The sequence below is a fragment of the Momordica charantia genome (genome assembly GCF_013281855.1).
Source record: "Momordica charantia cultivar OHB3-1 chromosome 8 unlocalized genomic scaffold, Mcharantia_2.0 BLBB01000008.1, whole genome shotgun sequence".
Classification (NCBI taxonomy): Eukaryota; Viridiplantae; Streptophyta; class Magnoliopsida; order Cucurbitales; family Cucurbitaceae; genus Momordica; species Momordica charantia.
In genome coordinates, this window is record NW_028275166.1 from 2,259,642 (window position 1) to 2,393,283 (window position 133,642).

General features: G+C 32.7%; 18 protein-coding genes across 30 annotated transcripts in view; 8 read left to right on the forward strand and 10 right to left on the reverse strand.

The window, feature by feature from the left end:
* The window catches only part of NADP-ME2 (NADP-malic enzyme 2), a 4,575-nt gene extending 3,177 nt beyond the window's left edge, over nt 1–1,398 (reverse strand). The window contains exons 1-4 of the mRNA XM_022276335.2: nt 1,240–1,398; nt 703–878; nt 455–575; nt 149–223 (exon numbers count right to left, since the gene is read on the reverse strand). Of these exons, the coding sequence (XP_022132027.1) occupies nt 149–223; nt 455–575; nt 703–878; nt 1,240–1,269 (402 nt within the window). The 5' untranslated portion in view covers nt 1,270–1,398. The remainder of the gene's footprint in view (nt 1–148; nt 224–454; nt 576–702; nt 879–1,239) is intronic.
* A 7,618-nt stretch (nt 1,399–9,016) lies between these two features.
* Nucleotides 9,017–16,095, forward strand: LOC111004906 (PH, RCC1 and FYVE domains-containing protein 1). 2 transcript variants are annotated; one of them, XM_088128001.1, is made up of 10 exons: nt 9,017–9,170; nt 9,432–9,649; nt 9,805–9,891; nt 10,494–10,583; nt 10,859–10,945; nt 11,050–11,151; nt 11,926–14,001; nt 14,231–14,377; nt 14,741–15,189; nt 15,467–16,095. In XM_088128001.1, the coding sequence occupies exons 2-10, from the start codon at nt 9,602–9,604 to the stop codon at nt 15,639–15,641; spliced, it is 3,261 nt and encodes a 1,086-aa protein (XP_087984127.1). In that variant the 5' UTR covers nt 9,017–9,170; nt 9,432–9,601; the 3' UTR covers nt 15,642–16,095. The 2 variants fall into 2 exon arrangements, with proteins under 2 accessions (XP_087984127.1, XP_087984128.1); XM_088128002.1 differs by having other exon boundaries at nt 11,932–14,001.
* A 4,315-nt stretch (nt 16,096–20,410) lies between these two features.
* LOC111005058 (GATA transcription factor 12) lies at nt 20,411–22,978 on the reverse strand. Its single transcript, XM_022276415.2, has 2 exons — nt 22,413–22,978; nt 20,411–21,523 (listed from the first exon to the last, which is right to left on the reverse strand). The coding sequence occupies exons 1-2, from the start codon at nt 22,755–22,757 to the stop codon at nt 20,768–20,770; spliced, it is 1,101 nt and encodes a 366-aa protein (XP_022132107.1). The 5' UTR covers nt 22,758–22,978; the 3' UTR covers nt 20,411–20,767.
* Nucleotides 22,979–27,955: 4,977 nt separating this feature from the next.
* Nucleotides 27,956–29,242, reverse strand: LOC148209381 (DUF1677 family protein (DUF1677)). Of its 2 annotated transcripts, none has more exons than XM_088127993.1 (2): nt 28,973–29,242; nt 27,956–28,524 (listed from the first exon to the last, which is right to left on the reverse strand). In XM_088127993.1, the coding sequence occupies exons 1-2, from the start codon at nt 29,213–29,215 to the stop codon at nt 28,285–28,287; spliced, it is 483 nt and encodes a 160-aa protein (XP_087984119.1). In that variant the 5' UTR covers nt 29,216–29,242; the 3' UTR covers nt 27,956–28,284. The 2 variants fall into 2 exon arrangements, 1 of the variants encoding a protein (XP_087984119.1); XR_015792993.1 differs by having other exon boundaries at nt 28,389–28,548; nt 28,973–29,112.
* A 3,926-nt stretch (nt 29,243–33,168) lies between these two features.
* Nucleotides 33,169–36,174, forward strand: LOC111005151 (alpha/beta-Hydrolases superfamily protein). Of its 2 annotated transcripts, XM_022276559.2 has the most exons (7): nt 33,169–33,667; nt 33,941–33,979; nt 34,107–34,177; nt 34,639–34,703; nt 35,093–35,182; nt 35,278–35,370; nt 35,481–36,174. In XM_022276559.2, the coding sequence occupies exons 1-7, from the start codon at nt 33,282–33,284 to the stop codon at nt 35,913–35,915; spliced, it is 1,179 nt and encodes a 392-aa protein (XP_022132251.2). In that variant the 5' UTR covers nt 33,169–33,281; the 3' UTR covers nt 35,916–36,174. The 2 variants fall into 2 exon arrangements, with proteins under 2 accessions (XP_022132251.2, XP_087984369.1); XM_088128243.1 differs by lacking the exon at nt 35,093–35,182.
* Nucleotides 36,175–37,675: 1,501 nt separating this feature from the next.
* On the reverse strand, nt 37,676–38,467 carry LOC111004959 (lachrymatory-factor synthase). Its single transcript, XM_022276283.2, has one exon. The coding sequence runs from the start codon at nt 38,401–38,403 to the stop codon at nt 37,912–37,914; it is 492 nt and encodes a 163-aa protein (XP_022131975.1). The 5' UTR covers nt 38,404–38,467; the 3' UTR covers nt 37,676–37,911.
* A 2,544-nt stretch (nt 38,468–41,011) lies between these two features.
* LOC111004938 (Polyketide cyclase/dehydrase and lipid transport superfamily protein) lies at nt 41,012–41,850 on the reverse strand. Its single transcript, XM_022276225.2, has one exon. It carries the CDS (start codon nt 41,650–41,652, stop codon nt 41,164–41,166), a length of 489 nt encoding a protein of 162 aa, XP_022131917.1. The 5' UTR covers nt 41,653–41,850; the 3' UTR covers nt 41,012–41,163.
* A 3,588-nt stretch (nt 41,851–45,438) lies between these two features.
* On the forward strand, nt 45,439–50,965 carry LOC111004702 (Protein kinase family protein). Of its 2 annotated transcripts, none has more exons than XM_088127085.1 (16): nt 45,439–46,124; nt 46,912–47,043; nt 47,125–47,198; nt 47,298–47,367; nt 47,482–47,537; nt 47,659–47,730; nt 48,184–48,278; nt 48,373–48,436; nt 48,537–48,666; nt 48,755–48,973; nt 49,093–49,223; nt 49,294–49,468; nt 49,649–49,739; nt 49,851–50,008; nt 50,100–50,288; nt 50,377–50,965. In XM_088127085.1, the coding sequence occupies exons 1-16, from the start codon at nt 45,762–45,764 to the stop codon at nt 50,434–50,436; spliced, it is 2,079 nt and encodes a 692-aa protein (XP_087983211.1). In that variant the 5' UTR covers nt 45,439–45,761; the 3' UTR covers nt 50,437–50,965. The 2 variants fall into 2 exon arrangements, with proteins under 2 accessions (XP_087983211.1, XP_022131539.1); XM_022275847.2 differs by having other exon boundaries at nt 45,441–46,124; nt 49,081–49,223.
* Nucleotides 50,485–53,966, forward strand: LOC111004703 (SWIM zinc finger family protein / mitogen-activated protein kinase kinase kinase (MAPKKK)-like protein). Of its 2 annotated transcripts, XM_088127086.1 has the most exons (3): nt 50,485–50,624; nt 51,331–51,601; nt 52,116–53,966. In XM_088127086.1, exon 3 carries the CDS (start codon nt 53,130–53,132, stop codon nt 53,901–53,903), a length of 774 nt encoding a protein of 257 aa, XP_087983212.1. In that variant the 5' UTR covers nt 50,485–50,624; nt 51,331–51,601; nt 52,116–53,129; the 3' UTR covers nt 53,904–53,966. The 2 variants fall into 2 exon arrangements, with proteins under 2 accessions (XP_087983212.1, XP_087983213.1); XM_088127087.1 differs by lacking the exons at nt 50,485–50,624; nt 51,331–51,601 and having other exon boundaries at nt 53,193–53,966.
* A 720-nt stretch (nt 53,967–54,686) lies between these two features.
* Nucleotides 54,687–58,302, forward strand: LOC111004882 (Regulator of chromosome condensation (RCC1) family protein). Its single transcript, XM_022276121.2, has 5 exons — nt 54,687–55,065; nt 55,220–55,384; nt 56,295–56,330; nt 56,450–56,574; nt 56,683–58,302. Exons 1-5 carry the CDS (start codon nt 54,975–54,977, stop codon nt 57,979–57,981), a joined length of 1,716 nt encoding a protein of 571 aa, XP_022131813.1. The 5' UTR covers nt 54,687–54,974; the 3' UTR covers nt 57,982–58,302.
* Nucleotides 58,303–59,272: 970 nt separating this feature from the next.
* Nucleotides 59,273–65,833, forward strand: LOC111004978 (nuclear pore complex Nup85-like protein). The gene is made up of 18 exons (XM_022276313.2): nt 59,273–59,737; nt 59,995–60,097; nt 60,297–60,407; nt 60,519–60,602; nt 61,168–61,239; nt 61,348–61,404; nt 62,295–62,414; nt 62,498–62,698; nt 62,839–62,949; nt 63,021–63,058; nt 63,141–63,297; nt 64,074–64,175; nt 64,274–64,330; nt 64,486–64,632; nt 64,863–64,933; nt 65,000–65,090; nt 65,259–65,315; nt 65,398–65,833. The coding sequence occupies exons 1-18, from the start codon at nt 59,355–59,357 to the stop codon at nt 65,590–65,592; spliced, it is 2,157 nt and encodes a 718-aa protein (XP_022132005.1). The 5' UTR covers nt 59,273–59,354; the 3' UTR covers nt 65,593–65,833.
* Nucleotides 65,834–65,898: 65 nt separating this feature from the next.
* LOC111004977 (elongation factor Ts (DUF810)) lies at nt 65,899–71,302 on the reverse strand. The gene is made up of 5 exons (XM_088127418.1): nt 70,726–71,302; nt 69,411–70,280; nt 68,114–68,569; nt 67,365–67,551; nt 65,899–67,285 (listed from the first exon to the last, which is right to left on the reverse strand). Exons 1-5 carry the CDS (start codon nt 71,242–71,244, stop codon nt 66,351–66,353), a joined length of 2,967 nt encoding a protein of 988 aa, XP_087983544.1. The 5' UTR covers nt 71,245–71,302; the 3' UTR covers nt 65,899–66,350.
* A 3,958-nt stretch (nt 71,303–75,260) lies between these two features.
* LOC111004995 (YebC-like protein) lies at nt 75,261–79,843 on the forward strand. 3 transcript variants are annotated; one of them, XM_088128102.1, is made up of 8 exons: nt 75,261–75,469; nt 75,556–75,716; nt 76,211–76,272; nt 76,567–76,723; nt 76,805–77,082; nt 77,381–77,501; nt 78,573–78,705; nt 79,511–79,843. In XM_088128102.1, exons 1-7 carry the CDS (start codon nt 75,379–75,381, stop codon nt 78,663–78,665), a joined length of 963 nt encoding a protein of 320 aa, XP_087984228.1. In that variant the 5' UTR covers nt 75,261–75,378; the 3' UTR covers nt 78,666–78,705; nt 79,511–79,843. The 3 variants fall into 3 exon arrangements, with proteins under 3 accessions (XP_087984228.1, XP_022132024.1, XP_022132023.1); XM_022276332.2 differs by having other exon boundaries at nt 79,527–79,843; XM_022276331.2 differs by lacking the exon at nt 79,511–79,843 and having other exon boundaries at nt 78,573–79,016.
* Nucleotides 79,612–82,565, reverse strand: CCD8 (carotenoid cleavage dioxygenase 8). The gene is made up of 7 exons (XM_088128101.1): nt 82,263–82,565; nt 81,474–82,004; nt 81,151–81,363; nt 80,840–81,033; nt 80,274–80,463; nt 80,103–80,205; nt 79,612–80,004 (listed from the first exon to the last, which is right to left on the reverse strand). Exons 1-7 carry the CDS (start codon nt 82,518–82,520, stop codon nt 79,859–79,861), a joined length of 1,635 nt encoding a protein of 544 aa, XP_087984227.1. The 5' UTR covers nt 82,521–82,565; the 3' UTR covers nt 79,612–79,858.
* Nucleotides 82,566–115,369: 32,804 nt separating this feature from the next.
* LOC111004986 (dehydration-responsive element-binding protein 3) lies at nt 115,370–116,478 on the reverse strand. The gene has a single exon (XM_022276323.2). It carries the CDS (start codon nt 116,271–116,273, stop codon nt 115,626–115,628), a length of 648 nt encoding a protein of 215 aa, XP_022132015.1. The 5' UTR covers nt 116,274–116,478; the 3' UTR covers nt 115,370–115,625.
* Nucleotides 116,479–120,828: 4,350 nt separating this feature from the next.
* Nucleotides 120,829–124,590, reverse strand: LOC111004987 (uncharacterized). 4 transcript variants are annotated; one of them, XM_088127641.1, is made up of 5 exons: nt 124,219–124,588; nt 123,686–123,814; nt 123,520–123,595; nt 122,786–122,850; nt 121,066–121,304 (listed from the first exon to the last, which is right to left on the reverse strand). In XM_088127641.1, exons 1-5 carry the CDS (start codon nt 124,384–124,386, stop codon nt 121,206–121,208), a joined length of 537 nt encoding a protein of 178 aa, XP_087983767.1. In that variant the 5' UTR covers nt 124,387–124,588; the 3' UTR covers nt 121,066–121,205. The 4 variants fall into 4 exon arrangements, with proteins under 4 accessions (XP_022132017.2, XP_022132016.2, XP_087983767.1 ...); XM_088127642.1 differs by lacking the exon at nt 121,066–121,304 and adding an exon at nt 121,743–122,684 and having other exon boundaries at nt 124,219–124,590; XM_022276325.2 differs by lacking the exon at nt 122,786–122,850 and having other exon boundaries at nt 120,829–121,304; nt 123,525–123,595; nt 123,686–123,808; nt 124,219–124,585.
* Nucleotides 124,591–125,547: 957 nt separating this feature from the next.
* On the forward strand, nt 125,548–128,874 carry LOC111004823 (Ribosomal protein S5 domain 2-like superfamily protein). Of its 3 annotated transcripts, none has more exons than XM_022276031.2 (9): nt 125,548–125,770; nt 125,863–125,987; nt 126,071–126,184; nt 126,343–126,443; nt 127,224–127,244; nt 127,765–127,837; nt 127,926–127,993; nt 128,099–128,231; nt 128,542–128,874. In XM_022276031.2, the coding sequence occupies exons 2-9, from the start codon at nt 125,882–125,884 to the stop codon at nt 128,655–128,657; spliced, it is 732 nt and encodes a 243-aa protein (XP_022131723.2). In that variant the 5' UTR covers nt 125,548–125,770; nt 125,863–125,881; the 3' UTR covers nt 128,658–128,874. The 3 variants fall into 3 exon arrangements, with proteins under 3 accessions (XP_022131723.2, XP_022131724.2, XP_022131725.2); XM_022276032.2 differs by having other exon boundaries at nt 125,548–125,713; XM_022276033.2 differs by having other exon boundaries at nt 125,548–125,987; nt 126,348–126,443.
* Nucleotides 128,875–129,299: 425 nt separating this feature from the next.
* TIP4;1 (tonoplast intrinsic protein 4;1) lies at nt 129,300–130,502 on the reverse strand. The gene is made up of 3 exons (XM_022276028.2): nt 130,340–130,502; nt 130,030–130,268; nt 129,300–129,903 (listed from the first exon to the last, which is right to left on the reverse strand). The coding sequence occupies exons 1-3, from the start codon at nt 130,464–130,466 to the stop codon at nt 129,526–129,528; spliced, it is 744 nt and encodes a 247-aa protein (XP_022131720.2). The 5' UTR covers nt 130,467–130,502; the 3' UTR covers nt 129,300–129,525.
* Between the last annotated feature and the right edge of the window lie 3,140 nt (nt 130,503–133,642).

The following is a 133,642-nucleotide window of genomic DNA, read 5'->3' on the forward strand; positions in this document are numbered from 1 at the left end:
AGAAACAATGGGAAAGCTTTGGCATGCCCAAGTTGAACTAAGCTCCAAATTACAAACATCAATTTGTGTCTAAGATTTACTGTCTTTGTTTTTGTGCAGGCTAATGATGGTTAGGAACTAATAACAAATGAGTAAAGAAAATATAAACCTGAAGATCCATCATGGCAATATATCTGTGTAATGGAACATCATATTGGCGAAGATTGTGCATCATCCTCCTTTCCTGCAAGCCAAAAGAAGAAAAAACAGGGGGGAGAGAGAGCCATTAGTCGACCAGACGTGGTTGATTCCTAATAACCATTCGATGCAGATTCAAAATCTATTCTATTAGTCCTTAGTAACCGTTGGATGCAAGTTCGAAATACAGTTTTTAATTTTTCTCTTGTACACATCGAACTTATCATCAGCAACATTGTTCCAGCCCCTCAAATAATTTGTCGAGATCTGGGCTAACCTGAAGCTCCTGATCAAGGATTGCTGGAGGCAGCAAGCCACGCAAGTAATGAGCATCTCTCTCCTTCTCAGAAAATGCAAGGCCTTTGTTGTAGATCGGATCACGCAGTAACGAGTAACCACTACAACAACAAAACAGAGAATCACTCATTCAGATAGCCCAAATGCAGAGTAGTTTCAGTAAGAACAAACGCAAAGACAGACCAAAAAAAGGCAAAACATGTTTTTTTTTTCTTTTCTTAATCTTACCTAGCAACAGAGACAGTCCAAGGGGTAATGAGCTGATCTTCCGTGGCATTATGTTCCCCATAGGCTTCCTCAAACTTGTTATCAATCTCCTCCCTCTCCATATGAACACTGCCATTGCTCATGGTCTTCTTCATTGCCCCCTCCATTAAAGCCCTTCCGCTACCAGCTAATTGTCTCTGAAAATGGCAGAAAGCTAAAGAGAAAAAAAGGCAGCACAGCACAGCACAGGACACACCCTTTTCAAATACAGACGAATTTTGGTGGAGGGGAAGGAGGAAGATCGAGCTTTTATAATGGAACGAAATGAACTACAAGAAGAAAAAAAGCTCCCCTCTTTTTCCTTTTTTTTTCCCCTCTTCTTTGAATTTCTTTGATGGGGTTGTCTTGTCAACGAATTATGGCGACAATGTGAAGAGCACAAAAACTTAAACAACCACGTGGACCAATTGATCCAAGAATTCATCAAAAGAGAGAAAAAAAAAAGTGAACTTTTTTAATTTAAAAAACATGGGGTTTGGTTGTGTTTTATTGGCATACCAGATACTGGTGTCGGAGGAAGCAGAGCATATCTGTGAGAACGGGTGTGGAAAAATGGAAATACAAATTTACAAAACACAAATGCAAGGTTTCCGCGTTTTCTAGAGTGAGAAACGGAGAGAGAGAGAGAGAGAGAGAGAGAGAGAGAGAGGGAGAGAGGGAAGGTGGTGACTGGTGAGGGCTAAAAGTTTGAACTTTGAAGATTGAATTGAATTTTCAGTCCCTCTTTTCCCATTTAATTTCATTTTACCCCACACCCAGTTTTTCTTTCTTTTTTCTTTTTCCTTTTTTCTCTTTTTCCATTAGGAAAATGACTTTCCAACTTTTGAAGGACAAACCTGTTCAAACCCCAAAAATATAAAAACAAAGATATTCCAAAAAAAAAAGTTTTTTTTCCTCTATTTTTCTGTCAAAACATTACATTAATTATAAAGTGAGGTTAATGTACCGTTATCTTGAAGTATATTAGTGACTTTTTAATTTAATGAAATAGTGTGAATGAAAAATTGAAAAATTTTAATAGATAGTTTAATTGGTCCCAACACACTGTCTTGTTTTTATCTTATTTTAAAACATTTAAAATACAGTTTCATTTACATATTTAACATAATTGAAGTAGTGAGTAATGAATCTCCCTCTTTACTAACTAGTTTCAACCATACTCTTAATTGTTTATTTAAAAATTAATTCTTGTAATTTATAGTATATTGTTAAAAACTACATTTAAATAAAATGAGTCCGTGAGATGAATTCCTCGTCAATTAATTAATAATTCATAATATGTCGTTTGCGAAAAGAAAATAAGGGAGGGCCCACTTAAATTGATCATCATTATTATTATTCATTATTACCAAAGGGAAAAGACCGTAACCGGTAGCCCCTCCATATTTGGCGCTACCTACCTACCGCTCGTGCCCGTAGCCCGTCGCATCGCATTAAGCAGTGCGGTTGCACGCCATGCTTTGCACGCCCTCCTTCCCATATTTTAATTTCACTACTTTTAAATTTTATTTGTTTTTGGTAAGCCCGTGAAACCGGGGTCGAATTAAGAATTGTTTGAGTGGAGATATATGTCAACTAAGGTTACGTTTGATTTTACTGAAATTTTATTTGTGGTGTTTGGTCTACTTTTAAAATCTGCAAAATTTTAGTTTTATATAGAAAGAAAATTATTTAATACGAAGTTGTGACTACAATTCAAGAAATTTATTTGAATGTAACGTTGTGATATTAAAATTACGATTAGAAAAAATAAGATTAACATAAAATGACAAATACAGTTTTGGTTCTTGAAATTTGAGCTTAGTGTTTATTTAGCTACTAAAGTTTTAAAAGAAACGATTTTAGTCTCCAATTTTGAAAATAATTCCAAATGATTTAACATTGTAGTTATTTGTTGATTGAGGTCTCAATTATATTCATTTTATATATATATTTTTTTTAATTTTGTAATTGGACATATCACTTGACAATCTTCTTCCTCTTTCTTTCTGTTACTCCTCCCTCTCCGATGACATTTATTGGCATCGCTCTCTCCTTCTCTCTTATCAAATCTCGTAGCGTCTACTGCAACTACCTATGTCACGACTTACAATCATCTTTACTACCACTCAACTTCTTGATCACCCTTTGTTACAACTTTCCTTCATTTTTTAGATCTGAAATGAAACGATAAAAGATTGGTTGGTCCAAACTCATCTATTAGAAACCAACTTTAGCCTAATTCAACTAGTTTAGATGCTTATCTCTGACCAAAAACTCATACCTCGGAGAAGAAAAGAAAAATAGTTTCCACCTAACTTAGTTTTCTTACCATTAATTACATTTTAATCCACATCCTAAATAAGGGTGAAATTTTAACTTGAAAAAAGAGAGGCAAAAAACGCGTCAACTTCGTTTAATACGTTTGGACTAATTCATTTTAATTTCTGCGGATTTCATGATTTTGTTTTTGTTCTTTTTAGGTCTCAACTAAAAAAAAAAAAAAAAGGAGAAAAAAACAGTTCCATGTGACAAATTTTTAACATAACTTTTAAGTAAAGGGTGCGTAAGAATTCGCAATCATTTTATTCCATGAACTAAAAAAAATCATTTTATTCTATGTATTCATTTTTAAAAAGAACAGCTCCATGTGACAAATTGAGTACAGAAAATGTGAATTTGGATTAACCCATTTTTACCGACTCAATATCCAATTTTCAACTTCAAATCCATTTTATTTCTCATTAGGTTTTTTTTTTTTTTTTTTAAATCTGCTTTGAAACTCGATATTTTATATCATCATAAAAAGTATATTCTTTCATATAGAGTTAGTTTCTTGTTTAGCATTGGAATCACATGTGTTGAATAACCTAAAAAAACATTTTAGTAACATCTAAAATTTAGGGTGATCTATTTAATAATCTCTACAGTATTTATACTGAAATTTTAGGTGTAAAAATTGACATTACATCGAGGGTTAAAATAATCAATTGGCATATTTCACTAAAAATTTCGGAAGTTTTTTGTGGCCGTAATTCAAAATCATCTAGAGTGATTTTAATTTAATTTAAGGATGTGTTTAGGAATGACGGTAGAATGACTGGTTTTTTTAAAAAAATATTTAAATATAATTGATTTTTTCTAAAATCAACTATTCAAATGATATTTTTATAAATTTAAATTGATTTTAAACTTTCTTAAAATAAGATTTTTAATTTGCTTAAACAATAAAAAGTGGAGTGATTTTGACAGTATCAAAACTGATTTTGTGATTTCGATCATGCCAAAATCACTTCTAAGAGTGAAACCAATTAACCCAAAACATCATCAAGGTAAGTTATTATTTAAACACTCTTTTACTAAAGTGTTAATATTTTTTTTCCTAAAAATATTTTAAGTACTCCAAAACATACTAAGTGCAATCCCGTTCTTTTTTTAATATATATTTTTTAGTACAACGACAAGTAAAAGTAAGAGTCTTAACCCATGACATAGGTTGACAAACCACGGGATTATCTTATGGAAAAAAACACCATACCTCTGCTACAAGAATAAACAGAAAATAACTGAGAAATTAAAAGAAAATGACAATAATAAATAAACACGAAAACTCCCAATAAGAGAAAAAACTACTAATTGTAAAGAAAATTCATTAGGTGAACAATTATTACAATCACAACTTATCAAAGTAAATATCATTCAAATAACTATAGCTAGTACAACAGGCTTAAAATTTAGATGAATAAAATTCAAAATCCTTACACTATCTACTGAATTATGCCAAGATTGTTCATCAAGTATCATTACTCATATTAGTGTCAAATTTGCAAAAATGTTGCGTTTGATATTTGCCTTACTTTTTTATATTGATAACTAACATAGATTTATGGACCATATGGACTTTTAAATAATATTTCGTATGGTTTTTATATATTTCATAGTCATAAAAAAAAACAAAATAAAGTTGTTAAAAAAGGCAAATTTAGACGGTCTTTTGAAGTTAAAATCAATTGGTGAAGGCTTCAACTGTTTGACAAATCAGCATCAACAAGGACAATACACCCGCTGAGATTTGTTTTTACACCCCGACCAATTCTCACGAGATACAATTTTTTTAATTTAAAATTAAGGTTGAAAATTCAAATTTTAACCCATTGAATTATATTAGTGCTTTTTCTCATGAGTTATAAGTTCGAATTCATCTCTTATTGGTCTAAAAATAAGTTATAGATTCAAACTTTTAATGTAATTTTGGTTAAAATTTCTGATAATTAAAAATTCAGCTAAAGATGTTATTAAAAATAAAATCATTATTAAATAGAATCCTCAGTTTGTTACCTGTATATTCCTTTTAATGGACGGCTAGAAGTTTTATTGGTTAAAGAAAACAAAATATTAGGAATTTTTTAGATCTAGATTCGTGCTCTAGAATTTTGTTGACCCCTTTCTCTTTGAAAGCTGTCGCCTCTCTAGATTTCTCCTTCTTTAAAGTATTGTATTTTTCCATTCTCTTTAATTATAATTTTTTCAATTTAGAAAAGTCTGCATTTTATCAAATATTCGTACGTTGGTAATCAAAAGTGGAGGGCATACATTTGCTTTTGAAATATATATAGATATATAAATCATGGAATTTTTTTTATTAAAAAGAAATATGACCATTAAAGTTACATCAGAAAAATGGTAATCAAACATTACAATTATAATCTACGAAAGAAAACAACTATTTTAAAAGATAGAGAAAGACGAGAAACCACACACTTGGCCAATAAAATAATTGTTTGTTTAAAGAACTAGAACAGGAACAAATTTTAGTCCACTAATATTTAAGTCATATAAAATTTATTAAAGATTGGAATATACATATATATTTTTTATTGTATATTTAGAAAAATGCATTATTCAGTAAGTTTAAGCAGAAGTTTCAATCAAATTTGTTTTAAACATCTTCAATTTTTTTTAGAACACCTTCAAATGAAAAAGTTATACCGTTCAAGCAATTAAAATAAAAAAATATTTCTTTTCTAGACAGTTAAAATATCGCATCACTTACAATCTGTCATTAAATTAATATATTATAAATAAATTTTTTTGAAAGAAATGGTAATAAAAATGCACCTGCGAAGATATTTCAAAGGGTTCTGGAAGTGGAAACCAAGTCGTGGTGACGTCATTTGTACGTATGGGGGTGGTTCAGTTTCAGCTATTTTCTCCATTTTTTTTCTTTTTGTTTCTTTCTGAAAATAGTTCGATTTGTCGTTTTCGACTAACGAAGCCCTTCGCCGTCAAGTTTTACGGTTTCTTCCATCTATTTGAATTTTCTCTCACATTTGACTTTCCAGAATTATTTGACCAATCGTCGTTTCACGTTCAACTCTTATTGGTCCATTTTGCCCGCCAAGAATAATCGTAAATACAAAGAAAAAACACACACGAACAGAATCTCTTCCCCTTTTACCCCTCCTTTTCTCCGGCTGCCCCTCAATTTCAAAAGGGGCATTGACGGAAGACAACATTAAGTTAAGGGTCGCCGCGTATCCAATATTTTATTTTGATTAATTAGCTGTGTCACTGTCATTTGCCCCATCGATTTAAATAATAACTATAGAAAATAATATTTTATACATATAAGATTTTGATTCGCTTCGTTCGACGTGCATTTATGGCAATTAATTTTAAATAATATAAATCTATGGTTCAAGGAAATCCATGTCACGCTATATTTTTATAATCCCACGTGTCTAGACTCTAGAGCATGTGATTTTTCCCCCATAGATAGCAATTATTGATCGATGTTATTTGTATTCACATGATATTTAAATAATTTTTACTGTACAATGTTTAAAACATGATCATATCCATTTGACGTTTCATATTATTTCATTTAGTTTAGTACAATAATCTTCGATTTTGTACTGTACGCTTTATATAAAAGGTAGATTTTTAATTTTGTATTATGCAATAGTTTAAATTTTGAATTTATTAAAATATTACAAACCTAGCAACTACTGGGAGCCAATCAAGTTTTGGGTGACCGATAGTAACCACCTACGTATTGTTATCAATGAACATTTACTCAATATTGTTAAATTTGTCTCGATAAACATAATTTTTAAATAGAAAATAATAAAATAAAATATGATAAATTATAAGTTTAGTACTAATAGATTAGTGAATTTTAAAAAATTGCTCACAGGTCTTACAGCAGGTCTATGACTTTCAATTTTGTGTAGGTCATTGACATATTTATATTTTTGAAAATTAATAGATATTTAATTCAATTTTCTGTTAGACAAAACTTCAACCTTCAATTATGTGTCTAATAAATATATAAAATTTCATAAGAATATATAATTGACATCTATTTTTTTTAGTAGAACAAGTGGGAGTATGGAATTCAAACTTATGACCTGTTGATCATAGACACATGTCAATTATTGCTGAGCTAAATTCAGGTTGGCTGACTGACATTGATCTAACAAAATATAAAACATTAATTTCCATTATCCCATCACTAAAATGAAACAAGATTATTAGGGGTTTTAAAAGGTAGGGTTTTTGAAGTTAACAAAAAATGTAGGGTTTTTCAGTAATTTTATTTGATAATCTTTGTAGCCATATGGTTTTTCCTGTTCCGTGGAGGGTGGGTCTGAGATGAGACATGTGGCATGGTGAGAAATACTTACTATTTAGTCGATTATAAGTATTTTTTAAAAATTCTATGGATTTTATTTTTAAGAATGTTGATGATCAGAAATACCATGAAAAAAATATAACTTTTTAGAGGAGGTAGATACGTCATAACCACCAAAATTTCTATGGCATTTTTTCTTTTTCGGATAAAGAAATTTCTATATGGTGTTTGATTGCATGCAAGTGATATTAGAATTCATAAATATAATTAAAAGCACGTTAAATTATCTCTAGAGAGAAGAAATACTTAATTGGAGATTTGAAACTGCCGACTTTAAAGGAAGAATATTGGATATCTTGACCACTCGATTATATTCATAGAAAGTTCAACTTTGGTTTTGAAGCTATATAAAGAAAAAATACTACTTACTAAATTTTTGATAGGAGTTGCGTTGCCCCAAACTCTATATAAAATAAAATAACCTAGACATCGCAACGACTGCTATTTTATCCAGGGATAAATCAAAGTGAGATGTCCTTGATTTATGGTACTCAATGGACTCACAATCTTTTCTACGGTAAACTATACTTTATTAATAGTACTTATATTAGTATGTTCATTTATATTTATGGTGCCCATAATGGATGTCAGATGATTATCGATATAAAATTAATTTAAAAAAATAGGCTAAATTTTAAAAAACCCTTAATTTTATATTTTGCTTAAAAAATACTTCTTTCTTTTCAAAAGTTTCAATACTACCGTATCATTGACCTTTTACGTAGAAAATACCATTTGAACAAATATCTATTAATATTTTGAATGAAAAGTTGATGTGGCAGAATCTAATATACATGACAAGTTTCAAACCCTATGATGGTCACTAACATTAATAATTAGTAATTTCTATGTGTTTTCCCGACACCAAATATTGTAGGATCAGGTGGTTGTACCGTGAGATTAGTCGAGGTGCGCGTAAATTGATCCAGACACTCACGAATATAAAAAAAATGCATAGCAAGGTAAGTAGATCAGACTTGACTACACTATAAATCTTAAAATAGATGAAATGTTGAAGAACTTATCGTTTTTAACATATTGAATTAGAGCCAGAATGAGTAGAAAATGGAGAATTAACTCTCTTGACAAGGGGCGAAAAGTACTTTTAAGGCAAAATTTTAATTTTAATTGTCGAGTCGAAAATCTCATATTTTTTATTCAAACAATTATGAAAGGTTAAACGTAGTATTATAACTTTTAAAGAATAAAGATATTTTTTAAATAAAGAAACAAAGTTTAGGGGGTATTTTTATAAATTTAACCTAACAAAGATGATTAAATGCATCAATTAACAGAGAGAACATAAATTTCCGAGGGAAAGTAGGAGGTTAAAATAGAGTTAAACTCGCTAGGACATATATTTTCGAGGGAAAGCAGGAGGTTAAAAAAAACCCAAAGAAAAGAAACACAAATTATATGTAATGAAAGCAATGGTTTTTTTTTTCTTCTGTTGGAGGATCACGTCGCAGGTAATAAGGTGGTTAAATGCAAATTGTTTAAATTAATTAATAATTTTGAAGTTGGTGAATGAACGGCGAAGATTGAATAATTATTATCCAATGATAATTAGTTTTGGTGTTTGTTTAACGGCTTCCGTAATAGCGCCACGACTGAGAAACCACTTTCTTTTTCCGAGCGAAAAAACAGTGAAACGATGAATCCACAAGCATTCTATTGCATTGCAGCTTCTTCTTCGTTTATTCCCCGATTTCTTTCCACAGTTGCAGTTTCTGGTTTCAATCTCGCCAGATAACAGGTAACATCACTCATTATTCCTCTATATGTTTTTCGTTCCATTTTTCTTTTCTGTTTCTCGGATTTCTTATTTACATTGGCGTGAATGGTGGAGCCGGAGCTTTAATTTGTGATCCGCGAGTCTTGTGATTGGATTTGAGTTAAATCGAATGAATTTTTGAGTTGTCTGATCTATTGAATGTTTTCTAATTTATCGTATTGGTGATCGCCGTGGCGTTGTGGAGAGAGGTTCAAATCGTGTTGTGTGTTTTTTATGTGAAAGGTGGATTTGGAGAATTTTGATGAGAGGTCAGAAGAGAAGGAAGCAGCGCATGCATCTATGAAGAAGACTGGGGTACGCAGGTCGCCACCGCACTACCTGATGCAATTGTCGCTCGTCGACATTGTTGTGCTTCTTCTTCATGCGGTTTCCCCACGATCTTCTCAGATGGAATGGCAGATCCTGCTAGCTATGGGAATCACGAGCGTGACGTTGAGCAAGTCAGTTATTCTCACGCTTCCTTCAAAACCATGTCCCTCTCTCTCTATCTCTCTCCCTCTCTAGCGAGCGCCATTATGCAAGGTCGTCGGACCTCGGTGCTCTGTTTGTCTTTGCTTTTCTCCTGAAATGCGTTTTGTTGTTTGTAATCTTCAAGGCAATTATCACTTTGAAAAAAGGAAGTCAACTAATCAAGTATAGCAGAAAAGGAAAACCGAAGCTCTGCCCATTCAGAATCTCTACTGTGAGTAATAATTTCCTTGTAGGGACACAGCATGTTCATTATTTAATTCCATTCAAAGCTGCTTGTCGTTCTACAGTGCCATAAGTACTGGATTTGTTATTTTGTGATATTAATTAGATGTGTAATGCACTATTGAAATTCTATACCGTTTGGTTCTATTAAAAATGATGCATGTACGAATATTAGCATATGAACAACTAGATTAATAATTATTTTAAACCACAAACATATTGGTGGGTACCATAACTTTCCACTGTATTTCTTTTACTGCAACGAATTTTCTTACTTTCAGGATATCACTGGATATTGTTGGTATTTTTAATTCAAATTGTAAAGAAGTCATAGGACATTCTTCGAATCCTGTCTTCACTTCCCCAAATTTGGTTCATCAATAGATGAAGAAATGTATTTCAGATTTCGGGTCATAAGAGGCACAATGTCTGTGGCAAGGTGTGACAGAGTTGATGAGCATAGGCAAAAATAACAAAACTAATGCTTTCTCTGATCATTTCCACCAGTTTCATCATCTTGTCCGCAGGCATTATGATGCCGTAGATTATGCATGACTTCATAATTTTAACTTGAGTGTGACTAATTATCAGGACGAAACCACGCTGATCTGGTACTCACATGGAGAAGAAAGGAGCTTGAAACTATCTAGCATCTCACGAATTATCCCAGGACAAAGAACTGTGAGTTAAAACTACCTCATTTTATTCGTTTGCTCATACAATAGCTCAATTTTTAGCCTTAATTAGCTTTATCAACTTGATACTAAGAAGCAGATGTCACTTGGGTTCTTTATTTTTCTCTGTTTTCTTCTCCTCTTGTTCTCTTATCTTTATCCATAATGCTACAATTTACGTTTTGAACTTCAAAAAGATTAAGAATGATATTTCTTTTCTTCTCTTCTTCTTCTTCTTCTTCCTTTTTCTCCTCCTCTTCTTTTCTTTTGTTTCCCTTGCAGGCTGTGTTTAGAAGGTATTTGAGGCCTGAAAAGGATTACTTATCATTTTCGTTATTGTATAGAAACGGGGAACGGTCACTTGATTTGGTCAGTGAAACTCATGGAAATATTTAAATTTCCACTTCATATCTGTAGTATCTCTGATTGGAGAGTAATTTCTGTGATTTTTTTCGTTTTTATCCTGTTTGTAGATCTGCAAGGATAAAGGTGAAGCTGAAGTCTGGCTTGTTGGCCTTAAGAATTTAATTTCTTCAAGAACACAGCATGGACGTACTAGGAGTGATTTTTCAGAAGTGAGTTTTTACTTTGCATTCACTACAATAATGAGCCTTGTCTTGTTCTTTTTAGCTTTTGTCCTGGATAGTTCGAATATTGTTTTTTTGTACCGTTCTTGCATTAGAGTTTAGTTCACATGAAAGGTAGCATCAGGGAGCTGTGAAATTATCCATGTGAATGCAATAGCACAATGGATTCGCATAGATAATCTTCATGCAGAAAATATATATGATAGCTGCAATACTAGTCGAACTCAAAGCAGCATACCACGAATGAGTATCTAATGCATGCACGAGGACGAGTCCAATCTTTTCCCACACTTTATCAGCAATATGTTAGGTAGTTGGAAAAGCATCTCTTCGGGTTCGCGCATACCACTTCTAGCATATCAATCATTAATGAGATCTCGTGACACAGAGAATAAAAGGGCCTGTTCAAAACATATCTACAATTTCTACCATTCTTTAGTATTATATGAACATAATTTCAGATTCAGTTCTATCAACCGCATATCCTGTACTTCACTGTTTTTTTTTTAATAAATACCTATTTTCAAACTAGATACCGAATAGGCCCTAACATTTCAAATTATGCACAAGTTGACCTTTTTCTGTCAGTTATGAAGTAAGGATATGGTTTACCCAATCTGCAGAATATGATTAAAAATCTTCCAAAGTTCCGCTGTACTGTTTTACAATCTTGATTCTTAATCATATAACCATAGATCATTTGGGTTGGCCATTTACTGCTTTTTAGCTGGTTATCATTTATCATTTTTTCTACTTTCTTAGTTTCAGGATGGTAGTGATTTCTTTCATAGTGGTCGACCTTTTGGTGCAACCTTAGAATTTAGTAACAGCATAGCTCGTGGAAGGGATTCGATTGATTTAAATTACCGTGAGTCTTCATTGCATTTCGTAAGTTCAGATGTGGGTTCAGAACGTGCAAATATGCAACTAAGAACAAGTGGTGGAGATGGTTTCCGCATCAGTGTATCAAGCACTCCTAGCTGTTCAAGTGTAGGATCAGGACCAGATGATATAGAATCACTGGGTGACGTTTATGTATGGGGTGAGATTTGGTCTGATGTAGTTTTACCTGATGGATCTGCAAATCCAATACCAGTAAGGAACGATGTGCTGGTTCCAAAGCCATTGGAGTCGAACGTTGTTCTTGATGTTCAGCAGATTGCTTGTGGTTCCCGACACATTGCTCTTGTAACGAGGCAAGGTGAGGTTTTCACATGGGGTGAAGAATGTGGGGGACGGCTTGGTCATGGAACTGATAGAGACTTTAGTCGCCCTCATCTTGTTGAGTTTCTGGCAGTTAGTAATGTAGACTTTGTGGCTTGTGGTGAGTATCATACATGTGCCGTGACCAATTCAAACGATTTATTCACTTGGGGCGACGGCATCTTTAATGCTGGTGTTCTTGGCCATGGCACTGATGTGAGTCACTGGATACCCAAAAGAGTTATCGGTCCTTTAGAAGGACTTCAAGTTTTATCTGTTGCATGTGGCACGTGGCATTCAGCATTAGCAACTTCCAATGGAAAACTATACACATTTGGTGATGGAACATATGGTGTATTAGGCCATGGTGATAGGGAGAGCGTGGCATATCCAAGAGAGGTGCAGCAATTGAGTGGACTTAGGACCATAAAAGTTGCTTGTGGAGTCTGGCATACTGCTGCTATTGTTGAGGTTATGGGTCAGACTGGTTCAAATATGTCGTCTAGGAAGTTGTTCACTTGGGGAGATGGTGACAAATACCGTTTGGGTCATGGAAACAAGGAAACTTATCTCCAACCTACTTGTGTTTCTTCACTCATAGACTACAATTTCCACCAGTTAGCATGTGGACACACCATGACTGTGGCCCTTACCACATCAGGTCATGTGTTTACCATGGGTGGGACTGCATATGGGCAGCTTGGCAATCCAACTTCTGATGGAGTTATTCCTTGCTTGGTGCAGGATAGATTAGTTGGTGAATTCGTTGAAGAAATTTCATGCGGCGCATATCATACAGTTGTTCTCACATCCAGAAATGAAGTATTTTCTTGGGGCAGGGGTGTCAATGGAAGATTAGGACACGGAGATATAGAAGATAAGAAGACCCCAACACTCGTGGAAGCACTCAAGGACAGGCATGTTAAAAGTATATCTTGTGGCTCAAGTTTCACTGCAAGTATATGCATTCATAAGTGGGTTTGCGGGGCAGATCAGTCAATTTGCTCTGGTTGTCGTCAAGCATTTGGTTTCACCAAGAAGAGGCACAATTGCTATAACTGTGGGCTGGTGCATTGTCATGCATGCAGCTCCAAGAAAGCTTTAAAAGCAGCACTGGCACCTACCCCAGGAAAACCACATCGAGTTTGCGATTCTTGCTATGCTAAACTTAAATCTGCTGAGGCTGGTAACAATTTTGCTGTAAATAGAAAAATGACATCCAATCGTCGCTCAACAGATTACAAGGAAAGATATGATAGAGGGGAGGTGAGACCCTCTCGTATTCTATTGTCTCCCACCACGGAACCGGTTAAATATCATGAGATTAAATCAGTAAAACCAGGGAGTAGGCCAACTTCTCCTTCTATGGTCCGAGCTTCTCAGGTGCCATCTCTTCAGCAACTGAAAGACATTGCATTTCCAAGTTCGCTGAGTGCTATTCAAAATGCTTTGAGGCCTGCAGTCGTAGCACCACCATCACCACCACCAATGGGCAATTCAAGACCTGCATCACCATACTCAAGGAGGCCAAGCCCTCCACGCTCAACTACTCCGGTATTTTCAAGGAGTGTTATCGATAGTCTCAAGAAGTCAAATGAGACGCTGAATCAAGAAAATTCAAGGCTTAAAAGCCAAGTATGTTCTCTTGTATATCTAACATTTTTGCTTGGTTATTGCACTATTCTTATTTTCTTTTATAGAAACCTACATCCAAAATATTTTTTTTGTTTAAAAAACATTTTGTGTTTTCAAATCAAATAAATAATTTCATCTACGATTCATTGGAACAAAAAAAAGCCCGGCTGACTAGGCTAGGCCTAAAGAAACTTGGTTCCATTCATATTAATTCAATCGTGTTTTTCAGCTTAAGAGTTTGAAGCAGAAATGTGATATTCAAGATACGGAAATTCAGAAATTGCACAAAAATGTAAATGAAGCAGCTTCATTAGTTGAAGAAGAATTCTCCAAGGGCAAAATAGCAAAGAAATTAGTTACAACAATAACAGACCAGGTAATCCAAATATATTACGGTTTGAATTACTTCATTTAGTTTAGTAGTTGGTTCAGATAACTTGAAAGGATGCTTTAGATGTCATTGGTAGCTTTACTAATTTTATTTGCAGGTTTGTAAAAAGCTATTATTTTATCAGACAAGATAAGCAGCCTTCTAAGCTCTGAATATGTCAAATGGTTGATTCTTGTATCCTCTAGTTAGAAGAAGTCATAAAAATATGTTATTTGAACCACAAGAGCATGAAAACAGTTATCTTCTTCATAATTTTTATCATGGAAAAACCACAACACAAATTGCAAGCCATTGATTCAATTACTATTGACGCGTGTTGATTAATGTAAATTTTTCCCACTTGTTTAGTTGAAGGAAATCACAGAGAAACTGCCAGAGATATCCGAGGGTGAAACTTTCAAAGCCATGTATGAGCAAGCTGAAGCTTTCTTAAATATGGTTGAGACATCGAAATCTTCATCTTTGCCTACGAGTCAAGCAACTAACAATCTAACTGCACCCAATAACGGATCTACTGCCTCATTTGACGATTCTTCAAAGAGGATAGGTGACAATGTAGATGCTGCAGGAATTAAGGACTTAACGCAGGAGAATGTAAATAATCTTCTAGAAAGTAAGAGAAATTCTGCTAGGGAAGCCGTTTCTCAAAGTGCAGAAAATGGCTCGAGATCACCAATTTCTTCAACACCATTGACTGAAGGCGAAAAGCAAGTTATTGAGCAGTTTGAACCTGGTGTTTATGTAACTTTGGTTGTGCTTTCAAATGGTACCAAGATTTTCAAACGCGTTAGATTCAGGTATCCAACTCTAAAAACAGTTACATTTGAAAGATATCACATCTCACATGTGCATTTAGAACACTATATAACTTCTCTTCTATGTGCAGCAAAAACCATCCTTGAACACATGTCATCTCATTATGTTGTGATCATGATTTTGGAAAAATGCAGCAAGAGTTTATGTCGTTTTACATATGTCAGACATGGACTTGCTCGTAACTGTTGCTTTGAATGCTTTCGACGCATTTCTTTTCCTTGCTTGTCTAACTTTGTTCAAAATTACAATGTGTTGCAGCAAGAGAAGGTTTGATGAGCAGCAAGCAGAAGACTGGTGGAATAAAAACAAAGACAGGCTGCTTAAGAGGTACAACCCATCAACAAGCAGCTCTACGCCAACAGGCTCACCTAAAACTCAACCATCTACAGAGGAAAGCAATGAAGTTCCATCAGCTTCCAAAGTGGATCTATAGGAATCCCAAGGGGATTGCTTTAGAATAGCAGCATCAGGTTTCTACCATATCATTTAGCAGATTTCGTTCCAGACAGAAGCAACAAGAGAAGATTCAACTCCAGAATAAGACAAGGTAAACTCCACTTTCTTCAAGTGGGGCAAAGAAGACATCGAAGGTTAGTTAATTTGGACGCATAAATAACCTCACAGTGACTTCTCCATTCATTTATTCTTTATTATTTCATTTCATTTTCAGCATCTCCTTAATTGCGTCGCCATTCATTTTCTTCTAGCTTCTGATGATGATGATGCTGATGTTTCTAGAATTGAGAAGTTCTAATTTAGTGTTGTACTCGTTCCCTGTGAAGCTCCATTTCATCCTCTCCTGTTTAAAAAACTTTTCAATGGGGTTATTATGGCCGTTTCCCTCATTCTTGGTGAACTTCAATAGTGAAGAAGATTTGTTTAGTTCAGGCTATTATTATTATAGCTTCAAGTTCACTTTTCTAGGAATGCATAGGGAATATCTTGGATTTGTCATCCACAAAGTGTAGGAGTTCATGTTGTTCCAAAGATGTATTTCCTACTTCTAAAAAAACCGGATCAAATAAACTAATTTTTTTGAAAAAAATTATTCAAATTTACCAAAATCATATTATTTTCAGAACTCCTTTTTTTAGTACAATTTTAAGAACTACTTGAAACCTTTAGTAATTGCTTTATGAAGAAAACAAAAACAAAAAACAAACACAATTTTTCATAGTTTTCGGCATGGGCTTTAAGCATAATCATGGGCTTGATATAAAAATAAGGGATTAGTATATCGATGGAATGTATGGAATTTACACGTGAAACAAACTTATTCACCGATCACCTAAATTACAAAACTATCCTTTTTATATACATATTAATATTAATTGATTTTTAAATTTCAGAATTCATTGATTGGAAGGTTATATTTTGAATCTAAAATACCAAAACATCCAAAAATATCCCAAAATCCCTCAAATTCGAAAACCTCCAAAAGTATCCCAAAATTCCCCCAAATTCGAAAACCCCCAAATTCGAAAATAGTGACTGTTCGTGTCTTCTTCTCCGTTCGTCGGGATTATTCATCCAATTGCTTGCGCCTTCTCCAACGATTCACCTCGATTTCATTTGCTCCTCCATTCGTCTGCTTCATCTGTCTCAGAGGCTTCGTATCCGTCGTAAAGTTGTCTGTTCCCATCGTCCAGCAGTCCGTTTCCGTTCTACCATCGTTTGGTTTCTATCCGCTCCTTCATCTCCGGTCCCCACCTCCATTTTTCTCTGTCGCCGGAGCAGTTCGTCTCCGTTTATCTCGATCGAAAAGTTTGCATTCCAATATATCCTAATATAATAGGGTTCTATGAGAATATATCTTATAGTTTGATCTTAGCATACAGAGCACCATAACAAATTTGTGTATTTTCCTTTTTGTGTGTAGGGATATATGGGGATATATGTTGCCTTGCACTCTTTACCTTTTTTTGTATAGGGATATATTGGGATATACGGGGAAAAAGTGCTCGAACGGAGAGAAACATGTTGAATCATCAAGCAATTAGTGTCGAAATTTTGTATGGGGCCCACGATAATTAAAGGAATATGATTACAATTTAGGAATTCAAATCTTTTAAATTTCCAAAAAAAAAATAACTATAATAAAAATAAATGTAATAAATAAGGGTAAAATTGGTATTATAAAAAAATCGCAGAAATCTAAAAATGTAAAATTTGAAAACTTTAGACATTTATGAAATTAAATTTAGAAAACAGTCCTACACAGCATTATCTCTAAAATAAACCAGTCTACATATTGAGGGTTGAGGCCTATAGAAGTGCTACAATTCTTGGTCTCTTAGAGAATCTTTTATTATTATTATTTTTTTTTTCAAAGCTAAAGAGAGAAGAATTTGAATTCGAGTTGGATTTCTTTACACCAATTAATAATTTCAATACCATCACTTCTAGTATTTTTTTTTTTTTAAATGAGTTTAAGTGAAGTTTTAAAATATTGAAGACCAAATCCAGATGGGAGCAAAGAATTGTTATCATTAAAAAAAGAAAAAAATAGAAGTGATACCATAAGGTTTGTGTATAAAGAAATAGAATAGAAATATTTAGTGAAGAAATGAAGAGATTGTGGTGATAAAGATGAGAAGAGGAAGGTGAGAAAAGTGGGTAAGCTGATGAATGCTTCCCATTTGTTTGAAAAGAAGTTTGTCTCCATTTTAGATATACATATCCATGTGGGGAGGCCTCTTCTTGCCTTCCCCTTTGTCCCTTTTTTTTTCCCTCTTTCTTATCACCACCGCTATTTACTTTCATTCTCGGTCTAGTTTTTATACTTCTAGAAATGACGAATTAAGCTATTGATTTAAAAGTTTTAGTTAAAAGTTTGATCAGAAAATAACTTATATGTGGATACGAGTGAATAAAAATTTCTACCATTCAAAAGTGATTCATATGAATTGATTATAGCATAATTTAATGTCTATGACTTCATCGTTAGACTAAATTGTCACAAAAAGAAATGGTATAAAGAGCCAAATGTGTTTTTTTTTTTAAACCTCAATTGTTTAATAAATTCTCTCTCCTTTCCCATGCAAATCATGTAGCCCAATGGAAGGAGAAAGAGAAGAGAAAAAAAAAAAAAAAAACCCTTCATTGTGCAATTAACTAGTGTGTAGTGGAATAATATTTGCTCTAACATAGTAATGATTGATTTACTCAACCTTTAGTAAATTGTTCCTTAATAAAAAAAATTACAAAATTATAAGTGGGAGAAAAGAGATTCAATTTAAAAATGTTTGTTTTCAAAAAACTCAACTTATCAACTAAAGTTTCTCAATTTAATAGGTTGCAAATAAGTCATTCATATCACATCTCTCCCTTTTCTAATTCTAATATCTCATCTTCTTATTTTGTGTATAAAATGTTAATTTTATAAGTTACATTAATAATAAAAAAAAAGATGGTTGACGGAAGGGGAGGGAAAAAAAAACATATGCAAATGAACCTATACAATACCCACCCATTTTAATAAAAAGTGGATCTGATTCAAAAAATAATTATAATAATTAAATTGGATGATTTGATGAGATTTCTTTGATCCAATCATTTCTTAATGTAAATGATCCTATCTTATTGATTAAAAAATAACACTCTTTTAATAAAGACAAACTTCATAGATCAAATTTGGAAGAAAAAAGAAAAGAAATAATATTATTTTTTCCCCACACTTTATAAAAAGTAAAAATATCCCAATTTATTAGCTTAAGAAGAGGAGAGTGTAGAGTTTATGTGTCAGTGTCTGTGATGAGAAAATATATAAGAAATAAAAGCACTTTCTTTTGCAAAAAAATAAAAGCACTTGGAAAAGTTGAAAAAATAGGGGCATGTGATCACACCAAAAACTTTGCCTTTTTTTATTTTTTTTAGATGTCAGAATTTTAATATATAGTTTTTGTATGTATTATTTGCTTACTACTTTTGATTTTGATTTCTTATTTATTTGGTTTTTATTATAATTTAAATTCAACTCTTGTCTAAGTTCAAATTTTGGGAGCCTTTGGCAGCTCTCGATCAAGGAAAAATGGGCAACGCATCATATTATATCGTGAAAATAGATCAATTTGTAAATCTTTATGTCAATTTAATTTCTAATATTTCATATATATAGTAAAATGTAACAAAATTTTCATGTAAAAAGTCATTTCAAACTTCAAGGTTTTATGTTTTGCCATAAGAACTTTGAAGATTGAAGTTGTCATATTAATTGAGATGTCAAAATTTTAAAACATTACTTTACATTTAAAAAAATGTTAGGACTAATCAAATGCACCTCATCGAAATTTATCTTTATTTAGAGCAATCAATGTGCCCATATCCCAATTATTTGATTTTGAGTAATATTGTCTTATTTTATATATAATATTTTTCATTTCTTATTATTTCCTGTTTTTTAATAAAGTAAAACAAAAGTATTTTGATTTGTTTTCTATTTTAGAATTTTGTTCGAAAACTTTTTTTTTAAATATTACGTTATATTTATTGTATAAAAAAGACAGAACACTAATTTTATTTATATTTTTGAAAGCCTGAAAATAAGGGAAGAAAAAAAATTAGAAACTGTATTTCATGGTTTTAAAAATTTGCATAAAATTTTAAGATTATTTCTCAAAAATAAAAAAAAAAACAAGAAAAAACAAATAACCAAAGAATACTTATATATTATAAATGATTAGTTTAGTTAAACTTACAAGAAAAAATCATTATTTCAATCATTATTTTTAATGTGTTAAAGTGAATATGTATTCAAGTCTTTGATTGATCAGGCTTTTTAAGATATGTTCTATTTCATTGCCTGATCGGGACGAGTGTAGCCTAAATCCAATCTACCACATATTCATTTAGGGGGCGTTGTCGTTCTAGGAGAACACTTTCTCATTTCTTATTCGACTTCATCGATATATGGTTCTTCGATTCGTTACATCGCGCTTCATTTGATTATTCTATTTTCTCTTTCCACACTATTAGTATCTTTGCTTAGGAAGCAGTTGTTAGACTAAAAAATAAACTTTTTAAAAGTTTAGAAACTGAAGGCACCTTAAAATTTACGGATTGAAATCAACATTATTTTGAAAGCTGCTGAAATAGAATATAACAAATTTGAAAATTTAAATACTAAAATCACATTTAAATTTTGATTATATTCAAAATACTCCGGATTTAAACTTCTTGATCAATTAACACAACTCTTTCCCATGTAATTTTCTCTTTATTCTACAAACAACACCCATCTCAAAAAACGAAAAAAAAAATAGTAATGTCTATGAAAATATCAAAATCTTAAGGTTAGAAATTGAAGAAAAATATCTAAAAGTTTGACCGACGGGATTTGACCCACTAACCCACCAACAAAAAAATTTATTAGATGAGACCGTCACTAACGACTATTGAGTACGCATTCGAATTTGTATGTCCTTTAAAATGATCGGATACATATCCGAGAAGCGTCTGGTAATTTATGTCTTGTTCATCTGTGTGAGTAGGTAAAATTACAACCACATTGTTTCGGCTCCTCCAATAATTAATCGGAATGAACCCTATGTCTAACAGCGGTTAGATCAGCTGCCGAAAATCGGGGCCCACATGTTGGTGGATGAGATAATCGTCACCGTTGGATGCATCAAATATCATATTCTGATGATGATCAAGAATCAGCTGATGCTGATGCTGCTGCTGCTGTGTTCTTTGAAGCTCCTTCTGCCGCCGGAGCTCCAGCACCTTCCGGTGAGAATTTGAATGCTTAGTGAGAACAAACGTGGGGCTGGCAGCGGGCCGGTACTCCGGCACCAGCCGGCCGGACTTGTACCGGACGCCGCACGCATTGCACAGCGTCTTTGGGCCCATTGGGCCCGTCCGCCACTGAGGCGTCTTGTCGGTGGCGCAGTGCATGCACTTCCGCCCCTCTCCGGGCGACGCGCCGGCGTCCGGACAATCCTTCTTCTTTGCTGTGACCGTGGCCTTAATGGTGGCTTTCTTTCCGGGGTGCGGCGGCGTGGCGGCGACGGCTAAGACGTCGAGTTCGGAGGAGGAGGTGGTCGGAGAGAGGGGGAGGAGGCGGGAGTTGTTCCAGTTGGTGGGAACGGCGGCGCGTGAGCGTTTGCTGCGGGCCTTGGCCGGAACGGAGACGATGTCGGGTTTGAAGATTTCGGCGGCGGCGACGGCGACGGCGGGGGAGGGCTGCCGGATTTGGAAGGTTTCGTCGGATTTGACTTTGACGCCGGAGATTAGCTCCAGCTTTTGCATGTCCTCGCTGGAAAATGATTCCTCTACGAAGTTTGAAAGCCATTCCAGCTCAGCTAAATCGTCGTACTGTAAAAATATTCAACACTGTTAATAATAATAATAACAATTTGTTTTAATTAGTCAAATTTACCATCTTGTCTTAGTTTCTTAAAATAAAATTAATTACATAAATGCTCTTGTTTATTTCACATTTTTAAGTAAATAATAAACCTAGCCAAAGTGGTCGAACATTTAAAAAATTAACGGGTTGAAAATTGAATGTTGTATTTAAATATAAATAATATTTTAGGAGCTAGTTCTAACTACACCATTAAAATTTTAAAGTTATAAAAGAATAACTTAACCCCAACTGTTTTTTTTTTTTTTTAATAATGGTTACCTACTGTACTTAACTATTATTCTTTAACTATCTCACCAAAAATAAAATAAATATAGAGGATAATACTTTTATGTTACAAATAAGGTAAGGTGTTTTAAACTTACTATTAAAGAAAAAACACATATAAAAAATGTATGTACATAGCATAGAATGAAATAGAGTAACTCTTTTAGTTAAAAGATAAAATAATATATGCTAGGAAAATAATACTTATGTTAAAAAGAAAAGAAAAAGTTGTAATGTTTTAAAAATATTATAAACTTAAAATGGAATAAAATTAAAGATATTTTTTTCGTTTGAAATACTCACCGCCTCTCGATTCAAGATATATGTCAATTATGGTTCGGAGCCGAAATGGTTTCTTAGCAAAGCAGTGTTATAAATATTTATTATGCAGTGTGACAAATTAAGTAAGGAATCCCGTCAATTGTATTGAAAGGTAAAAAGAGAAAGGGTAAAAGGGTGAAATGAGAGAGGCCAAGACGGCGTCGGTTCGAGAGATGAAGAAATTGGCGAGGTGTAGGGAAGAAAGGGAAAAGGGGGAAAAAGAAAGCAGAAGCAGAAGCAGAGGATTACCGGAACGCAGAGTTCGGTGGAGAATTTTGCGTCGCCTAAATTGGAGTGAGTAATGTCGTCGAGGAACGAATTGGGTTCGCAGCAGGAGAAGGAATTCGACGAATTGCAACTCTCGATCACGGAGACGGAGACGGAGGGATTATTATTATCGTTTCCGTTGAAGCTGCTAACGTCGGCCGCGACGCCGTCGTCGTTGGAGAAGTCGAGAAGTTCCTCGACGATGAAATGCTCGCCGCCGCAGCCGCCGTCGGTGTCGTTATCGGAGGAGGAGTGGCGAGTTTCGGCGACGAATTGGGATGAGCAGTATGCTGCATTATTGATCTGAAAATAGTCGGGAAGTTCCATGGAAGTGTGGCGCAGCGCGATAGAACGCAAGAGAAGAGAGGGAGAGGGAGAAGAAAAAAAAAATAGTGAGAGGGAGGGAGAGAGGGAAGTGGCTAAGAGCGAAGACTGAAAAATTATGGCTCTGAGAGAGGGTCGGTTTGCGTTTGAAGGGGACAAGAGGACACCTGAAATGAAGGAACCAAGCCAAGCTTCTTTTTTTCTTTTTTTTTTTTCTAATTCTAATAAATTTCAGCTCTAATTACTTCCATGCCCTTGCCTAAATAACTAACCTCAGAGTTGTAATGCAAGAAGCGAAGCGACTCGACTAGTTTGGATTGCTAAGCCTCATCACTTCTCTTCGGTTGGCATGCAAGATCAATATCAAATATATATTTACACGTAACATCGACTTATATATGTGTATATTCTCTTGAACTAATTGATTTAGAGTAAGGAGATGAGTTGTAGTGATAAAATTACTTATTAAATAACGTTTTTTTTTATTCGTATGCCTCCTACTTTTTAAGTTCTTAAATTTGGTTTAAGGTTATGACAGAGATGTTTCACAGAGTATAGAGTAAAGGAAAGAGATTGTTAATCGGATTAAACTAAGAAAGTAACCCAATTTTATTACAAGAGATGAAGTTTATATAAACATGGTAAAAAGAAAGAAAATAAAAAGATAATTTGTCTTTAATCAAAATTTTTTCATTCACGAGGGCAACTTTGTAAGTGTGCAACTGGACAGTGATTTTTGAAAGGTTAGTAAAAGAAAAGGTTGTAATAAGATATTAATTAAGGAAATTAAAAATGTGTTTTTTTTCCCCTGAGGAACCGATCTCAGCTGGTCTATCGCTCAAACTCGTGGCATTAGGTAGCCACCAATTTCCCACAACCTCCGATTTATTTGCACTTTTTTTTATTTTCCTTGTGAAAATCGTGCTTTTCTCCCTCTAAACAAATATTGCATTTGCATTCTCTTTTATTCATCCATAATTTTAAATAATTTAAAAGTCTAGATTTCAAAAAGTCTCCCGTTTCATTTTTATTTTTATCTTATTTTTTTTTCATACTTTCCATAGAGCAAATGAACGACTTATTATTAAGTTAAACTAGGAGTATCTTCCTCGAATGAAAACATCAATCATCTTTGGCTAGAAAGATTTCTTTCTCGTGATGGCTTCCCGTGCAGGGAAAAAAGTTGTTCAGAGTTACATGGAAAGAGATATCAACATATATATTAATCTAATCACACTTTAAATTGACATAAGCTATTTGCTTGTTCTAAATTTTATTGTTTTAGTCCTTCTAGACTGCTCAACAAACCGTAGCTTAGCAAATCACATTCATCTACTTTTACAGAAATGATTCTCTCCCACTAATTAGAGAAAGATAGGTATGGGTAGGAGGGAAACACTTCACTTACTTATTTTCTTGAGATGTGTAAGCATAAAATTGTATTAAAGATTTCTATATTATGTATAAAAGAAATTGCAAATAAGAATAAAATTGGTCGCTTTTTAAAAATATAGGGACCCAAATATTTGAAAATTTTCAATATTAAAATAAATAAAAATTCAAAATACATGAATCAAAATAAATTTTTAAAAAATATGGAGAGAAAAATGAACAAAAATAAAAAATACAATAAACCGATGAACCAAAATAATATTTAAATTTAATTTAAATTCAACGCACACATCACATCCAAAATAAAGACATAAATAAAAAAGTTAAGAAAACTTACATTTTTGTACTCGGTACACACTCCTGTGTACTTACTTGGTTGGGACCTTTTTTCTCTAAAGTTTAATAAATTGTGAAATATAATTAATATCTACTTAAAATTAAATTAGAAAATTTTTCAAAACCGAAGAAGATATCGTACAAAATTTAATAGATAAGTCACGCGAATATTCAAAATGAACCCTACAAAACTAAGTAGTTATATAAATATAAATTCCTGAGCATAGTTCAAATATTTGTGAATTAAAGATATTTGAGAATTTAGATGCCTTAATATATAAATGTATAAGTCAGGTAAAAAAAATGTTAAAATTTGTTAACAATTTTTTTTTCTTTGAAATATTAAGATCAGATTAAAATTATTTAAAAAATCATGGACATTTGGCATAGTTAATTTTTTTTTTTAATCAAGAATCTTGACAATAAAAATTATACGCAAATATACCAGATAATTCCTAATCTTTGAGGTAATTCTCAATTCGTTTTCCAATGTTCAAAAATTCTCAACTTGATCTTCAACGTGCAAAAAATTCTCAATTTTGTCCTTCCATTAAAAATTTGTTGACAAAAAGTTAATGTATCATCAAATTATCATTATATTAACGTATTTGGACACTTTTGAACATGCTACTCACATGCTATATGACACACAAAACTCAACTTGTTCATTTGGAAAAATATGACCCACCAGTCAATAAAATTTATTTCTTCCAAGTGGCATGTAATTTAATGATACATTAGTTTTTTTTAATAAAGTTTTAATACATTTTTTACCTAGAGTTAATTGAAAATTTTTAATACAATAAAAATATAATTAAAAATATTAAAAGATTAGGAACCAAATTAAAAAATTACCCCTCTATTTAACCAAAATCAATAGTACACGTGGTAAAAACATCATAGAGTAAAAAAAAATGTCGGTAATGTGATAACGTGGCAGACAGCAACAGGTGGAGACTAAGCGAGGAGGGTCCCAAATTCATTGCATTTTGATACCTAGGAAAGGAGTATTCTTAGAGACATTGGATAAGGTTTTCATGTCTACATTAATTGCTCCACTTTTGGATATCTTTTGCATTTTTCTAATCTATTGAAATTTACCAAGAAAAATGGGGGGTTAATCCATGAGTGTGTAATTATACTATACAATGTAATTTAACATATCAAAATTTTAAATTTTAAATTAATACATAAAAATTATCTTTTGTATTTTTTTAAATATAGATAATAAAGCGGTTGTTAAAAATGAATTATTTTTACATACCCGCAATCGTAATCAATCAATCAAAACTTTGATTCCCTTTAATAATGTTTACCAAATTGCAGGAATGTAATCAAGTGGTGGGACTCACCTCAAACTTTGTAATCTCAAAGGTGTAATCTCATTACACGTCATTCTTTATTGTGTGGACCCCACATATATTATAATTAATGTACCATTTTTATCATTTCTCTTTCTCCAATGTTTATTAGCTTATATAATTTTATTATATAATATGATAAATTAATATCAATAAATTTTTTAAATAGATATTATTACTTTTAAATATTAGAATAATATTAATAATATGTTATATTAAAGTTTGGTTGTTCTAATAAAAAAATTGGATTTGATGTAATTTTATTTTAATTATTCGTTATGTATTAATATTAGATAAATTGTTATAATAAAAAATATTTACTATCAATAATATATTAATAAATTCAATTAAAATTTATTATAATTGTAATTTAAAAAATATTAGCACAATAATATATTTGTAATTAACTAAAAAATAGAAATGGGTATATTAGTAATTGTCATATATCTGATTCCGATTCCGATTCTGATTTCATATAGTTTTAGTAAATAACATCAAAGGAATTTTGATTACGATCCAGAAAATTTATGGTAAACAATATCAATGGAATAACATTACGATTCCGATTGATTTTATTATAATTGATTTTTATTACGATTGCGTACAAGTAAACGTGGTCTAAATTACCTAACTAGGGATGTAAGTAGAAAATTAAAAATAAGGTTACTTGTTTTTTTTTCCTTTTTTTTATCTCTAAATTATGAAAAATGAGGAAATTTTCAATAATAGTGGAATAAATTGTTATTGCTTTCAATACTTTAATTAAAAAAACAAAGAAGTTCAGAAACAGACAAATTTATATTTAGAATTAAAAAAATAAAGAGAGGGAAAAATGGGTATAAGATGAGAATTTAATCTTATAGGATAATGATAATGGTTAAGAAAAAAACTCCTATAGTTCGATTTTAATTTTGGTTTACCTAATCATGCATATGGTAGTTGAGAACTTGAGATGCAATGTAAAAAAAATTTTAAAAAAATGGCAATTTCGTTTTATATCTAAATACATGATTTTAATGAAAAATAAATATCTTTTTAGTATTTTATTAATTTGATTAGAATCTGTAGTTAAAGTGGGGTCCATATAGACGACTCAGCAAACCATGTGAGGTCAAAAGAGAAAATTGGCACTAGTCAATCCACGTGGCAGAATTTCGTAGGACCTTCCTTTTTATTAGCTTACAGCCTATGTGTGACCATGTTCGCCGTATACAGTAACGTGAGAGCACGTGGTATGGAGGTCACGTGCCTCATAAACTTGTGGGAAGAGCACGTGGGAACTTTCTTTTTTCTTTTTTTTTTTTCATTTAAACAAAAAATACTCGACTTTCAAAAGTTTCCATACTACCTTGATATTTTATAACTCTTTAAAAATATCCTTACGAACAAATATTCATTAATATTTTAACAGAAAATTGACGTGACACGTGAAGTTTGCTTGGATTATGTCTTTAAAGAGAGAAAATATAGAATTCGTCATTTTTTTTAAAATGAGATTAGATAAAATCAAGTAAACAATACAATAAAGAAGCAAACTTTATTAACAATAGAAGAATAAGACTTTTATGACAAAATTGGGACGTTAATTACCACATTAGTTATCATGTAGTTCAAATTCTACCATGTCAATTTTAGACTCGAAATATTAACGAATATTTATTCAAATAATACTTTTTAAATATTTACTAAAGTTTAAGAGTAGTATTAAAATTTTTGAAATGATAAAGAATATTTTTTAAACAATTATAATTTTTGTTTGAACTGCAGTACTATAGAAGAATTAAAAAAAAAAAAAAAAAAACCTTAAGGGGCATAAAATATGGGGGAACGTGGGCCTCCCAAACTTGGAGCTGGGCCGGAGATACTTGAATCAAGTCCACCAAAATGGCCCGTATTTGATTAATGGCCTCGTTATTTTCTATCAACTGATAAATTTACTCTCTCTTTTAAATTGAGGTAAGAAAATTTATTTTACTTTAATATTCTTTTTATAAATGTTTCTCTATTTTTTTTAGAATGGTGATTCGAACTCACAACCAGGTATATGTCAATTACTCCTTTAACTGTACTCTTTGACTATAAATATTTTCCCTATTAATTAAACTGATGCGGTTGAAATAAAAAATAGTGTTATTTGCAGGAAATTAACTACATTACAAACTTCACTCTCACTTAATGGTTGGAAAAATAATTTTTACTTTTTTTTAAATATGTTATGAAGGTTGGGGAATCGGTAAAGCATTTTTTCTCATAAAAATATCAATATATCTATTAAAATTTTATTCCCCTCCCAACTAAGGAACATATATACACACACATAAACAACAAAATAAGAAAAGGTTAAAAGTATAAGGTTGTCACCTAAACCTATCGCAATATCTAAAGTCAAATTACAATATAAGATGAGTATATGAGTAGTTTGCGCTATGTCTTCCGTTAATTCATTTGACCATTTTTTGATCACGAACATCTCTAGTGATGGCTGGAATGCAACTGGAGGTTCGTCCAATCCTACTGTTTCGGTGCCCAACGATGCTCTCTCGAGGTCGGCTCGAGCTTTTCTTCAAAATCTCTTTAATACCCTCTGCCTGATACAAAATTGGATACGCCCTCCCAATCCGATTGAACCGTGCACACGCATTCATGTGATTTTTTAAAGCCTCCTCTCCCTTCAACCCCTTCTATTAAGATTTTAAAATAAATAGCTGTAACGTAGAAGATTAAGTTTTTAGACTTGCTAAAAAGAAGTTTAAATTTTTATATCTAGTAGTGATTTAAGAAAAATAAATTAAAAATTCTTCTATTCAAACTCATGTTATGTCATAGGTTGATGAAAGTTAAGAATATAAATTAAAATTTTCACATTTAACTTCAAAAGTGTCGTCTTAATTTTTTTTTTTTTGGTAATATACAGTAACCAATGGTCTTGTATTATCCAATTCATATAATATCATTTACTTTCTATTTTATAAAATATTAAATTTACCTTTTAAGTTTTTGAATCAGCAATGATTTGAACTATTAAACTATTTTTATTGGTAAATATTAAAATCGGTTCATTGCGAAAGAATTCATAAAAAAAACCGAGATTAAATTGAAAAAAAAAAACAAGAAAAGGAGGAAATTAACCTTTTCCATTTCCTCGTTGACCGCGGCGGCGCAGAGTCCGCATATGAGGTTTCCCATGAACTTGTGTCGGAGCCGGGCGATGTACTCCGGCGTGCACTCCTCCGACAGGCCACAGCAGTCGCAGGCAGCGGCCTCCACCTCCGAGATCGTCGGAAGCTTCCCTCCGACGCCCTCTTTGGTTAACTCCGACGAGATGTCCGATATGGTTCGTTGGAGTTGGAGTCCGGCCTCCATTGATAGCATCGGTGAAGAAGTATGATCGAAGGAAGACTCAATTTATAGCACCCTCACACCTTACTCAATTTAGGATGCCTTTTCTGTTGATAATTTGAAAATAAAAACTAAAAAATAATGAAAAATAAAGTCGTAATATATCTGAGGACAGATATGAAAATTGAATTTCTTTTTCGTCAACCTCAATGCAATTCAAGTGTTTCGTAGGAAGGTTAAAAAAAAATGTCAATTACCGTTGAATTATGCTCACTTTAACCGTACCTATATATTGTTGTTGTACTAAAAAAACTAAATGTTTAATTCAATCTATAATGTTATTAATTAAGTTACTAATGTTATAAATTTTGCATAATTATTATTTTAAAATACTACATAATTTATAACATACTATGTTTTACCTAATTTAATTTTAATAAAAATTACAACATGAAAACGTATAATTATCGAAGTCTTAATTTTTTTTTGTGAACTTATGGAAAAGAAAAGTGTATTTTTTAAAATATAATTTTGTTTTTTTAAGTTTTAAATTAAAATATTAAGACAGTACCGAAAATATAACAATATTACTAGATCACATACACAAAAAAATAGTTTTAAAAAATACAAATAGATATTCACTAAATTGATACTATAAAAAAATAAAATACGAATTACCTATCAAACTAAATTATTAGCCACTTAAATAGGTGAAAATTGAATTTTTATCCATTTATATAAAATGTGAAGGAGAAACTAAAAATTTTCCCCTTTTAAGGTGGTCTCATTTTCTTTTCTAAATTTTTATCAAAATCATTATGAACTTAATCAGTGACACATTTAACACCTACTAGCACTAATGAAAATGACGTCATTAAAAATATTAAAATATAAAAGAATTCAATCAGAACTTTAAAAAAGCGTCGTAAAATTAAAAACTTTAACACATATGTGAGGGTTAATTTACTAAAAAAAGAAAAAAAGTGTAACGTCACGGGAAGTATGGCGATACAAATTTCAAAAAGGGGAAAAAGAGGTTCACTTTTTTTTAGCTTTTTTATGGTTTATGGTGGAGTGGGAACCAACGTTTTTTAATCCATTAAATGCAAAGTGGCTGTGTATTTATTTCTAATGTTTAATTGTCACCGCTCCCTATTACACCGTCCAATGCTGTTGAGTCATCACTATTATTTTACGGTTAGATTATACTGAGTCAACCACTAATTTTTAATTGTTTTACAGATTTTAATTGTTTTTTCTTGTTTCCAAAATTTCTATATAACTTAAGAAACAAGAAGTATAAATAATTATCAAATAATTAAGTTTCTCGATAAAACTAGAAATAAAAAATGAAAACGTCATTAGACAGATTCTAAGATACCAATATATTTGATCATTTTAACTAACTATGCTCGTATCTGTTATTAGTTAAATTAGAATTGCTTTTAAGATAGTGTTTGATTGATGCTTTTTAATTAATTTTTTGACCAAACATAATGATGCTCAATAATTTAGTCATTGGTTGATTTGGGAATCTTTGGGGGCAAAATGTGCCAAAAATGGGAAACCCAAACCATGAGAAATGCAAGCATCAAACACAAAAAGAAAAGAAAAGGAGAACCACCGTCCCATCCTTTCCCTTTTCCATTATTGCCCACAAAAGGCTACCTGCCTATTCAACTCCAATAATGAAACCTTGTTTTAATTTCCCCCCATAATCCTTCCAAGATTCTTTTAAAGCCGTTGTCTAAATGTTATCGTCATTCTCCTACTATTAGATTAGACGCATTGTATGATAAATTAATTCTTAATATCTTTTCGTTGAACTGTGCATGCATCTGTCTTATAAAACATCTTAAGATTGAAAAACTGAAAATATTTATTATGCAATCTTTAAAAATTTTCAAGTACACCAAGGTGGTAACTCTATGTCAAATGGAGATTGTGAAGATTGGAATAATATATTATGTATATTGAAGACTATGGATCAATGATTATTTATATAGAATTTCTACCAAACTTCTAATTATAATTATATTTCGATAGGTAGGCTATTGACATTATTAGACATTAAATACCTTTTGAAATGTAGAATTTCATTGACTTTACAAGTAGACGACGACTTTCCACTTACAACCATCGAACATTCTTTATCGTGATCTGACCAACACCTAAGACCCAAGATTAATACCACAACTACTCGCAATATAGATTTGGATGAAAATATTATCATGAATGGTTATTATTTTGACTTTAATCAATTTTTGATCAGTACAAGTAATATGTTGTTCACCTAAAATGGGAAAGTATAAAATTCCAATGTTGACCATTTAAAGTAATTTTTCAAACCCTTGACCTTTTATTTGTCATCAAATTCAGGTGGAATTTATTGCCAACTTTTTCCATGAAAATTAATGTCCATGCCCTAGCAGCTGCTTGCTTGCTTCTAATCTAAGAGAGAGTTTCCTAATAATAATAATAATATGTCAAATTAATATTACAACTAAACTATTATTAAATTATTTACTCGGAAAAAATGTATTATTAAATTATAAGAATACTACCATTAGCATTGTATATACATTTAAACATATACATTGCCATGTCAAATTTATATCGATTAAAATTCAATGGATATAAACTCTTTATTCCTCGCTTATATTTATTTCCATGCTATCTTGTTTCAGTAAATGAATTTTAGCCTTTTTTTTTTTTGAGAAATTTAAGAAAATATTAATTAAAAGTTAGAATCTCCCTATTTTAATTTCCTTTGCAAACTAACCAAAAAATAAAAAATAAAATTGAGTGGGAGAAAAAAATTTAATAAATAAAAATAAAAGTAAATAGGCGGAGTCTGATTTGTCGCTGAACTGCCACCTTACATTTTTTTCAGCAGTTATTTGTTTTTTATTATTATTATTATTTATTTTTTATAAATAACCTTTTTGTTAAATAATTTAAACCAATTACTCAATATTTATTTGTCAAAATTATTTAATAATATGCTGCGTAGCTTATTTTTGACTTTATAATGTAAACAGAGTCGATGGTTACAACTATATCCCAAAATTTTAAATTGTTAAAAATAAACCTTCCAGCGGGACGCGATTGGAAAATTTGGACCATTTATTAATAGGTTATATAATTGAATAACCCATTATCTTGTATCTTATAAATAAAAATTTAAATATTATTTTGATAATATTTATTTTAGTTCTTATATTTTAAATTTTTATTTATTTTAATTTTTGTATTTTTAAAACACTAATTTTGGTTCTTGTACTTTTAAAAATTATCAATTTAATATGTATTTATAAAATTTTAACATAAATGTTAGAAATCAAAAAGAAAAATTCAAAATGGACACCTTTTAAAAAGTATATGAATTAAAAATGGACGATTCGAAAGTATATGAATTAAAGTGAACAAAAATTTAAAATATAGAAGTTAAAATAGATGTTTTAAAAATACAAAGATCAAAATATACTAGATTTAAAAATACAACTACCAAAATAATATATAAACCTAAAATAAATCTGATTTACTTTAATATATGTCACTTATCGCTGAGTTATGTTCGCTTTGGCGGCAACATTAAAAGTTTAATATTTATAATCACAAATTTATAGATGTTATTGTAATAGACATTACAATTGGCCAAGAATAAGTAATAGAGTAAGCACAGCGGATAAATTGATTGGGCAAACAAAATTTTGAATTCTTAATTTTCTATAATAATAATTTAAATGAAAAAAGAAAAAACATGGACAACACCGCCACAGTTCTGGACGGTCGATCTATGCCCAGGCCCCAGGTCCGTCGATTCAAATAATTCTCTGCACTCCGGTACAGATGAGGAGTCAATCCAGACCACTGAAATATGTGCCAAAGTAACCAACGGTCGGTATTAAACGTGAAGAATCAGTCTTCGTCACGGCGATGATTCTCTGGAAATAGATTTATATATACCCATGGGTATGCGTGGAACGTTTTGTTTTCTTTGTGTTTCCGAAAATTTGATTTCGTCGCTGGGCCGGAAGAATTTGTTCCTTCGTCTCCGTTTTCCGATTCTCTGTGTAAATTTCTTTCCATCTCCGCCATGTCCAGGGCAGAGATGGACCAGCTCACCTCCGGGGCGAGCAATCGGATAATCCCGATTCTCAAAACCCTCAGGAACTCTCTCATTTTCATCCATACCTTATTCCTCTCTCTGCTTCTCCTCCTTTGGCCTCGTCGCCGCCGATCGCCGGCGCAATCAACCGCCTCGGCGTCTACCGCTCAGTCCTCCGTTAAGAAGAGGCGGTTGGTGTGGAGGAGAGAGGAGGAAGATACCCAGAGGCGGAGGGCGTTGGCCGAGGGCATCCAAATGGGCGTGGACATCGGCGATGGAGAGTCTCGCTGCCGTTGGAGTACGTCGTTGTTCTACGGGGTTAAGAGAAACGCTCTGTTTTGCCGCTCCTGGTTGCCGGAATCCGGTGAATTGAAGTAAGGCGGCTTTTAGTTTGATTTCCAACTTGGTTGAAAATTGTTATTGGAGCTTTTTGAAACTAGGAAGAACTTGTTTATTTAGCGGAAATTTTTGTGAAGTTCGACGAATCTTACCTAGATGACATCTCATAAAGATACAGAAGAAATAAACTCGACTGGATTTCAGGATAACAGAGGATTGTGATTAGGTTTCTTGAGTTCTGATAATTTTATTTTTCGATTGTAAGGTTCCATGTTTTCTCACCGCAAGTTATGTTGATGTTTTTTTAGGGGTATTTTGATCATCATTCATGGGCTTAACGAACACAGGTGATCTTAACATTATTTTATTTGAATATGCAGAATCCTTTTTTTCTTTGTTTTATTGTAGATGGATTTTTTCTGTCAGCCTTTTTGTTTTTAATTCCCAAAAGTTTTGTTTGGTGTTTGTTTGCAGTGGAAGATATGCTCATTTTGCCACCCAGCTAACTTCTTGCAACTTTGGCGTTTATGCAATAGATTGGATAGGTAGCTACCCATATCATCTCCCTTTGTATTTCTGTGGGTGCTGTTTTTTCTCTCTCTCTCTAAATTAGCTACTCATATCAAATGTTGGATTTAAAAAAAGTAAGAAATGTTTTATCTACTAAGTTGTGCTCAGCATAACCTTGTGGGTGCGGGTTTTGGTCAAAAGTATGTTGTGTTTTTTGTACCGTCACAGTTTCTATTTTGGTTTTCTCATTATATTTTTCTCCACATCATGTTTGTTGTGTGCATGTCCTGCTGACCATATTGACAAATAATTCATACATTCTCATTATTACAAGGTTTCTTCTTTCGCATTTCTCTGATATTATAGGGAAATTTTTGAATACTTTGGATTGGTGGTGGCTCTTATTTTACTTTCTAGAATGATGTTACAAAGTACGATTTTGTTGAAATTTGAATGATGCTAATTCCATTATGGCCATTTATTGTTCTTATTGTAGGCCATGGTGGAAGTGATGGATTACATGGATTTGTTCCCTCTCTTGACCATGTCGTTGCTGATACTGTAAGTTTGACTACATCTATTCGCATTGGTTTTCGATGATTGTTTTCCCCCTTTGGACCATGATTTTTATTGATCTGCACTATAACTTAATCCTTGTGAAGACTGAAGATGTGTTTAATCGTCGTTTTTAGAAGCTCTCAATACATTCCATTGGTTCCTTTTGTAATTTGTCTTTCTGTCATGGTGCACCACCTCTGTCTCAGACTGAATTTTTTCATGCAGTAGTAACGAACACTTTCAAACATGTAATGATACTTTTATTATAGCATTGAATTATTTGTTCAAGGAAGTAATTTAGAATTTGTGTCATTCTGTTTCAAGTTTCGATGTCATTTTAATATGTGTAAAGATTTGGAAAGGGGATGTTTATTATTTTTTCTGCTCTGCAGGGGGCTTTCTTAGAAAAGATTAAATCTGAGAACCCTGAAATTCCATGCTTCCTTTTTGGCCACTCGACTGGAGGGGCCGTTGTTTTAAAGGTCAATTAATTCAAAAGACTTGCAGCTGCCTAACCATCATACAAATATGATATCAGTTTTCGGTTTTTGGTTTCCTTAACTACTATTTTGTACAGGCTGCATCAAAACCTCACATAGAAGAAATGGTGGAGGGAATTATTCTGACTTCACCGGCTCTGCGTGTTAAGCCTGCACATCCTCTCGTCAGGGTAAGTAATCCCTTTCTCTTCGCTCTAGTTAATCTCCATTGATCGGCGGTGAAGAAATACGGCGTGATCTCATATAAACACGCTCATGTTCAACCTCTTGCATAATATAGGCTCTAGCTCCAATCTTTTCCATTGTGGTTCCAACCCTCCAGTTCAAAGGTGCAAACAAGGGAGGCATCCCAGTTTCAAGGGACCCTGCAGCACTCTTGGCAAAATACTCTGATCCATTAGTCTACACCGGACCGATCAGAGTCCGAACAGGCCACGAGATCTTGCGGATTTCGTCATACTTGATGCGAAACTTCAAGTCGATCAACGTCCCGTTCTTCGTCCTCCACGGGACAGCAGACAAGGTGACCGATCCCCTGGCATCCCAGGATCTGTACAACGAGGCAGCTTCGGAGTTCAAAGATATAAAGCTGTATGAAGGGTTCTTGCACGACTTGCTGTTCGAGCCTGAGAGGGAGGAGATTGCTCAGGATATAATCAATTGGTTGGAGAAAAGGTTGAGTTATGGGCTTGAAAATGGCAGTAGCCTCTTGTAAAATGGAGGAGCATTATTTTCAATTGCTTGGAGAAAAAATAGTTTATTGTGCTTGTTTTAGTGGTTAATTCTAATGGAAATGTACGAAATTTGTATATCCATAGATGAACTTTACTTTTGATGGTAATTAGTTCCTTTTTATATTTAAAAAAAAAAAAGAAAAAAGAAAATTTAAGATCTTTTAGGAGCTATTTGGATGTATTATTTTAAAGTTATTTGAAAGCTGTCTGTAAATATATTAATTATTTTGTTTTATTTTATTTATATGTTCTAATATATTAATTTGAATATGTAATTTATAACATTGATTTTAACCCTAAATTTTCAATTACATCAAAGTTTACCTTAAATTTTGATAAGGATGGTAATTTTCCTCTTAAACTTTGAAATTTCAATCTGAGAAACAAAAAAGTGGTGGAAAATGAAAAGATAATTTAATATTTAGCTAAGTTGGACTAATGGACTCACCAGACAAATGAAGTTGGTTCATTCGATTAATTTTATTTTGCTTATCATCTTTTGTTAGCTAAGGTTGACTTGAAAGGGACAATCAAATATGTTATAATAAGTTGGAAAAATTATAAATTTATTCTCAATCTCTTAAGTGGAATTTAATTTGTTTTAAAATTTAAAAAATGCGTCCAATAAGCTTTCAAAGCGGGATAGTTTTTGGCTGACCCAGATGCCGACAAAAAGACATCGACCGACCAACTAGTCGGTTCTGATCGGTTGGTTTCCTTGATTTTTATAATAGTATTTTTTTTCTTTTGTGGAGGGTACAGCATTAAGAATAGAGTAGCTAGGGAGGAGGGAGAGAGGTAGTGTCGGAGCCGAATGGGCTGTAAGTGACTAATGAGCATGGGGTTGTGGGCGAGCTTAAAACGAAGAATGAAGAATTGAAGATTCAAAAGATAGGAAGATGAAGAATGAAGAATGAAGAATGAAGAAGAAGGTGGTGTGTTGTGGCGAGTGGAGAAATGAGAGAATGGAAAAGGAAAAGAAATGGGAGGAGAAGAAACGAGAAATTTTAATGCTTTAAAACCAACCGCCATTAAATTTAAATGGTCGTTGGTTTTTAATGGCCAGCACCATGCTTTGGCAGACTGCATGTCCCTTCTTTATTTATTTCTTTTAAATAAAAATAAATAGTCACGACTTCGATTGAATCTTTCACTAAACCGATCGATTTCGATTGGTTTGGTTTTGGTCGATACGATTTTTTGGTATTCTTTGTCCACCCCTAGTTAAGATACCTATTTCTGATCAAAAGATCGTGAGTTCGAATCTAATTCCCACACATTGTTGTATTTTTTGTTTTATTTTTAAATCTCTAAAATAATAATTCAGTATTTAATAGATTCATAAGTAAATTATTTAAAATGTTAAATATTAGACCATAAACCTAAATCACTTCATTGAAATTTTAAAAATCTATTTGTGATAATTAAAAGGTGAGAGGTTTATTGGACTCAAAATTAAAAGTTCAGGAACAATCAAATTCGAAATTGAATGTTAGATAATTTTATTGACCACAAAATTAAAGGTTCAGAATATTTATTAAATACTAAATTAAAAGTTTAAATACTTATTTGAGACATAATTAAAATTCAATGGAAAAATTCGGAAACATTGTTAAATTAACACTCATTCAAGTTTCTCTATTAAACAAAATTCATCATTTAAAAAAAAAAAATATTCGTATGTGGACAAACTATTAAATCAGGGGTTGCAATCCCCCAAATCTCACAGAAATCCTGTCTGTACCTCCATGAACATATCATAAACTTTATTAGAATAATCCTTCCAAATTAACTGAATTAAAAAAAGAAAAAAGTAAAATCAGATCTTCGAGATCGATTCAATTTATTGAAAGCAGTACAGGAGATCGAGAAGAAGCAACCATCAGAAATTAAAAAGCGTAAAGATTTCTGGAAAAGAAAAAGAAAATACAAAATAAACAAAACCAATATCTTGATTTGATTATTTCAATAAAATTTTCACCCACTTTTCTGCAAAAAATCCCCCATCTTCTCCGCCATGTGCTGCACAGAAAATTGAAGATACTTCAAAAATTCATCCAACGGCCACCCCTCGATCGGATCAGCGACGAACGACCACACGATCCTGCAGCCGCCGTCGCCGGTCGGCAGCAGCTTGAAGGTTGCCACGTAGGACTTGAATCCGAAGTTGTTGTCGAGGATTTCGTAGCTTAAGACGTGTTCGGTCGGATCGATTAGAATCAGCCTCTCGTCGGCCCACTTGGTGGACGGCGCCGCCGCCTCCGACGCCGTGTGGGTGGTGGCGCAGCGGCGGGTCAGGCCCGGCTGCCCCGGCACGCCTGCCACGTGGTGGCACGTGTCGATGGGAATCCATTTGTGGAGGCTGCAGAATTCGTCGGCGATCAGCGGCCACACTTCTTGGGGTTCTGCGGCGGTTACCTCGGCGGAGACTTCTCCTTCCCACTTCGCCGGCGGCGACTGTTCTTCCATCGGAGACAAAGAAAGAGAGGGAATCTTTTGTTGTTGTGAGAATTGTCGTCTCACCCATATTTTGTTCGTCTGTCTTTATAGTCGTTAATTTAATTTTGTCTTTTTATTGGAATTTTTTGCAAAAATAAACTGTTGTTTTAATTAGATAAGAGGTTTAAATCTCAGTTTATTGTTTGACTTTTCTAATTTTTTTCTTTTGTTTGACTTAAAAATTATTATTATTTTTATGCTCGTTTTGACACTGATATATATTTGAACTATATTGATTAAGAGTAATTGTTGGATAAAAAAATTTGAATGGTAAATAATGTAATAAAATAATTGTTACTTTTTTTAAGTTTACAAATTAAAGTAGAAGTTACAAAGAACTTAAAATTAAAGTAGAAGTTACAAAGAAAAAAGATAGAAACAAAAAATTAAATAATAGACAAAAATAGAAGAACTAAAATTTAGAGACACTCACGTCAACTTTCTAATATTAAATCTAATATTAAATCATAGTTACATTTCAACGAATATATCGAATGAGTGGTGTATTAAAATTGTGGTGGAAAAAATAAAATTAATAATAAAATGAATTAATCAAAATGTTTGTTTTTAAAAAATACAAGAGATGAAAATGAATATTTTAAAAATATAAATACTAAAATAAATAAAAGTTAGAAATAGAAAGACTAAAATAAATAAAAACATTGATCGAACCAGTATTTTAACTCCTTTTTAATTAACCTCATGGAATCATTTTGGGAAATATATATATTTTCTCTTTAATGAGAAATAAGTGATTGAAACAGTCGCCTTTAATTTTAGCGTTAGTGGGAGAATCAAAAGTGTTGCATGTTCGACATCTCTCGGGCGTGTGGATTAAGCTAAGTTATTTATTTATTTATTTTTAGTAAAAAGCTTCACTATCAGTCAGAGAGAGAGAGAGAACAAATTTATTTAAAATATTAATGTTATCAATAAATGTGGCTATAATATACGGTAATGTTAGTATATCCCATGCTTGCGTGTATGTTTTATTTTTAAATTTAGGTTAATATATGTTTGAGTTTTTTCATGTTTTATTTTTTCTAATTTAATTGAAATGTTTCAATTTGGCCATTTTATATATTTTTTAATTATTCATTTTTTATTAGTGTATTAAATTTTACCGATGATAAGTTTATATAACATGATATTTAATGAGTGGCAAAATTTCAGAGAAATAGCTAGACTATTTAAGAGAAGAAAAGTCGAAATTTTTATTAATTTATAGTACGTTTAACAAAATATCATACATGAATATAATTCAATTGGTTAAGATATATATCTTCAATTAAAATGTCGTGGGTTCGAATCTTCCTCCCTACACGTCGTTGTACCAACAAAATATAAAACAAAAGCAAATTAAAAAAAAAACTCGGGATAAAATATATATTTAATTAAAAATCCTATTTTTTTAGTACTTTAAAAAATCTATATCTATACTCTATAAAAAGGCTATATAGGATTTTATTTATCCCTCACGTTTTAAGTGCATTCAATACCAATTATTGTTGATTTATGGAAGAAATTAGGTAAATTAAAAATTAAAGTAATTTGAAAAGTCGACGAAGACTTTACAAGAGAGTAAATAATATTTAATAAAAAAATTAGTTCAACCACGTGCCCAAATGAAAATTCGAACATCGAATATTTCAATCGAAAATATATATCTCAATCAGTTTTGCTAGGTTAAATCTTACTTTAAACCTATAATTAATTAGTTTAGAAAAATATGAAATAGAATAATAGTTATTATACAATGTTTTCGATATAAATATAAATATAGCTCTAACGAATAAGAAATTTGTTACCATTTTTATAAAATTTTGTATATTATTAATTTATGTAAAATAACTTTCTATTTTACTATTCTGAGCAAAATCTTGAAGATTACCACTTCTGAAATAAAAAATGTGCTGCCTTCTCTAACAAATTTTAACTACAACAAATTTTTGATGGATTAAATTTTTTATCGTTAGAGTAAACAAAGCAATATGTAATTTAACCTTATAAAATTTTAAATAATGATCTTATAATAAATTTATATATTAAGTATCAATATAAAAATAACTAAAGTAACATATCTATTTTAGTAACTATAGTTAAATCACAATAATTTAATAATTAATTAACCTAATTTTTTCATGATTAAAATTAAAACTTACTAAACAATACACCAATATACTTCATATTATAGTTAAATTTTATAAAAGGCATAATTGTAGTAACCTCAGACTAAGTCTAAAATAGCTAACAACCCTATTTTAATAATTGTAAGTAGAAGTATCACATCAATCCTCCAATGTTTAAAAAATAATATTATAAAAAACATTAAAATTGAATTTTTGAGGGCGAAAGGAAAAAAAAAGGAAATTACATCTATCGACACAAATATTGTATGTATAATTAAAAATATATATATTTATGTCTTAAGGGTCGATTTCTTCATCATTATTAAAGTGAGATTCTAACCTTTTTTTCTAAAAAAAAATTAAAAATTTATTTTTAATTAGAATAGGTAGAAATAGAGATTTTATGTACTTAGTAAGTTGGTATGAAAAATTAGAAACTTGTTACACTATATTTAAAAATATATATATTTATTTGGCTAATTCCATCCAGAAAATTTAAAACCGATTAAAGTTGTGATGATGACAGCAATTTATATAGGGTTACGAAATTACCAGTTAGGACAAACCCCAACGTGGACTATTACAATTTTGCCCTAATTCCTTATTCTTCTAGTTCTAGGGCAGCCTCCATTCGCTTAACCATGGACCGCAATCCCTCTTGGTACTTCTTCACCAGATCCTCCAGCTTCAAACCTTCCACCGGCTCCACCGCGAACCTCCATTCGATCACGCCGTCGCCTCCTCCCGGCGCGATCTCGATCGTGGCCACGTACGACTTGAATCCGATGTTGCTATCCACGATCTCGTAGCGTATACGGCGGCTGTCGTCATCGACGGCTAGCAGCCGTTCCTTGGACCAGCTAACGACGCGATCGGCGCCGTCGAGTGACGGAATTGAGAAGCCGGAGCAGAATCGGACGCAGCCGACCTCGCCATTGGTGCCGGCGATTCCGTAGCAGGTGGCTAGGGTTGGAAACCATTTGTGGAAATTGAAGAAATCCTTGAGCATCGGCCATATCTGGTCGGCGCTGGCCACTGTTAGCGCCTCGGAAACTCGGCCTTCCCACTTCGCCGGAGAGGTTTCCGCCATTGGAGAGGGGATCTGTCGTCGGCCGTGAGATCTCCCCCATCACCAACTTCCTTCTTTTATTCCTTTTCTTTTTTGGATTTTTTTAATTGCCGTCGTCAGCATTATCATCATAAACTAAAATTAATATTTGAACCATCCAATTGTCATGTACCAACCATTTTTTTTTTCTCCCTCTTTTTTACGAGTGACTCAAGTTTATTTTAGCCTCTATGATTTTATTTTTAATTTAATTTTGGTCCACGTATTTGAACCAACCAATTATTATGTACCACCCACCTTTTATTTTTATTATAAATATCAAATTAGTTTTAAATACTTGTGTACTTTCAACGTAAGGATAATTATAATGTTTGACTCGCATTAAAATAAAATAAGAAATTGTCTTTTTATTTTTTTTTTTAAATAAATAATTGTCAACTTTTAGATAAGATATCTATCGACCAATTAGTTCATAAATATTATTAGATTTGAACCTTATCTTTTAGTACAATATTAGAGACATATACTAATTGTAGTCCAACATTATATTTCAACCTCTAATTACTAAGATAAATAGTATCTTTCATATTGCATATTTTAGTCTAAGAATTTTGGTTAGTTTTTTTTAATACAATTTATATACTTTAAAATCTTGTTTTAATCATTTTTCCTTGAGGTATATTTATTTATTTATTTATGTTAGTTAATGTGTCATTTCTAGTTTTAGTTTTTAGTTTTTCTTTTCCTTATATATATAGTCATTTCATTTTTAGTTTTTCTTTTTTTCTTTCTTATTAATTCTCTTTTTTCTTCTTTTTTTTTTCCTTTTATGTGTGTGTTTGGTGTGTTTTTCATATTTCTCAAAAATAGATTTGAATTTTTAGCTAAATTTCAGCTTGAGTTAGATTTCAAAAATACTTTTTAATAACAAAACAAAAAAGTATGGGAATAAAATTAATGTTTATGAGCTTAATTTTAAAAACTAAGTGAGCCTTTTTTGTTCATTTAAGAACGAATTTCATTTTTGATATTATTTTATCACTTAATGTTTATCTAATATACACGTTTTAGAACATTTCTTTAACGTCATCCTAGCCAACTTATGTGGTTCTAGTTTATGCTCACATTGCTCCGTTATAATATACATTCTTAAAGTCACTACCATAAGTATAATTCAATTGTAAAATCATATAACGTTTATTATATCTATAATATATATGATAACTGTGAATATCGGAGCCAACTTTCACCACTTCAACTAATCTCATCCTACTACCTTTGGTGACGGAGGAAACATGTAGAAAATTAATTCCTTCTAAATTCAATTTGATTTATTATTTATTATTTTTAATTTTTTGAGCAAAACTAAACATAAACGTTGATGGAGAAAGCTTTGGTTATGGCTTTGAAAATAAAATAAAAATCGTTGAGGGCTGAAGCCCGCTATGGACTGGACTTCTGCAGGCCCAGTTTCAAGTGTGGTTGAATGAAAACCTAATAAATATCCAAATTACATTAGGTCTATTTTATAAAATTTTAATTATACTTTTTAAACTTTCTATTATACTTACTCTTAGTCTAAATGTAACATTAACATGCATGCACATTAAATATATTTTATCTGAATCAACCGTTATAAATAGACAATATTTCTATTAATATATAATTTATATTAATATAAGTAAAATACCAATTCATATTTGAAATTGATAGATTTTATACCACAAATAATAACTAATCTTACCAATATGAGCATAGCTCAACTGAAATTGACATGTACTATTTTATTCGAAATTGAAGGTTCGATCTTCTATATTCTCAAATTGTTGTACTCGAAAAGAAAAATGACTCGCCTATCTTCAATACAGAGAATTGTTATATCACAAATTAAATAATAATAATTATTATGTATATGATGTGTTGTGCATGTGATAATTAATAGCATGAACAAACTATATAACAGACATCTATTATTAATATGTGCAATAGGCCTTTTCTCCCCACATGCCTAAGCCTACCAATTGAGCCTGTGGCTCATCAACATTTGATTTATCATATTCTACCTTTTTTTTTTCTCCTGCCAAAACAAACATAATTCAACTTATGTACGTTTTTTGAACTATGAAAGATGATACAATGAGTTTTAATTCGGTCTCTTCATCTTCCTAATCTATTATTGTCATTCTTGTAAAATAAAAGTTTACATGCTCTTTTGGTCGTTTTGGTATGTGTGTCTATTTACTTTATTTTAGTATATGTTAAATACGTTTGTATTTAGTAAGGAATCAAGTGTTTTTATATTATTTATTGATTTTTTTAAACAATACTACATTTGGATGGCAGACGAGCCTTGTATTTGGCAGGGATGAAACTTTTTTTTAGAAGTGAATTAACGGAAATTTAGAAGAAGAAAAACAATTTAGAATTTATCCTGTAAATTCTAAGTAACCAATAGAAATTTTAAGTTTTCAGCATTCTTTTAAATACAATTTTCTTCAATTCTAGTGTGACATATTTAATCTTCTAAATTTATATATCATCAGCCAACAATAATCAATAGAGTGATTCATCATCAATATAATATTAAATTAAAAAAATTTTAAAACACGAATGACTAAATTAAACTTTTTAAGTAACATGGCTACATTAAAAAAAACAAAAAAAAAAACTTAAGTGGCCAAAATATACTTATTATGGGAATCAAAAATTGTGTAAGAAATGGAAGTTGAAATATACAATTAGAAAGGGGTTGCCAACAAAATTTGTAGTCAATAAAATAAGGTATTTGACGACCACCGTGAACTTTTCATTCAGCCCCAAATATAAGACTCAGCCATTCAACGATTTAAAAAACAAAAATAAATAAAACAAAACATACATTACTATTAAAATGTACTAATGTTAACTGCCCATGACAATATATCAATCTTTTAATTTGATACGAATCACTATTTCAATGAACGGAGCAATGATTTTGTTTTTTGTCATTTATTTTATTTTATTTATATTTATTAAATCGAAACAAAGAAACCATAGTTAAGTAAATGAATCACTATAATAAAATTATTAATAAATAACCATAACATTCATAAAATATTATGGATGGAATGTATTATGTTCAATACAGCAACGTGAGTAGAAGAATCATGTTAGGTTGATAGAGCTAGACCACCAAACTTGATCAAGTCTACCCAATTGAACTGGTCGAGCCTTAGAGCGTGAGCACATTTTCACAATCCTACTTTTTGGTAATATAAGTTGAATAACTTGTCTAATTTAGACATTAGAGTGTGTTTAGTTCAACGTCCTATCAATGTGTATATTTATGTGGAGGTGTTCATCGGAGCATGCAACATTAGAACTCGGATCCAAATCTTGGATCAACATAAATAACAAAAATAAGTACAAAATAATTTAAATAGTAATACTGATTTTTTGGTACATTAATAAATTTAAAGGCCAAACAATATATTTATATAACTTTTAGGTATAATATGTCGAGGCAGCGATTCAAACTCACAACTTATTGGTTGAAAATAAGTGCGTTAATCTGTTGAACTATGTTAACGTATATGAACATGTTTTGATAATGTTAATCTCGTGAAAGTTGGACAAATAGATTTGAGAAAATTAAACATGTGAAATAGCTACGAGTATTTAATATTTGTCACAAAATACATAGACAAACCTTTGAAATAAATTGGCTGTCATGGATGATTGATTCTAAATATCCCAATGCAACGTTGAATGTTCTTACAATAATATATATATAGTGGAAAATTAAAGGAAAAAATATAAAAGAATAAAAAAAGAAAAAAAGAAGAAAAATCAAGAGAGGAAACTGAAGTACATAGACAAAGGCTAAGCTCTGTTTCTCTCTTCTTCTTCTTCTGCTGCATCCTCTGCTCTTCTTCTGGCTGCTCCCCTGTACTTGAAATCGAGTGACCATTTCATTTTCCCTTTTGTTTCGCTCCATAGATCTCCGGTTTCCCAATCGGCGTACCCTAGACTCCGATTCTCCCACATTTTGTTTTCCCAATTTGTTTTTTGGGGTTCCGATGACCCTAGATGCTTCCTGACCCTTCTTCTCCGGCGACCTCTCTCGCCCTTCATGGACCTCCACATGTACGATGCCTGAGCTCCGTGGCAAGCCTCGCAGGAGCCGGGTATCCGACCACCCAGTCCCGATTGCCCACCAAACTCCCGTTAAGCTAACTGTCAGAACACGCCACCCAGCGCCGCCCGCCAAACGCAGCGGAGGGAAGAGTATCAGGAAGGGCAAAGACGCGATCGATGCCGACGGTCACAGGGATGTTCTAAAACCTGGAATCGCTCTTGAAACGAGGCTGCGTAGGAGTAAGGAAGAAGTAGGGAAGGACAAGGGCCAACAGGTTGGTGCTACAGCCATGGATGAGTACGATAGCGGCGGACGGAACGGCGATAAGGCTCCTGTGGCCGAGGATGAAGCCACAACCACTCCTCTTCCGGAGAAGGTGAGGCTCTTTATTCATGGATACGGGGTTGTTTTTGATGTTTCTCTAATCGATGGCTTGGCGTTGATCGTTGAGAAAGTCAGGGAAAGTTGGGATTTTTTATTATCTCTCCCTGTTACTACACGTTGATATCTTGGCTTTCTTGTATTTCTGTCAACTTGGAAAACGGATGAATTATTCATGGCAATCCCAAAATTTTTTGGCTAGTCTTGTTACGTATGAGTTGATGCAGCTTTTAGGCATGGCTTCGTTTGAGATTGGAGCATAGTTTTGCTTTGGGAGGGCTTCAAATATATGCAGTCAAACAATCGTCGGTACTAAAAAGAAACGGGAATTTGTTATTCTGCTTGATTTCGGTAGTTTCTCTATATTTGGAATTATTTTCTGCCAGTTTCCTGGGTTCCACTTCAAATTCGTGGAACTGCAAGGATCAGATTGTGAAAGAAAATACTTTGCATGGATATCATTATTGCTCTACCTTTATCTTTCCGTTCGTGATTTTATCAGTCCACTTTTCTGTCTTTCTTTCTTTGTTCTTATTGAGAGAATTATTACTAGTTTATTTATTTACTTTATAAGCTTTTATATTTTTTCATCTTGTTGATGTATCCTTTTATGCTGTATTTATTTTTATTTAGATTTGTTTTTCTGTTATGTTATGAAAATAATGTGGTGCCTGTTGAAATACTGTACACTATCTTAACAGTAATAGAGAAATGTTATATCGTGGAGTATCATTTCGTGAGTTTTTTACTAAAAAAAAAGTTATATCCTCTTAATACAACAGGTTCAGGTTGGTGGTTCTCCATTATATAAAGTTGAAAGAAAACTGGGAAAAGGAGGTTTTGGACAGGTGTATGTAGGCCGACGCATGGGTCCCATGAGTTTAAATGAAAGATCTGGCCCTGGAGCCGTGGAGGTATGGTATCCCTATCTGTAATGTTTATAGAATTATTTGTTTCACGTTACCAACATTTCATATGATTTGTCCAAATTTCAGGTAGCCTTAAAATTTGAGCATAGAAGTAGTAAAGGGTGCAACTACGGGCCTCCTTACGAGTGGCAGGTTTACAAGTAATGCTCTTCTCAGTTCTTGTTTATTATGGTTTAATGTTGAAAGATTTGTTACATATATTTTTATGTGTTCTAATCACTCATCTCTTGGTTGTTCAGCGCATTAGGTGGTAGCCATGGTGTGCCACGAGTTCATTACAAGGGTCGGCAAGGTGACTACTATGTCATGGTATGTTTAGTTTCCTTCAGGTTATTTACTTTTTTAGACTGTTAAAGCCTAGAAGTGCACTAGAGACTTGCATTATTATTTGTTGTGTTGTGAATAACTATGCTTCGGATATAGGTTATGGACATGCTTGGACCTAGTCTCTGGGATGTCTGGAATAACAATTCTCACACGTAAGTTTATATTATATTTTGATAATTTTATTTTAATTAGTTTGTAGGTTTTGCAACTAGTTGAGAAGTATACTTGCTGATTTATTGCATGTTAATGTGTACTTTTTGTTTTTATTCTCAGGATGTCCATTGAAATGGTAGCATGTATCGCAATTGAGGCAATCTCCATATTGGAGAAGATGCATTCTAGAGGGTGAGGCCTTTATTCTCCTTATAATGATGATAGAAAAAATAATGTTCTGGTTAGACATGATCTGATTAGATTTCCATGGGAATCAAATTAGAAGAAACTCAATGTGATTACTTTTAGATTGACAGTTTAGGCCCTACCTTTTTTGGTTCATTTCACATCCATAGCAACTTCTGATACTTTACTGCTAGGGCTCCCTCGTTTAATATGGAGGTATAGTGAAGTTACATGGAGTCCTAGGTTGCTGTAGCTGCGAAGGAACATGTAAAATCTATTGCAGATCTAGGCAGCTTTGTACAAAACATCGTGCAAAGAAGATGAATGATTTTTGCATCTACTACTGCTAAGCTGGACCATTTTTACATAGCTGGCTCACTCACTAGCTCATGAATGATTTAGTTGTATTCTTGTAATAATTATTCTGCTCTTCAATACCTCTGTCAATGTCTCTAACAGGTATGTGCATGGCGACGTGAAGCCTGAAAACTTTTTACTTGGTCCTCCTGGGACCCCGGAAGAGAAGAAGTTGTTTCTTGTAGATCTTGGTCTAGGTATCTCATGTTTTGTCTACTGTTTCCATCTCATGTAATGTTATTTTTAATGCATACGAAGTATACCTTACCATTTTATTGGTTCACCTTATAGCAACCAAGTGGCGAGATAGTGCTGGTCTGCATGTTGAGTATGATCAACGACCAGATGTTTTTCGGTACAAAAGCTGTACATATTATATGAAATATTATATATATATATATATATATATTTAACATTTAGGCTCTTAAACAACTCTATCTCACATCTTCATTTAGGGGGACGGTCCGGTATGCTAGTGTGCATGCACATCTTGGCAGAACTGCTAGTCGAAGAGATGACTTAGAATCGCTTGCTTACACTCTTGTTTTTCTCCTTCGTGGTCGGCTGCCTTGGCAAGGATATCAGGTTTATAAGTTTTCAGGGCTGATGGAGGTTATTTTTTGTGTAAGCATATTATACATTTGTTCTGAGTATGTTTTCTCTTACTTTTCAGGGAGAAAATAAAGGATTTCTTGTGTCAAAGAAGAAGATGGCTACTTCCTCTGAAACATTGTGCTGTTTTTGCCCTCAGCCTTTTAGACAGTTTGTCGAGTATGTTGTGAATTTGAAATTTGACGAAGAGCCCAACTATGCAAGATATATCTCTCTCTTTGATGGGATTGTGGGTCCCAATCCAGATATACGTCCAATAAACACAGATGGTGCACAGAAAGTACTCACTGCTTCCTTCATTGCATTTATCTGTTGATTACCAATTGTACTTCTTCGTTGGAAACTTTGAACTTGAATATTATCTGACACATCATTTGTTATGCGAAGCTTATATTTCAGGTTGGGCATAAGAGAGGAAGGCTATCCATGGAGGATGAAGATGATGAACAACCAAAGAAGAAGGTTCGAATGGGGATGCCTGCAACTCAATGGATTAGTGTTTATAATGCCCGTAGACCAATGAAACAAAGGTTTGCACTTAAATCTAAAGATGAAGCTCATTTGCAACAAAGGGTTATTGATTAACATTTCCTGATGTAGATACCACTATAACGTTGCTGATATGAGGCTCTCTCAGCACATTGAGAAAGGAAATGAAGATGGTTTATTTATTAGTTGTGTTGCTTCATGTTCGAACCTTTGGGCCCTTATTATGGATGCTGGAACTGGGTTTACTGCTCAAGTTTATGAACTCTCACCATGCTTTCTTCACAAGGTTTGTTTATTTTCCATGAAGAAGATAAAAAATCATCTTGGATACTTTACACGCGAGATTCATCTTCATGTTTGTTTTTCATTTTGGTCAATGGATTGTGAGGACTAATTTATTGCGTATCTACAGAATATGTGCTCTTGTTTGTTAAACGGCCAATAATGCTCTTTGTTTTGTTTTTAGGAGTGGATCATGGAACAGTGGGAGAAAAACTATTACATCAGTGCAATAGCAGGAGCTAATAATGGGAGCTCATTGGTAGTAATGTCCAAAGGTTAGTCTTAATACAATCTATTTCTAATGGCTAGAAGAAAACAAGGTCGTATTCCCTGCGTTATATATATATTTTTTTGTTTCTTAAAATTTAAATATAAATTTAATGCAGGGACCCAGTACCTCCAGCAATCTTATAAAGTCAGTGATTCATTTCCCTTCAAGTGGATAAATAAGAAATGGAGGGAGGGATTTTATGTTACTGCCATGGCCACTGCCGGCAGTAGATGGGCAATTGTTATGTCTCGCGGTGCTGGATTTTCTGACCAGGTACTAGCCAATAGGTTTTACTAAACTTGTTATATTTAAGCTATTGCAGGACAATGAAAGGGATTTGACATTCATTTTGATCACATCACAGGTTGTGGAGCTAGATTTCCTGTATCCTAGTGAAGGTATTCATCGCAGGTGGGATGGTGGTTACCGCATCACATCAACTGCTGCAACTTTGGACCAGGCTGCTTTCGTTCTAAGTGTGCCAAGAAGAAAGCCAGCTGATGAAACTCAAGAAACACTTCGGACATCTGCCTTTCCTAGTACACATGTCAAGGTTAGTCATAGGGACATGCCTTTTGCTTTATATATTCTCTTAATATTTGCTATATTTCTAAAAATCTTGGTTTCTGGTGTTTATGCAGGATAAATGGGCAAAGAACCTTTATATTGCATCTATTTGCTACGGCCGAACTGTTTCATGAACTACTCCCTAAATTGATGCCTCTTAGAGCCTGCAATTTTTAACAGATGATGCTTCTTTGGGCGGAATTTTTAAGACCAACGATTGACTGGCTAATGGAGTTGATGTAGCTAAACTGTTCATTAACGTCGGCACCGTGTAGCATCAGATACAGACACCTATGCTCTGGCTTTCATTCATGTTATTCAAGTATGAGCTAAATTTAGATCTTTCGTGTCCCTGGGGTTTGGGTAATATTTACCAAATTGTTAAAGGTTTTGTATAGTCTTGAGCACTAGTTCTTGGTTGAAGGCATGTGCATAGGTGATCTTTTCTGGGTGCTGAGGGAATGTGAAAGTTATGATTATCAAGCATCAGTGGGCTCTGGATATTCATATCCCTTTTTGATTGTACTTAGATCCTTATCTCTCACCTTTTTGGAACTGAGGATACTCTAAATGTCTGAACCTGGAAGATATCAATTTTACACCTGGAAGCGACACTTTTTAGTGGATCTTCTATCTATAATCATTAGTTAACTGATGACTTTATGACTTGTGCCTACCCCATTATTTTTGTGGATATGTACTAGGGTGATAACAATTGTTGATGGTCAAACACTGGAATTGCTGTCAATTAGTTCCTACTTTTAAGGTTTATATAACTTTGTATATTTATTTTTATTTTCACTGTTTAATTCTCAACTCCATTTTGGACCCAGATGATTCCTGTAATTTTTTTCCCTGGCATCTGCCACTATGTAAGATTATAAAGTTTCCTTCCCTCTGCAGTAGATTACAAGATTTCTCATGAAACCAGAGATTCTGTAGCTGAGTATACTGGCACAAAATGCATCTACATTTCGCTGTACCAGAGGCTGAATGTGACATTTTTCTAATGGACTCGTTGATTGCAGGAAATTATGTTAGATTCAGCAAGCACCTTTTAGCAGCTAGTTGGTCACTTAGATCTTTCCAATTTGGTAATGTCAGTGCACTGTTACCAGTATTTTCTTGTCCATGGCCTAGATTTTGGAATCTGAAAACTGTGGGACTTTATCATACATCAAGAAGGAAGAATGGGTGCCATCTGTTCTCTGAATGCCACCAGTAGCTTCATGCAGTTCTTTGAGGAATTCTACTTTGCTGTTGCATTTTTATTCGAGCAAAGTACCTTAGCTTGGTGTGGTAAGGAAAAACTATCCACTTCAGATTTTTGTTCATATGGACTTTGTTCAATATTTTGGAGGTATAAAAGTTAGCAGTGAAATGGAATGCATTTTTAATGTAATTAAAGTAACAGTTCAATCATAGGAAAAGGTAGGGTACTCCTCGTTGAGCCTGATTAGTATCTATAGTTCTCTCTCTCTCTCTCTCTCTCTCTCTCTCTCTCTCTCTCAATATGCATGGTTCTCATGTTGCTTTGAATAAACTTGATCAACACCATGTAAGAGTGATTCCATTTTTTCTTTGCATTGGCCATGGCCTGGTTACTTCTGCCAATATTGCATTGCATCGACTTCTATATATGAGTTCAAGTGATTGGATGATGTGCTGTATGAGATTTGATGTTATTAGATAATGGTTTCTTGAACTGGACATTTATGTGTAGACTAGTACCATTATAGAGAGAGACTCGTCATCCAGACTGAAAGAATTGAATAATCTTTGTTACTCATTCTGTTTCCATTATCAACTGCAGGTATCTGAATTACAAATTAGCCTCTTCGGCAATTGAAATCCATTTGCACAATCCCTGAAGCCTGTTGCCTCGACACTGAGTTTCAAGAAAACCTGAATCGTTGATTGGTCACTTACACCGCGTCGGGTTTTAAGCGTCAAGGTACATTAACGTTTTACTGGGATTTGAGCTTGATTTTCATGCTTAGCTTGTCATCTAGAGGTAGTAATGGCTTCTTTTAACATTTGGATAATTGGGTTCTTCGACCATTGGCAATAATGTTATTAACATCTTATAACTCAACGTAGGACTCATATCATTTATTATCATGGGGTTTGTTTCTGATTGATGAGAAGTTTAGACAGGTGAAAAGTGATGGTTTCTGCTTACTCACTTGATTACTGCGGTCTGTAGTATAGAGTTGGTTGTTGGTTGTTGGAGTGAGCTGTTTATATATTAAACAAGTATGAAAGTTTACATTGAACATTTAATAATACCCATGTGTGCTTTTTCATTTTACTTGAAAATAAGCTCTGGCAAGGCTTTTGATGCTTGATAATGAATATGAAAGATTCATTTGCCTCGAACCGTAAGAGATTTAGATTCCCACCCCCGAAGTTTCCAGTTTTAATCTTTACGTTGATCATACTATAAACTGTTGATTTCAGATCTGGATAGCATGTAACAGGATCTTTGATGGGTAGAACTTGGATGGGTTTTGTTTTGTTTTGGATTTTTTGAAGCTTAGATGGTGAAATGGCCCAACTGAAGAGAAAAGGGGTGTTCTTTTGGGAAAGTGGAGAACGTATTGTGGTGGGTTTTTGCAGGCAAAGGTGAAGGTAATTTGGCCATTACGTGCCTTGTGGCCTACCACCATTACAAAACTGAGCAAGTTAAGGCTAAGAATTCTCTGCCTTACAATTTTTTACCCACCAAAACCAAAACCAAAACCAAAACCAAAACCATCTCTCTCTTTTCCCTCGAAACGACTCAAAGAATCAATGGGCACGTTCCCAAACCATCTTCCTTTCTGAAATGTGTCTATATATATACATCTGTGGATTTGTCTGTGAACTGTTTAATCCATCTTTAACTGCTTTTCCTTCCAAATTCATGGAGTCTGTTGCCTCTACTTCATCCCCACCCCGCCGTCCCCGTCTTCACCTTACTCGATTCAAGCCCTCCCAAGCCGTGGCTGACCGGATCGTTCGAGCTCTCCACCATCACCTTCGTCTTCTTCACCGCTCCGATTCTAACTTCTTTGTGTTGGGAGCCACAGGCAACGTCTACATTGTGTCTCTGTCCACCACCCCTTCCTGCAGTTGCCCCGATCGGATTACCCCGTGCAAACACATATTGTTCATCTACATTAGAGCCCTTGGTGTGTCACTCGACGACGCATGTCTTCGGCGGAGAACGCTTCGACCATGCCACCTGAATCGCTTGCTTACTGCTCCCATTATGTTGGAATCTGTTGCTGCAATTGGCGTGCGTAGAGTATTTCATCAACGATTCTTCCAGGTAAAAGGACGAGCTTCTGCATCCGTCGTAGACGTAGAAGATGGGACTACATGTCCGGTTTGTCTGGATGAAATGAAGAAGGACGATAGCGATAGGGTCGTGGCTTGTATGACATGTCGAAATGTTGTCCATGAAGATTGTTTCTTGAGGTGGAAACGAAGCAAGGGAAGGCGAAGTGTTAGTTGCGTAGTTTGTAGGGCAAGGTGGAGAGATACGAGTGGCCAAGAAAAGTATTTGAATTTGTCTGCATACATCAATGAAATTAACAATGATCTCTATAATACTTAAAACTAAGAGATCCATAATCACAATTATTAGTTTCTCAAAATAAATAATCATATGGATTCCTCATTTATTAAAATTAAAATAATTATATTTTATCAATGTTATGATCTATCGTTTTATGAATTGTAAAAAATATCCTTTTCACTTTTAAAACGTGTAAATATTATATTTATTACATTAATGTTTTGGTAAGAATTAATGAAATAGTTTAGTTCAGCAGTAAAATTTATAATTTTCTAAGGTGCAAGGGTTTATGATTTCAAAAAAGATAATTTAGGCTTTGTTAATAACCATATTTTTATCCATGTATTTATTTATTTTGTTGTCTATTAATTTTCTACAAAAATCTAAGCCAAATTTTAAAAACAAAAAAAAAAGTCTTTATTTTTAACTTTTTTCACTTTTAAAATTTCATTAAGAATTTAAATATATTTTTAAGGAAGATGAAAATATACAAAAGGAAATGTGAGCAAAAAATTAGAAGTAGAAAACTAAAATGAAATGCTTATGAAATGAAGTTTTAGGGATGCTTATATGTGAATTAAAATGTGTCGGGACTAGTTAAGTGATAGAACGTGGGATAAATTCGATGTTTTAGTCAATAAAAACTTTTATTAAAAAATATGATTTGGAATCACTTTGTCTATTTCATGTGGTAATAATCTTACTAAAAAATTTTATAGAAATAAATTCATGCAAAATAACATTCAAAAAATAAAAAATATGAAGGTGAAATTCAAATTGAGACGGGTTAAATCATAAAAATAAAAGAAAAATACACAGTAGTATGCGTTAGGTTTGTTTGTGGATAGAACCACGCCTCCTCCATGCTCCAATCAATCTGTGGAGTTCAATAATGAACTGGATCAAGATCAACGAGAGTTGCAGAAGTGAATTTAATCAACTGGACCGATTTTCGCTATTGCCCCATCCTCGACCTTATCAATCTCATACTTGAAAATTTTGATCCCTCCCGCATTCCAAAGTCTGAATTCTTGGTGTTTCTCTGCTTTCGTAACTGCTGAAACGAGTTGCAGGCTTTTTTCTGTTGTCAAGTTTCCTGGTAGGATAGGAATGGAGTCCGGAACTCGACCTTCTGCCGGTGTGTTGTCTGGTAAAGTCGTCGCTATTGCTGCCGGTGAAGCTCACACTCTCGCTCTCACAGGTAAGAGAGGAAGATGGAGATAGGGGGATTCCGCGATTTGTGCGTTTTCTGTTGTTTCTCAGTTTACATCGAAGAAGTCCGACTCTGTAATGTTTGTGGTAGAATCTGAGTTTTGTATTTACGGATGAGAGGAATTTTGTGGTGTGGATTGCAGGAGATGGGAGTCTGTACTCATGGGGAAGAGGAATGTTTGGGCGGCTTGGGACAGGGACAGAAGCGGACGAGCTTTACCCTGTACGAGTTAAACTTGGTTCGGAGGAAGAGAATCTCAAAATTGTGGGAATTGCTGCTGGTTCTTATCATAGCCTCGCTCTTGCTGGTTAGTGTTCTCGTGTATTATCAAACTTTGCATTTGATCTTCCGATTGAACTTGCTTTGAATTAACAGTTGCAATTGTGTTTGAGTAATGGTCATAAACATTTTGCTGCATCTAAACCTGACACATGAGCACGAGAAGATTCACGCTCTTGCTGCAACGAATATGATTTACTTTCATTTTAATAGCTTAGAGATCTTTCTTTCAAATGCTAGAGGAAGGAAAAGCTCTCACATATAAAGCTGCAAGAGTATGTCCGCCTAGTAATTAAGAAAATTTAGGGAGACGCTAATTCAAGATCTGAAGTCAAACTTCTATCAGTAGAGTGCTGTTTAACTCAATGTAGCAATGCCTTCGTTGACATGTCTTTTGGTCTGTCTGTATATGAACTTGATGCTGTCATATCACATGAGAACTGAAAAACCATAGGACGAATGTTATTTGCTGAATTTTTAGAAAGTTCAAAATGGTTGAAGTCTTATTTGTAACTTCAAACTTTCAAAGACCTTTTGTTTTAGTCTCTAATATTGGCATAAAAATTCATTTGAATCGTTGTTAAAATTTTTGTGCATTTAACAATACTGTCATGGCCATAATTTGGTTTTGTGTTTTGAGCGGTGTGTATCAAGTCTAGTATCAAGTTTGAAAGTGGGTAGATAAAGATTTCTGTTTACTATAATACAATAATTGAATGACATAAGCCAAAATAAGTTTTAAAGAAAGTAGAGTAACAAAAAAACAAAATTAAAGGAATTAATACCAAAGCAGAATAAGTATGACTACAATATAATTTAAACTAAAAAAAAAATATATTCGTGGTCCGAAGACACTAGGCTTAAATATTATGTTCTAGAGCTACTTAACTGATTTATAAATGGGGATCTGGTTGTCCTCACCCTCTATTTGGTTGCAGATGATGGTTCAGTTTGGTGCTGGGGTTACAACATCTGTATCCTTTGAAATGGGTTCACATGGATGGTTATCGTGTATTCAGTGCACAAATTTACAACTAGCATTCATTTTTCCTCTTACTGTTATGCCCTCTCCTAATCCTTGACTATCATAAAGATGGGCAACTTGGTTTCGATGGAGGGAATTCCGCTACTCCCTGCTTGCTGAAGCAGTTCCTTGATTTGGAATATCCAGATTCTTTGATAGACGAGTCAAGGTCAAAGAGTAAGGGGTCACTAAAGGTCTGTTTCTGAGTTTTCTCCTCTTTCTGATGAATAGAACCAGAAAATTTATGCTTTTAGTTTTATGGGTCTTTTCCCCCTTAAAGTTTGCCATTGCATCAATATCAGATTTGCCACATCAAAGCCGGGGGATTGATTTCTTTTGCAATTGACAATCTTGGAGCCCTCTGGATGTGGGGTAATTGTCCAAAACCAGACAGTGAGAATGAACTCGGCTTTTCTTTTGTTAGCACCTTCACTCCCTCTCCAGTGTGGGAGTTTCGTGGCCATAGTGTTGTTAAGGTTGCTTGTGGGAATGAGCATGTCGTGGCCCTGGTTAGTGTTGGGGAAACCTACAATAAAGGTGAAGATCTAGTTTGCTACTCTTGGGGAAATAATTCTCACGGTCAATTAGGCCTGGGAGATAGAGATGGCAGGCCACGTCCTCAAATTATCGAGACATTTAACGAGGCATCCCCTTGGGCAGTATATGAGGTAGCATGCGGGGCATTCCATACTGCTTTACTTAGCCGTGGAAAGAGACAAAGTGACACCTTAGAAAGTGTATGTTGGACATTTGGTATTGGGGCAAATGGGCAGCTGGGGCATGGAACCACCCAAAATGAATTGCTTCCTAAGCCTGTTAAAGACCTGCCGCAGTCTGTATCTCTGATCTCAGTTGACTGTGGTCTATTTCATACGAGTGTTGTTTCATCAGCTGGAGATGTGTGGTCGTGGGGAATGGAAAGGGGACTTGGCCTTTGTCCAGATGCTAGTTTTTCTGGAACTGACACAGGCGATGCTATTTCTCCCCTATCCATCTTTTGTACTGGGTCTCATTCACCAAAATTTTTGGATCCTGTTCAGGTTGCTTGTGGGGCTGCTCATACTGTTCTTGTTGCACATAATGGATATAAACTGTGGGCATGGGGAAGAGGAAGAAGCGGGGTTCTAGGAAATGGTAAAACAGTCGATAGTTTAACTCCCACGATTGTGCTGTGGCCTCCACCTAACGAGGATTTCAATCAAGAGGAAACAGAAACCAAAAGAGAGGAAGATAAAGTTGAAGAAAACAGTAGTACTGAGGAAGTAAGCGAAGCAAACACAAAATTGTCTATGGCAATGGAGGAGATCAAACTTCTTCTAGAGAAACTATCCATCATGGAGCGGTATGCAAGCATTCTTCATGGCTCAATATTTGGAAAGCCTTTCCATGAGGGAGATATCCCACTCTCGTTGCGGAATTCTGGTACTTTTGACATTGCCAAGGAATGGGAATACATGTTGGAGTCAACAGATCGGCCGAGTCTTTTAAGGTTGGAGGCGGTCTACCGAAACATGCTGGAAAGTATTAGAGACAAGATAATGAAAAAAAGGGTGCAGGAGCTTGTGAATGAGTTCCTTCAATCTTCAATGTCAGGAAATTAGTGTTGTGAGCTGAGAAGTGAGAAGGAACTAAAAATATCATTAATTATGGAAACAGCCAAACATCTCTCAAGTTATTCTGCTTTCAGGTTAGTTTCTGTGTAAACCTGGAAATGTTTGCCCCTCGTTAGCTTTAGCTGCTTGTGTAGTTCTCTAGAAGTGCGTTGAGATGTACTAGTCGAAACGTGTCGAGTTTTTTAAGCTATACGATCGATATACATGTACATTTTGGCTTGTGTCTGAGACGATTGAAGTGGTGGATGTAAAATTATGTCATTTTGAAGATGTGATTACATGGAGATATTTGAAGTTGGTTCTACTAAATACTACCAAACTATAGTTGCAATGAAATGCGGCGTGATGTAGTGAATGATGGGAATGCTTGGTTCACTTGCATCTTTTTTTGAACTATAAATCTATTAATTGATCTCAAGAAAAAAAATTATTTATCATTTGTTCAAAGTTAAAAATTCTAAAATTGAAATTTGACCAACTAAATTAAATACAAGGTAAAAGTAAATTTATTTATATAAGTATTTAATAATAACTAGCATCTATTTAAATAGCTTTGAACCTGTTATTTGTAAAAGGGTTATGGATAGGATAGAGTAAAATGATCTTAATATCTTATACATAAATATTTCCAAAAAGTTATAATATAAAATAAAAAATAAATTACAAAAAAATACTAATAAATTTTGTCATTTTTTTCAAAAATGTGAATATCCTTTCAAATTTTTTAATTCTATCTTTTGACTTTTTAATTTAAATAGCCAGAATCAGAAACCCCGGTAGTTTTCAAATGTGTACTCTTTTTGTAATTTTGCTTAAAATAATTTTAAATCTTATTTAGACTCTTTAATCTTTTTTTTCTGGTTTTAAATTTTAAATTTATAATATTTCATAAAATAATTATAATAATTTAGGTTTATCTTCAAGCTTGTGTAAACTTTATTATTTTATTTTCATATACATATATATATTTTAGTACATATTTTTAGAAACATTTTAGTCAAATAGAGATTCAACCTTTATTTGATCGAGAGGTTATGAGTTTGATTCTACCGCTTAAAAAAACTTTTTAGTTAGGTTTGTTTGTTTCTTCTTTATAAAAGGTACAGTAGTTATTTATTTTTTTTAGGAAGGTATACTAGTTAGTTTAGTACGCTTTTAATGAAGATTTTAGATTATTTGGTTCGAAATATGACCGGACCGGACAAATCCGGTCGGGGCAGTTCAACCGAACCGACAACGGCGAACGTTAGGGCTAAGTTAGACATTACGATCATGTTTCCCGCTTTTTTCATTTCTTCACTTGGAATTCTCTGCACCAGAAACCCTAGCAGAGCTCACTCACTTCACTCGAAGCTATTGAAATGCCAGGCCCGGCTTCTGATTCTTCAGCCACCGGTGCTCTAATCTTATCCTCGTCGGAGGCCCGAGAAGTGGTCTACCCTATCCGGCATGACCTTAAGCCACCAATAGCTCGATTATCCATCTCCTGGGCCAGAGGCAACTCTTTCCGCGTTTCCATTTTCAGGCAGCAGGGTGGTGAAAATTCTGCAGACTCTGATGAAGAAGTTGGCGGGCAAGTTTTGGAGGTGAAGATCAGAGACGGGGACGGAGAAATTGGTGCTGCAGAGTTTCGGAGGATCGCGTACGGTTCAGTCTCGCCATTTGCGCTTCTTCAGAGCCGGAAGAATATGGCTTCGGGCTTGTCGAAGATGTCCATGGGTTTATCGCGGTTTAATCCGGAAGGGTAAGAGATAAAGAGGGTGGGGGGAATTATTAATTTTTAACTTCATCTGGTGGAGAAGGTATCAATTTGCTGGATTTCATTCTCAGTACGGAAGCTAGCATTCCTACGAGAAATGTCTATTGCACTGTTAATTTGAACGAGATCTGCTGCTTTTTTTTTTGGTGTTACATCAATTTGAACACAACGTATTTGTTACAACTTGCACTTACGTGTGGAGTCAATCCTTTACTAAGTAGAAGGGACGCTTTTGGAAACAGGTGGGAATACGTAACGGAGTATAGCAAGGATATAAGTTCAATTCTTGGTAATCCGAAGTCACTTCCTAGCTCGGCTATCGAGGATCCACTGGAAGTTTTGAAGGTGAGTTGGTGTGTTGGGAGTTGCATTTTACTTTTGACTTCATGTAACTCTTTCTAGTAACGACTAATATTGCATGGAAGTGGTTGCATATCGTTCAGTTTACTTAGTGGTGTCATGGTTGACACGAAGTAACTGATGCGAAAACTTTATTCTTCATGCACAAGTAATCTTAGTATTAACATTTGAAGAATCTCTATAGAAAGTCGAGGAGCCTACTTGTCTGAAAGCTGCTTGGGAGCTGATGGATGTGTTTTATGCAGACAAGCAGTCGCATTGGTGGCTTAATGAACGCCTTGTTGATTGGTTAGCTGTATTGATCTTCCCATATTTTTCATTCTTTTAGTTTAAAACTTATATCAGAAAATTCTCACTAATGGCAATAATCGTCTGTTGATAGCTCATCCTCGTCTTTTCATGGCAGGAATATGATAGCGTCCTCTCAACCACACAATCAACTGTCTATTCAAAGCTTGTTGAATTCCAGAAAGAACTTCATAACTCACAGGTTCCTCTTTCGTTCCATCATTTCCCATTCTATAATGTTCATTCTAATTACCAACGTGTTTGTTTCTGGTTCGTTAGACGCTTATTCCCTGTTCTGTGTTGTGTATGGGCTATGGTACACAAATTCTATGAACCCAAGAATTTAGAGTCTAAGCCTATTTTACTACCTTACCAATTTTTGTAATATGGTAAAGTCCTTTTTTTCTTGTTCCCCTTCAGTTATGCAGTATCCATGATTGATAGTAGTTGTTCTTTGCCATCTTTCTGTGAGGAGGCTGGATATTATCTGCTTCATAGCTGGAGAGGGTTAATGCGACATATTTCTGATGCCATCTAGTGTAGAATTGTTTGACTGGTTTTTTATGTTATTGCTTAAAAAAACCCAGTTTTCCAGTTATATTTTCTGCTTAGATGGACTTCATAAATAGTCTTTTTGGTGAAGTTGCCCTTGTATATTTATTGTTATTTTTTCCTTAATATGCAATGGAATTTGTCACTTCATACTTGTAAATGTTAAATGCAGTGTTATTTTTGGCGGTCATAAACTATGACTTTTTTATGTCAAGGTAGTTGAGGATAATCCAAGTTATTGGGATGTGATTTCATCAGCATTAGCTGTTGGCTGGCAAGAGATTGTGGTAAGTGGTTTTAGGCTTTTCACTAGGTGTTCCATTCTTCATGCCTATTAACCAGCATATGACATCGCACAATGATTTTGAAAGAGATAATGCTGGTTCTGCTTGCAGGTGAAACTGTTGCGCCTGCATGGATCTTATCAGCTGGACCAACTTAGCAATCGGGAGGTTTGTCAGAAATTTTCTATTGCACATTGATTGCATAAGACCCTAAATATGATGTTGGAATAAATGCATTGTTTGGTGTACACGAATACTCTGCTATTAAGATTTTCAAGTCTAACATTATATCTGCGTTTCTGTTGTATGGTCATATGAATTTTTGTACCATCATAAGAACTTATTATATTATTTTCCTTAAAATAGAGTTTCTCCATTACTCCTCACTGGCGAAGGAGCTTTGAAGAATGAAGCTCTAACTGAGCAAACATATACTGGTTAGTGGTTAAAGGTGTTGGTGAATGGGGTATGGTCCATGGTGTCGTAAAAAATGCAAATTCAATTCAAACAATTTGTCTTATAGAAGAAATTCAATGGTTGTAGAAGATTTGAGCGAGGCTTCCTGCAAAATGTTCTATAAAATTGGAGTTAGGGTTATAACCATTTGACCTAATTGAGGAATGTAATTGATAAGTTAAATATGAGCGAGGAATTTATTCAAAGTTTATTTGTTTGAATAAATCTGTTCCTTTTGATGACAAGAGCTACCTTAAGATTTTGATATGGTATTACTAAAAACAAAAAGGGGAATCTTTCACAAAAAAGAAAAACAAAAAGGAGAATAGTGCTAATCTCTCAAATGTTAAGAAACCTTATCATCTATCTTCTTATCATCATTATAGCTTTTGTAGGCTAAAGTAAGGCCGTTATGTTACTTATACTTGGCTGTTTGAGTTTTCTTGTATTCTGTCAATTTCCCCTTTCTCTTTCATTTGTAATATGCTGGAACCACTTAATTCATTAGAATGTCGATTCTTCTGTATCTCTAAATTTAAGAGTAATGCTGTGACAATAGCAATGTCTTTTTATAACTTTATCTGATACCTTGTGAACGACAGACAGAGAATGGACTGGTAGAGGCAGTGGCTATGCTTATTTCAAAAATGCCACGCATGCGCCCTGAGTTGAATTCTGGTGGACTTGGTGAATGCTTCAAGACCAAGCCTGATTTCATCAAGGTATAGAGTTAAGTTAAAAAAATTTCATATCTTGTTATGAAAACCCTTGATACACTGTCTAGAATATTCATGTTATTCCGTAGGCATGGGAAAAATGGCGGTCCCACATAACTAAGTTGGATGGCAGTGGGTTCTGGGTTCACTGTGCTCATGGTCAGACCAGGGAAGGTTTACGGAATATGCTTCAGATCATTCTAGGAAATGTTGAGAGCCTCAGTGGTGCGACCTGCACTTGGATGGAGCTGTATATCTCTCAGCTTTTATATGTTAGACCATTCACGATGGTAATGTTCATCCACTGATCTACATGATACAGAGTTCTAATAATTTTCAGTTACCCACTGTAGAATAATCACTCAGTTAGACTCTTCCAAATCCTGTATGTTTCCTTTTAAGAGACTAATATCTTTTTCTGTTAAGTCAGGGTTTAGAAAGCATGTACAACCTGGCAGAAAGATGCATGCAATTAAGACCAGCTTCTAATACTGATCGCTTGATGGGGCTAATGATTGGAATTCTCGGAGAAAGTACAGAGGTAAGGAATGTGGAATATACGTGTTCTAATTTTCTATTCTTGACTTAATGAGGTTCTCTGTCATGGCTCAGGTTGTTTTAGCGAAGTGTTCTGGAGGATTTGGCCCCTGGTGAGCTACCGTAGCCTTTCCTTTGGTGTTTGTCCTAGATATGTATAGAGTTTAAAGTTTTTTTAGTATTGTTTATTGGTAGGATGGTTACACATGCCATGGAATTGTTGACTGAAGAGAGTGATCAAGCAGAAACTCTTCTACATGAAGAGCGCCATGATCTTGGAGGAATTAGTATAGTGGAACTTCATCGTCTTGTTTATGCTCAAGTTCTCTGTTCACATGCATTTACTTGGCAGGTTTGTGTTTCTGTAATTGAAATTTTTTGAGATGCGTTTGTCTAAATGATTTGGAGGAGGACCGAATATTCTATTCATCATGTACAGAGTTTTGAAAAGTGTGCCTAAGCCCCCGCCCCAGAAAAGCAAGGGGTATGCGCACCCCCTCACTAAAGCCCAGCTTCAATGCATGTGCGCACGCCTCAGTGGTCTTTAGAAGCCCCCATTTCATTTTATTTTCTTTTATTTTTAAAACTCTTTTCTGAAGAATCTTTTAAAATACTATTAGAAAATCTCTTTTTTGTCTCCAATTTCTCCCAAAAATTTTATATTATTTTATTATTCTGAATGCTATATTTTTCAATATATACGAAATTTAATTATGTTCTTCTATTAAATGCCTAAAAAAGACCTTTATTTTTTTTTGGCATTCGTGCTTAAGCTCCAGAGAGCTTCTTTATTGTACTTTGAGCTTTAAAAAATACTGATCATGTAGATTATTTACCGAAATACTGTTGTATGGTTTTACTTACATGATGCATTTTTTCTCATTGGATTTATGTTCCACTAGTTATGAGAGAAATATTTATGAAGTTTATGAAGGTCCGGGGTAATAAAAAGAGGAGGAAGGTAAAAAGTTAAGGCATTTTTAGCTGCTTATATTAGATCCTTAACAATTGACGTGTCTACAATCTCCTCGTCTTGTTTGTTCATTTATATTTATTTGTATAAGGTGGTGAAAATTCTTCCCCATGACATCGACTAACCCTCATGTGTTCGCTACTTGTGTGTCTTAGATAGCTCCAATTTACTTGACATCATGCGCAAAGCAGGGAATTGGTTTTTTAGAAACTTTGTTGTACAACCAACCCGTTCAACATAATGGTGTCCTACTTAAGGTGACCTTTTATCTACTTGTTGGAACTTCCTGAGATTCTGCTTGATTTGGTTTTATCTTTTGAATGTGAATTTTAAGATGGTTTGATTTTCCTTGTAGAATTTAGAGATATGTCGTTTATATGAACTTGACGGTCTTAGCTCAAATATTATGAAGGTATGTTTCAGTTTTTCCACATTCTGGTAGTGTTTTCTAATAATGTCTTTTTAAGTTTCAATATCGAGATAAATTTTGTAATGGACTTATATGAGTGAGTTCACGCTTTAGTTACATGCACGAACATTCCCATAAAAATATATCCTAATGTTCAGATTGCTGGAGTTTACCATTGGAAGCATGGTAGGAAAGGTTGTGGAGTTTTTTGGCTTAGGCAAGCTAGGGATGAAATTCGTCTTAACAAGATTGCCCAGCAATTGTTTGATTCAGTTGGAAAGTCAATATCAGATGAAAGTTTCAAGGTAACAACAATTTCTAAATCCAGTATTTCTATAAATCCAAGTTAGAACTAGAAGACGTGAGATTTGTTAATATGAATATCTGGGTATTTTTCGTCTCTATATAGCACTATTGTCTGGCATTGCTTATAAAAAAAAAAAAAAATTAAGATTGATTCATCACTTATTCTGCAAAGCATCTCATATTTGCGCAAGCAATCACATTTTCATATTCGCCCTCATCTGTTTTACAGCAATGGGAAGGTCTAATTGAATTGTTGGGTTCTGAATCTAAGAATACTGGAGGTCTTGAGTTTCTCCACAAGTATGATTCATTTCCTTTTTCTTTCAATTATTTCCATTTCTAATCAACGCTGGAATGGATCAATAGGTACAGGGATTTCAAAAAGTCGCTTGATCAAGTTCATCGTGAAGGGAAAACTACTGGTGTTGCACAGTCGGCAGTAGATTCTCTCATTGCGGTATTTCTCAACCTTCCCATCTAAATGGTGGGAACCATCTTTATAAGAGCACATGGCAAGCTTTAATTCAATGAATGAAACATTTTAACCCCTTTACATTTCATCTGCCATTTCTAAATCTTTATTTATTGGACTTCTTTTAGTCACCAATATCATTTTAATCTGCAGCTTATGAAGAACCCTTCAACACCTCAGCGCTTCTGGCTACCAATTTTAAATGACTCGGTAAGCCATATATTATGTTTTTGTATGTTGTTGAACTGGTATGTAATTACGATTATAGAATCACGGCTTCACCACACTGCAGTTAAAGCTCCTTGACTGGCCCGAAGGTCCTCTACTAAACGTTGAGCAGACCAATCTTTTGTTGAATAAACTACAAGAGCTCTCAATGGCGAGATTGCAGCCCGACTTCGTTGAATCCAACTTGCCACCTCTGGCCTTGAGCTCCATCAGGTTGGCCCTTGCAAAAAATCTTGGACATGCATTTCTGGACGGGTGAGGATGATGTACACTACGTCGCGCTCGATCCCATACCCCAGGTGGCTGCAGTTATCTGTCACCATCGAAAAAACTATAATCGTACAGTTTGTCGTCATGACATGTTTGGACTGGTCCAGCCTCACCAGTTGTACTCATGGTCATGGTGTCCTCAATTGTTGCTACTATTGGGACTTTTACCATTTTGTGTTGGTTTTTTACATTAGGTAAATTAATACGTTATCAAGAATCGACTCAAACCATTCTGCTTGTGGATCCTGCTATAAGACGTACAGTACAGGGTGAAAATTTTTATATTGCAACTGAATTAAGAAAAAAGGTGCTATATATAATATGATACACACTAATACCAGAATAGAATGGCAGCGTTAGTATAATAACAAATAGAATACACAGCCGAAAGTGATTCTATCTCCTATGATATCATCGTATACTGAAAATCAAAAGGGTGTAAAAAAAGAATAAAGGGATAAATGCCCCTATTACAGCACTAAAATGATAGACATAATATTTTCATCAATGGAGCAATTGAATTGTAAATAGATGATATTAATCTACCTTCTCGCCAAGCTTCAGCAGTCCCCTTCCAGTTCCTCTATAACCTTCAACTTTGCACAACATGCTCCTGCTCCCCAAATAATGCTCTCTGTTGTAATCTTCTTCATAAATAGGCAAAACCATAATTGCAAGGTTCTTCAGGTTCCTGCAGAAGAATCACCAGTTCTTGCGGAGTATCAATCTCTGCCATTCACCTAGCTATTACAACTTCTTAGGCAAATTGTAAGTTTTCTTGAGGAACTTTGAAGCTGTATCATCGTTCCTGTAGCACAGGATGCGTAGAAGAGTGTTTGGTTCGGTTGGATTCCACTGCCCAGAAGTAGGAGGTAATGGAAGTCTGGATTTGGCAGAAGATCCGAATGTCTCTACCGTCACATGTTTAAACCGTTCTACGATACTCTCTGTATCAGTTCGCATTAGAGGAAGGATGCCTCTCAATGTGGTTGCGAACTTATCAATCAACTCCAAAGGCAAACCATCCCCGTTTGCCCAGAATAAATCTTTGAGTAGCTTGAAATCGTCCTCGATTATCTGGGAGTCTTGCCGGGTAAAGGCACGTGAAGGGCCTCCAGCAAGCAAAACCAGTAAGAACCCATCAAAAGAAGCTTTCATTATGTCAGTAACAATCCTTGTTCGAACTCTTTCATGCACAGTGTCCGAGATGATGAGCAAGTACCGCTCAAGCTCCTGAAGGAACGGCTCAATCCTAGAAGATGAGGGCTCCCCTACATACAAACCATCCCATAAAACGTGACTTAAATCATGGAAAATGACTTTATAAGCAACTGCCTCACTAAGTTGCTGAACTCCTTCCACACAAGCAGCAGGTGAGAGCTCGAACTTCTTCCCCAAACCATTAGAAAAATCTTCTGCATGAGCAGATTCGGAGTTCCTGAGATGAGTGATTATTCTTTTCTCCATGACCTCCAACTCACCTCGAATTTGATGGAATGTGTTTATACGAACACAGATCTGAGACATCCCTAATGAATTATCCCCATTCAATGTTGCAACCTGGGAATTCTTCCTCTGAGAATTTGGTAATTTTTCTTTCTTCTTCCCAAAGGCTTGGAACTTTGATCCAATGGTACATCTAGTCAATGCTGGCATAGTTGGAAAATATGTATTTCGAGATCCTGTAGATCCACAAAGATAGAAAAGGTTATAACAAAAAATATCAATGTATAGCAGTAAATTAATGTTTGGAGAAGATACCACAGCCGGATTTTGCTTTCGTTATATAATACTGAAGACATCTATCAAGGCCAGCCACCAAATCAGGAAGTAAAGCAGGATGCATTGGTATTGGTAGTTGAAAGTATGCATCCAATGTTTCATCTATTATTCGCAGAACCTCAACAGCAGATGGTGCAAATCCTTGATTTTCTTTTGGATTCCATGCCTTAAATCATTGTGAAAAATAATCACTTGGTCAATAAGAATGATAGGAAGAAATTTATTTTTTAAAAAAGAAACAGGCAGCAAGCAAGCAAAAATATGGAAAGATGAACTTCATCTCATACCACAGAAAAATTCAATAGAAGGAGAAAGACCAACATTGTTGCACTTAGAACCACATTTTAGCAAATCAGTCCATAACCACGCAAGCAATTATGATGCAAGCCATGCAAAGCAATCATTGACAGAAGCAACTAGGTGATATTAAGCAAGTCTAACGTGCTAAATGCTATTTTAGAATTTAGGTGCATCTTCAAACGAAAAATTATTACCCTTATAATTTGCGTTCCCAAATTAAAAAACTAGTAGTTTGATCATTCTAATTATAACTACCCACTGATGAACTTTGTGCATGAAAATCGATAAAGATGACAATTGTGAAGCACCAAGATGAAACATCACCATTTGAGAAAGGTTGACGTGTCATAAACAGGCAAATCATAAAGTACCTTTCCCTGGGAAAAATTCAACATACTAAGTTAACACATGCAAAATATAGAACACACCTCTTGCTGCAAATTTCTGTCCACCCATTCCTTCATTCTGTCCAATCTTGTTTTCATCCACGATTTAACAAGATTGGCAATTGCAGAATCAGCCTCATAAGGAGGCATCTCGCGAATTATTGCCTTGCCGCCATCATCACTGTCCACTGAATCTTCTACTGCTATTTGCACAAGATCTTTCTCCAGCTTATCAGCAGCTCTCAGCACTTGTACAGCATCTGGTGTTAACTCTCCAATCCCCGAGATGAATTGTTTCAATTCATTTCCATAACAAGCATGAAGAGTGGCCACAGCCACTCCTGCCGCAAATGGATGCCATTTTTTGAGAATCGGACTGAAAACCTCCTTCTCATTGACTGCAAGATCACCAACGTCCTTTGCAAGAATGGCTAGGAGAGGAAGAGAGTTTGGCAGGCTTTTTGATGCTCTCCTACTTGAATCTGCCTTCTCCATTTTCTACTCGATATTAAAAAAAAAAAAAAAAAAAAAAGATCAGAAGTCAAGTACTAAACTAAACTTGACTGTGAGAAAATATACCATAATCAAGGATGCAGTACAGATTTTTTTTTGGGGGGGCATCACCTACTATAACCATGTTTTATGAGAGATATATTATATTTACATCTCAAAAATAGAATAATCAGTGTTTCAGAAGCACACGCTACCCATGGGGCATAATGGTCCTCTAGAGCTTAAGTGAGTGGGAAGAAAAGAGGTTCTAGTGATGTGAGACACAACATAAAAAACATAATAAATATTGAATAATATGAAAAAAAATTGTATTATGAAGCATGAGATAGAGAAAAAATAAATGAGGGTTTTATTTAAGAGATCGTACACATAACTGGCACCCCATTTTTCTTTTTCAGTATTAAAAATCAAAAGGGTTGCATGGTGCATCCACAGTGCCAAGAGGCAGGCCTATCTGTGCACTCTACTGGGGATGAGGCAAGGTGCTGTTTTGGTACCTCGCGTGGACAATAATTATGAACATAATAAAGGCCATACGACTTCATAAAACGGAACAGGATCATCAGAGAGAAGAATGATCTCTTTGTCTAGTTGTATTAATTTTCAGCAATTTCCGTGTAATAAAAATATTGTGCATCAGAATGTTTTGACGCTTAACACTAGCTAACATCATACGTATTCTCATTCTTTGATTATTGCAGTAGGCCAATGCTCCTAATAGTATGCAGAGGTCTTAGCGACAACATTGGGTATCAGTATCATGTATGATCAATGAATCTCATCACGTATAACAGAAAAGTGAATGGTGGAGCAGGTAATAACTTGCCTGAGCGAAAGCAGTGCGCAGTGATGATCTAATGTAAGTGTCAATCCTGCTGCGTGCAACATCAACCTCACCTTTTCTCCTCCTACGATACTCATTTGATACATCCTCAACTAAAATTTTAGCCGCTGATACCCCCAAAGATACAATGCCTTGCATGGTATTAATATTCCCAGAGTCAAATGTATCGTGATAAGCAAGAAGCCTCTTCTCTGCCCAACCCAGAATTGAGCACAATGTAGAACTCAAAACCTTGGCATAGTCAGAATCTTTAGAGGTCTTTGCATCTTTAGCAACTTCTGTTAGCTGACTATCAGCACCATAAAGCAAATCCAGTTCAGCTTGGCCAGTAGCAACAAAACGATGAAATAAAACCCAAGTAAAGCAAAGATTATGCAGCATTTGATTCAACCCAAGAATTCCCCAAGTCTTCTTAATATGTTCCATGAGCTCATCAATTTCTTCAATGATAGATATTTCATCATGTGCATCAAAACAGGCCTCAAGGAGCATCTCGTAAAGTCGAAGATTCAGTGGCATCCCATCTGCCCAGTGGCATACCTCGTTTAGTGATCCATCCAACGTTCTGGAAGCAAGAGACATAACAGCACTACGAAGAACTTGCATAGGCTCATTATTTTTCCCAGTTTCTATGGGCCTATCTAATGCTGCATGAATTATTTGTTTTAGCCGTTGTCCTGTAGCATTTGACTTATCAACAGGAATTTTAGGATGCAAAAGGAGACCGGCTTCTAAAACTTTCAAAGTCCGCTTCTGCCAAGCATCGTACTCTTGATGATCTGTGAAATCTGAAGCCTTCAGCTGCTGCAATAGTTCTAGTGGAACTACAACTGACTCAATTCTCCTTCCAACCTGTAACAATTTAAGAAATTATAGATCAGAAATGGACAAAAATCAAGTATGCAATAAAATGAAATCACATTTTGTTTTTACTTTTTAATTGGATCGAGATGTTGTTTTCACTGACTGCAAGGGCGAAAAACATGCAAATTCACAAATTCCGAGGTAATCTAGCAACTCTAATCCGGCATTTTAGTTACATTTTCACATCATGTATGTAAATCATTTCCACCAAGCTGAATCATATTTCAGTATGACACACAAGATCAACAATTGCTTGAACTTTCAATAAATTTAACATCCTAAAACGGGGGATAAAAAGGAAAAGGACTGGGAAGACGATGGATTCGACTACATCAATACTACCTTACGTCCAGCCATAACAAAACGAAACCGCACGAACAAGAGAATCAAAACCAATTTATTTTGGCATGAAATAACAAAATTGTACAATGACCTGGCCAGCAGAAATTCTGAGCAGCGCTCTCCTAACTCTGGAATCAACAGTCTCAGAAACCCCCATTTGGATCCTCATCAACTCGCCCACAGTCAAAGGCCGCTTAGACTTGCCCTGACTGGAAGCGGAGCCAGGGCTCTTCTTGGAGGCAGAGCCAGGAGATTTGAGGCCCAATGCCTTCTTAACCTTGGAGGCGGCGGTGGAAGTGAGAGATCGCTGCAGGCCAGGGGAGCTCGGGGAGTGCTGGTGAGTGGGAGAGTCTGCATGAGAATTGCTCGAAGATACATACGTGAGGTGCTTCCCGGAAGAGGTACGGCAAGCGGCGACGAAGATCTCGAAAGCGGTGAGCCGGAGATCGGAATCGGTGAGTTGAGAAGCGAGTTGGCCGAGCGGAGAGGGAAGATCGGGAGCGGCAAACACCGGTCGGATTGGCATTATGGATGGCGGCGGCGACGGCGGCGGAGGAGTGGACTCTCTCTTGGAATGGCCCAGAGTGAGGTCTCTGAAGAGGTGAGCCATGGAGGAGAGAGAGAGAGAGAGAGAGAGAGCGCGTGGAGAGGGGAGAGAGAAGATGAACTAAAAAGTAAAAGAGCGGGTGTTTTTTTTTTTAATATTAAAAATACATTTAATTATCATTATCATTATCAAATAAAAATTAATAATACATCTTCAACTTTTATATGTATATATATAATTTAGAAACATTTAGAAAAATTAGCTCAGTTGGCTGATTGGAAATTGATTCCAATGGTTGCCCTTTCCTAAGGTTTCCGCTTTGACAATTTTAGCATTGAAAATATAAATTTACCCAAATTCAGATTTTGATACTTAAAACTTTAGCTTGTTTGAGGATTATTTATATAAGATAGTATTCCTTCTAAAACAGAAATTTATGTACGATAATTTTTTCCACGGAAAAAATATTCAAGTGTGTGTTTAAGTTTTTTCAAAATATAGGAAATTGATTTTTATTTAACAATAAATAATTTTAATATGCGTAGTGACATTAACCATTTAAATGGTTATAAAAATAAATTTTAAAACAAAAGTAGAGAGGGATTTTGAAAATTCAAGGCTTCTTGAAGTCTTTCGGGGTTTGGTTTTGCACCGGAGGGCTGATCGGCTTGTTGGTACGATTAACTCGATTCGTTAAGCTAAACTATCAATGAATTTCCGAGCAATTTCAATAATCGCGTTCATTGATATTTCTGGTATAGTAGATGCTATCACACATATAATCATACTCAATTCAATCAAATTGTTTGATCCTTATTGTTGTAAGGGGATCTTCTCTCATTTCGCACGTGAGGGGTTCTTTCTTGGTTTCGTCCAGCCATTGATAACTTGATTGTTTTTATCTAATAATATCTCGAAACAACACTCGTAAGGGGAAGCAGTAGAGAAATAATCGTCTTTTGAAATCACTTTATTTGTAATTAAAAGAAAAGAGAGGGCGGAGAGTTATCAAGATTTATACAATCTATTCCAAGATAAACGATTTTGAACAAAAAATAATTATTCTATAAGCAAAATGATACTATTTTTAGGTCTTAACTTCACTGTAAATTAAAAAGTTAAATAGCAGGTAGTTATCTTCTTTACTCGTGTATAATAATGAGTAACCTTGAAGAAAGGTCAAGGCATTGGTAATTTAATGAGAGGATTCCAATTTTCACCCTCTGTAAAATTTATATTCTAAAAAAATATATATTCATGATGAGTCGGCAAACAAAATTTAGTTGTAACTGATAAATACTACGCTAATCACACTTGTTCACTTGACACAGCTCAACTTTGCCAAATAAGTATGCGTTATACTTGACTGCATCTAGCTCAAGTGTTTTTAAGTTCGGTACATTCTAATGCACCTTTATCTCTTAAATTAAACAACCAACTTTACCAATACCAAAGAAGTCTTGTCTTTCATGACATGGCATTCAATACTTACATGACTCAAAACCCTATACCGAGATCTTCTACATTTGGCTCTTTAAATACAGTTTTAATAGTCATTCTAAGTATGTCCATATATATCATAAAAAGTTAGATTTAGTTTATCCTTCATTTGTCATCATAAAACGTTCTGAGCGGGATGCAGTTACCTTCTATATTATAAATGATTCTTTAAAATGTTTGTGCAATCTATTTTCAAAATAATTTTTAATTGTTAAAATTAAGTTGTTTGTGCTAAAAATATATTAAAATGAGTAAATATATCTCTAAATTTATTAGATTCTCTTGTTTAAATTATTTTTTAGTACAACAAATGTGAAATAAGTTAGATGTGTTTATGGTCGATATATACTCGTGGTAGTCTCAATATATTAATAATTTTGATTTACGACGAATTATAATGAAAAGAAAAAAAAGTTTTTGAAGTACAATTATAAGGAAATAAAAATTTTCTAACGACCTTAATTTCACAAAACTCCATGAGAAGATTCTTAAAATAATAAAGGAAAAGTCAAAAATGGAGATGGGGCTGTCAGGCAAATGGCCAGATAAGATGGCTGTTTGGAAGCTTTGTCCACAGCTTTCCCTTCTTTTGTTTTACATCATCTCCACCCAACAAATTAAATTAAATAATCACAAAGCTTATTCTATTAATTAAAAAAAATAAGTATAAGAATTGACTGATCTATCCATCTACCAAAATATCTCATTTCATCTTAAAGGATGTTCACAATCAATCATATGGTTGGGAAAAAGAAAAAAAAAATTAGACTGTGAGATTTGTTAAATATTTTAATTTTAATTAAATATAAATTTTTAGATTTCAAATTTAAACATTGTCATAATCTATAATTTTTTTTTAATTTTAAATAATTTGTTGACTTATTAACAATCCATGTATCTCGCCTTTAAGAAAAATATTTCTGAAAAAAAAAATACTAATACATAATTGGTATTCCTGAATTTTCAATGCATGGGATATAAATTTGTGTATTGAGCTTCTATTTTATGATTTACAAACACACCGATACTTCAAAAAAAATTATGATTAAATATATATTATAAATGAATAGCCACGAAAGTGACATTTGAATTTAAAATAATAATTAAGAAAATCGTGAAAATGATGAAAATTAATAGTAGATCTTTCCTAGATGAGGACAATTAAATAAAAACGAAGAACGGAAGATTGAAGAATTAAGGGACGAAAATTTAAGTAATCTAACCCTACCAATATTTTTTTTAATACAATAAATATAGGGCGGGAGAGTTTTAACACGCGAATAAGTAATTAAACACTTTTTTAAGTTTTGCTCACGTTAACCAAAGTTTACATTTCTTAATATTTCCATTTGATTCACAATTTTTTTTCCTCTGCTGTTATTATCATCTTATCTGTCTTCTTTCCAATTAAGAATAGGTTCAAATAAATTAATTTAAAAAAAAAAGTAGTTATAATTAGGCCAAATAACTTAAAAAAAAAAAAAAAAAAGTTCACTTGCCTGCCCCAACCATGTCCAAAGAATACAACAAAAGTAACCTTTAAAATTTCATAGTATTGATGTTTAACTATTATTTTATTACATGTCTCTCTCGTTATTTTTATAAGACATTCTAACTATAAATGATTAGATTAAAAACATTAGTATCAATTTTTTTAAACTACATCAGTACTAAATTTTCGTCCAATAATAATAGAAAATTGTTTTTAGAAATTGTTTTGTCAAAATAAATTAATGTGAAAGGTGAGATTGTTATAAACTTGAATTCATTGTAACAACTTCATTAAATTCCAGGAACAATGGTTTTAGAGTAACCTTAAATCTAATAAAAACATATTGTAATAAATTTTATTTACTTCCAATATATTTAGAATAATAAGTATGAATAGAAATAAAAAAATTCCAAAGTTTGAGGTGCAATGCAACAAAAGCAAAAGGTTTAGAAAAGGGAGGACAGGTGACAGTTGGGCTCAATTGTCGGCAAATCTCAACAAGCAAAGCAACCATCATTTTCATGCTTCAAAATGACGCCTTTCATACTTAATTAATCCCTAATTTTTATTTTAATTACCACAAATGTTTCTCACACCCTCTCTCTCTTTTTAATACTTATTTTAGTTTGATTTTAGCTATTGTTATTTCAAAAGGTATGTTTCAATCCTTTCGATAGGTATATTTTGATTCTATATTTTTTGAAAGTGACTATTTTGGTCCTTACCTGCAAAATTTTAACACAAAAATTTATATACAATCGAAACCTTTTAATACAATTTATGGCTATATTTCGAATAATTTAGTGAGTGTTGAGGTATTAGGGTAAAATGTTAATAGCTAAGTGAGATAAAAATTACTCCAATAGTATGATTTTATGCAAATTTGGTAGAATTTCTTCTTCTTTTTATAAAAGAAAAGAAAAGAAAATATCTGGCATTGGGCCGATTGGTTACTAAATGCTGATAACTGGTCCAAGCCCAGAAGAAGGAAAAGCTAGGGCCCAGGCAACGCTGAGAATGATAATTCGACATGTCGTTTCAAGTTCAAACTTCAAACTACATATCGTCTAATAACGTGAAGTAGAAGGCGTACGATTCTGTTCGGCGCAGTGCGAAACTGCAGAGGCCGCCATGTCAAATGGGATGCAACAAAGCTTTCTTCTGTGTTAAAGCGGGAGAGTAGCGATAAAAAAGGAAGCTGAAATATGGGTTCGGTCCGAGCATTTGGAGTAATCCTTCAAAAATTCTCATCAAATTGGATCACTCACAAATGTCCCCAACTCTTCCATCTCCACAGTCTCTCTCTCTCCCTCTCTCGGCACATTTTGAGTCAAGAGTCTGTGGCCGCGAAAACTGATTTCTGAAATTTTTTGGCAATTCAGGGAATGGGTTGTGTTCAGCATCATCAATGGCTGCCGAAGCATCGGGTTTACCTTCGTGGGCTTTTGAAAGTAAGCTAAAATGTTGTGGGAATCAAGTGCGGAGGATATGGATGTCTCCGGTCTGTATGGGCAGGCGTTCCTGCAAAATTGCTGGTAGAAAGGTACATGGTGTCCATATCTTATGGCGATTTTTCTGTTTTTGAGAAAACAAATTCCAGTTGCGCGGTGAATAGGACATGATTATTTAGTTCTTGACATTAATAACGTTACAAATTTGGTTTCTGGGTAGTCTTGATATGGTGGTTTTGCTAGTTTCATCACCTGCCTAGTTGGGTTGCTGAGTATAAACGTTTCTGACTTGCATTTCTCTTAATTTATGAGTTGGGTAACACTTTATTTACTGTTCGATTTGATTCAGTCAACTTGCTCGTATTAGGACATGTCGACAGAATTAGCCATATCAACATGTTTGTTGGTGAAATTTTAAAGAATGTTTGATGGTTATATGTTTGGTGAACTTTTAGTGTGATTATCGAGTGATTTCGTTTATGGGCTCTGGAACATTGTATTAAATGTTAAGTAGCATGTCATGTATGTTTTTACGGTGCTATTGACCTTATCGATTCAGTCTCTGAGTGTGCCCAACTCCATGTAGGGCGCTCAAGATGCAAAGAAGGCAAAACTTTATTCCAGGATTGGCAAGGAGGTTGTTTCTGCGTAAGTAGTCGATTTTCCTCCTTTCTGAATTGATTTTGATTGTGCTAATAACATAATGTGTAGAATAATTCTCTTAGAAGTTCTTGGAAAATTTTGGGTGACAGGTTTTTCAAAATGCCATCCATAATATTAGCTGATATGGCAAGACGAACATCTAGTAGCCATAGAGCTAGAACTTGCCTATCTTCTATTTCTTCACTCATGACATGCGCGTTGATGCATCATGCATGGAGTCTTCTGCTCGCAGACTTACTGAATGCTTATATACATATATTTTTTTTTGTCACAATATAGTGTTAAAAAGGGTGGAACGAGCCCCATATCTAATACCCTTTTGGCTGCCATACTTGAGAAAGCCAAGGAGCTTGATGTTCCAAAAGAAATCCTTGATCGCAACATTAAGAGGGCTTCCGAGAAAGGACAAGAGGCTTACATTGAGAAAATTTATGAGGTTTTCAGTTAGCCACTGTTATTATCTTCAGACTTTGAGTTGAAAAGGAGAGATTATTAGCTGTAACACGCATGTCTACAGGTATATGGTTATGGTGGTGCTAGTATGGTTGTTGAGGTCTCAACAGATAAGATAAACCGTTCAGTGGCAGCTGTTAGAGAGGTAGTGAAGGACTATGGCGGAAAGATGGCAGATCCTGGATCTGTTATGTTCAAGTTTAGACGTGCTCGGGTTGTGAATGTTAAGGCCTCTGATGTTGACAAAGACCAGCTTCTCATCATATCTTTAGATGCTGGCGCAGAGGATGTTATTGAACCTCCAGAATACGAAGATGATACAGAAGAAGATAAGTTTGAAAGGTAGCCGATCTGCACTTATCAGCAGTATTCTTTGATTCTTCTTTATGCTATGGTTTTTTATATGCTTTTAGTCATTAAATTAGAAGGAACCAGAGTTTTAGCGACATCACTCTCTGCTGTTGCTTCTAATGGAACATGATAAACCTGGAAATTTTGTATTACCAAAGAGCAATAGATATTCATCTCAGTTAGCAACTCTTTATTTTAGATATTCCAGACAACCATTTTTACTTTTCTCGGTATGTCCAATCTTATGGTTATTTTGAACAAATCTTATCTCTGTTTGTTTTGCTTGTAGATATTACAAAATTGTGACTTCCACAGAGAACTACTCCGGAATACTATCCAAGCTACGGGAAGAAAGTATAAATTTCGAACCTGACAGTGGTTCTGAGCTGCTTCCTATAAGCACTATTGAGGTATGTGCTTAATTTGTATGTGGTTTTTTCATGTTGGATCAGTTTAAATTGCTTCATGATTGTTTGTTTGGAAGGTTGTTTATACTTTAAAATTGCAAATTTTAACTTGATATGATGAAACTTGTTGAATTTTCTGATCTAGATAAAAAGAGAGAAAATTCTAAAATTATTCCTTCAGCCAGTTTTTTGTTACCGTTAATAGAGTTTTATTTATTTATTATTTATTATTTTTTTTATAGCACAAAATTTAGAATCTGTGTTGCATGTGCACAGACGTTTCAAAGAAATAGGGGTGAGCGTCAAAACCTTAGCAATCATAGTGGCATCGGTGGTAATAGGATTAGGATTGACTCTTTATGACGTTGCAACTTCTCATATCATCATGGATTTATGTTGAACTAGGTAAGGTCAGATTGCTTAATCAAAAGAAAAGGGAAGGATAGGGTGGACAATGTTATGACAAACAAGATTCGACTCACCATTCGCGAAAGCATTAATAGGAAATATTGCAGTGGAGGCTTCTTCTTCACAAAGAGTGTTCCTGAGTTACCGAGTCAATCTTGACTTTTAATTAAGGCCCATTATCTTATGTTCATATAGGTAAGTTCAGGAACGAACCTAGAGAACTATGCCTATAGGTGAGAAGATAAATCCTGAGTGGCCTAATTTCATTCAAGATGAGAGGAAAAGGTAGCCTACAAAAAGAACGACATACATCCATGCTCTCAACTATGAAAGTAACACCTTGAAAATGGACCTGATCCATTTGACAGGTCTCTACATATATAAATTGTGACCACTGACTTAGATTTGATGAGGACACTTCACATCTATTTTTGGGAAGACGTTGATCTAAACTAATGTTATTAGTTTAAGAAAGGACTCCTGCTACTCAAATTGAAAGCTAATAATGATGTTTAATTTGATGATCTTTTGAATTATCATGAATAAAATTGTAATTTTTTGACATTTAAGGACTAAAAGTAAAACCAATCCTGAATCCAGACCTCAGAAACTTGTAACTTTCGCTTTTTAGATGCTCTGCTATTTTGTGACAATATTGAGTTTCAGGTGGATGATGAAGCTATGGATTTGAATAAAGAACTAATGGACAAGTTGCTTGAACTCGAGGATGTCGATGCTGTTTATACTGACCAAAAGTGAATATTTGTTCCTCTATAGTATCCTGCCAACGTGGAGAGAGGTAAAATCGCTCTCCCATATTTGTGCTAGCGACCTCAATTTGCTCTAGTCATCTCGAAATCTGATTGATCTTGCTAAGACGAGAGGCATTTGAATTTTCAAGTTTGTAAGGCTATGGACACTGTTTACTATATTTTGAGTCTGGGGTTTTCTTGTATTAGCAAGATTTCCCAAATCATTGTAGAATAATACTCCTAGAAGAGTGTGACAATCATTCAATTTTGTCCTTTTATAACTTTTTTTGGGGTGTGGATGAAAATTCTTCTATTAGAAAGTATAATTGAAAGATTACTTCTTGATTCTATTGGCAAATGGCCTTACTCCAATAGTTTGGTAATCATGGTTGTGTATTCATCATTTGAAGTCAGAAAACTTATAAAATATATAATATGTCAATGATGATGACTTAAACCCGCTATTTTAAATGCACTTTGAGATTATTGCTCGTCTTCTTTAATATTTGGCCTGGTGAAGTCTTAAGTGTATTTATATTTTTAAAACATATGCGTTCAACATCTGTACTCATAAGGTATACATATTTAAGATTCTTGACATTGAATTAATTTCAAACCAGCATTATTCCTTTCCAAAATCCAACCATTATATGAGATTCACAATTGTTTAATGAGGCACAAGTTGGCAATCTCTTAACCACACGACTTGCTAGTAGCATAGTATTCATTTGATTATTTTGTTTCCTTTTCATGTTCTTAATCATCACCAAGTCATGTTCTAAATTAGTAGATAAACTCAAAATTGAAGTGATGAAAATTGTATCCAAACTCAAATGACATATTTTCTTACAGAAGTAATTATGTGCAGAGGGGAATTCATTATGTTGTCATCTTCTAGAACATACATTACTCTCTGTGTTGAATCCAAAGAAAAAGGATTCACGGCCATGGTGTACAAAAGCAAAGTTGTATTTATTATTTTCACAGGGCCAGGGTAAAAGATGAACAGATGAATCTGCTACAAGCTACATACAATCTGCTCTACTACTACACAGAGTATAACTATGACACATGGCTGCAGATTTATTTGCCACATGTACGGTTCTGTATTACTCTCTTTAACTTGGCACTGTTTACATTGTAAATGCCTATTTACCAACCTTATAGTATGCTTCTAATTTTTCTTTTGATGAAGTGATTCTATGTCTTGGGAACCCAGCATCCATGTAGGCCATAAGGAAGACCATAGGGAAATTTTGCTCTAGCTATCTCTTCAAATGTGGATCCATCTAGTAGTAAAGCATACCCTTCTCCATTTTTGCCACTGACCATGGAGATCACCACTCCTGCACCAACACAAACACATTTTATACGCGTATTTGTACAAACCCTTTTGGTTCATACGATGGAAGGGTTCATTGTCTCTCTATAAAATATGACTCACCATCATCTTCTTCTGTTGCACCAGGTCGAGCCACGAAGAAGGGTTCGGAAGGGATTGCGCCATCCTCGTGCCAATTCTTGGCCTTCTTCTCCACCAAATCAATCTGCAAAGAACGGATTTAATAACATGGGCAAAGAGATTAGGGAAAATGGTTGTGAACTGTGAAGTTACCTTGGTGAGAGTGTTGGGGAAATTGCAGGGTCTTTTAGCTCCACAAGCATATGCATATCTATATTTCTTGCCCAAAAAGGCAGGGTTAAAGCTACACATGTCCATTCCTCTGCCATGTTCTTCAGGTTCCAAAGCTGCTTCCAGAGTCCCATTCCCACTCCCATCCATTGGAATTCTAAACCTTCCCACCCTGCAAAAAATTCCATTAAATTTTCTTCCAATCATTCATCCCAGCTTTCTGATTTCTGTGTCAATTTTCAAAGTGATTGACATGATTTGAGGAGTCCTAATCAGAAGCAAAGTCAAAGGGGGTTTATGAAATCAAATCATGCAACAAAAGAAATTGCAGAATTATTCAGAGCCAGATTCTGGTGAATAATTCAACAATTCCGGCTGTTAAATAATGATTAATAAGGAAAACAAAAGTACATTCTGCTGGACCCCTCACCTACCTAACTCCAAACAATTTGGAGTATAGAAACCACAACATATTTATGGTATTATAGTGTTTTAAATGATGAACAGAAGATTAAACATACGATTATGTAGAGGGAGATTGAACAAACCTAGCATCAGGAAGAGCATCTTTGAGAGCGAACCGACGAAGATTGTTAAGTCTGAGCCTGTCGAGGATTACGGGATTGGCATTATGCTCACAGCAATCTGCAATCACAGCCGTAATCCTTCCTTCTTCGTCCCGCTCTTCGTATGCGTTTATAAAGTGAAACGTTATGTACAATGGTACTTCCACGCTCGTCACCTACATTTCATTTATCCATCAAATAGTATAAGCAATTCACAAATTTAATGAGAGAATCACTTGAAACAAAAACAAAAAAAAACTAACGATGAATTTTATGAAATGAAGAGGGCTTACAATTTTTCCACTAGCTTTGCACATGACATGCATGAAGGCTTTGGACTCCGGCCGCCACTCGAACTTGTACAGTGGCGTCGGCTCCGCCCTCAGCAGATTCTGAGCACAGTATCTCAACGGCATCTCCGGCACCACTACGTAATTCTCCGTCACCGGAAATGAGTGGACCCATCCCGGGGCCGGTCCTCCCCGACAATTCACCCGCCCAATCACCTATTAACGATATAAATACAACAATATTTAGGCGCTGTCCCTCAACCCACCTATGACGGCTTCGTAAAAAATAAAAAAAATAAAAACTTTTGAGTTTAGTGGTAATGTACCTTACGTTCGTTAGTTCCTGGGTCCATCCGCACCACTTGATATCCCGGGTTGAAAAGATCTGGCAACAACGTCAAAAATTCCGAGTCGGTGACGATGGGGTGTGCGGAGTGAATAAGCCCGCCGAGCGAGTCGCTAAACTCGAACTTCCCCAGAGTCTCCAACGAGTCCGAGTCGATCATTATGGAACCCTTTTGAGTCTCGGTGAGGCAAACAACACGGCCATCACCGAGCTTGACGACGCCGGTGTTGGAGTTGTCGGTGAGGGAGGCACCGGAGAAGAGGCTGGCGAGCTCTCCGACGTAGGCGAGAAAGTTGTTGGCTTTAGGGACTTCGGAGAATTCGCGAAAGCACACCTTTTGATTCCTCACGGCGGCCATGTACGCCTCCGATTCGATCTGGCGGTGGCCGGCGATCACCCGTCCGTCGTCAAATTGCAGCTTCACGATTGTAGCGTAACCGTCGAAGAGGTGCCGGAAATTGTAGTCGCCGATATTCCATATTCCCGGTCCGTTCCTCAGATAGGTCCCACTCTGCATGCAGAATTAAAACTTCGATTTAATTTCTTATATTAAAGTTTTTTAATTGAGCACGCAAATACAAACAATTTGAAAAGGAATTTGATTGATTGATTTTATTTATTTATATATAGTTGGGCGACAATACCCACCCCAATATTATTGGTGGGGAATTTGACGATGAAAAATATTTTGACATCTTATGACAAGGTTGACACTAAGAGCAAGAAATAAAAAAAGTAAAAAAACTAATGAGTTGCCAATTATTCTAACCAGCCAGTAAGGTAATTGGCCTTGGACGGAAAGTTCTCCTTCCCATTTTTCTTGGCGGATGCTGGTCCAGGCAACGTGGTTATTCCGGTGACCGGAAGGGTCAATCTCCGGCGGCGGAGCCACCGGGAGAGGGCGGTGGCGTTGGGGGCTGGCTATACTTCTCACGGTGAAGTTGGGGGAAGGGAAAACGTTGCGTTTTAAACGGTTGGTTTTGGAATTGAAGGGGAAAATGCAGCTTCCGGCGGCGATTGAAGCCATGGCGAAAATCAGAAGACAATTTTTTATGATGTGGGAGAGAGAGGGAGTTCAAAGGGGAAGTATTTATAGGTAAAAAAAAAAAGAAAAAGAAAAAGGATTTTAAATTAATAAAAAAAAGAAGGAAATTTGGATAATTAATCAGCAAAAACAAAGCATTTTGCCATTGCATATTGGAATCTTGATTGGTGGAGTTCCATTCCGCAACAAGACGCTGTGCCCTTTTTTATTTTTTATTTACAATATATTTTTTAATGTGCGTCTTTCATGCAGAGTTGGTTTGAGAAGAGAGCCCATTTAAAATTAATGTGTGCAGTGATTTTGGAACAAGTGCTCAAGCAATGGCATGCCCATGTAACACATATTTAAATGCGTGTCATAATTTTTTATATGTTCAACGTTAATTTAATTAATGCCAAATCTAAGTTCGGTAATGTAATTATTGGGTTTAATTAACAATTATACAGATGAAATCCTTGAGAATTTCAGAGATGGTTGGTGTATTATTACGATTTATATAAACTTTTTTTCACAGGAACCATTATTAATTAAAAGGAATATATACTATAAATTTATATATATGATGGGTGAGTTATGAATGCTGACTTTTATATTTATATTGGCTGTCATGGTATGAAGATACGTGTCGGGTGCGATTAATTAAAATTGTGCTTTTTCAACTATGACCATGTTTACTTACATGCAATTCTCATTGGAATGAGAAGAAATCATAATGAGAATATTATTGTTTTGATTTTGTTTATTAGAAATTTTTGGAAATTGAAATAAGAAATCCTTTTAGGTTGGAATGAGAAGAAATCAATGGTATTATTCCTTTGATTTTGTTTATTAGAAAATTTTGGGAATCGAAATTAGAAATTCTTTTACGTTGTTTGTAAAATTGTGAGCTAAAATCGAGGAAATAGGAATTAGATATGTAATTAACTGTAACTAATTGTAAATATATTATTCATTTTTTTAATTATTATTATTGTTGATAGTAAAATATTTTTTATTATAATAATTTATTTAATATTAACAAATAATAAATAATAAATATAAAATCATATCATTTAAAATAATTTTTTATTAGAACAACCGTTATTTAATATAAAATATTATTAACAATTAAGAGAAATAAATGAGAAAAAGATTATTAGCCGTATAAATAAAAATAATAATAAAAAACAATTAATTGAAAAGTAAGGAATGTGGAGCCATAGAATAAGGAATGAGAATAAAATTGACGAGGTTATAGGGTAGTGATTACAAAGTTTGAAGTGAGTTGGATCGATCAATTTCGTTTCTACGGTTTAGTCAATGCTATCAAAAGAAACAAAAATTCTGATTTGTATTCATTAATTTCTATTCCATTGAAGTAAAGGGAGCCTATGTGACTTCTAGAAAACTCCATGACCAACCGATATGTGTATTTATAGCATGTATATAACTTCTTTGATAATTATGGATGGAGTTTTCTCTCTAAGCATTTAAGGCAACATCACATGCATCACTCTCTCTCCTTCATGCATCACTACTTACTCTCTCTCTCTCTCTCAACATGCAATTACAAAAGTTAAACCATTTCTCTCTTGCCATATCTACAAAGCTGCTTATTGGTTCGTAGATATCTGCTATTGATCACCGTTAAAAAAATAGATGTATAAAGAAAGAGAGCGAAAATAGATTTTCTTTTACCCATGGTTGTGTTTAAGACTGGCATGTGTCTAGGACATGCAAGACGTCAATATTTCATATATGTCATCATTCTCGAAAAAAATTTAGCACACAGAGTATAGATATTCTTTTCATTATGTTAGAATTGTATTAAAAATAATGATACAAGGTTTATCAATGTCGAGGGTAAAACTCGAGTAGGACATGTATCTACTTTTTTCAGTGGAAGCGGGACCACGTACGGTCACGTTCTACAACCCGACGTCGTCGAGTAGGACACACGTCAGGTTGGGATGGAATGATGGACCACAGGCGGTTACTCCCCATACATAACCGTAGTAGGGGAGGGTGCACGTTGTCGGTACTTAGGGCGCTACAGCTGTAGGGAAGGAGTCCTTGAGCCACAAGTGGTGTCGTCACTTTGCGACTGTTGGAAGTATGTCCTCAGATGCTCTCTAGACGACACATTGCACTCCTACCACCTTTAACCGTCGTCTTTCCTGATAGTCCACTCGAAGTTATAGAAGGAAGGACCCTCGTCCTCACAAAGTAAGTGAAAAATCTGTTACTTATATTTAAGGTATCTTGTTCCTATTTCTTCCTCGATGACTAACTTGATCGTCGAAGTGTTTTAGGCAGGACACCGCATCAACATCGAGTAACTTCGATTTCAAGCTCACTCATTTCCTAGTCGGACTGTTCGTCCGAGTGACACGTGGCCTACGACCGGAATTCGCCACCAACAACCAATATTAAAAAATTATTTACATAATAGTGTGAACAAACTATCTATAGTATTCTCATAATACTAAAAAAATTTTCCACCACTCTCTCCCTCATGTTGTAGGCGAAATCGAGACTTTGTAGCGGCAGTTATTGGGATATATATAAAATATATATGCCAAAGTGTACGGTTTTTATGATCAGTAGCATATAATATATAGTATAAACATATGCACATACGTACTTATATATGAGCGGATAATTATTTCAAAAAAAGCATTCATTCGATTTCTTTTCAACGGCCAAAATGCCACATCAATCACTTCTCTTGTGAAACAAATCAATAAATTTAAATGAATCTTTTTATAGCACCAAATAATAAAAGTAGCAGAGAATTCTTGATCTTTAATCTCAATTTGAGGATTTGAATGGTTGAATCTTAACTCAATTACCTGTACTTGCTCAAATTGAAATTCTATTATTTGTCAAATTAACTCGTAGATGAATTTCGTCATCAATATCAACAAGATTTTGGTGTCTCGTATTCATTTAGACATTACTTACTACTCTAAATATCATACATTATTTGAATCTTCTACCTTTATTGAATTTCAAAATCATATCACATGAGGTAAAGCTCGCATCATTATTATTTAATTTGATAAATAAGATTATGTTTAGTACAAACAAGCGAACAATGTGGTTGTACCTATCAATTTAAATCATCACTAGATTTGAAGAGTTAAAATGTCAATTCTAGAAATTTATAGGACATATGAAATCTTTAATGGTAAAATACGTTTTTCTTTTCATTATTTGGGAAACTATTTTCAAAACAACCCAATTCCCTTCTCTACAAGAATTTCTTTTAGAATAAAAGGCATAAAAGTACACGTTAAAAAAATTTGAAAACTTAAAGTTGATGCACTGCAAGAAATAAATTTTTTCTCGACGCGTCAAAACGTCAGAAAAAATCTTCAATTCATATATAGATATCTAACAACATTGACTCATATTTGTGATAAAGAGTAACATTGGTTGCGATAGAAATGATATATTGATCGAAACTAATGAAAAATTATAGTACTGCTAATAATAATAATAATTATTATTATTATTAATTAAGGAAATGGCGCAGCATAAATTTAAACTACGATAATGATGAAAATTGTTGTGAAACCACCAGTATTAATATGCAAAAATAATAGTAATAATAATAATTAATTATGGGTCTAATTGATCATGACGTTATATATGGGGGAATTAAATTTTGATGATGAACTTTGAATATATAATCACCATTTACATCCCCTTAGGTACCACAATAATTATCCTTCGGAAATCCCAAAAGTCGATCATCGGCTAAAATTAGGGTTTTCGTCACAATAAATTTAATATTTTAAATCGTTTTTTAGTACAATAAGTGAAGTAAGAGAATTTGAACTCGTGATCTCATAGTGTAGAGATAGGTGTCAATTATGGCTGAATATTTTTATACTCAAAAGATATCGATTTTTTTTTTTAATTTATTAGGTAATAGTAGACTTTTCTTTTCTTTTAATTTTTTTTTGAAACGTTTTTTCCTTTTAATTTGATGGCATATGTGTGTGTACATATTATTATGAAAATTAAATAAAAAGTAAAGATTCTTTGGGTCCAAAGTGGTTGTTAAGTATATACAGATGGGATGGGTGGAGACATATACGAGAAAATTATTTTTCCTAATTGCAATTTCAGTGATGGGATGGGAATTATTCTCCACATTAGAAAAATCAAAACCGTTTTCAAACAGACTCTTCCGTTCTTGAAAATTGCCAAATAAAATAGGTTATAGAACAAATAAAATGGATAATAAACAAACATATATTTTTTTAAAAAATCCAATCACACAATTAATCTTAATCTTTTCTACGGCACAGCTCAACTAGTTAAAACATATATTGGTCCGGTTCACTGGGCTGTTGGCCTACCAAACACTTGCCCGCATATCCTATCGTCCGCTTGGCGGACTCTGCACTCGCTATCCTTTGTGTTCTCTCTGCTGGGGCCTAGCTTCACTGCATCGGTTTCGTAGTAGCACATATCTTTCCTCGACCAAAAGATAAGAGATTCAAATCCCTACCCCACGTCAGTAAAAAAACAAATAATTTATAGCTACCCTGTCTATAAAAAGTTCCAAAAAGATCGGTATCAAAGAATAAAACGACAAAAAAAAGGAAATAAATGGAATAATTAAGTAGGTATGGGAGAGGGAAGGATGGAATATTTGGCCGTCCAAAGTGGAGACTCAGAGAATGAAACAAAAAATTATAAGCAGCAACTTCCCCACACCTTTCCAAACCCTAAATTATGATGTTTTCCATCAAAAACCATACACTTTTTTTTTTCTTTGATTTTGATTCATTTTTTATCATTTCCCACTCTCTTTAATTTATTTTAGTCCATACCCCTTATGGAAAGTGGGTTCATCACCTCAAGTTGCTTCAAATTCTTCAACATACATTATTTTTTTTAAAAAAAAAATAACAATACATATATTTTTGGGGTCCTTATGTTTGCCACATACATCAAAAACAAAATTTCTTAAAAAAAAAACCCCAATTTTAATTACTCTAAAAATTATATGTATATATTAAAGATATTATATGAAACATTTTGCCTCCACATGGCAAACAAAAGTGTGTAGTGTGTACTTTTTTGCAATTTGTTTGTCCAATATTCAAAAACATAATTCATTACAATCATTGTTATTTTTGCTGCCATTGCCTTTGGAAAAAAAAATATATTTCTAAAAGTTTAAAAAAATTAAAAAATAAATAAAGTGGTTGGCTGCAGAATCTTAACGTGGAATTCTGATTTTCCAATTTCTCTGTGGGTTTTGAGAGTATGAGAGAGAGAGTTTAGTATTGTATTGAGAAGTACAATCATTTTCCTTTGACTTTATAATATTATGCCTTACGATATTGTGTTTGTATTATGGGAAAATTCTATTCCCACGTATACAAATTTCCTTTTATTTCTTTTATATATTTTTCTATTTCAAATAAAAATTTAATCATCTTCCTCTGCCGAATTGCACGCATACAGTAAAGTTTAACGAAGAAATTTAATAAAATAACTCGACATCATGTTATATATAAGCCTTTTACATTACAATACCGAACTTGATACATGCAATCGAGAATTATTATCATAATTTACGACCGGTAGAGAGTGAAAATTAGAGAAGGAAAAACTTTTTTTGTTTAATGTAAAATAGAGAGGAACTGAAAATCAAATATCGAATTTGACAAAACCTTAATAATCAATATGATATTTGTCGAATCATTTGAAAAAATTCAAAATATTCATTAGCTATAATGATTATTATATATGGAAACATGTATGTTCTTAATTTATCCAAAGAGAAATATTCATTTAATTTACTCACAGAAGGTGACAGCTGATTTTACAAAATATATCTCTAAGTGCTTTACAAATGTAAACAAAATGATGCACCGATTACTATTTCGTTTTGGGACAATTTTAAGCCTATTTTTTATGCTTTGAAATTGGCTGGATTGACCTCCAATAATTTTTTGCCATCCACTAAATATTATTAATAAATTAATAAACCTTTTTTTCCCTGAAACTTTGTGGGCTTTTTTTCCCTCTAAAGAGAGAGATTTATATTTTCGCTTACCATAAATAAAATAAATCCACATGTTTAAAGTAATATTCTTTTCCCTGAGTTTTTTCTTTTAACAAAAAGTATTAGTGAAAGCAAGAGAATATGAACTTTGAATCTAAATCTTCATTTAATTAAATTCTATTAGTTAAACCATTAGAGATTTTTTAAATATATTATGCATTAAAAAAAAGTCACATATTTCTCATTTCAGAGCTTTCCTTTTTTTTTTTTTTTTTTTTAATTCTCGAAATATATGACTTACGCTAAGTCAGTAGATCATGACTAACGCCACTGAAACACACATTCCTCGATCATGGATTCCTCAACAATTTCAAAATCAACCAAGGAGAAATTTTTTTACAGTGATTGAGAACAATTATTGGAACATCAAATGAATACCTAAAATAATTGGGTTTTCATAAAGTGGGTGATTATTAAACCGATAAAATAGAATGAAACTAATGATGAAAAGAGGTAGAAAATCAAAATGGGGATCAGCATACAAATGAAATAATAGTAATGAAAGGAAAGATTAGACAAATTTTATTTCTAAATGGGAAAAGTGCTTAATGAAGCATTATGAAGTAATTAATTAAGTAGTAATATTATTTTGATTAATGAAAGGGTATGTCAATAATAAATAAAATAAAGGTATTGGAGTAGTTGTGTGTGGGCATAGAGTAAACCAAGACCCTTGTATTTGCCATTGTCTCTTCATTGCCCTCTTTGATTCCCACAAAAATCATTCCCAACTCTCTCTTGTTTTTATGTGTGGCAGACAAAATTAGCAACTCCCCACAAACCATCCAACATTAATTAATTAACTTCCCTTAATTACATTTTAATTACTCAATTAGTGGACGGTTTCCAACTCCCATTAATTTTATATTATTCTAATCTCCACTCACCATAATTTACATATTTCTTACATAAGAATAATAATTCTAATTAATATGTTCCAAAAGAATAGTTTGAATGGATTTGAACCTTAAAGAGTATCGTGTGCGTGTACCTAGATATAGAGGCATAAAGGTCAAAGGTTGAACTCGTAAAAAAAAAAAATTCTTTTGAATAGTCAAGTTGTTATAGTTCATGCACTCTAATTTTCTACCTTTCCTTTGTGAATTATATGCAGGTTAAAACTGTAAATAAATTGTTGTGGACTAGAATGGGTAGTTTTAAATGGCAATATTAAAATTATTTAATTGGAGTGATTTTCATATTATTGTAATTTTCCAAAAAGAAATCTCTTATCAATTATTATATTTATATCAACTTGTTAATTTAGATTAGACCAAACTCATCTAATTCGACATATATCTAAAATTAATCTACCCATATGTAGGGAGGATATAAACTAATAATCTCAAATGTAATTTTATTCTTTTTTTTTTTTCAAATTTTTAAATATTTGATCTCCATAAAAATTTATTTTTGTCTTTCAAAAGAATGCAAGATTTATATTAGACACGATATGAAAATTTTAGCGAGGACACATATGAAAGATTGATTTTGATGAAAGTTAAATTGAGAATATATAGGAAATATTTTGATAAATTAGGTATGATATATAAATTGAATGAAGTGGGAGGAGAATCCACAATGAGAATGATAAAATAAATAATGGGAAGGGTTTATTTGATGGGATGGGAGAGATGGGCATGGTGTGTTTATATATTTTGGATGCTTTTTGAGAAATTTTTCTTACCGACATTTAATGGATTAAATGATTAGTGGTTGAAATCTTTCTACCATTTCTTTGACCTTGACTGTTCTTCAACTTCAACCCTATTTTTCTCTCTCTTATATCAAAGTTTTACTTTCACATTCATTTTGATCTAATTTCCCTGCACAATTATCCATTACAATACAACTCAACGAGTTTATATACATTATTGGGTTGATCCAGCTACTTCAATTTTGATTCATCTTAATTTCAGTATTTCAAAAACGTTTTGTTTTGATTATTGTATTTTTTAAAAATAACTATTTTGGTTTAGATTTTCAAAAATTTAACATGTTACATTTCAAGAAATGTATTAGTACATGTCGTGTCACTTTTAAAATTGTGGGACTAAGATGAACATTTTGAAAATGTCGAGACTAAAATGAGAAAAAAGTTGAAGTCATCATTTTAAATAAAGAGACCAAAATGAACAAAAATAGAAAGTACAGTGATCAAAATAATATTTTAACCTTATTAGTATTATTATTTGAAGAAAAAAATTCATTTTTTACTCGAGACCAATGTGTCATATTGACTAAGACAAATTGGAAAGATTTATCCTTCCATAGTATATAAGTTAACACCAGGCTTAAGCCAAAAGTAAACATCGATAAATATTTCGAAATATATAGAGAAGGTGGAAGTTAATTTTTTTTTTTTCTTTTAAAAGGTTGAACTAGGCTCACATTGACAATGTGATCATTATATTTTAAAAAATAGCATTATGTTTTAAAAAATGGATGACACATTTCTCAAAATATAAATATAATATTCTTAATTCATTTTCTATTCCTTGTGTGTGAGGAATCATTGTAGTTTTTAAAATTAAAATTAGTGAAGCATATATCGTAATATTCTAATTAAAACCCATTGATTAATTTATTCATAATCTTATAATTAAGTGGTTGATCAGATAGTCTAATAATTCTTAGATTCCTGCCCAAAATTCCCTATGCATACAATCAGACATCAAAAAGGGATTAAATTTATATAAACATTTAATATACATACATACATATATACATATATATATGTGTGTGTATGTATATAATGTGTGTGGTCCATTTGTAATTGTTTAATATATTATTACCCCAGATCTCACCAAAATGATATATAATATATGCATAAAATTACAAAATTTACGTACGTAATCCATGTAATTACTTCCAATTTCCAACTTTCAGTTTTGGATTATTATAGTGTGTAATTATTTTAATAATAAAGTGATTAAAAAATGTTTAAAAACCAGACGTACGTTACTCAAAAACAAAAACAGAATATGCCTTTTTCCAAAAAAAAAAAAAAAAAAAAAGGGAGGAAGAATATCCGATGGCAAATCAATTATATGCTCCTTTTCCAAATAATAATGAAAGTGGACTTTGGAAATATTGTTTTATGCTTTGTAGTATTAACTGAAAATATCTATTTTTCAGGTTTTTTTTTATATTTGTTATAATAATTTTTTAATAAATATTGGTATTTTGAAGGTATGGTCGTATTGAGAATCGTATTCTTTCGTAGCTTAATTGATATATCGTTGGAAATGACAAACTTCCTAAAAATCTCTTTGATATTAATATTCGTTTCTTAATAAACTGAGAAAAAAAAAAGAAATATTTGGTTAAAATATGTTAAGTTTATCATTTTTGTTAAAAGTCTTTTAATAAAAAAAAATGAGGTATTATAAATTTTGGCACATAGACATACTTGAACATTTCACCTCTAAGAAATAGATTTGGTTGAATGATGAGTAGAAAAATAGCATTAGTCACGTATTTACGTGTCCTAATATATTAATAAAATAAAAATTATAAAGTTTTTGTTATTATATTTTTATGAAAGAATCTAGTTGGAAATTTTTAAGAATAAAATTAAGGCTTACTTATAATTAAAGAGAGAAAAATAATAAGTGTGTATTCAGTATATTTAAAGACATCCTCGTTTTAGTTGAAAGTGAATTGATGGGCTGGAATGACGTGTTCAAATGGTCCGATATGGACTGGCCCAAATATAATATGGGCCTGGGTTCAGCCAATTATTCAAGCCTCACGAATCGAAATTCTGCCCGCTCCAACTTTATGGATTACCTATTGGGCCAATTTATTGGTTTGGTAGCGTGTATTTGAGAAAATCACTTTTGTCATTATAAAATCACCCCATTTTCATTAATCATATTTAGTAAATTAAAATTTTGATTTTAGGAAGTTTAAAATCACTTTAAACTAATTTTAAGATCTCATTTTGGACGATGATTTTGGAAAATCAATTATACTTAAATCTGTTTTTTTTCGAAATCACTAATTCTACTTATCACTCTCACAGAATCAATTGTAATTAAAAAAAAAATTCAAAATCATTCATTCTACAATCACTTTCAAACATGTTCTAAAACTAAACATTAAAGTGATTTTGTTTGGGGTGAAAATGATTATGCCACATGGAGGCGTACACCTGGACACATATGGGTTTTAGGTCCACCTCGTACTCGTCCGAGGTGGAGTACATAACTAGATATTAATTGCATCTATCACTTTAGTGCTCGACCTGTCACCAGGTTTGACTAAGTATCTGGAAAATGTCCGACCTGACCTCCAACATCACTAATCACCTGTCGTCTGTTGGATCCCTAACCTATAAATAGAGCGCACCATTTCCAGTAACAAGTATCGAATTCTATCTCGAACTTTATATTGAGTCCGAACTACTTATTGACTTGATCATCGAAGAGTTTGTCCATTTATGTAGGTCATCCCTGTCGAGACGATTCAGCTTTCCCACGTGGCCGACCTTGACTAGGTCAGACCTCAATTAGTTTTTCGCATAAACAAATTTGTTATGAAACGCTCTGTATTACCTTATGCTTAAATAACTAATTATTGAAGTAGTCTCATACTTTTAAATACACCTTATTGTCTCGTTTTATATATATATATATATATATATATATATATATATATATATATTCGTTATTTATATTTTATAAAATAAGAAGATATATAGGGTAGATGTTGGAAATAAGATCAAAATTCCATATTATTGACTAAGGAAGAGGAAAATCATGAGTATATAAATTATGACAATATTTCTATATAAATAATTTTTTTTGGATGATACTAAAAGTAAAATTATGAGGACTATGGAGAATTGATCACTCGTTAACAGTATAAATAAAAAACATTTTGCTTAACATGTTCAACCCATATAAATTAGAAATGAAATTAGTTATATAAATTTGGGAGGAGTAGACAAAGTTGCAGCCTTACATGAGAAGTAATTGAATGTGTCTGAAATCGGACAACCAATATTCACTCTACACTTTAAAATGACAAGTTCACATGTCATGTCATTCCTCTCTACAATATATGTTGTGTGTGTGTGTTTCTTTTTTCTTTATATATTTAATGAATTATGATATCTTAAATTTTAATTGGTGAAAAGTTGTTGGCCAACAATTAACAAAAAAAAGGAAAAAAAAAACCAAGACCTTTTTTTCTTATATATATATATAGTCAAAAGACAATAATAAAGTTGTGAAAACAACTACTTCATAGAGAGAGCAATTTTTTTTTTTTCACACATGCAACTCTTAGTGCTCTTTGTTCTTTGAGAATTCTTAAATTTATAATTTCATTGCTCATAAGCTGCATGATAAACGTGGTCAATTAGTAAAATCTTCTATAAACATTTCACTTGTTGATAAATAAAATAAAAAAAATAAATAGAGAAAGTATTGAAAATGCGGATATATTCATATTATGGGAAAGATAATACGGTAAAGACAATATTTTTATTAACTTGAAATATTTTAGATAGAATTCAAAACTAAATTAAGTTTATTCTGGTCATCCTAAGACTTAACATTTTGAAGAAAATATTTTTGATTCTCGATGCTATTTTATTATAAATTGTTTGACTGATTAGCATGACTTAACATATTAGAGGAGTGAATATTGAGTGATAGAAGAACAATAATCAATATAATTAATTTTGAAAATATTTATGGAATGAAATATATATTTTTTGAAAAAATGAAATGGAATCCAAAGAGATCTTTTGTAAGAAAGATTGCAAGCTTTGCCTAAAATAATAATAATAATAATATTGCAAGCTGTCATAAAGAAACTTTTGATTGTAAGTTGTAATAGAAAACGCTACTCGACACAGCGCCTACATCAATCATTGTCTTTGAATTTTTCCACCAAACTTCAAATTTATTCCTTTTTTTCGTTTTTTCAATGGATTCGACATCACTGCAAACTTAGAACCGTAAGCTAACATTTCTATAATAATCGTAAAAAGATGATAAAATATTAAATAAAAAAATAGAAAGATAAATCAACATAATATTAATATTAATAATTTTTCTAACTTATTTAAATAGTGTTAAATGATTATTTATTACTCCAAATAATAACTTTTTAGAAATACCTACCGAACCGAATCCATAAATTGGGATCTCGGCATATTTATATTGACATATTTACATTTTCCTAACCTTTTTTTTATTAAATAATGTGCCTATGACCTATCAGGTTTCTTTTCTTTATTTTCAGCGGTAATTGACATGTATCTCCAACCAAGAAGTTGTGAGTTTGAATTCCCTCCCCAACATGTTATATTAAAAAAAAAGACGTTAATGTAATTCACTGTTATGTTTTTTTTCTTAATTAAACAAATATGGGAAAAGAAAGTAACAAATATTTTGTCCAATATAGACTCGAATTAACATATCATATAAAAAGGTTAGTAAAAATTATCACATTAAAACATTTCATATTCATATTGTAATTTGTGACGGTTAAAACACAGTGATATGAGAATATTAGTATAAACTAATTTAGTGCCTGTCAAATATTGGAATGAAAAATGTTATTTTAACTATTTTTTAAATTTAAATCAGCATTATTTTTCAAACTTTTAGATATATTATTATTTTTTAAAGTTATATTATTTTTTAAATTTATATATATATATATATATCTGTGTGTGCGCGCGCGCGCACTATGAGCTATTAATATAACCTTCCACTTCAAACTTTTAGAAACTGTGAAATTAATACATTTTAAACATAGAAAAGAGATAAATCAAATTTATTATTTATAACCAAAAAGACTAATATTAAGAACATGAACATAATTTAATTGTAAAAATATTAATAATAGTTTTTTATAGGTGGTAAGTTCTCAACGATACATTTATAGTGGTATATTAAAAAAAAAGGAAAAAAAAAAGAGAAACGAGTGAAAAATAAATTAATAAAATTGAGAAGAGATGGAAAAGAAATTGAGATGTGGTGTGGAGGAGAGTATAGGGAATGGATATTTAGGAAGAGGAGTGGGGCAAGCACGTGCCTTTCACCTGACATCTCGTGTACCTGTCGTTGACAAATAAACTTCTCACCCACCAATCATCGCCCTCAATCCAACAAAAGTCTTCTTTCTAATTATTTTTCTTTTCTTTTTTTACCCATCTAGCATTTTTCTTTTCCTCTCTCCCAGGATCTCATATTTTTTTTAGGACAATACAGTTGATTAAATTCACAATCTCGTAGTGGGAGATATATATCAATATCGTTGAATTATATTCGTTTTGATTTTACAATCTGATTTTTATTGATGGAAAGCCACATGTACACCAAAAAAAAAAAAAAAATTGGAAAGCCCCCTTATTCCATTCCCATGATTAAAAAAAGTAGTTTTTTTTCAAGAAAAATTAAAAAGACTTTGAAATTTAGTTAAAAAAAATTAAATACTGCCATTACCTTTCATAAACATTTCAAAAAATATATTTTCAAGACATTCATTGATATTTTGAACGGAAAGTTGATGTGCTAGACTCTGGAACAACGTAACAATTAATGTGGAAGCTCGCTTTGAACAATCAACCAGCGCTACAACAAATTTGGTATTTAACGACGATAACAAAAAATTCACAGGTAGAAACCCACAATCAACCACATTAAAATTCAGAAACGACACAAAATTAAAAGTTCAATAAATTATTAAACATATTTGGCTAAATTACAAAAAAATACTCTCTAAACTTTGCTCTTTGTTTAAAAAAAAATACCCTCATCCTTTGCAAGAAAAAAAAAACTTTAAGCAAATATCTATTAATATTTTGAACCAAAATTTGAAGCGGTAGAAGTTGGAACAACATTACAATTAATGAAATTATTGGAACAATTAAGTGCCACTGCAACAATTTGACTCTTAACATGATCAATTGGGTGGTCATTGTTTTATCTGTGAATATTTTTTTACCATCATTAAAAGTTAAATTTTTTATAATGCTAACTAATTATTAAAAAAAAAACTTCAATCAATTGTTACATTGTCTTGAATTATACCATGTCAATTCTTCGTTCAAAATGTTAACAGATTTCTGCTCAAATAATATTTGAAAAGTGAAATATAGTATTGAAAATTATGAAATAACAAAAGATTGTGTGAAATAAAAGACAGAGGTTAGAGATATTTTTATTTTTGATAATTTAGCAAATATATTATTTTTATCTAAAACACAAGAAATGTAATAAAATTGAATAAAGATGGGGCAAGGAGGGAGACAAGAATTAGAAAAGAATGGAGGGGGGGGGGGTGAAATTTGGAGGTATGGGCCAAAAGAGTAGGGTAGGGACAAATCCTGAGAAAAGTGGAGACGTCACCTCACAAAAAAGGCATAAAATGACGCCATTATTATTGTTATTTTTTTCTTCTGTCTCTCCAGTCGACGTGTCCCCTTTTGGTTGGTCCAGAACCGCTATCGGCAAAGCCTGTGTAGGGTAGCCCCAGGCCACAGGGCAGAGTGTCCTACAGGCTACAACTACAACTTGGAGGGGAAACCGGATGTGGACAAAATGTAATCTTTTTAATAAGTTTTTTTTTTGTCTTATTAATTATTACCATTTTTTTCTGATGCTTTCTGAGTAATGGGCCATAAGGCCCGGATTTCTAGGCAGACCCAGGCCCTTTTAGGCCACTTCATCTCTCTCGCTTTATTATAACGAATCATACATTCCAATTACGTCCCTACCATTTTTTAAATATCTATTTGGTCCTCCTACTTTTAATTTATGTTTATTTTTGTTCCCGCATTTTTAAAAAGTGATTATTTTAATTTATGTTTTAAGAACTTTTATATAAATTTTAATCAAATTTATGACGACATTTCAAAAAATTTAGTCAAATTTTGATAAGATAAAAATTAAAAAAATGAAGAGTCCAAAATAAAATTAAAATAAATCAATGTTGAAATATAGAAACAAAATTAGAACCAAATGATATTTAAACCTGCAAGACAAGAATCAACCAATTTAACTCTATGGTTCAAGTCTTTGTCTTTATGTTGTGTAATACTTTATTCTCAAATTAATAAAAATTAACTAAGCACATGTTATTAAAGAAAATAGATGAAATTTTCATATTTTATTAGTTAAGTTAGGTTCATATCGGCGGTTAACTTTTTTTTCTCGTGGAAAGACCCTTCATTTTTATTTTTGCTAATTTACCATTCCACCACATATTTTAAATGTTTTTTTAAATTCCATATACACCCTTTTGAGCATTAATCTAATTATAGGTGGTGTGGGTTTTTGATACACATTATGGTACTAATCTAATTAAAACATAGTTTAATTAGTAAAAAGTATTAATAATTATTTTATAGATAATGATATAATTTCCACTTGTGATATCTAAGAAAAAACCATAATTTTATCCAGGAGTGGGAAGGAAATGTCAAACCAAACATAGTTCAAGTGGTTAAGACATTTATTTCTGATCAAGATGTTCAAATCTCTACTCCCACATGTTGTATAAAAAAAAAAGAGTGGGAAAGAAATTTTGTTATTCTTTTTGTCTTCGTCTATAGAAAACGAAAAGGCTAATATATATACTGGTGGGGCCAAAAAATATTCAAATTTAAAACATTCAATAAATATAATATAAATTATTATTTACTACATTTCTTGCAAAAAAAAAAAATCAAGATATATATACTCCTAGGTATAGATTTTAGGAGGAGAGTTTTTTCCTTTAATTAATAGAATATTTACTTATATAGTAATAAGAGGAAAATTGGAATCTATAACTTAATAAGAACAAGTTTATGGAACAAGTCACACATTTTGATGAATATCTAATTTTTGTGCTTTTATGATTTTATGTTTCTTTATTTCTATCATTAAATAAAAACATCTAATTTAAGTTAAAATTATAGTTTTAGTCCTTAAAATTTATCAGCCTCTTTAATTTGGTTCATAAAATTTAAGTATTTTAATTTAGCCCCCAAATGTTATTAGTTTTCAAACTCTATAATTCTAGGAGATGTGATACTATTTTAATTATTGTTATTTTTAAATAGTTTAAATTATCCTCCCCAAATTCAATGTAAACTTTCATTTGGTTTAGCTTTAAATACAAGTATCCACGTGGAAACACGTAAAATTCATACGAAATATTTAGATGACAAAAACAAAAAAGTAGATTTTTATGGAAGACTAAAAATAAATGCTTAAAAACATAAAAGACTTTGTGTAAAAGTGGAATTTGAACTTTTTATTCAATTATTTTTTGGAGGCAACCAACCACCAAGAATCTTATATTTATATATCTTTTTTTTTATTTCTTATATTTATATATCTATTTGTTTGAAAATGGGAGCGAAAGCAACATGCTAACAAATCAATCCATGCATGTTTTTAGGATATTACTTTTTCTTCGACAATAAGATAATGATCTTCAAGAAATGAAGCCACCATTTTTTTCCCTTCCGTTTACATCATCATTATTCATCCATTCAAATTTTGTCATTTTCTTTCTTTTTCTTTCCCTCCCTTGAAAAATATCATATCCATTAATAATTGTTTATATATATATATTCAAATTAACCTTTAAAACACATAAAATTTTCAATATATATAATTCATGACTAAAAACTTGAACTTGAATTTGTGTGGCATGAAATTGAAAAGTCTGAATTTGTATAATTTATACAATGCTCTACCCGCGATAAAGAGAAGAACCGTGAACCAATAGACAAACAAAGATTGAATCATCCCATACCATATCTGTACAAATAGAATATTAATGAAATTTTTTTGATGTAGTGAGTAATAACTTTAGTTGTTCGCTGTTCAAGAATTCTTGTTTAGGTAATTCATACTAACCATACATAATGTTTTTGATCTAAGATTTGAATTCTTCTATGTTTCAGCAGTATTATATTGATCTATGGAGCTAAGGTCCAAATGGAAGAAACTGGTATTATATACACGTGCATGATAGATGTGTTATAACACCTAAATTTTTATGCAAATTTATATCAAATTTTAAGTTTACCGTAGATTTAAATATCTAAATTATATGACATGAAGTAAAGATAAACACTTACGCGCTAACAAGTTGATTTCAGATTAATCAAATGTTATTTTCGTGATCAAAATTAGGTTAAAAAACTCAGCCTACCATAGAGTTAGTTATATTTTATTAGTTAGCTAGGGTTAATTAAATATCTTTTTTTTTTAAATAAGATTATCACCTGTCTATCTCTACTTCCTAGCTCAAACTCCATGTCATAGGGACAAAATACTTGATTTTCTCGAAAAAGAAAATCCAAAAAATTATATATTTTACAAAAATAAAAAGTCTATAGATTAGGTATCTTTACTTTCCACTATTAGTAAGTATAAAGAATGTTTTTGTACTAATTTATTCAAAATAAACTTTTGGGCTGCTTTAGGATATTGTAAAGTACAAGTCCAAGTTGTGTGATTAATTTTTAAAAATTATGTAAATTAAAAATACATTTTTAAAATATATATAAATCCAAAATAATTAAAATGGGCTTTTAATTTAATTTATTGGTATCTCATGACATCACAAACGTAACACCCACCATCAATTAATTAAGAATAATTCACGATCACCCCTTTTTTTCTCTTTAATATGATGATAAATATTTATATCCAAAACAATAATTCACGGAAGAATCTTAATTAATGACAAATTCATTATGTTAATCATTATCAAATCCTAGGCATTGTTTTCTCTTCTTTTTTTTTCTCAAAAGAAAATTTTCAAAATTTTATGGCTGGCTTATGTTCTTTTTTACCCTACTCTTTTCATTTTCTTTAATCTCTTAACTATCTTCTCGATTTATATAATACATCTACGTCTCGATTCAATTTTAACTAATAACTCTATAAGTACTACAAGTGTAATAGAAACTTAGTTAACCACAATAGTTATAAGTAAAAATTTAAAAAATAATAATAAAACAATATATAACTGGATCGGTTTTGAAATTTCAAATGTTGATTTAAAATTAAAAAAAAAGAGAGAAAATCGACCGAAACCAAATTCTATACTAATTTAAAGTAGGGAAAAATATATAAACAAATAAACATATCATATATTTATTGTAATAACAATGTTAAAATAAAAAGGAATTTTAAATCTTTTGATTATAAGTGTATTAATAATATAATATTGAAAACATATGACGGTTGGTTGTTGTAACTATTCTATTTAACCATGTTTATTTAGGTTATATCGTTATAAATTATATTTAAGGATTAATATAATGGACAAAGTACACAAATTTTGTCAGAGTTATAATCGATAATCTTTTTAATGGCTTTAAACATTTACAAATTAAAAGTGTGTGAATTTTTTTAGGCAATTGGGCACGTGGTATTTTATTTATTTATTTTTTTTGGCAAACAATATATACCAAAAAGCTTTGTCATTTTGTTTCTAATATTTTCTTTGATGATTGATTCTATAAATAAATAAATAATCCACTAATTGATATTGTACTTGAAATTCAGAAAAATAATTTACTATTGATGTAAATATAACGTCATCAAATTTTGAAGATCAAAATAGTTTTTTTTTTCTGGGTACAACAGGTAGGTGGGGATCGAACTTACAACCTATTGATTGGAAGTATATGTCAATTATCTGTGCTGGCTTTGTCAGACTAAAATAGTTGCTTTAATAAATTATGCTAATTTATACAAAATATCGTTATTAGTATTTAAGAAGTTCTGATTTTGCCTCTAAATTTTAATGATATAGTTGGTAAATAAGTAAATTTAATAAACGATAAAAAGTGTCAAAAAAATGTTTTCCTTACCTCCTCTACTTTTAATATGGTACATATATAGATATGAAAGTGGCACTAGTTCACTATATACCTATTAGTTGGGCGAATTGAGGATAGGCAAATGATGATCTCTATCTATCCCAACTTATATATAATTTAAAATTTAGGAATCAATTGATATATTTAGCCTATTATTAATATCTAAGTTATTTACATTGGAAGGGAAAAGAAAACAAAAAATTTACTAATCTAAAGTTATTTTCATTGAAAGAAAAACGAAAACAAAAAAATTTACTAGTGGATTGTTTTTTAATTTCTTTGAGATAAATGGTTGGAAAATTAGCTGGAGGATTGAAGTCGTCGTATGATAAGGCCATGCAAAGAATTAATAAAAAAAAAAGAAAAAGTGGTGGGACCCACAAAGGCGGGAATTTGACAGTGTGGTGATGACAGGCTGACACTGAACCAATCAAGTAGTTGGTGTCGGGACACGTGTCAGGCAACGGGGCTGCCGACAGTCGCTTTCATGGGGTTCTTCGTCACCCACATATTTTTTTTTTTCTTTTTGTTTGTAGGAAATCAAACCAATTGCCAATTGCTTAGCATAGCACTGTGACACTGCCACAATTTTCCACCCCCTATTTAATTCATTTCTTTATTTTAACCACATATCTTGTCTACTTTTTCATCAACAAAAATGAATGAATAAATAAATAAATAAATAATAATAGTTTTGATGTTTCTTCAAAGTTAAAAACTATATTATTTTATTCTCGATGGTTTGATAAATATGTCAATGTAAAAATGACAAGACGTGTACTTTTTTATTTGTTGATTTTGATTGTTTAAAATTTTTCAGTAAGTTGTTGCTCTTTTATTATCATGGTAAAGATCTACGATTGAACCGTGTAATTGTTAAACTAAAAATAAAATTAACAAAGTCATTTTTCTTTGACTATTTCATATCCATATTGTCATATATTCTAATGAAAATGCTTTGTCTGGGAGGATGCTAATAGTTGTAGATGTATAAATTTGACCTCCTGGATGCCGCCAAATTTGCACAAATCTTCTAGAATAAAGAGATCGACGAGACTTGCAAAATAGAATAACAGAGACACCGACTTCGATGCTTAAGTCAGAACTGGAGAAGTCGAGTATGGAGAGTAGGATATTTTAGCATAGGAAATAATAGAAATTTGTAGTATATCAAATAGTAGCGATTTGGAGCATACTTTTAGAGTTTGACTACCTTTCCTATTTTTAAATTTGATTTACTAAATAAAAATCAAAATACAAGTAAATTATATATATATATATATATATATATATATATATATATTTGGTGAGTGGAAAAGGCAAACTTGAATCCAAATAACAAACATGTGGGTAAAGGTACATAGATATAGCATTATAAAAATGAGATATTAATAGCCATAAGTTCAATTTTACCCCAGAGTGGGATTTCAGTACACACTGCCTCCCATTTTTTCTCTAAAGTTCCAAAGATAACTTTTTTATTAAAAAAAATAAAGTAATTAAAAGGATATAAAGAAAGGAATCTTTCCATATAATCTCCTCTTTGTTTTACTCCCAAAAGTTCAAGAGATTTTATGATAGAAAAAGAATATAATAATAATTAATTAGAGAGAGAGGAAAAAATAATCTTTCCTAAGCTCCTCTCCATTTTATTTGGTCCACTTGATTAGATTGAATAAAACATGTATCAAGTAATGCTCATAGTGTTACCTTAATTTGTTTCTATTTAATTTATTCATACTTTTTCTCTTTATTATTTTTGCAATCGTGTGAATTAAATGTCAATATATTATAGAAAATGTTTTAGTAATTTTTTTCCCCTTAAAACGTCATGTTGGAATTATACACACTCATCTTAATTAATGGTAACATTCTAAAAAAATTTAATGTTAATGAAAGATGTAATAATGTGTTCTTTAATTTATTGAAGTATATAGTTAAAAAAAAAAAAAAAAAGAAGGTGTGAGAAAAAGAAATTATAAGGTTATAAAGTTAGGAAGAGATTGCAGAAGATTTATTTTTTTCCTTTTTTTTCCATTGAAAAAAAAAATTAATCCATTTTTTTTTTCCAAAACAAAAATTTAAAGAAAAAAGTGTGACTTAATTGCAGAAGATTTATTTATTTTACAAGATTCACGTATGATGTTGTGTATATATATTATATGGGGTATTAATTAAAACCATATCCGAAAGTGATGCCTCAAAGTTTTTAGGCTTTTTAAATGCAATGTCTCAAACGGTCAACATAGTGGTCCTCTCCATAGCTCCATAATTTCTCATTTTCATATACATTTAATTCCATTTTTTTTCCTTTTTGACAGTGGTTTACAGTATAATAGAAAATTGACATGCTATCGGTTAGAATTGAAGCAGATTCAAAGATACATCCTTAAGACAGACTAGTCGAACTATTATTCTTAATCTTGTGGTAGAGTAAAATTGTCCCATCTTAATTTATTGTAATTCAAAAGGTATATATAAAATATTATTTTATTATTATTATTTTAGTTTTTCTCTAATTTATCCTCCCTCTAAATTTTCAAAATGAAAATATTTTACCTACAAAACGTTAACATATAAAATCATGCTGCTCCCTGAAATCAAAAGTTCGGACTCTACCCTACTAATGGGAGGATTTATTAGGATTAATAAGTGAAGGCATTTGGGCAAAAGGGTATAAATTTACCCTAAAATATAAAATTATTGAAAAGAAAATATAAGATTTAAATCTTTCTCCATGTTTCACATCGGTCCTTAAATTTTCAAACATTGATCAATTATTGTCGGTAATTTTTGTATAAGTTATTTAATAAAATTTTACATATAAATAGTAGGTAAAGTGTTGGGTTTCGAAATAAATCACATCACCTTTTCTTTTATACATAAATTATAGATAAATAAAAGTTAAAAACAATTTTTAAAATAAAATTGAAAAAGCCAAAATATATCCAAGATTTAAAAATTTCGAGCTTTTCGTTGATCGTCGCTAAAAATTTAATTTTTAAAAATATAAATAATATCTTACTTTATACTTTATACCATTTCCTAATTTAATTTATAAAAAAATTTAATGATGGTTAAAAATAGATAAGAGTTGGAGTAGATGAGTATTATTATAAGTAGGTTGTAAGTTGAATGAAACATTATTAAGGTTTGCGCTCAGCCTTGACAAGTGTGATGTGAAGTGAGGGCACTAAAATCAATATATGATATAATATTATTTTTCTTTTTTATTTTCTTTTATCTTTTCTAGAATTGATGAATATGTCACAATCTGAAATAATTAAAGGTTGAGCCCTGTATCTTAAAAAGGAGTTAATCACTTTACTTTGTTGTTTGGCTCCCCTTTTTCAACTCTCCCTCCCATTGTTTTCTTTTTTATAAAAGAAAAAAAAAATCAGGTCTTAACTTTTTCTGTCTCCTTTTTGGTAAAATTATTGGTTCATTAAAACAAAAATACTCTCTTTTTTTTTAATAATACATATCTTATTTGATTTTGTTAACTTAGAAATAACTCGTAGTACTAAATTCAAAGAAGAATAAAAAAATAATATATTTTCTTAAATAACATAATTCAACTCTAACTAGCTTTTAGTTTTTAAATAAATACATTAGTAGAGACAGAGAATTAATAATGCAGAATCTTATCCTCATCTCAATCTCACATCCTATTGATACCAAATCAAAAGCCTAATCCAGTAAATTTGACAAATTTTAATATTGGTGTTGAATAGGCTATAGTTTCTTAAAAATAATAATAAAAAATAAAAAAGAATAGTTTTTTTTTCTCTTTTTTTAAACCATAAAAGACTAGTTGAAATCTATTTAAATTCGATCAAAATGATTTTTTTTCTTTTCAATTAGAAAACATAAATATTAGAATAATTTAATCTCACCTTTTTTTATTAAACAATAAATTATTTTCCAATTGATTAAATCAATTAGTGAGTATTTAATTTTTATTTTTTAATTTATGACTAATTAAGGTATTACTTATTAATATAAATGTTGAATTCTAACCTATGGTATATAAAAGAATGTACTAATGTCATATGACTATTAGAATTTGCATCCAATCTTAAAATAAAATAATTTTGTTTTTAAATATTGTGTTTGTAGTTTGAAAGACAAAGACATATCAAATTAATTCTATTAAAAAAAGGGACATATGAAATGATAATTCTATTAAAAAAAGGGACATATGAAATTATTGCACATTTAAGTGGGAGTAACAAATTAACTCATTTTCATTCAAAATTATGATCCCAAATATATTATATAATTTTCAAAGAGTATGAGTACCAAATACGATTCCAAATGAATTGGTTCAAATGTAAGTTTCTTTTTTGCTTCTTCTCTTTTTTTTTTTTACAAAGACAATTAAGAGAGAAAATTTGAATTCAAAATAATTATTTTGGACCATTTGAAAATGAAAACCATTTCTTATGTCATTTTCTAAACTTTATCCACGATGCTACAATTTGTCCAAATGCGAGTTTATTAAAAATTTTAGAGTGAAAAGACAAGTAAGTATGGAAAAGGTTCATGAACCAAATTTATTGTTTTAGTTTTTCTCTATGAGACTATTTAAATGTGAGCTAAATATCACTCTTTAATTTTATCCAAAATAGAAACATTTTGATCTCGAGGTAAATTAGATTAAAAAAAAAAATCTAATTTGCTTTATGTTTTAAAAATGTGGGGAAAAACTTTAAATTTATGGTGCCATCTCTCACGGGATTTTTATTTTAAGTGTAGATAACAGATCTTCGTTTTAAATGTGCTCTTTATATTTCTTTATTATTCTCTCTCAATAATAGAAAAAGTCCACCCGATAAATTATTTGTAAATAAACTTTAGTTTAGTTATGAATTATAGATATGATATGTCGGTTAAAAAACATAAACATAAATTTAGGTAAAGTTTAAGATACTTATTTTAATTAAAAGAATAAATTTAGAGCCAAGACTAATTTCATTTTCTAGACAGCCGAATTTTTTGACTTCTTTTAAAATCCAACAACAAATAATTGTTATGTTAAATTAAATTTATTCTTCAACGGACAAGTTAAGATCTCATGAAAAATAGAAACAGTCCACCATCGATTGGTTAAGATAGGAATGGTGGACTAAAAGTTCGTGTATTCGAATCTTACCCCACATATGGTTGTAAAAAAAAATGAAAATAAACTCAATCAAAAGAATGAGATATGACCCTTTTTTAAAGAGATAGTGATTCTCAAGTTTGAGATAAAGTTATCCTCATCGATTTCATTCCAATATAATTAAAGGGGTGAAAATTTTTATTTTTATTTTTATTATTCCTTTATTTCTATTCGTTAAAGTAAATGAAGCATCATTACGATAGATTAAAATAGAATCAAACTTCAAATACTTTTTATAATAATCTCCATCTTTCTTCTTCTTGATTCTTTGACATTGCTGTTCACAGAACTACCAAAAATTTTGAATAGAAAAATAAGAACACTTGGTATAAATAAATATTATTAATGTAATGCGAAATTGAAGAGGGAGAGGAGAATATCTTAAAGCTGTTCATATTCTTGTTTCAGATTAGACCCTAAATAGTAAATAGAATAAAATAATAATAAAAAAAAGAATTATTTAAGACTTAGACACCCACTGAACTGAACAATGCCAATATAACTTTCTTTTTATTAATTTTTGTCCTTTATTTGATTATTTAAATATCCCAATTTGGCAACTTGTCCCTCTCAGTCCAACTAACAACCTTTCCCAAAATATCCCTTCCCATCCCACCAATTTACTCAATTATATTATTATTCCTTTAAATCTCATTTTACTAATCAGAATAAATAATTTACTATACTTTTTAAATATCTATTTTAGCTTTTAAATTTATTTTGTTCTTATTATAATTTTGTCACGTACTATTTATTAGACTATTTGGGATTATTTTTTTATTTTTTTAAGTTCAATACGTGGGATTGGAGATTCGAATCTACAAGAGATAAATACTTTAACTAATTGAACTGGATAAAAAAATGTTCCCGCCTAATTAAAATGGTATTTCTTATGAAATGATAATAAAAAGAAGTGGATATGATGATGGGTGTATTATGTTATAACTTTTAGATGAAATAATAATAATAATAATAATAATATAATAAAAAAAGCCCCGACATAAGCGAATATTATGATTTGGATGAGAAAAATTGATTAAACACGTGATCAGATTAGACGCTTCAATACACTTCTGCTGTGTTCTGTTCTGGCCCCACTTTCCAATAAACCAACCTTAAATTAATTTCTCCAACTCAATCATTTTTACTAAATATAATCCAATTATTCTTATTTTATTGGTTAAAGAAAAATCTTTTATGCATTGTAATGGACAATTTCATCACTAAAAGTCGAAAAAGAAGTCATAAAATAATATTTTATGCTATTTTATTATTAGACATAATGATGGTATCACTGTAGCTTTTATTTATTATATGAAATTCCATTCCGATTGAAAAATTGATTATGATCCAATTTGGTATTTAAATTTTTAAAGTGTCTATTTTAATTCATAAATTTAGAAAATAATTATTATAAATATCCTTTCACGGAATACTTACCTCAACCTGTATAACAATGTCAACATGTATATATATATACAAATTTTAAACAATACCGCTATATATCAATTGTAAATAATTGATCGTATATATATTATATCAACGTATAATTGTGATAATAATTTAAAAAAAAACTTGTTATATTTAAATGGTGCAAAAGTTTTTTTTTTTTTTTTTTTGTGTGAAGAAAGATTCTAGTTTGGCATTTGCATCATAAACTTTTGCTTGTCAAAGTTGGAGGAGTGACAACACCCACCTCAATTTTAATGGGTTTCTATGCTAAAAGTTAAAAAGAATAGGGGCTCAAATGTAATTATTTAATTGCTTTAATATAAATATAAGTATTGTACTTTTTTATATAATTAAATCTAAATGAAAGGGACAATATCCCTGAACAGCGACCATTGTCCTCATTCAAATAAAATTTCGTCGTTCTAATTATTATTTTTGCTATCATTATTATATGATTGAATAATGCAACTGTATCTGATCTTTTAATTAAAGAATATTCTAAAAGAGGTAGAACTTTGATCATTGCTCCTAAATATAGCATTTCTCTCTCGCTTCCAAAACATATAATATTAGGCTTGGAAATTAAACTATAAGATGTGCTTCATGTTAATATTCAAGTCCATTTCAAGTTAAATCACCGGTAAATTATTCAAAATTCTAAAATAATTAATATGTTCTTTACATCCTCCTTACGTCTCGATAAGTTAGTGCCTATTAATATTAGTTCGAGAAGAAATAATATTATAAAAATTTGGACATAGAATCTTCTGCTCTAATTTACTCTTTAATCTATATCTAATGGAGGACATTAAGTATTATGAGACATGCTATATAAATGAAAATAATTATTTTTATCGGTACGAGATTTTTTGGGTGAAACCAAAAGTAAAGTTGTGAGATTTATGTTTAAAACAGATAGTATTATACCATTATCGAGACACTAAATGTGATAAAATAAATGGAGTTAGACGAGAAAATTAATGAATATAAATGAACACATGTTAAAATTAATGAGAGAGAGATTTGGTGTGTCACATTGGTTGGTGTTATGGTTCATATATCCATGGGATTGTTGTACATTGTGATGAAAAGTAGTAATCGAATTTTGTGAGGTTGATGACGACTTGTCGATAGAGAGGAGAGGGATGGGTTTCAATTTCCATACACAAACCAATCCAGAAAATTAAAAATATTGATTGCAAAAAGGAAATTGCCTTTTCATTTTCTTTTCTTTTTCTCCCTTTTGGAGCACTCAAAACCTACGAGCTAGCCAACGTAGGGGCAAAACAAGAGGGTAAAAGGAGGAAATGGAAATATACATGATTTGGATAGAGAAAGATCTAATATACCACAGATACAACGATCTAATTCACCTTTTATGTCAATAGTTGGCGGGCGTTCTGATCTTCATCCTGACATTATTCTCATATACTTGTTTCGGGTAGTTTTCAATAGGAAGATCAATGTCGTGATTAAGTTTGACGGTAAGGAATTAGTTCATTTCTATATACTTGTTTGAAAGTGTTTGATAGGATAAAGTTACATGTCATTATACGTAGATGCAAAAGTAGAAGGTAAATGAAAGGAAATATGACTAGATAGAAAAAGATATGATACAACAAACAAGTGCCATAGGGATCATTATTAATAGTGAGGTTCCATCTTCATCCCGACATTCCTATATCCTTGTTTGGGAGTTTTCAGTAGGAAAAATATCGTGATCGTCGAGTTTGATCGTAACAAATTAGTTCATTCCATATACTTGTTTGAGAATTTTTCGGTAAGAAGATGTCGTGATCAATTTTGATAAAAAAAAAAAAAAATAGTTCGTTTTAATTGATCTCTCTCACTTATTGTAATTTAAACCCGTTTGAAACACTTCCCTCTAAGGGTGATAGCTACTCTTAGATTGCTCCTATGCCTTAGTTGGTTAGAGATGATTGATCTAAGTGTTTTGATCATCTCAGTTTAATTTTCTTTTCTTGATTAAGAATATGTAAAACATTCTTGTATTTGCCAAATTCGAGTAAAATAATAATGTAACCATTTTCAATAATAATGATCATAGACGTGTCTGGTAGCTTAGAAATAATAAAACTCATAAAGGTAAAGTTAGTATAAACAAACCGGACATAATATGGACACAAAAAATCAGGCAATAAAAACATAAGTAGAGGTATTTTTTTTATAAGTAAAATGTCTAAAAACAGAAAATAAAAAAAATAAAAACAAAATCGTGATCAAGTAAAAGAGAAAATTCATGTTTTTGGACTCAATAATTGGGGGAGAATATAATGTGTGTTGTAGTGTCGAAAAGAAATATTGGGGATGTTTGTATAAAAGTGGGAAAGGTAATATAAAGCTACAAAGATATCCCACCATATATCAAGGACATTACAAAGCTAAGTTTGTCCACCACATAAAGTTCAACCCCCTCAAAAAAAAAAAAAAAAAACAAATAAATTCATGTTGGCCTAGCTTTAATTTTTGAAAAGGAAAAAACATACTTCATATTGTAAAGATTTTTCAATCCCATTTAGAAACAAAAATCCATGAAAACTATGTTTTTGTCCTTTAAATTCCACCATGTCCTCCCACTGTTTCTTTTAGGACGAGAAAATATGTGGGTTGGAGATCCAAACCCATAATATATCTTCGCCAGTTATTTCATATCTACTTAAATATTGGTGTCGATGAAAATGTCAAAGTCTCAATTTTATATCAATAAAATATTGATGTCGAGGAATATTTCTAACAAAAATTATTAAAAAAATGTATAAGAATTATTTAAATTAACAAGTCAAAATTATTATTGTTAATATTATGTTGTATCAGTGATATTTGTTGATTTTTAAAATATATTTTGTCAATTTTTAAATGATATAATAGAAATGTAGATTCATCTTTTATGTCGATAGCTGAACTTATACACATATGAAAATGTTTACCTGTTCATGCAAATTTAATACATTACTCCTACTTTGCGACACATCGATGTTGTTGTCGTCGTCGTCTTCTTCTTTTTTTTTTTTCTATTTTACTTTTCATTATGATATTCAAATTGCTGGGCGAAAATTGACAAATATATTTTAGGGGGGAATTTTGTTGAGACAAGGGTAGGGTAGCTGATTTTGACGTGAAGTTGTGAGGTTTGTTGTTTGGATGGAGAGAATATTGGGTGTGGCCAACCAAATCTTTCAAAATCCTGGCTTTCACTAAATATCGTTTTCGTCATTTTTTAAAATTATTTATTTTCCAATTTTCCAATTTAATTAATTAATTATTGTACTTAAACACAGATAACTTAATTAATTATATCAACCCAATCTCCATTTGAGTCTTTTTCTCTCTCTCTTTGAAATGAGATTGAAATTAACCCATTTAAATGGTGTCTTTCTTAGTTCTTGTAAGCCAATATATATATATATATATATATATATAACTTGAAATTTTTCAATATTTCTTTAGTTTGCCTTTTAAAAATTTTTAAAATATTAAAAGATTATATATATAAAAAATTAGGGAAAAATTTTACCAATTTCTGAGAATTATTTTTACTTTACCTTTACCTTCATCATTTAAATGGTTAAACTATTAGTAATATCACGAGTTGTTTGGATTGAAAAACACACTCATATCTCATTTAATTTAATTATGAATTAAAATATAGTTAAATTTCTAAAATTTATCCATGCTTCTTAGCCCACATAACGTAATTAAAAAGAAAAGTGAAAAAAAAAGCCTCCAACTTTTTAGTAAGATTCAAATTATGTATACCTTAACACATAGCATTAATTATTGTTTCTAAAAAAAGGAATATTCATCAGTTGACTTTTGCACGATCATTTATTAACATAATAACCAATTTATGTAAATACTAATTGAAATAATTATATCCATAACATAGTAACTTGCATTTAATTACTTTGTAATATTATTAGGTTCAACCATGAGATTTGCAGCTCACCCTAAGTATTTATTTTTGTGTGAAGGACATAGATACTATAATAATGCATATGCATTTGTCAAATGTCAACCAAAATGACCCAATTATTTTAGTTGAAATTAATATTTTAGCCTTTTTTTTAATCCAAAAATTTACTATATGCTTTGGACAAATATCAATTAATGGTAATGATATCTTTAACATGGTCTATTTGCACATAATATATCAGCATTTCTTTTTAATGTATTTTGAGACTAATCAAGTTTTTATTTTGTTTTCTCTCCCTCAACTTGGCTTAATAATAGCTTATATCAAGATTAGGTATTGTGTCACATGGCAAACTTTAAAGATTTTTTTATTTCTTTGCATAATTAATCTTGTAATAATTATATAAATTTTGACTTTACAAATTTTATAAAAATGGCTAGCGAATGTACTCCCTTTAGAAAAAGGAAGGGCATTATTGAAATATGCTGTATTATGCAACATACCTATTTACAAATTTTATGAAATGTCCTAATCCACATGTCTCAAATACCAATCTTTCCTAATTTTTAAAGGCATGAAATTTTTACGATTAATCAAATATGACCTAGATAACAATTCAAACTTTTAAATTTTATGAAATATAATTAACTTGGGTTGAATCCTAGAGTAAATTTAGTAATTAATAGTGAAAAGATGAAATTCTAAATTTAATATTTGTTTACTAATCCACGGGAAATTTTCGAGTACTTTCGTATGTAGTACATGCTCGTTCAATTTACACCGTAAATTTTTCTTCGTTAAAATTTTTTTAATACTAGCAAATCCCAAATCGTTCGAAAATAATATTGACATGTTTGACAATGTATGAGAGTAAATATATTTAAGGGTGTTCATTAGTTGGATTGAGGATTGAGGTACTTTTTAAACCAAACCTAATTGCTCTGCTTGTAAATTTATCCATCCAAACAATCTTCATTAAATAATAAATTCAATTCAAACTCAACTATTAAATATTTTTGGATTGGATTGACTCGAGTTACTCGAATCACTCATTTAAAATTGTGTATAACAAAAAAGTGAAGGTTAATATATCTTAAACACTTATTTATACATTTGTATTAAACCAAATTATTTATATAGTCGCTAACATTGAATCAAGATTTTTAAGTCAATATTTATTTATGGGGTGAAAAATTACATTAAAAAAAACTTTAAAAGATATTTTAAAAATCCATAAAAAAGGATTGAATTAAATAAAACTAAAATAAATATATTCATAAAATTATTTATGGCAAGTAAAAGAAATGAGTTTTCAAATTTATAATAAAGTTTGAGTTGATTTAGTTCCACCCAAATTTTTTTTCAGGTAAACCCTAAAACTAATCAAATTCATGGAGTTTTCATTTCCGTGAACCCAACCTAATCCAAACAAGTTTATAATCCAATCCCATCGATTTGGGTTGGTTGAGTTTTTCGTGTCATCATCTTTTGAACAGCCCTAATTTCCTAATTTCCTAATTTCTAGAGGTATGAAAGTTTTACATATGACCTAGATAACAATTCAAACTTATAAATTTAATGAGACATAGTTAACTAGGGTTTAATCCTATACTAAATTTCGCCATTTAATATTTGTATACTAATGCATAGGAAAATTTCTGGTATTTTTTTTTTTGGTAGTAGTTTGTATCACCCCATGGATTTGGAAAAGAATTCAACATCTATATTTACCTGGCATTTCCAGGATTTGCAGTATTCTGAGCTATCTAGAAGAACGAAAACTATTAAACTTTGGAGTTCCTTGATTATTGAGTCGCCGAAAAGAAATGAACACTTTGTTAATATAGGTGGTGACTATCGGTTCTTCTAACATTTTTTTTAACCATGCTTCTATGATCTCAGGATCCTTCTCATTCAAATGTGGTACCGATTTATCTATGTACCCCTTGTCTCTAGTCGGATGTCACATAATTGTTTCTTTGTTTACACTAAAATTTTTCTTCACGAAGATTTTTCTTTTTTTCTTCATGAAGATTTTTCTTTTTTAATATTAATAAACTCCCAATCATTGTAAAATAATACTCCAAATTTGACCAGAAGTATCCATATAATCCTCTAATATATTAGATTTTTTTCCCTCTTAAATCATCACAAAATCAAATCTTTGAGTCAAAAGAAACATGAGTATATTTAACAATTAAACCCATTATTTAAATTTAACTATATTTTCTTTCAGAAAAAAAAATCAACTATATATGAAACCATGAAAATCATCTAAACTAATTTTAAACAACAACGATCCACTACAAAAGAACATGCATGATTAGAAAGTTAAGAGGAAATTAACTTTATATTTAATTAAAAACGATTGAAAACTAAATTAGTTATTAGTGGAATTAATCATCATCTTATTACTAAAACATTCTAGAAAAAAAAAACAAAGGCTGGAACAAAAGGTGGAAGCCAATTGTATTTATTCTTTTTAAAATTTAGGGAAAATGGAAGATTGGAGATTCATTGACCATTGGAAACTATAATATATGTCTTTAAGACCAGACACGTGGCCTCTCCTTTTTTGTCCTTTACCTATCACATAATAATAATAACATCAATGAAAATATGAATTTAGGATTTCTTTTTCCTGTAAATAATTACAGAAACAAAAATAGTTCATTTAACTTATCTGCCTGGATTTTTTTTTTCTTTTTTATCTCCATGGATCTTCAAAAGAATAATTATAAGAAAGAAGAATACTAATGTTTTTAGCTCAACAGCACTTGCAGAGATAGGAACTAAAATCTTTAACTTTATATTCGAAAATATATGACTTAACAAATTGAACTATATGCAAGTTATCGAATAATAACAATATTTGATTGATCGATAAAAACTGTTATTTTTCCTTGTGATATTGAAAAAACAAAACAAAAATCTCAAAAATCCAAATACAAAGTGATAATTGACAGATCACTCATTGGAATTTGGGATGGGTGACCTTTTTTATTGAAACCCGACAAATAAGCAATAAAGATGAAAGACTGAGAGATCCCTCAAGTATAGTTTAGTCAAATGGGGAAAATACCAATTCTCTACCATGATTTCATCCACATTTAAATTAATACCAAATTATCGTAAATTCTATTGTAAAGTATTGTAAATCCTCTACTATAATTTCGTATTTCGACCCCAAGACCTATTATTAGAATGAATAAACCACCCAGCCAGCTGATGAATTTGATAGATCTAATTCATATATTGGATTGAGTATTGAAACATAAATTTCGGTAGATTTTACATTTTCAAATTCGTGTTTAAGGCAGCAATTCAGGCTTTAACTGTTAACACCAACCAAGAAAAGGAAATTTAATGACAAACTTCCCTCTTTGGGATTTCATTTCCAACACTGTACAGTTTTTTTTTTTTTTTTAATAATTTTTTTAAGCCCTTTGAAAGAAAAACCAAAAGGGCTCAAAAAAACGAAAGACAGGGAAGACGAGAGAAGAAAAGTTACAATAATAATAAGAAGAAGAAGAAGAAGGTAACATTTGGGGGAAAGTGGATTAAAAAAGCAGCACACAGTGGAAGCGGAAGAAGGTTACGTTGGATTGAAGGAATTAGAAGATGGAATAATTGATGGAAAATGATTCAATAATTCCGATTCCGATTCCGAATCCGATTCCCATCTTACCGTCGTCGGGGTCGAGATTGTGGAGCCAGGGGTCGTCGGGGTAGACGAATTGGTTGCAGTCGTAGGCGGCGGTGGTTCCGAGAGTGGGGAGCTGGACGATCTCGGCGAGCTCATCGGAGGAGGAGAAGTCGAAGGAGGCGGAGGAATCGTCGTCTTCGGCGGCGGCGGCGGTGGCGGCGGCGGAGGAGGAGGAGTCGAAATTGGTCATGTGGGCGGCCTTGGTGGCGGCGGCCTGGACGTCGCGTGGGGAGAGGGAGAGGGGGCGGGGGAGGAGGTGGGCGAGGTCCGGGAAGTTGAGGGCGGCGGCGGAGGCGCCCTTGATGCTGAGGGCGGCCACGTCGTGTGCGCGGGCCGCCATTTCAGGGGTCGGGAAAGTGCCGAGCCAAATGCGCGATTTCTTGCGTGGCTCGCGGATTTCGGACACCCATTTCCCCCAATTCCGCATTCGGACCCCTCTGTAAACCGGGTGCTTGCCATTGCTGTCTCTGTTTTTGGGCGCCCGTTTGGTCTTCTTCGTCCCCTGATCCCAGCTGCTGCTGCTGCTGCTCTCTGTTTCTTCCGAGCTTTGATTCATCCTTCTTCTTCTTCTTGAGTTTTCAATTGATTGGAATTGGATGCCTTTTTTTCTACACTTATAGACACAGAGATGGGTTGTGAGTTTCTGGAAATGGGGTCCTCACCCTCTACTATCCAATTCCACGCAACCATAGCCTATTAAATTTCCCACCTTTTCAATTCCTCTCTCTCTCTCTCTCTCTCTCTCTCTCTCTCTCTCTACTTGTTCTTGTTTTTACCCGTTTCGGCACTGTTCATTTATCCATGTTTCACTCATCTTCTACACACCCTTTTTTTTTCTTTTTCTTTTTTTAATGCCCACTGAATTATAAGGCTTGCGCTCGTCAGAAATCAGAATTATGGGGGTATCTGGTTTATTCTCTCGCTGCTCTAGTCATCAGATCACGGGACTTCACCGTTTCGACTCAGAAAAACTTTGTGAAATCAATGTACAGTTTATTTAATCCCGAGATTGAGTCGGCTCAAATCTTTCCATCAATATGAAATTTAGATTAGTAGTAATTGATATCGATCTTGGATCAAGAAGTCAATACATTTAAAAGAGAAAAAAGATTATAAATTTCAAATTAAAATTTGAAAGGGACTTTGTGTCTCGTAGAATTAAAGAAACAATAAATAATATTAAAGGGACAATACAAGTAAAATTAGGGCTTCCAATTGGTGGTGGTAGGGGATAAATGTATAGCTTTACAAAGTAGCATTGACCTTTCATTATTTTTGTTCAACATAATTGTCCTCATTTTCATGATACCTACCGATCACAGCTAGTTTTCAGTTTTCACAAATTTTTATGTTATTTTTTAAATTTATTTTATTTATTGATAACATATAATTAGCTAATTTTTATACCTAGTTAATTACTAATTGAACATATCCCTATTTTTCTTCGTACTTAAGGATTCAAACTCATGACCTTTTAGTCAAAGATGGGTGCCAATTACTTGTTATTTTTTAATTAACATTTTCTCTCATAAGCATGAAAGTTAGTGGAATTTTTATGCTCACATACTTCTATATGTCTAAGTTTGGTAATTGTATATACATAAATTAAAAAAGAGAGAAAAAATAGGGAAATTTTTAAAATTTGCGAGGTGGCGGATTGATCTTTCAAAATGTAAAATGGGGTCTGGAAGAAGTAGTTGGATTGAACACCGAAGTTTTTCAGCCATACGAAACTTTATTCACAACTCATTTTGGTCCCGTTGAGTTATGTATCACTCCTTTGACTTCATTGATGCGTTAACGTCGCTAACATATTCAACAACTTCTTCTATGCCCCTTATATATAACAAATCACTTTTTTTCGCCATATCCGAGTCTCAACCAGACCCCGACCCCGTCCCCGACCCCATTTGAAATTTCAAAAACCGAACTAACCCTACAAACTTAAAAACCCATTCATATTCTCTTTCACACCAAAAATCAAACCAGAGGGGCCCTCCCCCATCTCTCACTTGTATATTATACTGTAGTTTTTTTTTTCCTTAAAAAAAAATAATTATCTTTCATATCACCAAAACCTAAATTCAACTCATTACATCGGATTTTAAAATGAACAGTAAATGCATTAATATATATCTCATCGGGACGAAAGTGAAGTTTAGTTGCTTTCATGGGAAAATAAAATAATGTACTTGCAAAAGAAGTTAAGAAATATTGTACGTGAATAAGTGAGCTGTAGAATAGAAATTAAATTTGGTCCCATAATGTTAAATAAGTATATATTTTTAAGTTATCATACATTAAATTTGGATTTTTTTTTAAAAAAATTTATGTGGTTATGGGAGCGTGACACCTTGGATCGACATTGTATTGCCCTTATCATTCTAACCCACAAAAATAACAATAACCTTTTTCCAACTCATTTTTATGGGCTCATTTTGTAGAGCCCATTTTATTTTCAATGTTGTATAATATATAGTTCAAAGAGAATAAAAAAAACACACGGTTTAATTACCCTAACAAATACTTAATTTAGTAACAAAAAAATTACAAAAAAAAAAAATTCGATACAATAATATGTGAAGACAGCAAAATATATATTATATATTCAATAGAGATATATATGTAGATATATAGGTAGCGGTGGTACTATGAGTGCGACATTTTATTGTCCTAATTCAAACCCTATGATTCTAACCCACAAATAATAATAATAATACCCCTTTTTTTCTTCAACTCATTGGGTCGTTTGTAGGTCCCATGTTATTTTCGATGTCCTATGACATGTTATTGAAAGTTGACACTAGAGATCAAAGGGAGAGAATAATATAGAAAGAAAATATAAATCTAGATGATAAAATTTTGGAAAAATAATCAAAATCATAATCAATTCGAGAGAGATTTAGAAATCCTAGACAAAATCTAGTGTAATGAATTGGGTATGATGGTACAATAATAAGATAATTAATCAATAAAGATTTTTACTGTAAAAGAATAATAAAGATTTGATCTTTTACTCTAATTGTAATGGAAGATGCTGTCGAATCCAATCCAATCCAATTCGTCTCTCCAAATAATTAGTACTTTCTTTTTTCGTGGATAATAAACAGAAACAGTAACATAATAAAATAAAATTGTAAAAAAAAATATTCTTCTCTTATCAACACCCAAATCCAACATGGAGATTGAAAAAATCCAAAAGCTGCCACTAAAAAAAAAAAAGTTACTACTTTTAGAATAACAAGTACATCACTGTTTGAGCATCAGCTACCAAGCCAGCCAGCCATTCACAGAATTTCTTGGAGGAATATTTTAATTTCCAAACTTTTTAATATCAAATTCCATCCAAATAAATAAATAATTCCACATTTCAGTTGCCAAACAGCAACAACTCAAACTCTCTCACTCTCTCTGTCTTAGTCCATCAATTAGAAAAGAAATTATGTTGAATTAGATAGAAATAAGAAACTGGTATTTTAATAATTGTTATCTATCACATTTCTACGAACCAATACGAGTTCTTTTTAGGATGCTTTGTTCTCATACGAGTAGTGCCTATCAATTCTTTTAAATTTTTCTAAATTATATTTCTATAATTTCGAGGTGTTTCTATCATCTCAAGATTCTTCTCAACTGGAATGCACTCGGGATAATTAGGTTCGGAATCCTGGTCCGAATCCTTGGCCGGAGTGTTACATCTTATTTTTAATTAATTTGCTGTTTAAGGGCTTTTTGCAACTCGTTTCCTTATCCGTTTTGTTTCTGCTGCGTTTATTTCTTTCGTCGTGGCTCTCGCTCCACTCGTTGTCTGGAGGAGAAAACAAACACCCAACATGTGACCTTTTTTTTCCTTCTCTCTTTTAACATTTCCGCTGTCTCTCTCTCTGCTAAATCAACCTTTTCCCCATAGAATCCGAGGTTGGAGTTTGAGTTTGAGTTCGAGTTTGGAGACATTTAAGGAATCCTGTAGTGTAAGAGAAAAAAACCAGTTGGGTTGATTGTGAAACCTGTTCCAAGCCAACCCAAGTTTTTAAATGGCCTTTAAGATCAAGATTGAGGAAGCTCAAGGGGGGTGGGGATGGAGTATCTAAATCTGGTTATTAGGATCTCCATTATCATATTTCTCCACAACCAAACAGATTTCTGGGGCAACCACAATTAATTCCCATTTGGTTAGGTACACTACACCCTTCCCTCTCTCTCACATCCACTGCCAAATTCCTAAGTTCTCCAACTTCTGGATGTGCATTTAATATGATGCTCTAAAAGATTAAAAAAAGGAAAAAAAAGTTTCTTCTTTTTCTAACCAGAAATACAGCACACATGTTAGAATGCTAGATATTTCATCTTCTATTCTGTTTTTTTTTTGCTGTAAACTAAGAGAAGAATGGCAGAAATGAATATAATGGAGAGGAGAGGGACGGGGGGGTGTTTTGAATGTAGTAGCTTTCAAGAACGTGTCGCTGTTTTCTGTATTAAATACAGACAGGTGAAAAACTCCATGAAACATGTTGTCAGACATGTGTATTTGATGGTTACTTCTCAGGAAAATTGGTCTCTTTCTTTTGGTAAAAAACGATTGGGATTCCAATACCCTCCCCTCACCAACGTACACTTATTTGATTTCTTTCCATTTCCCAAGTGGGTTTTTTTTATCACATTTCAGTCTCTGCCACGCCCCAAATCTTTCAAACAGATTGCTAAAACTTGATTCCTCAGCCCTCTCTGCGTTTTTTACCACCTGCATTTGGATAAAATCCGCCCCGTCTTGGCTCGGTTTCTCGGTTCGTTTCTAACGAGGGATGGTTACGAATTACGCCCTTGTGGGATACCCTATTTTGAAAATGGCTGGTCTTGTCTCCTGTTGGTTTTTTCTTCTCCCATGATGCACTGTTGTGAAGGAAATGAAATGATGACCTGATAAGTAGGGAAGAAATATATGGACAAGCCATGCTGTTTTGTTTACTTTTTTTTCAAGGCTGAGAGGCAATATTAGGCTTGAGTTTGCAGATGGGTCCACTTATTGATTAAGGTGTCATACACCACTGGAGGAGATACTACTGCATGATCTATCTATCAGAAATCAGAATGAAAAGGAGAGAAATTACACATTAAGTGAAAAGGATTTGAACCATGAAACTTGTCTCTCTCCTTAAATTATTGTCCTTACACAGGTTGTAGAGCATAAACAAATGTCCTGGTAAATACTGTTGGGTTATGATCATCTCTGTAGTTTTGCAGTTAAGACTCTTTAAGGAAATTTTAATCAACTAATTTCTCGAAAAAGTATGCTAATAAGAAACAAGGGCGGGAAGGCTGGCTTGTGGGAGAGCGTTTTTCCTACATTTTCCTTCTCTTGGGGCTTAAAATGAAGTCGTCATCTTCGCTGCTGTCGTTTGTGATCTTTTTCTTGGCTTTTAGATCACCATTCTTTGATGACATCTGCTGCTTCTGTGAACTCTCTGGTTTGCTTGGCAGTTTTGGTGATTTAACTGGAGTCCCCGTCCGCTGTTCCTTTTGTCTTCTCAGTTTCTTCTCGTACGCCCTTTTTGCCTTTTCGGGAGATAACATGCCGTGCTCCATCATCCTATAAATTTAAACTGGTTATCCCTTTCTGGCTTCTCAATAAAGAGTAATGCAAGGGGTTTTAGAGAAACCATAAAAATGTTAAGAGAAGGAGATGCATTTTTCAACCCAAGACAATAAGGGGGATATCAATCTCATTTTAACATAACAAATTAGTGAAGAGTATAAAGGTGTGATTCGAATCTTAAACCCGAGAATAATGGGAAAGCAATCTCATGCTACAAATGAATAGAGAAATAAACATGATAATATGCCTCCAAAAACAGCCATGACCCAAGGATAATTCAGGTTTCATGAGACAAGTAATATCGAGAAATATTTTTTCGAAGGGAAGTCAGAGTGCTGCAGAAAGGCATATGATCTAGACTTGTAGGACTACGCTAACTGCATCAATCATTACCAGAAAACAATAACTTCCATCCATTTTAAATTCTTGAAATGACTAGAAGTGTATGAACACTTAAAATTGTATTCCAAATGTTCCATCTGCAATCGTGCCATTGACATTTATTATACTTTATGATCGTTTTTAACTTTTGTAGAGATTATAACAGCAGGAATAGGAAAACTCCATGTTTGATCTCTATCTAGTTTAGTTCTATTATAGCAACCTACAGGATTCTTCTCGAATTCCAGAAATTTGCTCAACCTTGAAGTGTTTATACATTTATGTTGTGCTGAAAATATAACAAAAGAACATGATTGTAATTTTCCCCAGTTCAATGGAGAACTTCTCTTTGATCACAACTTTTCAAAAACTAGTTACTTTTTTTGCTTCAGAAGGTCTTATATCTTGTCTTTTGAGATCTTCCAAGTGCAGAGTCAAACTTGAAGTACTCTTTGCACATGAATTTCAAACTAAAAACAATAATCAACTTTGTACAACCTCAATTTTACTGTTCAAACTCCTTGATATCAACCAGTAATCCATCAGGAAATTCCAATTTTTTGTGCATCATTCCCAATAGCCAACAAAACACACCAGAACTTCAGCCAGTAAAAGAAGAATTATCATGTTGGCAAACAAATGACTTGCTCCATGCTCCAGCCGTTTCTCTTGTGTAAACTAAACAACTCTCAAACAAGATAATCGTCTTAGAACTGCAGTCTTGTTGAGGAAAAGAGAAACCTTTCAACCTAAACATCGTTCCCTGAGCTCACTACAGCTGCCACTCCATCATATCCATTGAACCATCATCAGATAATACGAAATATGATTTTTTTTTCCTCCTTATTGGGTATATTGACAGTATCAGACTCCACCCTACAGATCGATCAGCAGACTTCGCACCCCCAAACCCAGTTCCAGGGGACATCAAGGATTCTCATGTATTAAGTTTTCCACTTGGAGACTTGAACCCAAAACATTGATGTAAACTTCCTTCAACCATCCAAAGCTCTTACCATCAAGGTCACCCCTTGAGATCAATATATGATAATATGATTGCAACACTAAACATAAGTTTAACTTCAAGAACAAACCTGTGTTATTAGTACAGCATGCTCTCTAGGCGTCAATCGCATATGTATCCAATTGACATTGCACACTTTATACATGCCCATAAACTCAGGTTACAAAATGAACAAATTCAGAGAGTAGAACATAATAAATGATCAGGTGCATGATATGGTATCCAATTATGATTCATTCCATAACGAAAATAAGCAAAGAAACATTAGCTCTCAGCACAAGATGTATGCATGACGTTGGATTAGTTCGCATCTAAACCAAGCTAGCAACCTATTCAGTCTACCATTTCTATCATCAACAGTGGATTGGACATGAAAAGTTTCAGTCTTCACCCAATAGTTCAGCTTGCCCAACTAACCAAACTAATGAGCTAACTGTCATAAAAATTGGAACAACCCAAACACAGAGGAACCACTTAGTGGTAAAGTTGTTCAACAAAACTTATCTGCCCCTAAAAGTGGCCTCTTGCTTATGCCATCGATTGCATTCAGTCACTATAATTCAAATTTAGCAACTATGGTAATAGCATATCAAGTGGAAGATAAACATCGTCGGACTTCACAAGTATCACTAGTATTTTGTCTGACTAGAGAAACCGCACTGCCGTTAAAAGGACCCAGAACAGATAATTGTCAGCCTAAGGGTCATGTATGTCTAAAGCTAGCCCAATTCCATATTCATGGTTTATGAATCCTAAAAGGATTAAATAGACAGTGAATGTTCAAAAGAGTATCAGAAAACAAACCGCACCAAAACTCTGCCATTTCACTTGTTGGTATCTGTTTTGACAAGGACTCGTAAAATATCCGAAGCGGCTCTCTCTGTTCGTACCATACAAAAGAGGAATGATGACGAGTTCATCAACTATATAAACTAATACTAAATCAATTATGAAGGAGAGAAGTACAGACCTCTTCAGGAGGATCATATTTCTGACCAGCCAAATTGTACACTTTCTTTTCTCTAACTTTAGTAGTAGTAGTAGTAGTAGTAGTTTTTGATGTCGTTTTTGAAGAACTTGATGTTATCTTTGACTTTACCTTCCAAAAAGAGAACGTTTAGACCATTTAGAATTTAGACCCAATTTCAAAATCAGCACATTGATTTTAGGAATAGAAAGGAATGCACAAAATTTTCAAAGCCACAGGTGATATAACCAGAAAAACAATCCAATGAGGATAACCCAAATTATGAAAAAAAAAAAAAAAAACCACAAGAAGAATACGAAATTAGAACATGGGAAGTAACTGAAAGAAGCACACATACTCCACATACTCCAAATTTCGATGACCCCAAATCCGTTACTGTTTCCAATTCGGAAATCAGATGCGTTTCTAAACATGAAAAAACAATTGAGACGAAAACTAAAAAAGAAATTACAATATCCCCAATTCGCGAGAGCTAAATCTGAATCAAAGAAACCTCAACTTTCCAAAATGGGTACCTCGGATTTGATAAGAACAGACGCGGATTTCGGTTTGGAACCAATTGAGCTCTTGGTGGAGCTCTCAATCTTCCTCTTATTGTCGGAGGATTCGAGCTTTAATCTGGAGCCGCCATCTTGATTACCGGGTTTGAGCTTTGAAACAGTGGGTTTGGTCTCTGCAACCATAATGGTTTTCTTCCGATTAATTTAGACTATTTATCAGAGAGAAAGCGGAGCAATCTTCTTCCTCTCGTCTTCTTCTTGCTCCTCCTTCGTTTTCCAGCTGAAGAGATATCGATTCGAGCTGATTAGGAATAGGATAAACAACAAAATAATTGGCGAAAAACATCAAATTTTGCCAATTAACATGGTTGTTTTTCGTTTTAACTGAGCAGACGAAGCAAAAATCACACTTATTTTTTTCCTCCCCAATTGGAGCCTGGTTAAAGGATTGAAAAGACAGTTCTACCCCGTGAAATAAAGTAACGCTCGGCGACCGGCGTTCACTTTCTGTTACGCCGTCAACTAACTTTATTTTTCAGAATTCGAGGGAAAAGTATAACGGAAAACTTCCATCTCTAACTTTCACGTCATCGGTTGGACGCCACGTGCCACTGCATGTATATATATATAAATTTTTTTTTGTTCTTTTTTTAGTACATATATCTTTTTGTTTGTTCTTTTTGTAGTGTATATGTGTGTGTCTATATATATATGATAAATACTTAACCAATCGAAATATGATCAATATCTGCTATATATTTATAATAAAAATGTAAGAATGATGTTTTTTCTTAATAAAAATGATTTTTTTGGAAAGTATTTTAATGATAGTGTTCCCCTCGATTATATTTCTACATTCTAACTATGTAGGTAGATTCAATCTTAAAAAAAAACTGTGTGGAAAAATGTATTAATTTCTTTTTAAAAATATATCATTACATTTTTTTAACATAAGTTTTTTTAGTATTTCATAATTTTTTAGAATACCCAAAATAACACACTCAAAGTAGAGTAGATATGTAAGTTGGTAGATATGTTTCTTTATGACTAGGTTTACAAATTTTAGAAACTAAGTCAATTTCGACCTAGTTTTTCAAACCTTGAATAATTAGTTTTTAAACATGCTTTTCTTTAAGATATTTAATTCGATTTAAGAGTTTAAATAATCAATACAAATGGAATCAAATAAATATTATCTAAAAGGATAAAAGAAAAAGAAATAAGAGATAAAATATCCAGCCCAGGCCCAACCCAGCACTCCTCCTCGAAGGCCCATCGGCCCAGCTATTTTCATTCCATTCGCAGCCCTTGACGGAAAAATAAATTAAAATTAAAATTAAAAGACACTTTTGCCCTAGTATCTTCTTCCCTCGCGATTCTCTCACTCTCGGTCTCTCTCAGTCCTTCCTCCGAGTACTATTCAGACCCAGCGGCGGCGGCCGCCGCTAAATATTCTCAGCGCTCTGTTTTCTGTCCCTCCGCCAACGCCGTCTCGCCATCTCTCTCCCTAGTAACCACCGTTCCTCTCTCTTCACGGGCCATTCCTAGCAGCCAGCAGGCGACAGCAGTTCTGCGGCTTTCTCGCTCCAACGACTGAATTTGAATTCATCTCAAGTGTAAAAGGAAGGTTAACTTCTTCTTTTCCATTTTAATCTTCAGAAACCACCGGAGAAAGATCATGGAAATGGACAGAGATGATGGTCGTACCGCCAATCAGCTGAGACCGCTTGCTTGTTCTTGCAACGTTCTTAATCGTGCTCACGGCTCCGCCAGTTGGTCCCAAGGTTCGTCCATCTTCCAGCATCTTTATATCGTTCTTGCTTCATTAGTGAGTTGGTTAAATTTTGGGAAATTTTCGATTTCGTAGGCGATACCAAAGTTCTTGCCGCAGTTTATGGACCTAAAGCAGGAACAAAGAAGAATGAGAATCCGGAGAAGGCTTCAATTGAGGTTATATGGAAACCCAAGACAGGACAGATTGGTAAGCTTCTTTAATATCATAACATTGTGAGTTCAGTAGATTTCTTACTTAATGGATTTCTTTATAGATGGTGTATTTCAGTTGAATTTGAAGTAGGTGATAATATTATTTGAATCTCTTTAATGTTTTTTTTTTTGACAAAATTCATGATGTATTAGGAAAGCTGGAAAGGGAGTGTGAGATGATTTTAAAGAGGACATTGCAGAGTATTTGCATTTTAACTATTAATCCCAATACCACAACATCTATTATTGTTCAGGTGAGTCTAAATTTCCCCCCTTTTCTGTGCAAAATGCTTGTGATATGCAACATGGTTTCCTCTTCTCTGTTCCCGTCCTATTATCAATGTTTGTGATGCATATACACCCTAAACACTATGTCACTCGTTTCTGGTTGATTTTTAACGTCTATCTAATATACATCTAATAAGTATCACAAAATGTTGTTGTAGGTAAGCAGCCTCTGAATAGAAACCAAGACAAAATATGCACAACCTTAAATTTTAATGTATTATAGTTTTTCAGTTCTTATGTTTCTGAAAAGTATCTTCCTCTCCTCCCCTCTCTCTATATACATGCCTCATAAATAAAAGTAATGTTATTACTCATGATAAGGACTTGGCAAGTTCCATTTGTTCCAATCTTCCTTCAGTCCCAACCAACCCATTCATGAGGATTTTCTGCTTGATTACTCCTGACATGGATATGTACATAGTCATGGCACGTTACATCATTTTATTTTATATTTGGAAGTTAAAAGATAATTTATGTAAGAAATAATTAGCTGCAACATGTTATTATGTTACTGAAACCGTATGTTGCTGGAAAGTGCAAATATTCTTGAATTGCCCAGCTCACCTTGGTGCTAAATTGTACGTTGATGGAGATTTATTAAACTTTTGATAATTTCCTTATCTCAAAAAAGGTTTTGGACTGTCAGCTTTGAAATATATTGAATTAAAGGCGTTTACATTGCATTAGTTATGTGGCAATTAGTTTCTTATCTCAAATACATTGATGTTTCCCCCCCATAATTGCAGGTTATTCATGATGATGGAGCTGTATCCCTTTTGATTTAATACCCTCTTTTTAATTACTAATAATAATGTTTGAAAAAGATAAGTTTATTAGGGCACATAATATTCATGTCATTTCCTCACGATCCTAATCAAGCTGAGTTTCTTATATAATGCTCTCCTTGAAAGTTGAATTTGAGTTCAAGTTCTCGTACTTTACTTTAACGGTGCTCTAACCAACTATGCTATATAATAGCTGGTTCAAATTTATATGATACGAGGAACTACTGTTGGGTCAGGAAGAGGTGAAGGATTTGGGCTTACTAATCAACTTGAACAGTTTTTTTTTTTTAATATTTTTTCCTAACATATTACATACATTAAATTAGGAATGGCTTTCTTTCAAAATGTCTAATGTCACTATGAAAAATATTTTTGACCTTAATTGGATTGTGTTGGTATTATGTCAACTTATTACACACATGGGCATGATTTTCTTTATTTGTGGCAATATCTTTATTAAAATATCTTCATCAAGAACCTCTTTGACAGAGACCTCAAATAGCTTCTTCCTTGTGCAATTAATGCATCATGTGCTGCCCTAGTAGATGCTGGAATTCCTTTAAAGCATCTTGCTGGTAATCAACTTTGATGGTTTTATATTCTTCACGTCTTCATTTGATAAATGAATGGTTTGCACTGACTACTCTGCGCTGCATATTGCAGTTGCAATTTGCTGTTGTTTGTCTGAGAGTGGATATGTTATTTTGGATCCAACAAAACTAGAGGAGCAGGTCAGCAATCTACTGTTTGTAATACTCCCTTCGGCAGTGCTTGTCCAATTGTGGAAATTATTGAATTTTATTTTCAAATGATAGAAAAGTGAATTGAAATTGCAGAAAATGAAGGCATTTGTGCATTTGGTCTTTCCAAATTCACCTGTCTCAGTAATTCCCAAAGGATCTACACAAGTTGTAGATGAACCATTAGAGCATGGAATAATAACATCTGTAACTCAGGGTGCAATGTCAGGTATATCATATACAAAAACTAGCCATTTTCCAGTTATCGTAGTTTAAAACTTGCATGTCTATAGTGAGTTTTAATGTATTTTAGGATGTCAGTGTCTCAACAAGATCATACTCAATATTCACTCCTACATTATGTAATGTACTTTCGAATTCTGTGTTGTGCTCTGAGTGTTGTGTTTGAAAATGTATTTAGATCTCATTATAGCATTGAGTCTCCTTTTAGATTGCATATGGAAGCTGAAAATTTGTGAATGTTAGATGGAATAGTAAGAGTGGGATCTAAGCTTGTTGTTGTCTAATTTTGTTTAAAGTGGACGATTATATTCACTGCCTGGAACGGGGGCGTGCTGCAACTGCAAAGATGTCTGATTTTTTGAGGAGAAGCTTACAGCCTCAACTCCCAGCTGACTCCTCAAAAGCTGTCTGATCAGATGGAAGCGCCTTTGCCTATTTATTGTCCTCTACAACTAAATCTGGCTGGAAGGTATTGTGTGCTTCTTTTTTCTGTGCAACACCAAATCCATGCTAGTTGTTCTTCAGGGCTTTCTAACCCGGAGCTATAACAGGGCATTAATTTAAATGATGATAGAACGTTCGCCAAAGCGGATTTGATTAGTACATTATACATTTACCCTTGCTCTTTATTATTATTATTATTATTTCTTTTATGCAATTGTTAGAAATCCTAAAATGTTCAATTTTAATGATGATAAAGCCTTCAAAAGTGGTATTTCAGAAAAAAAAATCCGGTTGAGATTGATTTAAGAACCTGATTTAAGAACCTTTGTAGGAGCGCCCCTCAAGAGGTTGAGGCTCGCTATTGATTTAGGAATCTTTGTGGGAGCCCCCCTCTTGGGAAGAGAGGCGAAAAAAGAAAGGCTCGAGATTGATATAGGAATCTTCGTGAGAGCCATGCACGGTGATAGTCACATGTACATGCTCGATAACAAAAGAGGGTTGCATCTAAATATGTTTCATATCATTCTTTTGGTTAGGAAAACAAATTATCGATGAGGTATATCCATCCTAACCATAGTATCAAATTTGGAAGTAGTCATAGACTCATAGATACATCTGTTAGACTTTCATCCCATTCATAGATTACTTAGCAAAAACATTTATCTTAATCAAGAACAAAGTGACACTTATCTTAGAAACCCAGACCCACTTTTCTGTTTACGCTACACTCCATCCCGTTGACATTCAAAAGTAGGATCTCTTAAACTTGTTATTCATGAACACAACAGCACCAGCCGAACCATAAGAGACTAAAATCTTCAACTCACAATCTCAATCTAATAGCCATCTTCTGCCCTTGGTAGAGGAGCATGAGATCTGTCGATGAAGAAATTTTCATAGATGAAACCAGCAAGCCCACCACCAATAAGAGGCCCAACCCAGTAAACCCAATGGTCGGTCCAGTCTCCGGCAACCAAAGCAGGCCCAAATGATCTTGCTGGGTTCATTGAGGCCCCAGAAAAGGCCCCACCGGCCAAAATATTAGCCCCCACCACAAACCCAGTCAGCAATGGGCCCAGCCCATCAAGAGCTCCCTTCTTTGGATCAACAATTGTTGCATAGACGGTGAAAAGCAAGGAGAAAGTGAGAATGATCTCCCATATCACTCCTTCAAGATACCCAACTCCACTTGCTAATGTATGGATTGGAGTGGTCTGCAAATCACAAAAAAAGTTTGAAATATTTACTTCAAAAAATGAAGTAGCAGTTTGAAATATTTACTTCAAAAAATGAAGTAGCAGAATATGAGATCTTGAAAATGGGTTCAGAAGATGAATCACCAAGCCTCCGGTGAGGAATGCTAGCAGAAAAGAAGCTGCCGATGCTGCAAGCAGCTGAACGATCCAGTAAAGAATGGATCGAACGATGGTGATGTGGCCACCGAAAAGGAGGCCGAGAGTCACGGCAGGGTTGAGATGGCCGCCAGAAATGTGGCCTGCGGAGATCATCACAGCCACGACAAGTGCGTGCGCTACTGCGACCGCAAACAACCCGACCAGTGTGTTTGCCAATAGCTTGTCTGAAAAATCTCAGTCTCATTACAATTCAACCATAGAAACTAAACAGAAAAAGAAGAGACAGGGAACTCACCGGCGGCCATGGCTGATCCGACTCCGGCAAAGACAAAGAGGAAGGTGGTGATGAATTCGACGACGAGGGCTCGGAGGCAGTCGGGCTGGGTGGCCTCGCCGGTGCTTCCCAATGCGATTCTGGCCATTGATTTTCCGGCGAGTTTGAACTAAAAGAGGGTTGGATGGTGTGATTGATTGGCATTTCGAAATAAAAGGGGATGCGATTATATAAGCAACTCATAGCATATTGGTAGGCAAATGGTAAGTATTGTGATGATGGCATATTATTTTGGAACGTACTTAATTACATTACTGCCAGTTGACTTGAAGTTTATTTACGACTTTTGCCATCCAATTATTGGAGTAAAATAATGTGGAGAAACCAACTGGCCTTCGATTTTAGCATTGATATTTGCTCATTAAATTTTTTTAAATGTAGTCATAAATTTGTATTGAAGAATTTTTATTGGGTATAAAATTTGTATTAAAAATTTTTTAAATAAAGACAAAAACGGACGTGTCAAAAGTATAATAACTAAAATAAACACAATTTAAGTACAATAATTAAAATGTACGTACATATATTAAAATGAACAACTAAAGTCAAAAGAACAATAATCAAAATAGTATTTTAACGTCAAACAAAATTACAAAATACCTACATTGCCAATTACTAAGTTTTTTCTTTATGATATATCAACGGATTTTCTTGGAAGATTATATTGTCATAAATAAAAACTCCTAAGCTAAAGATCTAAAAACGGATTTAAGTTATATTTTCTCTCATTACTTCTGAAATAAGTATGTTTGAGTTTTATGGTAGAGTTCTTCATTGACGCTATTAATTGACATTAAAAAAAAAAAGGAAAGAAGAAATTGAGAGGATGGTTGACTAAATAAAATTATTAAAAGAAAAAATACATGCGAAAATAAATTTAAAGAGAAAAGGTATAAAAATGATTAATAGGGCCGAATAATTAAACTGCACATGATCTTGGACGCTAGCTACGACAATAACCAAACCTAGCTGTCCAAATGTAATAATAATAAAAAAAAAGGTTTTCCTTTTTTAGATCTAAAGTTTATAAATTTAGTGTTTATGATTCAAATATGTCTACCAATAGTAATATATATTGACAATTATATCGCCCCCACATTTTTTTAATAACCTTAAATTAAATATAAGTATAATTTAAAGTTGGAGCATATAATTACACTTCTTTAAAGTTAAATGGACTAAACAGACGCACGTAAAGTTAATCAATTTTAACTTTTTCCTATTTTAATTTAACTTGTAGTACTCATCTCCCTCTCCCTTGCTCATCCGTCCAATCCTCAAGGTCCTTGTTTGATGAGATCTCAGGCGACGATGTCCTTCGAGATGTAATGAAAGAAGAATATATATATATTATAAAAAATTATGAGTTGCATTACATGAGTTTTTTCCTCATGCCAAGACGGTTATTTGAAAAAGAAAAATAAATTTGTTTCAGCACGAAATTGCACTCAAACGTCTCGTAAATCCTGATAGGAAGAAGACCTACAAAAAAATATTAACACTCCAACATTCAAATCAGCAGAAGTCCAAACTAATTAAACTAATTTAGAGATCATGCATTAACCACCCGCAGTATATATATGGTGATAATTATCTGGTGATTACATGCCTAACTACTTTAAAATAAGAGATGAATTGATAACGAGTTTATAAACTCACTATAAAACTAATTAACAAGAGATGACGATAGATTAGAAAAATAGTATCTTAACTAACAAATTTAGTGAACAGTGAGTAATTTGGTATTGACTCCTCAAAACATTATTTATTTATTTATTTATTTTTATATATTAACTGAAAGTTTCATATTTCTAAAAATACATTACTTTTTGAAAATGACAAAAAAAAAATGTTGAATGGTGGGTATTAATTTGGGGAAAAAGAAACATCAATATTGCAATGAGTATGTCTCAAGCACTAGTAAAAGATTAGAGTCCACTTTTTTCTATTTATTTATTTATTATTATTATTATTATTATTATTATTTTATAACTTATCCTTCTATATTCAAAGACAAAGACACCTGCGTCCGTCTCAAGGTTCAAATCCGAGAGACATCAAGAGTTTTTAATATTAAACTCATCGAGAATTCGAATTTGAGACTTCAAAACTAATATGAGCAACGAGACTCCAACCTCTTGGCAATCGAATTGACCCTTTTTTTTATTGAAATTATTTTTTTTAAGCAGTTCACTTTTCTTCCCATCGTTTATGGGATCTTTTCATCTACTTTCCTTTTTCTTTTTTATTTTTTTTTTGACAAAAATGTACTTTCCTTTTTCTTTTTCTTCTCATTCTTTATAATTATATTTATGTTGCTTGAGATTGGTCACGATATATGCCTCACTTAACTCTAACCCTCACCCTAAAAACAAAACCTTGTATATTAAAAATATTTCATATTATTTTATTCTAAGTAATATTTTATATCCATTATTTTTTGTAAATGGATAAATACAAAAAAAAAAAACTATTTTTTAGATCGATTGCAATTGCCATAAAATTACATCGTCCACTTTTAATCTCTGTTAATCTATGTATGTGAATCATAAATATTTACTCAGCCACATGTACATATTTTCACTGCTATTTTTTGTTTTGTTAAAAATCTAATCTTGTTATCATTTCAATTAAAATTTAGAAAACGTTTAAAAGAAAAAGAAATGATCGACATTGGAATTAATTTTCCATGGAACGAAAACCAAATATTATAGGAAAATAAGTGATTATTTGAATTAATTTTTTTTTTTTACAAACATGCATTTTTAAAAATGGGATTTTGTGCTACTTGACTTCTCCATTTACTTTCTCGTTGAATAAACCTACATAAAAATGATCAACACTAACCTATTTTAAAAAAAAAATTGAAAAAAAATGAACTTTTTAAAATGCCTTTTTTTGGAAAATATTAAAGTTTTCCTTCTTGTTGTTTAAAATTTGTACAATGCATTGATGGATTGATATTACCATTAATATACTTCATCAACTTTTCATCTTTGTTGATTTATGTATGAAAACTGTAAATATGTACTCAACTTCGTGTAGATATTTGATTGCTATTTTTTGGTTAAAAATTTAATCGTGTTTTTTATTTTAATTCAAATTTTAAAAATGATTGAAAAAAACAGAACGATGGACATTGGAACTCGATTTTCATCTATAAAAAAAAAAAAGAAAAAAAACATGATAGTAAATAGGTCGATAGGTGTGGTTATTATTTGAATGATAATTTTACACACAAAAAAAAGTGATTATTTAACCAAA

What these genes read in the sequence shown, in the direction of transcription:
- LOC111004906 (XM_088128001.1), top strand. Translation starts at nt 9,602, where the DNA reads ATGGCAGATCCTGCTAGCTATGGGAATCACGAGCGTGACGTTGAGCAA. An exon ending in TTATCCCAGGACAAAGAACT is followed by an intron (nt 10,584 to 10,858) that starts GTGAGTTAAAAC and finishes TTTCCCTTGCAG; the next exon opens with GCTGTGTTTAGAAGGTATTT. An exon ending in ATTCAAGGCTTAAAAGCCAA is followed by an intron (nt 14,002 to 14,230) that starts GTATGTTCTCTT and finishes CGTGTTTTTCAG; the next exon opens with CTTAAGAGTTTGAAGCAGAA.
- LOC111005058 (XM_022276415.2), bottom strand. Translation starts at nt 22,757, where the DNA reads ATGGAACTTCCCGACTATTTTCAGATCAATAATGCAGCATACTGCTCA. An exon ending in CCACCGAACTCTGCGTTCCG is followed by an intron (nt 21,524 to 22,412) that starts GTAATCCTCTGC and finishes ATATTTTTACAG; the next exon opens with TACGACGATTTAGCTGAGCT.
- LOC148209381 (XM_088127993.1), bottom strand. Translation starts at nt 29,215, where the DNA reads ATGCTATCAATGGAGGCCGGACTCCAACTCCAACGAACCATATCGGAC. An exon ending in TCAACGAGGAAATGGAAAAG is followed by an intron (nt 28,525 to 28,972) that starts GTTAATTTCCTC and finishes AAATCTTAATAG; the next exon opens with AAGGGGTTGAAGGGAGAGGA.
- LOC111005151 (XM_022276559.2), top strand. Translation starts at nt 33,282, where the DNA reads ATGTCCAGGGCAGAGATGGACCAGCTCACCTCCGGGGCGAGCAATCGG. An exon ending in CATGGGCTTAACGAACACAG is followed by an intron (nt 33,980 to 34,106) that starts GTGATCTTAACA and finishes GTTTGTTTGCAG; the next exon opens with TGGAAGATATGCTCATTTTG. An exon ending in ACCATGTCGTTGCTGATACT is followed by an intron (nt 34,704 to 35,092) that starts GTAAGTTTGACT and finishes TCTGCTCTGCAG; the next exon opens with GGGGCTTTCTTAGAAAAGAT.
- LOC111004959 (XM_022276283.2), bottom strand. Translation starts at nt 38,403, where the DNA reads ATGGAAGAACAGTCGCCGCCGGCGAAGTGGGAAGGAGAAGTCTCCGCC.
- LOC111004938 (XM_022276225.2), bottom strand. Translation starts at nt 41,652, where the DNA reads ATGGCGGAAACCTCTCCGGCGAAGTGGGAAGGCCGAGTTTCCGAGGCG.
- LOC111004702 (XM_022275847.2), top strand. Translation starts at nt 45,762, where the DNA reads ATGCCTGAGCTCCGTGGCAAGCCTCGCAGGAGCCGGGTATCCGACCAC. An exon ending in ATTGGTAGTAATGTCCAAAG is followed by an intron (nt 49,740 to 49,850) that starts GTTAGTCTTAAT and finishes AATTTAATGCAG; the next exon opens with GGACCCAGTACCTCCAGCAA. An exon ending in TTCCTAGTACACATGTCAAG is followed by an intron (nt 50,289 to 50,376) that starts GTTAGTCATAGG and finishes GTGTTTATGCAG; the next exon opens with GATAAATGGGCAAAGAACCT.
- LOC111004703 (XM_088127086.1), top strand. Translation starts at nt 53,130, where the DNA reads ATGTGTCTATATATATACATCTGTGGATTTGTCTGTGAACTGTTTAAT.
- LOC111004882 (XM_022276121.2), top strand. Translation starts at nt 54,975, where the DNA reads ATGGAGTCCGGAACTCGACCTTCTGCCGGTGTGTTGTCTGGTAAAGTC. An exon ending in TCACACTCTCGCTCTCACAG is followed by an intron (nt 55,066 to 55,219) that starts GTAAGAGAGGAA and finishes TGTGGATTGCAG; the next exon opens with GAGATGGGAGTCTGTACTCA. An exon ending in AGAGTAAGGGGTCACTAAAG is followed by an intron (nt 56,575 to 56,682) that starts GTCTGTTTCTGA and finishes CATCAATATCAG; the next exon opens with ATTTGCCACATCAAAGCCGG.
- LOC111004978 (XM_022276313.2), top strand. Translation starts at nt 59,355, where the DNA reads ATGCCAGGCCCGGCTTCTGATTCTTCAGCCACCGGTGCTCTAATCTTA. An exon ending in ATCCACTGGAAGTTTTGAAG is followed by an intron (nt 60,098 to 60,296) that starts GTGAGTTGGTGT and finishes GAATCTCTATAG; the next exon opens with AAAGTCGAGGAGCCTACTTG. An exon ending in CACATGCATTTACTTGGCAG is followed by an intron (nt 63,298 to 64,073) that starts GTTTGTGTTTCT and finishes TGTGTGTCTTAG; the next exon opens with ATAGCTCCAATTTACTTGAC.
- LOC111004977 (XM_088127418.1), bottom strand. Translation starts at nt 71,244, where the DNA reads ATGGCTCACCTCTTCAGAGACCTCACTCTGGGCCATTCCAAGAGAGAG. An exon ending in TCAGAATTTCTGCTGGCCAG is followed by an intron (nt 70,281 to 70,725) that starts GTCATTGTACAA and finishes AAATTGTTACAG; the next exon opens with GTTGGAAGGAGAATTGAGTC. An exon ending in TGCGCACTGCTTTCGCTCAG is followed by an intron (nt 68,570 to 69,410) that starts GCAAGTTATTAC and finishes AATATCGAGTAG; the next exon opens with AAAATGGAGAAGGCAGATTC.
- LOC111004995 (XM_088128102.1), top strand. Translation starts at nt 75,379, where the DNA reads ATGGGTTCGGTCCGAGCATTTGGAGTAATCCTTCAAAAATTCTCATCA. An exon ending in GCAAAATTGCTGGTAGAAAG is followed by an intron (nt 75,717 to 76,210) that starts GTACATGGTGTC and finishes AACTCCATGTAG; the next exon opens with GGCGCTCAAGATGCAAAGAA. An exon ending in TTCCTATAAGCACTATTGAG is followed by an intron (nt 77,502 to 78,572) that starts GTATGTGCTTAA and finishes ATTGAGTTTCAG; the next exon opens with GTGGATGATGAAGCTATGGA.
- CCD8 (XM_088128101.1), bottom strand. Translation starts at nt 82,520, where the DNA reads ATGGCTTCAATCGCCGCCGGAAGCTGCATTTTCCCCTTCAATTCCAAA. An exon ending in GCAAAGCTAGTGGAAAAATT is followed by an intron (nt 81,034 to 81,150) that starts GTAAGCCCTCTT and finishes AATGAAATGTAG; the next exon opens with GTGACGAGCGTGGAAGTACC. An exon ending in GATGCTCTTCCTGATGCTAG is followed by an intron (nt 80,464 to 80,839) that starts GTTTGTTCAATC and finishes AATTTTTTGCAG; the next exon opens with GGTGGGAAGGTTTAGAATTC.
- LOC111004986 (XM_022276323.2), bottom strand. Translation starts at nt 116,273, where the DNA reads ATGAATCAAAGCTCGGAAGAAACAGAGAGCAGCAGCAGCAGCAGCTGG.
- LOC111004987 (XM_022276324.2), bottom strand. Translation starts at nt 124,386, where the DNA reads ATGGTTGCAGAGACCAAACCCACTGTTTCAAAGCTCAAACCCGGTAAT. An exon ending in AATATGATCCTCCTGAAGAG is followed by an intron (nt 123,596 to 123,685) that starts GTCTGTACTTCT and finishes TGGTACGAACAG; the next exon opens with AGAGAGCCGCTTCGGATATT. An exon ending in AGTGAAATGGCAGAGTTTTG is followed by an intron (nt 121,305 to 123,524) that starts GTGCGGTTTGTT and finishes TTAAATTTATAG; the next exon opens with GATGATGGAGCACGGCATGT.
- LOC111004823 (XM_022276031.2), top strand. Translation starts at nt 125,882, where the DNA reads ATGGAAATGGACAGAGATGATGGTCGTACCGCCAATCAGCTGAGACCG. An exon ending in CAACATCTATTATTGTTCAG is followed by an intron (nt 126,444 to 127,223) that starts GTGAGTCTAAAT and finishes CCATAATTGCAG; the next exon opens with GTTATTCATGATGATGGAGC. An exon ending in TTATTCATGATGATGGAGCT is followed by an intron (nt 127,245 to 127,764) that starts GTATCCCTTTTG and finishes GACCTCAAATAG; the next exon opens with CTTCTTCCTTGTGCAATTAA.